Raw genomic sequence first — 121896 nt, 5'->3', positions numbered from 1 at the left:
CCCCTGAACTGAGACACAGCTACACACAGACGACCTCTCACGCTCACACTCACACCTACGGGCAGTTTAGAGTCACCGATGAACCTAACGAGCATGTCTTTGGACTGTGGGAGGAAGCCGGAGTACCCGGAGGGAACCCACGCATGCACGGGGAGAACATGCAGACTCCACACAGAAAGGCCCACTACGTCTGAACTGGGACTTGAACCAGGAACCTTCTCGCTCTGAGACAACAGTGCTAACCACTGCACGCCACAGTTTTCATCCAAGCAGCAGGTCGATAACTGAGAGCAGCAAAGAAATCATAACTTAAAAAACAGAGCTCCTCCTCCTCCTCCTCCTCCTCCTCCTCCTCCTCCTCATCCTTTAACTGATGAGCTTTAGTGAGACACATTTTTATTGTGGAACTGATTTATTCAGTGCTTTTACAGGTTTAAATATCTTCACTTGAAAAAAGGACAAATACAGCAATAAAAAATGTGTGATAAACAACTGAAGTGCATGTTAATAAGTCTGGTTTCTTCAGGCCTTGGTCTTTAGGAGACGCTTTAAACTGGCAGCTTTATCTGATTATACATCACCATGAGTATCAATAATAAACGTCCAGCCCTGCATGAACCTATGAGTGTGAAGGAGACGAGGCTGCCACAGGATAAGAGTAAATAATGCACGGAAGCGTTTCATCTTTAAGGGAAAAACTTCATGTAAATACACAGATAAATGTTAAAGATGATGCATCTGAGACATGAAGACAGATCTGATCCTTCAGAGTCCGGCTCAGGAGCCTCCTTCAGTCCCTCTGCTGTGGATGTGTCTCAGGTTCCCCTCTGCACAGGATCCTCCAGTATGTCCACAGCTGTGTGTCCTGTGTTGTCCAGCAGGGGGCGCCACTTTGGAGCTTCGATGGCCTCCAGCAGCGCAGCCAGCTCAGCTTCCAACTTCTCCACCGTGACCTCCACCCTCTGCAGGAGACATGTTTGTGTGGTTGACACATGAATAAAACATTAATAAGGTGTAGGATGAATAATAGAGTCATGAGTCATGAATAAAACAGATGAAGCGTCACACAAACAGCTGCTGAAGGAAGGTCACAGCGAGGGGGAGAACTTTAACTGTAACTCATCATTAAAAAAAACTTTGTCGACACTTTAAAAGAAAAGCTGAGAAAGCTGATATTTTTAGTAATGATATATTTAATAATGAACAACAGGAGGTAAACACATCTTAAAACTCAGGTCTGACTGTGAGGTTAGTTTGAAACAGCACCTTCTCCACGACATCCAGGCGACCATGAAGGTTCGTGTGCTCCTGACAGGCACTTGAACGCACCGCTCGAGGCCGCGGGTCAGGCTCCGGTGCTGGAAAGGAGAAAATAAGTAAATGTGAGAGGATTTACAGTGTGTGATGTGAAGTGTGTGTGCCTAAAAAAATGCTCACAAACATTTTAAAAGCATAAAGCTATCAATCACATTTACATCTGCTGATTTCAAAAGGCGAGTTTCACGTCACCTCACATTAAAATGGTTTTAGAAACAAGAACAAAGAGAAAATAATCGTTTGACAGAAAAACAGATCTCACACACCAAACGTACCTGCTGCACACTGAAGGGGCAAAATGACATTATGTTGGTTATTTACATTCTTGCTTGGAGTCAGAAGAAAAGATTGAGACCACTCTTAGGTTAGCTTAGCATAGCTTAACTGGATAAAAGGAGAAAAACCATAGGCTGTACATAAAAAGTGAATGCAGCCACCATGATAACCCCATTGGTTTAATGTCCAGCAGGGGGCGACTCCACTGGTTGTAAAATAAGTCTGATTGTATAGAAGTCTACGAGAAAATGGTCCTCCTCCTCTCCTGATTTATTCCCTCAGTAAACATGTTTCTAATGAGTTTATGGTCTCAGTCTCTAGTTTCAAATCTTCTTCACACAGCATGATGTTCATTCAGTCACTGATGCTCCCATTGAGAGTCACCCAGACCAGATCGTGAGATTGACAGGTGGATCGGTGCAGCATCAGCAGTAATGCGGGTGTTATACCGGACCGTTGTGGTGAAGAGGGAGCTTGATCTACGTTCCATCTACGTTCCAACCCTCACTTGTGGTTATGAGCTTTGGGTAGTGACCATAGAATGAGGTCGCGGATACAGGTGGCCGAAATGAGTTTCCTTCGGAGGGCTCAGCCTTAGAGAGAGGGTAAGGAGTTCGGAGATCCGGGGGGAGCTCGAAGTAGAGCCGCTACTCATTCGCATCGAAAGGAGCCAGTTGAGGTGGTTCAGGCATCTGATCAGGATGCCTCATGGGCTCCTCCCTGTGGAGGTTTTCCAGACACATCTGGAGACCCCAGGGCCGACCCAGAGCACGCTGGAGGGATTATATATCCCGTCTGGCCTGGGAACACCTCGGAATCCCCCAGGAGGTACTGGAAAATGTTGCTGGGGAGAGGGACGCCTGGGTCACCTTGCTGAGCCTGCTGCCACGGCAAGCATAATGGATGGGTTTAGGGCGGGGCTATCTGTGATTGACATGTCACTACCATGCTGACCTCTCAAACGGGATAGAAACAAAGTGTATCCACTCTCTTGTCCAAATATGGCCTAAAATATGGTGACACCCACAAAGCCAACTCACGGCTTTGATAGGGGGTTCACAACCGAACAGGGGAAGTCACAGGGGCTCAGTCCACTTGATTAAGTCTCTATCGGCCCACCCTGTATGTTCAGCGTCAATTTTGAAAAAGGTAAATTAAATCCACCTCCTCTCATTCTTAACCTCATGACTGTCACTATTAGTCCTTCATTGTGTTTCATTCATTAACTCTGGATCTGAATGAATCTTTTTGGGTGATTTTTCTTCTAACACAGTAACTGAATAATTTGGATTTCTTGCATTCAGTAACATTTCCTTATAGTAGCAGGAGAGTGATCCGCCGCACTGTAATTCTACACTATAAAACTGCAGCAGTCAGCACGCCGCAGCAGGGTGGAGGTGGTGGTGGTGGTGGTTGGGGGGGTTAAAAGCATTGTTCCCCCCGTCTCCCCTCTCAGTTATGTTTCCAATTATCGGTTTCTCTTTGAAGCCGACAGATTTGAGGGGAGCTGCTTCCTCTCTCCGGTCTCTGATCCTTTCCTCACACCTTCTGACTGCTGCAGGCCGAGCTCATGATCGAGTGAACTTTTCATTCATTCACTGGCAGAGCTGCAGACGCTCTTATTCACATGAAGCCTCCTCAGTGACACTTTGAAAGGATGTGTTGTTACTGAACATTAATGATGGTGTTAGTTTGGCCTCTGCAGGGCACGTTTGGTCTGTTTCATTCCTCTGTGGCCGCCTGCCAACAACCAACAAGGACGTGCCTCCACCTTTTCTCTCTTTAGGTCCCGTAATGACGTTTCTGTTACAGACAAAACTTCCGACTTTCCAACAGACACACTCACACACTTTTTCTTTGAGGGTGAAATCTAGAAATGTAACAGCTCATCATGTTTGTCTCTGCTTGTTTCTGCAGAATGAGAAAGACTTGCAAACATTTTCCACCTTTATGTTTCTCTTTTTGTCCTCTCTGCAGGGTTTGGGAAACACATGTTCACACGTGCACACTTCTGGAAACATTCATTTAAAACAACAAACATTCAGTCTGCTGCTGATAAACTCAGACTGTGCTTTTATTCAGGTTTACGTCTTCTAGCTCCTCAGCAGCTGTTAAATTCACTGAGTTCACACCTGGCAGGTATGGAAGAGGATTACGGCCCCACAGGGCTCAAGGCATAGGCGATGTAGGCGGTTACCTAGGAGGCCATGTTCTGGGGGGCACTGGTTTGAGTCTCAAACATTTTAATGTAACCCCAACGTTTAATTCAAGCCTACTGTGAGATCGACACCTTCACTCCCAACCTTTCTCTCTGCTCCGCTCGCATTTACCGTCACTCTGCCGCTCTCTTTCTCTCTTACTTTCTCGACCACTCACTCAGCGTGCCCTTCCTGACAGAAGTTACAAGAGAGGAGAGGAGAGATGCGTTCAGGTCCAGTCTGAACAACTTAAATGCAATCTTTTAAAAGAGGGGAGGGTAAGAGGAGTTATTTTGTCGTACATATAATGTACGTTCTGTTGTTTAATTAGCTCGCCCTGCTCGACTAATCCCACATGTGATACAGACGGACAGACCGACAAGCAGGCAGACAGATGGACAGACAGACAGACGGGCAGACAGCATATAATAGAAAGTGAGGGGAAGAGAGAGAGATGTGTGTGATGGAAAGAGAGAGCGAGGAAAGAGGCAGAGAAACTGTCTTAAAGAGTTGATTGTTCGTGTCGATGAATGAAGAAAGACCTTTTTAATATCACAGTAAACTAACAATAACTTGTGAATCTCAAATCTTTCCAAGTCCAGTCAAAAAATATTATATATATATATATATATATACATTATTAATATAACAGTTCAGGTACGCATTTTTTCATTTTCAATGATTACTGTGACTGTAAATAAAGAGTGCACTGGAGTCTAAGGCCCCACAATATCCCAACACACTGTAGTAACATCGATCTTTATCGCAATATCAACTCTAATGATTAGGTCTCTGCTGGATAACTGTGTCACACACTGGCATGCAAAATATAAAATGATATTGTGTGACAGTTTAATTAGAATATTTTCAATTTCTCCTGCAAATAAACGTAAAGTTCAGTCTTTATCTGTTAGAGGAAAAAATGAAAGTCAGAATTATTTACTTTATTTTCAAAAAAATTAAAAAACTCTTTATTAAAATTTTAAATGAGATTTCTTACGTAGTTTGCCAAAGACAAAAAAGAAAATTAAAAAAAAGAAATTTGTTGAAACACATTAAAACAACTGTAAGTAGAAGTAAGACAGAAGTCTAAATTATTTGCAGAAGAAATTCAATTGTTAAATAAAAAATAAATGATGATTCTTAGAGTAGGGTCAAGTTTAAAATAATTTACTAGCAAAAACAATCCCTACATAAAGTATAAATAAATCAGAAATCTGAGATTAAACGCAAAACCCTTTTTTTTTCACATCTGGCCCGAGTCATCTTCCGTAGACATGAAGAAGAAAAAGATTTAATGTCAAATGTGTCTGAAAACTTTTATGTATTGTTTTCCTGACACAGGAGCAGATTCAGGTATAGTTTTTAGTGCTGCAAACATCCTAACAAGTCATCAAACACAACAGACCTCTGAAGTCCCTCCTCTGTCTGCAGAGTCAGACTGATTCTCGTCTCCACGTACAGCCGTGCCTCAGCATCAGGCTGAGCTGATTCTACAGATAGCACATGGAAACATTTCACAGCGAGCGAGGGACGCCAAGTTGTCAACATGCAGGAAAAAGAGGCAGAGAGAGAGAGGGAGAGAGCGAGAGAGAGAGAGAGGGAGAGAGCGAGAGAGAGAGGGAGAGAGAGAGAGAGAGCGAGAGAGAGAGAGAGACAGAGACAGAGAGACAGAGGGAGAGAGGGAGAGAGAGAGACAGAGAGAGAGAGGGAGCGAGGGAGAGAGAGAGAGAGAGAGAGAGAGAGAGAGAGCGATGGAGGGAGCCACAGGAAGTTCATGAGGTTTTGTCTCAAAGCAGAAACGTTGTCCTTCATCCTGCAGGTTTGGTTGAAACATGTAATAATCAGAAGTCTGTTAAAGACGAGAACGTTTCCTTCAGGAGGAAGAAGTGAAGACTTCTTTTTGTTGTTGCATTTTCAGACTTCTCTCAGCTGTGACAGAGCGAGCTGGTTCCTGAACACAGCTGTGTTTACATCAGAGCGTTACAGTGTGTTTGTGTGATCAGTGAACAAAAACTCACTTTTAGATGTAGTAAAATCAACTGTCATAATGTCTACATACTGTACTATACATTTACTAAAACTACTTGTTTACTGCATGTTTTAATTTCACAACAGAAAAACCTAAAAGTACATTTTACTCAAAGTAAAGCCTGTTTAAATCTGCACATGCTCAGTTGGACAAGACATGATCCGCATGGTTTAAACTGGTTTAGACCGGTTCTGGAGGGTCATTGGTCATGGAGTAGTGGTGTGGCTGGACTATCTAAGTTCTTGTCTTTCTTTGAAATGTGAGATAGTTTGATTCTTGTCTGCTTGTTGAAATGTACGTTAGTGTCAATAATCTGAGGTTATCTTAATCATATAAAGTAAAGTTAATATACACACATCAGCTGTGTTCAGGGGCTGCATCCTTCGAAGGACGCGGTCTCTGGAGGATGAGTCATCTGTTGCCTGTGTCGACGCTCAGGCTGACCTGAACTGAGACGGTCTGGTCAACAGAGCATTTCCTGTTTGTGTTACCACCTGCTCCCGCCTTTACCCTTGCATCAGCAAATGCCGCTCCTGTCGCCAGGAGGCTAGCAACAGGCTAACTAGCAGGCTAACTGGCTAACATAACTAACGTCACGTACCTTAACCTGTTATTTTAAAGATTATTTATTTCAAGGCCTCTTTTATTATTCTAACATTTCTATCACTAGCTATGTGATCGAGTTGAACCAAAAACGTTTACATTTAAAGTGTGTTCCTCAGCTGCTTGAGAGTCTGCCATCTTGTTTGAATCAGTGCGCAATGAGTCTTGGGATACGTTGGGCCACGAAGGACGCACCTGATGGATCCTTTGCGGCCTGGGAAAGGAGGATGCATTTGTCGGGCGCTTCGAAATGGGAAAGCCTTCGACGCGCTGCTGTGACACAATCCGCCTTCAAATACGGACAGTGTGAATGTTAACTAGCTTACGTTACTAGCTTAGAAATAAAAATCACATCCAAACCCTAAGTTATGTTGGAAAGCACTGCTGTTTACTTCACTTTTATAAAAGTCAAAGCTGACAAAGATGAGGAGGTTAGACAAAAGCAAAAGAGAGAAATGTAGTGAACGTTAACAACTGGCAGATTAAATTCATCCTGTCATCCTGCCAACACTTCGTCATGAAAGCTGTATGAACACAAAGTACTGTGGTTGTAAGAACTAAACTTTAGATGCATTAATGTGCAAATGCAGCACAGCTTAAAGTTTGTGGGAAAATATGCTTAAATATGATTTCCAACCAAAAATGCATATAACAGTGACAAGGGACAGGAAGCTTTAAAGATGTGAAAGTGAAAGCAGATATTGTCTTGATTTCAGATATGAAATCTTACTTCACTTTGTGCTCTTTAGCAGAAACATTTGTTCCTGTTCGTCTTGGCTCAACTTTTTGTTTCCCTGAAATGTTCCAGGAGGTTGAGAAAGAACAGAAACCCCCAAAACACGACACAGGAACACAGAGATGATGATCTAACTCAGTGACTCCACCCAAGGTCGGAGGAGAAGGACCGTGTGTGTGTGTGTGTGTGTGTGTGTGTGTGTGTGTCTCACTGAAGTGCAAAGGAAAAAGTTAGAGCAGGTCAGAGTGTTCGTTTATACACAGAGCAAGAAATGAAGCCAAATAAAAGCTGCAGTTCCTCTGGTGTCCACTTGAGGCTGTCTCTAGCAGTGAGTCAGTCCCCATAGAGCCCCATGTTATACTTAAGAGCAGAAATAAACATGTTTACAGCCTGGTACAATAAACTGTTTGGGTCTCTATAGCTCATTTCTCTCTTCATGACAACTGTACGGGGAGAGTCTTTATACAACTCACCTGTTTACGTTATATTAAGGCTTAAGGTGATGCATCATTAGGGGCGTGGCCTCTTTGAGTGACAGGTGGGCGCTGCTAGCTGTCTGCTAGGTGTCCCCTCAGCTAATTCAGTCACTGAACGTAACCTCTGGGCCGTGTCCAACAAGTCTGACACACTGTTTTTACACTCATTATTTTATTTACTCTGTATGTTAGCAATAGTTAGCAGCTATCTTTGGGTGTCTGGAGTTGATCTGTAAAAAAGGCATTACTGTGATGTGTTGCAGGAGGCTGCTTGTGGTTGGGTGAGAGTCTGAAAGCTGCTTCTTTAAAATAGGACCTACGGAAGAAGGATTAACTCCGCCTCTTTTCCAGGAACCAGGTGTTCAGGAAGTTTAATCTGGATCAGATTTATCTGGATTTGTAAATCCCATCTTTTGTGATCCCAGATCAGCTAATCCGTCGTATTCTTGTGCCAATTTTCAAAGATGATCCGGATTCAGACACCAACTAAGATTACCTAATCTGGATTACCAGTGATCTAAACGTGACACATATCACAGTGCAGCTACCAGCTCTGTAGAGGACCACAGCTAGAGCAGACAGAACCTCAGGTGTTTTCATGTGATGGGACAGAAAACAGCACAGAACAAAACTAAAACCTTTAAACTGTCAGACATTACTGACCCACAACACATACATTTAACACAAAATAATAATATAATAAAGATCCTTGTCCTTTCTTTCCTTGTCTCTTGTTAATGTAAGTTGGTTAAAGTGAAAGATGGTTTTGTTTGTGTTGGCCGTGTGCTCCCAAAATAATCATGTCTTGTTTCAGCCTTAGGAGTGTGTGAATCATTTTATGTTGTGCTCCAGTTTTCCGGTGACTTTTAAAGACAAAAGTCTGACCCTCTCTCACACCTAGAGATTTTAAGATGTGACAAAGACTGGGTTTCTCTCTCAGACTACAACAAGCTTCCTGTTGAGATTATTTCCCATCATGCTCCTGGTGGAAATGTACAAGAAGAGAAACAAACAATGGAGCAGAAGCAGCTTTTGTCCACATCTGTCTGTCTGTGTGCTGTGCTTTGTGTTATTTTAAGTGAGTAAGGTTATAATGTTAGCGTTAAGAGCTAGCAGGTCGCTAGAGATTCATTTCCTTCCTCCCTTCTCAAACCTTACTGCTCCACCAGAGCTCACAGCCACCATCCTAACACCATGTGCGAACAGCAAGCTAGCGTCTAACTCATCATACCCCTTACCAACTAAAATTAACGCGTTGACTCGGGTTTTTCAGACCCGGGAAGACCCGCTTATAGATGCTGATTGTCTCTTTTCCCATTGCCAGTGAAGTGTCCTCCTGTCGGCCTCTTTTCTGCTGCGTCACCGTCTGACGTCACAGACGTGCCGGAGACAGGGTTAGTAACCAGTGAAGATGTTACGGTGGTTAGGACTTTATTGTATCTATGACTCATTCAGCCTGTTTATCAAACTTGCCGCGACAAATCTGGAACGATGTTTGAGAGCTGCTCGGACGGAGACGGGTGGAGTTTGTAGCTGAGATGACGAGGAGTCGCAGAAGTTACCGACGGAGCATAGCATCGTGCCGGAAAGTGGTCGGAGATTAGCGTGTCGACACAGGTTTTGTGTTCCCATCAATGCCGATCGGAGCCGAGGCGATAATTATCCGGGTCTACTGCAGAGTCATGTGACCCGGGTCTGAATGCAGATTGTAACATTTCACACCAAGCAAAGAAGCCGGGTGTTAGTGAATGTTAGCGGGTGTTAGGGCCATCAGTGAGGACACGGTTACAGCAGCCCTCCGCAGAGTTCCCTCCATGTTTACGCTTTGATTTCCCTTCAAATTTGAAGCTCTTATTTTTTTTCTTCCAGTAAATTGTTTGAACTCACTTGTTTTTGACACACACACAGAGAGCTTTCAGAATCAGAATCTTTAACCACATTCACTTCTGCCAAATCTTCTGTGTTGGTCAGTGACGGTGTGTGCCTGCTTGTGCTCATTTAGCTTCCTGCAGTCGCTCATTCCTGCAGAGTGAAGTCAGTGTAAATCACACATGCGGCCGTCACTCACAGATTTGGCTCTGGAGGATTTTCCCACATTTTTGTACATTTCTGTTGTATTTTAGAGACTGTGGTGAAGCCAGCTGAGCGCTCGGTCAGAGGGAGGCAGATGAACATGAAGGATGAAGTCAGATTATTAGATGAAGTGAAGCCCAAGCTGCAGTTAGATTAGAAACAGATGTACTGCACACACACACACACACACACACATGATGTCAGCAAAACGTGTGTTCATCTACACACACTCTTACACACACACACATCCTGGTAATCTGTAACAACATTCAACACGGACGTGATGTACAGAAAAGATCCGAATCACAAATGTATCTGAACTGCACTCATCCTACATCCCTTCTTGTCTTGACCTTTGACCCCTCTACCACCAGCTGCCTCCCTTACCTGCTGCAGCGTGGCCAATCAGAAGGAGGATGAGTCCAAAGAAGGATGAGGAGGGGCGGGTCATGGTGAAACCTGGCGTCCGGCCCGTGACGACGAGCTGACAGAAACAAAAAGAGAAGAAGGAAACAAAAAGATCCAGGAAACAGAAAGATTCCTCCTCCTGTAAGCTCGTCCTCTTCTCCTCTCCGTGCTGCGCTTGCTCTCTAACCCTGCTCTCCCTCTCAGACTTGGTTGCGCCCAGTTTCCTAATGAAAACATAAGATGCCGAACAAAAAGCTGAGTATCTGGGGGGAGGGGGCGGGAGGCATGAAGTGGGGAGGGGACTCAGACTCACTGAGACGAATCTGGTTTTACTTAGTTCATTACGTGCTCTGAGTTTTGTGTGACGTCTGTGGTCGTTGGTGTTTTCATGTTTATATTAAAAGTGAAGAAATAAGTCTGATCATTCATTTAGTTTATGACAAAAACATTCAACATACTTCAAACATTAACATAATAACAATTAAAAATCAGTTAGTTATAAAGCTTTATATTGTCTCTGTGGTTTTTGGGTCATTTTAAATGTACCTATATCAAGATATATTATTATTATTATATCAGGGAACCTCCCTTTTATTTAAATGAATATAAGTGCTGACCTGTCCTCACTGATGGAGCAGGTGGGTCAGTTTGTAAAGAAAGATATCCCACAGATATCTCCTGAAATGAACATTTTCAGGATGGACCCGACCGCCCTGACACAGATAACATCCCTGAACTATTAGTTTGTTGTACATCAAAAGAATAAAAAGACTCATTCATAAAGAAAGCTCAGCTGTGGTCACAGATCTGTTAGCAGCCTGGCAATGTGGGGGTTAAAAAAAAATTCTAGTTTATGACTGTTTTATCCACAGATCAGATTTACTTCTTGCATTTAAAAACAACTTAATTTTTGTCTTTGTAGAGTTTAAAACCAGTTTGAAGTTGTTTTAGGGAATAATGATGTAAAATGTTACAGTTAGTATTAATGCTTCACTGTGTGTGTTCTCAAACATGGTTTCTGTCATTATAGTTAGTTCTTATCATGCTGATTTATGTCCAAGTGCTCATTTTTATACTTTCCATACCTGTGAACGTTAACCTCAGACCAACACAGAGAAGCTGTTCTGCTGTTAAACACACCGGCGTGCAGGATCCTTGCTGTTCTTTCGGTAAGTTCAGTGTGTGTTTGGGTTAGCAGAAGTGGCCACGGCTGCTTCACTCGCCGATCTCTACTGCGCAGACTCTGGCTCCGTATGACGTCACCATCGCAAGATGGCAGCGCCTATCACAGGGGCTATTTCGGCATCAATTTCGTACAATGGGAGCAGATGGAGACGCATTGTCCATCTATATATACAGTCATTGGTTGCAACACAAACAGCTGATTATAACTTAAGTCCCGCCTCTGACAGGACAAATAGCCAATCATAGTTCAGGATTTTGGGATGGCACCTGGGGTGGCCAATCAGACTTCTAGGGAGGCCCAGGCCACCCTTTTGGATCCGCTCCAGGCTACATGAAGGATCAGGATCAACATAATGTGGACAAACAATCTGATGTACCGAACACGTCACCTTACCTCCAAAAGGTGCCTCTTTCGTCACGTATGCAGCGTGTAAATGTTGCTTGCAGAAGGTCACTCGAAGCAAAGGTCTGAAATATCATCATTATTTCTTGTGAGTGTATTTTGATGAAATAATGAGGACTGGAGGCGGCCGAGCCCTTTCTGGGAAAATCAGTCTGTGTTTTCGTTCTGCAGGAAGTCAGAAATCAAAATCAATTGAGCAGCAGAGAATGCCCTTTACAGTCGCATTGATTGGTTCCTGTTATTCCCACTCAATTGACTTATCTCTGTCTGTGTGTGTTTGTGTGTGTGAGTCACACACCTTCCCACTCGCACAAACACTCAGCTCAGACTGGTGGTAAGCGTGGTGATCTTCATTAAGCCAGACGGTCTTCAGCCTCGTGCTCGGCTCTCGTCTGGCCTCTTAAGAAGATCTGAGCGTTAAGAAGCAGAACAGCAAACTGGAGGAAAAGCGAGAGACGGGATCAAAGGGAGGAGAAACACAGAGAGAGACGGGGAGGACGCAGGAAGAGAAACACTTTCATGACAAATCTTGGTCACTGATTTGTTCAGCAGTTTAAATAAAACTCTTTTTAAGGGAAACAAAACGAGTAACTGAATAATGATCTCACTCTGTCACAGTGAACATCACTGAACTTTATTTAATGAGGCTTATTCAAACCAATCTAAAAACAAAAGACATCATTATTATTATTTGTTAGTTTATGTAACAGGGACAGAATGCTGTTAAGTCCCTAAACAGAGTTTACATGGTCACACATAAAAACAATAAAGAATAAAACATTTTAAAACATAAAGTTTTTCTCTTTGTTGTAAATCCCTTTGAGCTGCACCCCCTCTTTATAAATGGAGTTTTAATATTATGATTAAACCATCAGCACACATGCAAAGTAATGAAATAATAAAAGGAGAATCAAGTGTTACATAAGTTTTATTTACAGCATAACATACATTTGTCACAAAGTTAATGACAGTTTAAACTGCACAATTATCCTGAGCTGTTATTTTTATACTTTGACATTATTATTATACATTTCACTTTATCTCTACCACAGAATAATCTTGTTTTACTCTCATGTGTGCAATTAATCTGCTCATTGATCCAACCACATACATGTATGAATGAGAAGTGTACAAAGTGTAGGCCTGTAGTTATTTGTAATTATTACAACTATTAATTATATATTTTTATTTAAGACTCTTTTTCTTTCTACTCTGACTCGTGAGCCGCTGTAAGAAGTGAACTTTCCTCAGTGTGAGATCAATTAAATGTAACGATTAGAACCATAAAAACTATTTTACAGTCTGCACACTTACATATCATTATTATAAGTGTGTATTGAGAAGAACTGACTCCCTATAAAGAGTAATTCAAAGCAGCTTGTTCATGTGGGTCAAAGGTCATGCTGTGACCTTTGTTCGGTTGGTGAATGTTTTTGTTGAAGCTCTGCCGGCGGCCACACGGGGCAGCAGAGAGCGTCTTCACACTGAGTTGAGCTGGAGGTGGAGGTGTCACCTTCTCACGTCTATTTCTGTCCGCTGTTATTTTGTTCTGGCTGTTTTTAATGAGCCGAACGTCCTCAGAAGGATGGAAAGAAGACACTAAAAAACACACAGCGGAAATACACCTAGCTCACACTTTAAAAGAAGCTTCATCCTGATTGGCCGTGGTCTGTGGTTGTGTGTGAAGTTTGTGACTCCATTGAAACAAACACAACCTTTAATTTAAAGCAAAAACAACAGTTGGCTTGGTGTCCTGATCCCAACAGGAAGTCAGCCATTTTGACTTTATTTTGAAATGTTCCAAACTTCAACAAACTTGTCCTGATAGCTTCATCTGAGCTACCGCTAATTTAATGCAGTGAAAAAACAAACGTTGTTCAAAGTTTTCCGCAGATGGCGAGGCCCTGGCAGCACCCTAAGTTTCAAACTTTTAGTCGTCTTTGGAGATTTGTCACGTGATCAGCTTCTAGAACAAAGGTGTCTAAAAGTCATCATTCGTGCTATTCATACTTCAGCAGGCAAACTTAAGAGTTTAGATTTGCAGACAGACTGGAAGATTTATTTGTATTTCTGAGGCACAGACTAACAGTAAGAACCAGCCAGTAACAAAACAAAGTAGTTTCTTTGAACGTCTCTCAGAAAGGAACGGCTCGATTTCCAACACTGAAAGACATGTTGTCCAAAAAATCCTAACTGCTTTTGTTTTTTCTTGGAATGGCCTCGCTTGAAGATAAAGTTTAAAGCATTTTTAGCAGAAGAATCTCAACTGTTGCACCGGGTTGTTCACCTGAGAAGTCGCCTCAGCATCGTTGTTTTTGTAAAGTTACAGAAATGTTGAGACACAAACTCAAGTCTGACTTCATGAGAAGCTGTAGGACGAGCGTCTAAAGTCATTCAACTAAACAGCTTTGAAGAGGTTTAGTGTGTACAGGTCAGCATGTTAATGATAATAGTTTGTTAATGCTAAAACAATCACTAACAGATTTAAGACATCTCCATTAAACCTCTGAGCTTCCTGTTCTGAACGTCACTTCACTCTATCCGCTCTCTGCTGAGACGTGCTCCACCTTATCCTCCGTTTACTACGCTCAGATTTACCTGCAAATACAGTGTGAGCCATGTCTGCAGGAGGGATAATCTCTGATTACACACTTTCCTGTTGTGAGTTTGTTTCAAACTCATTATCTGGGATCCAGTGAGAGATCTGAGGGACGTGTTGGACGTCCTGCCGAGCGCTGGCAGCAGCATGTTTCCCTCTCCTCCTCTTCCCCTGAAGTCTCTGTTATCTGTCTGTGTGACAGCCTGTCTCTCTCTCTCTCTCTGCAGTTATTCTACATGTTCTGTGGGTGTGTTTATTCTGCAGCAACATCCTGATTCAGTTTCTCACAGATTCAGACACTGTCACAAAGCAAACCTCCATGAAAACAACCCTTGACTTATTTGGCCCTTCACAGCTAGTAGGACTAACACTGGAGCTAATCTGGTTTATAGCAATCTCAGAACTCAATAACTATCATCTAAAGAGCGTTTAGCCTGTGTGGGTGATGTTTCAGGGGGTCAGTTGTAGCCAGATGATATCTGGATCACTGATACCAGTTATAATCAGATGTCCTCTTCTGTCCTCAGGACTTTGTTTACAGTCTGACTACCAACCTGAGACAGGAGAGTGGAGTTGTGTTGAGACACTCGATCTAAGACTGGACTGTTACCTGCAGTGAAGTGCGTCATTTGCTTATTGAGATTAATAAACAGGAGCTTAACCTTTGATATTAGCCGATGGGTTCTGAGACGTCTGCGTCATGAACGTAACTGTTCACATACTTGCCTCTGCACTAAGTGTTACTGGAGGATACCTCTAGAGGGCTCACCAGAGAGCTCAGGCCGTATGCAGCTACTGTATATGGAGGTGTCATGGACACTCGAGGAGGTTACTGTGATGTTCATTCCGACCGCCCCCGCTCCGTCTCTCCAACACGTTCCTCCGTGCACGGACGTAACGCTCCCGGACTTGTTCCCATTTAGTTTTGCAGGTTTTCACATCGACTTCTAAAACAGAACTTATCTGTCTGCAGCTGTTTGACAGGCATGTTTGGCAACAACACATCGTACAGATGTGGATCATTGTGGACTTTGTCCGTCAGCTTGTCTTCAGAACTTTCTGCCATTGTAGTCCCTGCTGCTGTGTTGACCCTGTCACATCCCCTCTGCCTCTACACTGCCCCTACTGTTCATGTGCAGACTGCATCTCGTGTAGCGTTAATGTTTGAGGACGTGCACAGCCGAGGCTTTAAACAGACGCAGGGAACGTGTAGTTAAAAGCAAGTATATCATCGGCCTAAGGTGAAGTTCGATGCATTATAGACGTAGAAAATGATTCAATTTCACTAATTTTGCAGGTTTAGCAATCTGGGAATCCGACTCGTGTGATATAGCCTCTGAGAGCGAAACCAAAAGCCTGCTGATACGTGATTGGTTAATGCTACTGGGACTAACAGAAACCAGAACATTGGTACCCAAATCTGCGTCTCTTTATGCAGAATCTGTAAATAGAGATTATAATAGAGACCCGAAATATTCTTTACTTTCTCAGTACTCCTTCCCTCTTGAGTCTGGACTTTAATTTCCTGCCATATGTTATTTGAATCCTGTGTGATTGTGTTCCTCGCCCTTATTGTTCTCACCTGTGCCTGATCAGCCTCACCTCCCCCAAGTATTAAGTCTTTGTTTTCACCTGTTTCTTAAACCCCACTGACTCCCTCAGTTTCCATAAGCCTTTGGTTTTGCATTTTATACAATAAAAACTTCTGCCAGTCTGCTTTTGGTCCCCATCACTCCCCTTTAAATCATATCTGATCGTCCACCCTCAGTCGTCTCCTCTGTGCTGTTGAGCCTCCAGATCACTGCTCCCTAGATAAACCCTAAGTCTGTATCTATCTCCTTAGACGTCTGATTAGCACTACGTCATAGAAAGGGGAAGTAATCCCGGTCTGAACCCAGGAATAGAGCCCGGGGAGGGGCCAGGCCACCGGAGAGACGCTGCAGAGCACCGGTGCATGTGCCTCTGGGTAATCTCTACTTAAATAGCCTTTGGCCATGGAAAGAGGGAGGGAGGACGGCAGGGGAGGTTACACCGTGGGAGCAGATCCAGTCAGTGTCCTCTTATCCCCGGGACACATCACAGCCAGAGGAGGAGAGGGATCCAGAATCAGACGTGCTGGACTGTAGGAGGACGCTGCTTCCACCACCATGAACTTTGCTGCACAGTTATTCTACTCCAGCTACCTGAGCGAGCGACTCGAGCGCCTGTACGCACCCCGGCCTGCACTCAAAGGCAGCGAGGAGAATGACCCCTTCTGGCAGAGGTGGGAAACTACGGCATGCACCCCCCTGGATCCCTCAGACCTCTCCCGAAACCCGCTCAGCCCCGTAGTGACAGATTTACCCCCTGCTGAGAGGTCACAGATCGATCCTTCCATCCAAGCCTCGATGCTTTCTCCAAGAACCTCAATTCCTCCTCCTCCTCCTCCTCCTCCTACTCATCCTCCTACTCATCCTATTACTCTACAGCCTCCCCGAAGAAACACACCCTCAAGTCACCCACCTCCTCCTCCTCCTCCTCCTCACTTTAATCACATAAAGAAATTAACAAAACCAACGACTTCTCATCCAAATCTAAGTTTGGCTTTTAAAATCCCTGAATCAGCGAACATTCACAAACTCCCTTCCAACAACTCTCTCCAGGCGGTTCTCCCCAAACGTTCCTCCTCGTCCGTCTCCGTGTCTCCTTCCTCCTCTTCTTCACCTCCTGCCCCTCGTAGAGGAGAGCTGCTCCCAACTTGTGAAGCCCTGGTAGACTTGCTCCTTCGCTTTGTCCTCTACCTTGTTCTCCTCTTCGTCCCCAGGTAATTCTCACAGAGAAACAGCTCCACATTGGTTTAGATGCAAATTGTTTTGTGCAAACTATAGATGACCTGGGGTCAAAGGTGGCAGGCACTTCCTCTTTCTTTGACTTGAACGCCAAGATTGTCAGGATTTTGGATTTTGGACAAACAAAATAATGTTTAAATGCTGTGGTTTAAATGTTGTGGAGCTGCTTTTGCTTCGTAAATAGGCGGAAACAAAGCAGACAAAGACTGAAAGAACATCTTTCTGTGAGAAAAATGTGCCCGAGCACGCCGGCCGAATTAGGTTTTCTTTCTTTTCTTTATTTGTACAATGAAAGTACCTGGTACAGAACGATCAGAATGTTTACTGACGGCGTTGATGACTTGTTTTCCACCTAAAAAGAGTTAATTTTGCAAAACACAATCAACTCATAGTGACGAATGCTTTAACACAAAGACAGACGATGTTTTAGGAACAGCTGAACGGAAACTACGATCTCTCCAAAACCTTAATGAAAATGATTTTGTTGTCTAAACTGAACCATAAAGTCGGTACATGAAGAACGTCTACAGAACATTATTAGAGATGCTGTCTAGTGATGTAAGAGGTAATATTCTGGGATCTGTGAACTCTGGCCTGAATGATGTAAAGATGCAGATTGCACTTAAAACAATGCAGCATCAACAGTCAGGAAACATTTTCTTTCCACTGAGAAACATTTTTGCAGTCGGGAAACGAAGCGGTGCCGCAGCAGTCGGGGGTCGGTCTTTAAAAGCACATTAAGGAGCTGAGAGAGTTGGATGAAGGAGCCTGCTGGCTGTGTCGTCTCTCATGCTCTCTGCTGTCCTCGCTGTGGACTCTTTGTTTGCCTCGTTCCTCTCTCGCTCTCTTTCGTGTTGTTTTTAAACTCGACTGTTAAAGTAAAGCAAATGAATGTCAGGTGCAGCCGTGGACCTGTTCCATCGCAGCGGTGTAAAGAGCAAACTGTGAGCCTGTGAGGGCGGTGATGGACCCCCGGCATGAGGTGAAAGGTCACCGTATTGTTTATGTCTGATCAATGTGGTATAAATAGAGTTGGATGTTCTCTGCAGGCTGCTGGCACAGTCGGACGGTTATTTGATAGAACTGCTCCCCCTGGTGGCCACTGGGTATTTAGATCTCACTTTAACACTTTCATCACTGGACTCTGTTACTGTATCCGACAGTTACTGTATCTGTGATGATGCACAGGTCAGGTTCGGACTGTAGGTCTGAACTCGACCGTCACATCTCCTCTGCTTGTTCAAAGTGTGAAACTTTTCTATTAACCATTTGTGATCTGCTTTAACAGCTAAGTGACAGAGTTAATCTGCAAAGAGTTTAATCCTATTACAACATTTACACAGTGAAAAGGACCTCCTGATGAACCACGCTGCAGAAACCCCCACACTCAGGACTGATGTTTAACCCCAAACAGACCCCAGTTATAAAAAATGTTCTGCTCTGAATGAACTCATCAAACTTTCACTGTTATTCCTCTTTTAATGTTATTTTTATGTTTAAGTTAACACTGTTTGAGGTCAAAAATTTTGACCTGTTTGGGTAATTTAACATTTCACATTTACTTTAAAGCAAGTTTCAACACATGAAGAACTTTAACAATATGATTAATGATTAAAATGTGCCTCATGCCTCCTGCGCGCCTCACGGTCGACTATACCTGCAGAAAAAGGGGGTGTGGCTCTGCTCGCTCTGTTTGAGATGATGGGGACTTTGTGATTAGCTCACAGACATCCAGTCAAATAAGTCTGTACATTTGTTTGGGTTCAAACGACAGAAATTTTCCTGGAAAAGTTCTGTGCATTAAAATGGTCGAGGGATCTAAAGAAGAGTCAGCTTTGTGCCGTGTTATAGATGAATCATTGAATTAAGGAGGAACTTTTTAAAACAACCGTACAGTTTGATTTTATTCAGCGCTCATGTACTGAGCTGTAATTAATCACACCGTCCCGCCTTTGGCCCTAAATTGCGGCTTTAATCGTTTCTGTGTCTCCAAAGAGAGAAGTAGATTGACCCAATAATTCATAAATTGGCACAGAGATGTAATCTGTCTCAGTGAGTGGAAGCTGCTACGACATGAAAGGTGAATCCATTAATCTCAGACTGAGGGGGTCGCTTCACGTTAGGCCTGAGCTCTGATTTCACTTTAATCAGTTCAGGAAAAACCTTGACTATAAACAGGGCCGGACCGAGCGTTCACAGGGCCCGGAGCAGAATGTGGCCCCCTCATCCTTTGTGCAAGCAATTGATTATTGTTAATGCTTGATCAAGTAATACCACCCCCCTTAGTTACTGTTTCTTTGGACAGCACATAAATCAGTTCACAATGATAACTTGGCAGATGAACCATCTGAAATTGTTACAAGTAACTGAAACTGAAAGGTCACTGATTTCTGTTTGTGGCAGATATTTGTAGCCGTGATGTTAGCTAGCTCGCTAATATTTGTATTGTTGTGTTGCTCACAAACGAACTTTTTGAAACAGTAAAATCACACATTAACACAAACAAACGAACCGATCAATAAACTCCTGTGTTCTGTGAGGTAAAGTACTGTTTTTTGTCTGGTTTAAAAAAAGGTTTAAAAAAGAATCAGACATTACATCACTCTTTTCAAAGCCACCAGACTTGTGTTTACAGAGCTGCTGCTCTACTGCAGCCTTGATCGGTTAGTTTGTGTCATTGTGTGACTTTGATGTTTTAGTTCAGATCCAACACAATATTCTGTAACACACAAAAACACTAACAGACAAACGGATCAAGGCCGAGGTAGAGCAGCAGCACAAAAATTATTGTTTTTATGAATGGAGTCTGGTGTGTTTGCAGAGAGTGATGTAACGTCTGTCTCTGGTTAATAAAATCATCTTCCTCTGTAACTAAAAGGTCTATCTCTGTAGGGATCCTTTCTGTAATGTTGTCACACACTTAAAAGCATTTGCCTCAGATTATTTTGCAGCCATTACAGCCTGATCTGCAGCAGCTGACTGATGCAATTTACTGGAGCAAATCTAAAACTCTTCATCATTTAGACCTAAAATGTGGAAATATGGCCCATGACCTGAAGGCCCACTTTGAATCCTTAATTAATTCCTACCAAATATAATCTCTGTGGTTAATCTTCTTCACATTCTGTGGCAGCTGTTATTAAATGCACATTACTAAACATAACTTCTGTCTGTTGTGTTGTTCCTCAGAGAGGAGTTGTGTCTGGGCGCTGGGGAGCACAGGGGCTCTTTCAAATGCGGCCCCGTCAGTAACGGCACCGCAGGCCGCAGACCCACCCTCATCGAACCCGAGCGGCTGAAGGACTTTGGTGAGGAGGACCTCCTAAACGGGGACGTGAAGGTCCATGACACCAAAGTGTCGGGGAGTCCGGAGATCGTGCTCATGGACCCCCCCAAAACCAGACGAGTTAGCGAGTTCAGGATCATCCCAAGACAGACTCCTCAGTACCTCCGCTTTGAGGACATCAGCGCCGCGGCCTTCAGGATCCAGACAGGGATACAGAAGACGCCCTGCACGGTATGCTAGCTTAGCATTAGCTTACATAGCAGGGAATGATGTGGTCAGGAAGAACGTGCCTGTTGTGACATCATTAACAAGTAATGAGTTACGCTTGATTTCTGAATGTCTAAAGAAAAAATCTGTTTTCATTTTGCAGCTGATTCTTTTCAAACTTGTCAAAATAACCTCTAGTGTTGTTTTATCACATGGATGGCCCAGCAGTCAGTTAGCAACACTATGCATCGTCCAATTAGATGTTCAAAATATAGCAGTCAAATGCAATATTAAACGAACAATGTGCAGTAAGACTTTCAAAATAAAGAAAAAAAAGCAACTCCTTTTTTTAAAATACAGCTTTAATTCAGTTAATTAAGTTAAAATTGTTTGGAATAAAGATGAAGGAAATTATGTTACATTTTCACAATATGAGCCAGGTATAAAAAAATAAAGTAGAGAATTTTTTTTTTAGAGTTTAGAGATTAAATTTAATGTCTGATAATAATATAATAATGTCAAGAACAAGATGAAATGCTTAATTTAGTTGAACTTTCAGTATTAATACCAGAGTGGATAGAAAGAGTCCAATCTTTCTGGCTCTTTAATATTTAGAATAACATCGAAGAGCCGATATTAAAGTTGATTTGTTGAATATGAAGTCGTATCGTTGAGAACTTTTGTTAAAAGTGTGAAAATAATTAAATGGGAGGAAATTTTGAAAATTCACATTTATTCATATATTTCTTGTTTTTTCTTTTTGGCCCTAATAGTCTTCTGTACATAGTCTCCGTACATTAAAACGCTGCTCATGCTCTGTTATTGTCTTCCTCGCAGTACTCCAGACTGTCCAAACAGTACGGGATGGAGATCTACCTGAAGAAGGAGCACCTGCACTACACGGGCTCAGTGAAGGAGAGAGGAGTCCTGTACCTGCTCACCTCCCTCACACAGGTAAGACAGAGAAGGGGCGGGGGGGTGATCATTTCCTGGCAGGTCACAGCTGATGCCTGTATGTTCGTGCAGACGCTCGTATTAACTGAACTGTGCTGACTTGTAGGGACTAAAATAGTCTCAGTTCAGCTGCTTGGAAATGTTTGTCTTAGTGAGCTCAACTTCTGATTTCCTTCAGACGTCGACAATAAACAAAGACCTACTTTGTGACAGAGAACATCAGACATTAAATATAACTGGGCTCTAACATTTGGAAAGAAAGACGCTCACATTGATGAGTTTTTGTGTACATATGAAAATGTTGTGCATCTTACAAGCGTGCCATTTGCTGCCTGGAAGAACTTCTATTGTAATGTCATTTCTATTGTCTATTACTCTTTAGCATTTGGGAATGTGCTTAAATATCAGCCTCTAGGCGGAGAGTTAGACGTGAAGATCAATGTCCATGTTTCATCTGTGAAATATAAGTTAAACTTAGATTAGCATAAAGACTCCAAATGTACCAAAATCCATGTAGCATTAGTCTGAAGATCACTTTAATCTGTACGAGTGAAAATATCATTTGGGCCTTCACTCATACATTTCAATAGACAGTATAAAATAATTTTCATTGACTTGCTCTGAAATATCTTGTTCTTTGCTATGTTTGTATTTTTTATGATGTACGGGAGGAAGTTGTATGATGGCGTATGAAGGCCATTGATGACAGAGCCGCAGGGGAAGAGAAATGTTCACAGAAAAAATTGGCACATTTGTGAGAAAATAATTATTGAAATTATGAGATTATAAAGTCATAAATTTGCAAGAAACAAAAACTAGCAAAACGAGATGCGAGATCTAACAAACCTGCATTACAGACAAAAACATGAAAAACTACTTTAAACACTGTAGACACTGGTCGCTAGTTTTTGTTTCTCGCAAAGTTATGACTTTATAATCTCATACATTTCCAAGTTTTTTTTCTGAACATTACTCTTCCTCTATCATAAAGTTGCATTATATGTACTTATAGCTTAATTTATTTTTGTCACATAAATCCATGCTAATCTGTGCTATGACATGCACTACCAAAACCCCAAGCTTGTACTTCTTTATCAAATTACTGTTAAAGCAAGCCTGCATTACTTAGTCTCAAACCGTGTTTGTCCTGACGCTGCTGAAAGTTTTCATTACATGCAAGCTTTATTGACAGTTTAACGAGCGCTTGCCAGCTAGCTTAATGTTAATGTTAAGATTGGAGGCCAACTGCTGCCAATGATCTGGCTGTAAAGGCACAGCATCATTTTGTCCTGGTCCAGTGTCACTCCTGATGACTCATGAATAAACTGAATGTATCTGTGTTTGTGTCCCTCCAGGAGCAGCAGAGGAAGGGTGTGATCGTAGCCACTGACTGTAACTTCTCCATGGCCGTGGCTCATCACGCCGTGGAGCTGAAGATCCCGGTGTTTGTCATCATGCCGTCGAGCTGCTCCTCGCCTCGCCTCAGGATCTACAGGGACTACGGCGCCATGGTCATCTCCTACGGCAGCACCGGCCGCGACTCGCAGAACCACGCCCGCCACCTGGCCGCAGAGAACGGATACCTGTACCTGGAAGAGTCAGTCCATCTCTACTCACCTTTATATTTAAAACAGGGGTCACAATATGTCTGTGTACTGCTGACAGTAAGCTGCAGACCTACCTGAAACACTCATACTGTGTAGGAATTCAGCTGTGCTTATGAGTCTCATGATGTGTTCAGTGCATGGGGAAACCTTTTTTTGGGGCGTAGCACAATTGCATACAAAGTAAATCAAATGTAAATGCAGGTGGTGTGAATTTGTGCCTCTGAGTATTCTCCCAATGATGCATCAGAAGTCTTCAAACCAAACTTTTTACAAACCTGCATCCTGATGTAGTTATTTCAGCATCCTTTCAGCCTGTTTATTGTCATTAAATCTCAGTAACACCTGTTTATGTTGGATTCATAGCGCTGTCGTAAGAATTGTGAGCAGCCGTTCCTCAGCTAAAACGGAAAGCAGGTAGTTGCTGTCATGAAATCGTGGTAGCGACTCTGACCTCTGAACCCAAACACATGTTGTTTGGATTTCCCGACATTTCTGAAGGGCAAACAAAAGTGGCTTGTGTTTTAACCAAACCAAATAAACACAAATAATCCCACAGTGCACACATGTATCTTCAGAGGGGTGTAATCTAAGAAACCCATCAGCTATTGTCAGGAAATAAAACAGCCCCGGTGCGCAACAGCCAATTTTTCAGGGCTTCTTGTGCACCCACTCTTCGTTCAAACAAAAAAGGAAATGCAGTCCAAGACTTTCTTTTGCACTCACTGTTAACAATCCGAAGAGTAACTAGCGTTGCAAGAGTGGTGTTGGAGTGGAGATGCGACTTCTGCCACCCGATTGTTAGCTGCACTTAAAGCTAAAGCTAAAGTTCATAAGGGGTTATGTCACACTTTGGTTACTTTTGGACACTGTAATCTGAGTTAAAATCACATTTCTACCACAGTTGTCCACTATCATAACAAATATGAACATATTACTTGTCTATCTTCCAGGTTAACTGGACGGACAAAGATGAGAATGAAATGAAACCATGAGAAACCTCTGCAGCTCTTGACCTGATGTATTCTTTCTTCTGTCCAGAGATGAGAGCGCAGCGTACCTGGCAGGACTGGGCACAGTGGGCATGGAGATCTATGAACAAGTTCCCAAACTGGATGCAGTGATTGTTCCTGCAGCCGGACAGTACGGTCTGCTGGCTGGCACCGCTGCAGCCATCAAACACCTCAACTCACAAGTTCTCGTCATAGTAAGTAGATGCTCTGAAGAAAGACGCTCTGTGCTGGTTCAAGCATTATCTAAGTAGGCCCAATGTCATTTTCTGTTTTTTACTTCCTTCACGTTATCCAACAGTGTGATATTTAGCTTCATCACTTTGCAGCTGGCACGTCCTGTAAACCCTTCTGAGTTAGCGTATACCTAGCAGCACCAAAGGGTCGGATGGCTCACTCATTTTCTTCAGCTTAACTCTTCCAAAACAGAAATCCTGATTATAGGCTTTGAGTGGACTTATGAGCAAATTCTGCCTGCTCCTGGCGCCCTAGCTCAACATGTTGCACCTACTTCTAAGACCAGCAGGTACAACATGGAGCTATATTAGTTTAGATCCTCACTCTGGACTGGCCTTATAAAAACAAGCTTAGCTGTCTTTTTTCCACTTACGTAAATACAATTCAAACTGAATGGACTTTTTCCAACAGGGAATCGAACCTGAAGGTTTCCCTCTGCTGCTACAGTCTCTGAAAACTGACAGTCCAGTCAAAGACATGCACAGCACCCCCAACAGGAAACTCTATGGAGGTAAAGTCATTAGTCAGTTCTGTTTCCAGACATGCTGAATAAACATCATCATTATCTTCAGCTCTTCTGTGAAGAGCCCTCTGACTTCATTAATGTCTCTGCAGCAGTGATGAACATGTTTCTCTTCTGTCTGTTGTCAGATCTCGTGGAGCGTTCGCTGGGTGAAAACACCTTCTATCTGGCAAAGAAACTAGTGGATAGAGTCATCTCTGTCAGGTACGGCATCTTTAATCTTTAATTTAATGGTTTTACTTTGAAATGAGTGATTGTTATGTAAGAAATATGGCCTGTGTGTTAAATTATGGTGACTATAAACTACTAAATTACCAATCTCAGAACCCATTGGCTATCGTCTGTAGGTGCAGGACAAGATTTATGTAAGGAAAGTGTTTCGGTTTCTGTTTGTAGTCCAAGTTGGCCAATCACGTATCAGCAGGCTTCGGTATATGCAGGAAAAACTGTGGAGAACGAAAGTGGACGGAACGTAATCCACCGCAATGACATCCCGGCTCCGATCAGCGTCACCTGACAACAATTCAGCTTCTTATTAATCTCTATAAACAGACATCAGCAGCACGTTCAGCAACAATCTGTTCTGGATCAAAAGTTTCAAATTGAGGGAGGAATCTGCTTGACGCTGTGTCGTGAAAGCGTTCAGATTTCCCGACTTCCCTGAATGCATCATAAACAATGGCTCCGTCTCATGTAAAGTAGTTTTCTTCTCCTCTTGAGGACAGACCTGACAAAGCTTCATGTTGTTCCTAATCTGCATCATGATGTTGTTATTTCAGCAAGCTTAAGAGCCGTTAATTAAAGTCAATCACAAGAAAGTCTGTTTCTGTTTGGGCTTCATCCCGCTGAAGTAAGCCAGAGACAGCCTCTGTGTAACTTACTGTTTACAGTGAAACTGAGACTCAGCACAGACAGACGAACGGGCGCTCCTCCGGGGGATGGAACGAACCAAGAGAGGACAGCGTTTATTTAGCAGACACATCTGGAGGGAGAATCTCACTTCACTTTGATCTGAACACATGGTCGCTTCTTGAGCTGCTCACTGGACAGTAAACCGCTGGCTAAACTGAAATGTTCGTTGTCACTCACAGAGGATAAATCGTCATCAGATGATAGCCGATGGGTTCCGAGATGACTAAAGTACTATCTGATAAACTTTACGTATTTAAAAGCAGAAAATGATCAATTTGGACCGAATCTATTCATACAAGATTTTATTTTAAAAAGTAATAAACTTTATCAACCCTCTGTGTCTCATCTAATTTGCTGAATTTAAAACCCTAAATCTTTCTTCCTTCACAGTGAGGAGGACTCTCTGGTAGCCATGCTGCGGTTTCAGGAGTTTGAACGCTCCACAGTGGACACAGAGGGATCCATGGGACTGGCAGCCATCTTGGCCGGACAACTTCCAGAACTGAAAGGAAAAAAGTAAGAATATATATATATTTTTTTACTTTTATTGATATAAGGTTAAGAGTCACTCCTAATTAAAAAACAATCTCAAGTAAGTGAACTTACGAGCAATTGATGAAAGCATGAAATAAACGTACTGTGGCATCACGAGGGGACATGTAGTGGAGGGCTGCTAGTACTGGATTGGCAGCAACATCACAATGCTACATTACTTTTACTGTACACTAACTTTTACTTTAACAGTAACTCAAGCTCACCGATTCATGTTTGAGAAGGAGACAAAAAATGTTCTTGTGTGCATGAAGCCGAGTTATTTTTGTGACATGCCAAAGTAGCAGATGAAAATTAGCATTAAGCTAACTCAATGCATCAAATGGCAACATTTATGTTTGAATTGTACATGGTCCCTTTAAAATAAATAAATAAATAAATCCTCAGACTTCTCTCTAGAATTGTAAATAAAGTCCTGACTGAGAGAGTGAAGCTGACATTCTGGCTAAACAGCGAAGTCAGCAGAGCTAATCCATTTGGCCTCGGGTGTGTGTGTGTGTGTGCTGCAGGGTGGCTGTAGTAGTCAGCAGTGCTAACATGGACCTGGAGCTGGTGCGGCAGTGTGTGGACCGGGCTCTGGTGCTGGACGATCGAGTCAGTAAGTTCTCAGTGCAGCTGGGAGAATGGCCAGGGGACATGGCTAAGCTGCTGGACTTCCTGTCCAGGGAAGACGTCAGGTACGGTCAGCTGCCGGCCATTTAAAGATCTTTACTCTGTATAGGTTCAATCCCTTCTATGTTTAATGTCCCTTTAATTCTTTGCTCGCTCCGTCCCTGTCATCCCAGGTTGTTGGATGTCTGCCATCGGAGACAAGGTGACAAGACAGACTTGTTTAAGGCAAAGGTAGGCTACTAATCTGTCCTCTTCACCTATTCACCCCTGTGCCGCCTCCTCGTCATCAGCTCTCTGACTTTTCCTTCACTTCAGAGCAGTTGAAATGATACAGTAGCTTTGAGTTGGAAGGACAAAGTTGTGTGACTTCAGCTGTGTTTGACCGCAGGATCATTTGTTTATGCATATTGGTTTATGACAACATGTGAATATTCGCCCTTCCAGATACATAAAATTCTAATGCTGCTTGATGAATGTCAATGCTAACTTTAGCTATTGTCTTACTGTAGCTAACTGTCATCAAATATGTTACTTTACCTGAAAGTAGACTTACCCGGGCTGGGCTTACACTTAATAAACGTAGGTAACCTGACAACCTGTGTCATTTCACCCGTCTTGACTGATCAGAAACTGAAAATCCAGAGCCATATTTTAAACTTACATCTAAGTTGATAATGATCAACGTCAGCATTCAACCAATGCCTAGCTATCATTACTGTTTGCTAGGAATGTGCGTCTTTCCTATCATGTTGTGTAACACTATCAAAGTGTGTTAGCAAATGCTAACGGTAGCTAATGTCTCATAAAATATGTTACTTTATATCAAAATATGGCCCTATAACCCACCAGATCAGTGAGTGAAATGATAACGACTAGTTCTCTCCGTACACATCTTGCAATGAGGAACATAGCAGGGTGATAAATATTTTTACAGCTTTTAAGCTTTTCATTGAGTTGTTTTTCTTCCAAATTTACCATACCACACAGCAGCCATTTTCCTCTGAAGTCACACTTTAGGGTAGGAAGCTCAAATTCTGTTATGTTTTTTCTGTATTCCATGATTACAAATCATTTCTGCTCTATTATCAACTGAAAAAGACAATGTGAAGATAACATTTGGAGGGACACTGGGACTTACTAAGAACTGATAGTACCAGCAGTAAAGTCATAATAGCTGATGTTAGCACTCAACCAACTTTTAGCTAACTTTCCTCTTAGCCAACAAGCATTTCGATGGCTAGCCAATGTTACTGTTAGCTAGGAAATTAGCCTTCCTGGTAGCATACCATAACTGTGTTTGAATTCTAATGTTAGCTGTTGTGGAACCAAGCTAATAAGTTATCAAATATGTTGTTTTAATGTGAAAGCTGACTCCCTGAACCTACAGATTTTAACTCTTCAAAACATCTCTATTTATTTAGCGATTAAAATTATTGCTATTGTCAGATTCTCTACTTTTAAGTAGTACAAGTGCTGTTATGTTTCATGCTGAATTGCATATTTACAAATCATATAAGCTAATACTAACAATTTTAATCATTTCTGTTCTTCTCAATCTATCTGCCAGCAAGAAGTCACAACAGCTAACATTAGCACTCCACCAACTTTTAGCTAACTTTACTGTTAGCTTACCAGCATTACCGTTGGCCAGCCAATGATACTGTTAGCTAGGAAATTAGCCTTTCCTATCAAATCCCGTCACACATTTGTACAGTTATGCTAGCAATGAAGTGTTTAAATGCTAATGTTTGCTGTTCTGGTTAAGAGATAAAGTATAGTGTGAAGGTTGATGTCGCGGAATGGAACCTGACAGGATGATCAGGACCTTGTCTCACCCTGAAATTGTTCCTCCGTTATACTCACAGTTAGAGCTGTGTCCATAGCAACTGTTACCTCTGAAGCATTCTTAAGCTAACCAAGCTAATATTACTCACATTAAATGGAAACATTTCCTCTGATGGTGAAGTAAGACACGGTGAACAAACTGTAGGAATCAGTGCAGCACCTGATTGAGGTTTTCTGTCTCGTCACTGTCAGAGTCTGTTGACATTTTCTTTTCCATTCACCGTCTTTAAACGCCGCCGTATCCCACACTGTGTTCTGTTAATGTTTACTTCATGTGCCGTCTTCAGCTCTGTAGATCTCTCTGTCGTAGCCTTCAGTTTTTGCATCGTTTAACCTTTATTGCTTTCGCTCTGTTTTTTCTCTTTTCTTTTTTTCCTAATATAAACAAACCAGACTTCTTTCGGCGGATTGATATGATTACAGTTAGTCCTCTGGATTGTGTGATTAGGGCCACATCCCTAGCAATGATCTGTTCTTCTTAACAACGGTCTGTTATCAAGAAGACCTTGGAATGCTGTAATTTAAATGAAGTATTGACACCGCCGTGTATTAAGTTGCTTAAACATTAAATCTGACTCCATGTCTCTGCAGATTTTTACTGTCCATCGTCTTCAGAACATTTCTATTTATTTAGCGATGAAATTATTACTGTCAATGTCAGATTCCCTACATTAAGTAGTACAAGTGCTGTTATGTTTTATGTCGTATCGCATATTTACAAATCATATGATAAGGAAATAAAACCAATTTTAATCATTTCTGCCCTTCTCAATTGATCTGCAACGAGAAGTCACAACAGCTAACGTTTAGCACTCAACCAACTTCTAGCTAACTGTACCGTTAGCTAACTAGCAATACCGTTGGCTAGCCAACATTACTGTTGGGTAGGAAAATATGCCTTTCCTATCAAATCCTGTCACACAACTGAACAGTTATGTTCATGGGGAAGTGTTTGAATGCTAACGTAGGATGGGTTATCATATATGGCCCTGTGACCCTCCAGACTTTTGCTATTGAGAAAAATGTCACTCTAAAACATTTTTCTCGATTTAGCCGTGAAATATTCACAGTTTTTTAGATTCCCAATGTTTATCAATTTAGCATTTGAGCTTCTCACCCTGAGTGGGACACCAGAGGAAAATGGCCACTGTGTGAATATGATGAATGACTCATTAAATCCTGTTCAAGAACCTGAAGCTGTTTTTGAGACGGGCAGCTTTGTCTCCTTCTCTCTGCAGTCTAGGCTACATTGACAAATGGGCACTGCACTGTTCATTCGCCAGCGCTGTCAAAAGGTCAAAGGTGTTGCATAATTAACTGTTAACCTGCTCACTAGTGTGTGTGTGTGTGTGTGTGTGTTGACAGGTGGAGTGTGTGGTGGAGACCAGGGATAGGACACAGAGCGCTCAGCTGCGCAAGACGCTGGGTGAGCGCTACCCGTCTGTTTGCTGGCTGGACCGGTGATCACAACAACATGAACACAAACTGACAAAAACCAGAGAAGAAGAGGAAACACAAGATACACAACTTGAATATAGAACTCTGTTTCATGGATCTCATTATCTCATTAATACAGCTGCTGTTAGCAAGACAAAGTGTGTACAGGAAAGCCTTGAGATTATAGACTAGTCATTTTACTTTTAATGCTAATGCTGCTATTTAATCATTATCACACCAGAGGGAGTGCTGTTCTACAGTTATATCAGCACGCCTACTATACAGTCATAGAAGGTAATCACAGCCGTGCTGATATTCAGTACAACAGCACAACCTCGAGTGTGATATTACTTTTATACAACAGTTCTATAAGCTGCTTATAGTAGATAACAATAATAAGCAACAACAGATTATATTTTGTGTTCATTTAATCTTTCATTTGGCTCCGCGAACGTAAACTGATTCAAAAAGTACATATTGTTTAAATGGCCCATCTGTGCTGTTATACTCTATATCAGCAGTCATGGAATGCCTCCTGTCCAATCAAATCACTTAGTCAGAACTAACTGTTGTATATCGTTCTGTAATCATGGCTAATTACAGTTAAGATGAATATAGTTCTTATAGAGTCAGTATGAATCACAGACTGTAGATACAGGCCTCTTTCCAAGTCAAGTTCACACCATACACCTCCCTAAACCTCCACAATTAAAGATATATATTTTTCACTCTGTATTATTTTTGAACTCTTGTATATATTTCTGTATTTATACTGTCTGAAAAGGTACAGTCAATCCAAGTGAGTGTTCTGCAAATAAAAAGGTATAATTCACAACAGTTTTGTGATTTTTGGAGAGAAAGTAGAGAAAAGTGTTTGAATGTTTTAGCTCCTGATGGTTGGTGTAATTTATCAGGAGTGAAACAGGATGTGAAAGTGAGCTGTGTCCTTCCCAGCGCTCCCTGATTAATGACTGGAGACAGCTCTGGTGGAGACTGGGAGGTTTAAGACGCCTAAGGCTCTTAAGTTCATAAGCAGAGGACGTCATGACCTGGTGCTACTGGTTCAGCCTCATTCAGACAACCTAACACCAACACCGGCTTCTGCAGGAGGACTGGGATTTATCACACCAAGTGGGGGGCAAATAATGTCATTTACGGTTTCCTGGGGTAGTTTAAAAGCTGCTTTAATCAGTAGTTTAATCATATCAATGCACTAAATGACTAAAAATGTAAAAGGTGTTGAAAGTAGCTTGTAGACATAATCAGCACCCAACTCTGCAGTTTCCCTCAGCTGTGAACAATTTTAATGCATTGTAAATTCAGCATTTGTATAGAACTCACCTGTTGACATTATATTAAAGGGGCTATATGTAAGATTTTACATGTATTCATCAATCAAATATAATTTTTTATTGCCAATGTGTGAAGGGATAGTAGAGGAACTGATAAATTGAGACCTTCCCCAACTTCCTCCATCGGCCTTAACAACATGTGGGCTGATTTGTATGTAAAGCACTCGACACTGTTTTCAGAGAAAACAAGAGGATGTGATGTATCTGTCATGATGCGTCACAAATGACCGGCACCCACAACAACACCAACATAAAGCACACACGAGAATAAAAAGCAAAAGAAGTTTTATCTAGTGAAGCCTGTCTGACCAAACAGGAAGTGATCGACGTCAGGGGGAAAACTAGAGTCAACATCGGCAGGGCATGCAAATCATGGAGATCTTCGATTGCTTTTGGGGATCAAAACAGACCCACAACTTATTGTTGTCATAGAAACAAAACCTGCGTGCAGTGTTTCTTCTCTCACAGCACAAGTGCTTCATCCCAGCTCTCTCCAGCCGCCCTGCCTGGCTAATGTTCGCTAATGCTTGTGATTATTTGCTGGTTCACCGGCGTAATTTACCGTTTGGTTACGAAGCACAATGCCGGAGTCTTGCGGTGTGTTTATGTTAGAGCTAGTTGGCTAACCTTAGCATGCTCGCTAACGTTCTGACAACCAAAATACTATCTGAGTGTGTATGTCAGTGTTGTCAGTCTAGCTTGACAAATAATTTCGCGAGCTAACATGATACTAACTTAGGTATTATGACAAAGCGGTGTTGATTTTGAACAACACGATGCCGCTCAACATGATGCCGGTCAATAAACACATCTCGTCAGTGAAAAGTAAACAGAGCCAGCGACTTCCATGATTGAGCATGCTCAATTTCGTGTGTCTTCAGCAAAAACTCTGGGTGCTCGTTCATGCGTGCGATTGTCTGCGTGAGCGCGTACAAAAAGGTTGACTGCAGTTCACTCAACAGCTGACCATGTCACTAGGAATGAGGATTTTCTGAAAGTTACATATTGCACCTTTAAGGCTTAAAGTGATGCATCATTAGGGGCGTGGCCTCTTTGAGTGACAGGTGGGAGCTGCTGTCTGCTAGGTGTCCCCTCAGGTAATTCAGTCACTGAACGTAACCTCTGGGCCGTGTTTGTGCTGTTGGAGCCTTTTGGAGATTTGTTCATGTAAATATCAGACAGATAATCTGTGTGTGCGCTTTATTGGACTGACAGACCGTCCAACAAGGCTGACACACAGATTTTACACTTTTTATTTTATTTATATGTTAGCACTAATTAGCAGCTATCCGCCAGCTGTGCTTAGCATCAGGAATAAAGTGAGTGACTGTGAAACTTCAATAACTTAGTGTTTAACCATTTAGTGCTAACCCTTTGGTCCTCTCTGTCTTCTCGTCCAAATTTGGGAAAAACCTCTTGTACAGTATCTTCTAAGGACCATTGACACACAAAGTAGCTGATGAATGTAGCAACACATTTATCAGCTAAATCAGATATCCCTTGGGTTGAATTTGTCTCACTTTGGTTCATTTAGAACCATCATCAGTATAAAGTTTCAGTGTGACCAACACTTTGGTTTCAGACCATAATATGACTGATGTGCATAAATATGCATAAAGAATATGCCCAGCCCAAAAAAGGCTTACAAGACGCCATTAGTAAGAACAAGACTAGATCAAAACCTCGTATGTTGCTGACCGCATCAGGTCAATGTGCGCTTTTGTGGGCAATGTGTTACAAGGACTGTCCTTATGAGGACGATGACAACGTGTTTGAAAGCAGGTGCGCGCTGCGGATGTAGGTGAGGACAGCAGATGAGCAGCGGAGGAGCAGCGCCGCCTACTCCCCGAACAAAGTATCCAGAGCCGTATAGACAGAGAGTCACTTCAGTGGAGGTCCAATGTACTCCATGATCCACTATTGTTATGTCGCAACTCTTTCTCTCTACGGCTGTGAAAGTACCGTCACTCACTCAGTCACAAACAGACCCGTGTGTAGGGCTGACCCCGGCGGTCAGCCAAAAAGAGACCAGAAACCAAAAATAGAAACATAACAAAAATAATTAAGAAATAAACCTCCGTAATAAAGCTGTAGATCTGCAAATCCACTTATTTGCTTAGCTTAACTTAAATGCTCATTAGCTAAAGTTAGCAGGCTAGCATGCTGAACTTGCATGCTGAACATAATACCTTCTAAACCTCAGCATGTTAGCATTGAAATAATTTGCACACTGGTGTTAGCATTACAATCAGAGTGCTGCAGCACAGCTTCACTGCTAGTGTGGCTGCAGACTCTGAATCCTGTTTATATCTGAGAGAATTGTTCAGTAAAATTCAAAGATAAAGGATGATGTCTGAGCATTTAAAGCTTTTTCAGGAGATTAAAAACATGCAACGAAACAGATTTAATGCAGTTTAAGTCACTCTTTATTTTTTAGCATTTTCCTTAAGGACTTCCAGTCAGTAGTTTAACAAGTTAAACTCAAAGCACTTCGGTAAAAGAAAGGCAAATGAGAATTTCTAATGCACACAGCAGCTCTCGTTATTTTTATCCTGAAGAACTTGTCAGGCTGATGGCGGCGTACCATCTGCAGAAAGCCTCCTCAGCGCTGTGTTTATCACTGCAGCTGAGAAAATATCTGCACTGCCATCGGCCAGGCTGATTGTAAACATCGTAAGTACAAAACTATTTTATAAAAGATTCCTTTTTGTATTGCACCAAAGATTCAGCTCAGCACAGATTCATCTTCACATCTCTGATGCTGAAATAAATTCTGTTAATATTATAATCTATCAAAACTCAAATATTATTCATAAAAAGGTACAGCTGTCCTTCCTCTGGTTAGAAAATCTATGGAATGATATGTAGAAGCACACACATCAGAATTCAGGAAGTAGTATGAACTTTATAACATGTAGTGTTCACTTCAAACTGTTATTTTAAAGGCTCAGCTGTCTGCGAAGGGCTTCTGGATTCAGCTTGCGCAGTGTTGTTCTGTCGGCTCCTCCTGACGACGTCAGTGCTGTTTGGGACGCTCTGGGTCGAACTTGAGGAGCAGGCCGAGGGAGGCGAAGCCGAACAGAAAGGTCTGGACGAACCAGAGGCAGCGGGTGGACGTGTTAGTGATACCTTTGTTACTGCAGAGGCACAGAGACGAGACAAGAACCAGGTCACAGCTGCTCCAGTTATCTGCTCATCTGTTCATTTAATATCCTTCACACTAAAAGCTCAATTCATCTTGACACGTGTCCAAAAAGTGGATGAAAAAATACAGAAACTGAGAGGGTTGATTCTATTTTATTGTATTATAACCTGGGCCCTAATTTAAGATAGTTAGGGATTTAAATGACTAACAGTTACAAAATGTTTGGAATTGCTACAGTAGATGTTCTCTTCAAAGACACCAGACTCCATTAACAAAAACAGTCATTTTACTTCACAGAACTCAGGGGCTGCTGGTCTACAGCGATCTCGATCACTTAGTTTTTTTTTTTGTTATTGTGTGACTTTGATGCTTTAAACAGTAAGTTTGGAACCAACAGAATATTTGTTTAACGGTCAGTAACAATATAAGGCAGCAGTAGAGCAGCAGCTTCTGGTTTCTGTGAGGTAAAATCACTGTTTTTCTAAATGGAGTCTGGTGTGTTTGCAGAGAGCGATGTAACGTCTGTTTGTGGTTAAAACAATCATCTTCCTTCTCTGCAGGGATCCTTTCTGTAATGTTGTCACACACTTAGAATAACAATCTGAGCCTGTCAGTGGAAACAACAAGAACTTTTAGTGGACGACCTTTGATCCATCAAGGATTATGTTGCAGCCATTGCAGCCTGTTTCACTGCTGCAGGTTGAACACATCTACTGGAGACATTCAGAAACTTTTTGCATCTATTTTTACTATTTAGACCCCAAAATATGTAAAATTAGGGCCCAGGTTTAAAAATATTGGACTTGAATCCTTCCTGATGTGTTTCAAACTTACACCAGGCTTCCAAAGACTCCTCTGATAGGTTTTAGTTTACATTTGCTCTACATGTGATAAAAACCCATCAAAATAGGATATATGCCGTTGGAGAATAACTTATTTATTGTTGTCACAGACTTATAATGTCCCAGATGAGAAGTTTTAGAAGGTTTGTTTGTCCTGACATACTTTTAAGGCTTTTGGGAATATAAAACTTTTCTGGAGGCCCACTTTCACCACAGAAGTTAAGGCGAACAAGTTTGTGAAAATTAGATTCCAGCTCCATCTAGTGGACGACCAGGTGTGTTATTCTTACCTGCACACCCTCAGTGCTACATAGGCCTCAAACGCATGGATAGCAAAGGCTGCCCACCACCTGAAACAGACAGAGAAATGTGTTAAACTCCATCAACTGTTTACTCGTGTCAACAAACATTAACTTGATCTTTGAGGGAGTTCTAAATACAGACAGACAGAGAACATGTTGAGACTTCACACCACGGTTTGTTTTCTATGTCACATGACAACCCGAGGGAGGATCAACCGCCTCACAAAAATCCAAAACCAACTAACATTGAATGGTTCCCTCTCATGCCGTCTTATGTGTCACATGACTTAAACAACAACAAACCATCATCTCCTGATTGCTGTCTCAACACATTTTGATGGAGCTACAGCAGTCATGTGACTTAAACGACTCATTAGCAAAGTGGTCTGACAGTGGCGGTGATGTAACGACCTGGGAATGGATTAAAAACATTAATGCTGGAGGTGATTAATGAGTGTATTCAGGTGTGTGAAGGTGCTTTGCACTTCATCTGATCTTCACTGGTGGGGAGGTGATTCCCCCTGGTGGAGCTCTGGCATGTTTGATTTCTTTAATATGTTCAGGAGCCTCATTCAGCAGCAGCTATCAGAAATCGGAAATCTCTTCTTAAAACACAGTCAGACAGTTTCCACAAACATTCAGACATCAAGATAATACTTGTATAATTTTTTATAATTTCAAGTTATCATTTTCACTGTTTTACAAGGCATTGTGATCTTCTTGAAATATAAACACCAACACTTCAGCTGTCTTAGTGTTGATTGGGAACAGTGGCATCCCATAATCAGTGCCTGTTTATAGGTACAAAGGTGACAAAGATCCCTATCCAAGGTCCACTCACACTGTGGCCTTTATGCTGCTGCAGACCGTCGGCTGAGGGCAGAACACATCCTCCAGGACCCCTTCAGTTATTTCCATGGAATAACATGTGCCTCTTGGACGAGCACGGATAAAAGCCTCACATGCATCTTTTTTAGTGTGTTATTTTAAATCCACTCCAGAGGCCATTAGATACAACAGCTTCTGTGCTCTTCACTTCCTGCAGCTTTACCTCCACACGTCAGAACTACTAAAGTTTGTATTTAAAGAGTCTAGACTTCTCTCTGCATCTCTTGTGATTTGCGTGCTTGATTTCTTTGTGCACATTCCTGAAGGGTCAACAATTCCTTGGTTAGAGAACACGTCATTAATCTGACTTTTGTTAGCACCTTTTTCAAGGATGAATTTCAGTAAAGAAGTATAATAGTGAGTAAGCAGGCTCTCCTGATACTGTCCTTTTTCTTCTCAGGATGGAGTCAACATAAAGAGCTCTCCTGTGAGAAAAAGGTGCTTTCAGTTATATTCACTCACCCTTTGTACATGACACCAGCATAGTTATCCACCAGGTATTTGCAGAAGGTGCCGTACAGGCCGAGGTACTCAAAGGGGATTATTTCTGGCATAAACACGATGCACTGTGGAACACAGACGGAGAAGTTCAACACTGACTTATTCAAAATTGTTTAATATGTTTCAAAAATGAACAAAACACAGAATTTCAGAGATTTAAAAACACACTAAGGAAGTGAAAGAACAGTGTGTGTTGAAAACGACCGTCCGATCATTTCACAAAAATTGGAGCGTGCAAAAGAGCTGGGTTTTTCTGCTCTATTTTGATTTGTGGAAATTTTATATCAGAAAAAACCCAGTCATGATGAATGTAAGAAGTCCGATTTTCTGGTAGTTGGCTGGCACTAGTGTCTGCAGAAGTCTGGATGTATTGCTCACAAAGAGCGGCCTTGTTGTGAAACTTACTGAACACTGAAATTGAATTTGATGCAGCTCTGGAGGAGAATCAGTTCTGCATCACGTCAGGTTTTTTAGAGGGTTGGCATTTTAGTTTTAATTATGTGAAACCAAATGATTATATGTGGTTTTTAGGCTCCAAATCTCTCCTCAGATTCAGGCTCTCCTCTAAATGGAAACTCATTTTCCCATCAGTTAATCTGAAACAGAGAGTATCTACAGTTACAGTTTAACTTTTCCAACAAGGGTTGAGGAGCAGTCACACTCACTGCATCCCATACGAATGCATTCAAAATAATAGTAATGAGAATTAACCCCAGTTCATATACAGTATATAAACTGTAAAATACCTTAAAGAAAACAAAAACATTACGAATGTAAATTAGTACATGCATTTCGAAACCACATTTATTAGCTTTACTACGCCACATAAAGTACAAAGAAACACATGATGTAAATTCACAACAGACTAGAGATCATAATAAAATCTAAGTAACATAATGTAGCATTGTTCCATGCTGCTATTGTCCTCTTCTGTTCACCTGTGACAGGTATGTGTCCATGTGTACTGTGACAAAGGGTTTATTGTTGGATGGGCCCCTCTGCTCAGAGGCTGCAGGTTATGTATGGTTTATACACTATAGGTCAAAAGTTTTAGAACACCCCATTTTTTCCAGTTTTTTATTGCAATTCAAGTCGTTCAAGTCCAATGAATAGCTTGAAAGGGTACAAAGCTAAGTGGTGAACTGCCAGAGGTAAAAAAAAAAAAAAGAGGTAAGGTTACCCAAAACTGAAAAATAATGTCCATTTCAGAATTATACAAAAAGGCCTTTTTCAGGGAACACGAAACGGGTTGTTCTGCAGCAATGGAGGTTGATCAAGCCTTGAACGCTGGTGCTACTAATTCTTACAGGTGTTCCAACTTTTCTTGATTACTTACAACCCCCTCTGTCTGTATAAAAGCAGTGTTGGAACACACTGTGGTACCATACCCTCGTGAGCTAGTTGAACAGTATTGTACTGCAGAAAGTAGTGTGTTGCTACAAAAATGGCAAGAAAAAGGCAATTAACAATGGAAGAGAGACAGACCATCACAAGTGTGTTCAGCTGTTATATCTGCCAAAAGTGGCTACTTTGATGAGTCAAACGTTTAGAACACATTTTGGTCTATAAATTGATTCCATGATTTATTTTTTTAAACTCCAATTGCTTATTTGTACTATGCTTTCATTTCAGAGTGCAGTGAGACATTAAACTGAATAATGTTCAATAAAAAACTGGAAAAATTGGGGTAAAAACCTTGACTGGTAGTGTATGTCACTCACCTAAAACCTGAATGTTACAATATAACATATAAACAGTCAAACCTGTTTGTTTATATTTGTTTGTTTTCTTACTACAGTAAGGCCCCTGTATACATTTCTGTGTACGTGGCAACAGGTAGTAAACGTATAATCTGCGACCATCTGAAGGGAGAATTACACGGAATACCATTGAAAAGTTACATGTTGGTACACGATGCCTTACTGCCTAGCGCAGCCACACATTTTAGAACAAACTCTGAACAAATGTATCATTGCTTTGATGAATGGTCAATTCGGCTTATACTTCACTGACCTAGCACCAGCACATTAGCGACAATATTACACGTTAACGCCGGCTTTACTGTCCCTTTTGTGTTAAAAGTTGACCGTTGGTCAGAGAACCGCAGAGCTACTAACTATCTACTACTACTAACTATCATTTTTTTAATGGAGTTTGTTGTTTGTTTTTAAAATAAAAAACAGAGGGTTTCGGGACAAACATTAGCTTAATTTAGCTGCAACACTGGACAGCTAAATGGACTTTGCAGTGTGTGAGTTTGACCTGTGCTCTTACAAAATGACTGAATGAATCCCGATAAGATTAGCTATCAGCTAAACAGTGACCTGACAATGGCATGAGACCATTTTCACGACATATTAAGTTTAAAATTACATTCTAAAAATGGAATACGAAACAGAATATACACTGAGTCAAGTGGCGAATTTATGAATAATAAATGACCCGGAATACATTTTACGCGACACACCACGGTGGCATTTACAAGGAGAAAAATATGAAAGACTTGTCTTTATTGTAATAAAAAAATAACGAAATCTACTTTAATGCACTTACAGTGAAATATCCCACCCCCATTGTCACGGCGACGATCCAGAACAGGCTGGTTCTTTTAAAGTAATCGCATCCATCACTTTTAGCCATTGCTGCTGCTGGTCTGCGCTGGTCCCGCTGTCAAATGTGACCGTGTGCGAACAGCAGCGGGAGGAAAGGTTACTACAGGGCAGGGTGGACGTGTTTGTTTATGGGGGGTATATTACATAACTGAAGAATTAGAAGTTGAAAAAATACTCCATAAAGCACCCTCTCAGGATGGATTATTTTTCAGGTGTTCTCACCATGGAGATTATACAATTATATACCATTATATATATACAAAAATTAAACTGTGTAAAAACCCTGTATTATTACGACACTTCACTGCCATACTACCCCCTTGTGGCTCATTTGTTGAACTTTTACTATGTATATTTTTGTACAAAAGCCATTTAGAGGCACGATTAAAATACACATAGGCACAAATTTAAAACGTGAAAAGAGTTAGTAATTATTAATTACTTATTACAATTTTAGTGACCATGTTATTGAAAATATTTTGTATTTTTTTGCTTCTTTTTTTTTTTTTTTTTGCAAAAGTTTAAATGAATTAAGAAATACATTATAGGCAAGAGAACAAGTCCAATGCCAGTTGACTGACAAGTCATAATAAAAAAAATAGTGAACAATAAAGGGGACAAAAAAATGAATCACAAAAGTAATTTTACAAAAATGAATAATAATAAAAAAAAAAACATTATATAGAGGAAAGTCTAATTTACATATAAAGTTAATTTAATATGGAAAACGAATATATACAGAAATAAATAAACAAATGTATGTAAACATAAATTAAAATGCTTAAAATGATTTTATATTTCATTATTTGTCTTTATATTTGCATATTTACTTATTCTTGTATTTATTTATCTTCATATTTCCTTAATAATACACAGACACCTCCATTTTTACGGCTCTCCTATGACTCCCATGCTGTGTGATAAAAAGCAGATGCATTAAGTGACAGTTGTTGTCTTTTCAGACTTTATCCGGTGGTTCATATAAACACTGTTTACTTACAGATAGTCTGTGATTTGGAGCAGTATTCGGCTGGTTTGGTGTCCTTCATTTAAAGAGACAGCAGACTTTAAACCCCAGCAGTGTTTTGGACTCTGACTTTTCCCACATGAATAAAGAGAATAATCTCATTTTGGACAAGGAGGTATGCAGCTGCGCAAACAGAGGAAAGATACTGGCTTTGGAGAGGATGCGCTTGATCAATATATATTACTTCTTGCTACAAAGAACCCAACTATTCTTAAATATGTGATGCATGATGGCAGAATAAAATGACATGCCTTCCAGTGCTTGTCACTGCAGGATTTTGCCACGAATAATCAGTAATATAGTAACAAATCATTGTTGTGTTTTTAAAACATATATTAATTTATCTTATTCTACAAGGCTTAAACCGAAGCATATACTGTTGCATTGTTCTGGCCAGACCTGATCTTATATTCTGATATATTTTGTATATTAATGTCATATTTCATTTAAAGCTCTTAATGTTCTAAATGCTCTGGTTTAACTGTGAAAAGCCCTTTGAATTGCTCTAGGTATGAATGGTGCCCTATAAAAAAACTTACCTATTTAAAGCCAAACGTGAAAATGAAACCACTTCAAGGATCAGAAATAGAATCGGATTTATTACTGTGCATGTCATTTTTACTTTAGATGGACTTCGCTTCAGTCTGATGCTGCATGAAATACATTTTTTTAAAAAGCAAGAAAACATGTTCCTAAAAAAAACAAACTAGAATAAAAACAGAATAAAATAAGACAGAACGTCTACCTGCAGGCTGATCAAACGAGAGCTCTGTTGATGTGCGTTGATGTGTGATTGACAGCCTGTCAGCCAGCAGCTCTCCTGTTTGGAGGATTAAACTTCACATGAAGAGATAAACTGATCAGGTGACTCTTTACCTTTTGTAATACGCAGATCTCTGCAGCTGCAGGAACAAACCTAACAAAGCTCTTTGTAGTGATTTTGCATTCGCTGAATGGCCTCTGAGCTGAACCAGCGTCGAGTTATCTTTAATCACTCTGTCATTGTATGTTAACTTAAAGCAAAGGTTTAATGATTAGACTCTTCCCATGTTGTTATTTTATCAGATTCATTTCAGATCATGAAGCTTTCGTTATATGAATATCCAGCATTAGTGTGAATCATTATTAGCTTGTGTAGCAGCTGGCACAGTGTTGTGTAAAGCGTCTGATAGGATTTGGATAAAGCACAGAGAGAGTTGGAGCCGTCTCCACACATGGAGACATTGATTGTGCGAGTTATTCCAGATAAAGATAAAAGAAATGTTCTTTTGTTGCATCAGATAAGTGTGATAGACTTCAAGCTGCATTGTTTTCTAATACGCCCACAAATACTGTACGTTTCTGACCTTTGCCCTTTGCACTGTTTCCCTTCAGAGTCAGTGTGTTAGCGTTTCACACTTCATGCTCAGAAAGCATTACACGTGGAGGTCACAGAGGGATACAGGCATCATTAGGAGAGTGTAAATATGTGACACTTTATGTTTAGCTTACTCGTATGTTTTCCTGCAGCATGTCGGAGGTCAAAGGTCACAGCATTTGCATACAGCTCGGTCAAGGCCCGGACATGTCGAACCATCTGACAAGCTTTCCTCTGTTTCTGTCCGTTAATCAGTGAATAATTAGCCGGCTTGTTTTTCCTCCTGTGACAGAGAGAAGCTGCTCCACGTGAGGAAAGAAGACGGGAGCTGCTGATCGGCTTCAGCTGCTTTTACATTCTGTAACACTGATGTTGGTTAATCAGCGTTTATAAAGTGTTTGTGATTCACAAGGACAGAAGTTATGTTTCGATGTACTTATTTAAACGTCTCACTTAATGGTGGATTCTTTTCTTTGACTTACCAGAATGAATGTATTGTGTTCCTTCTGCAGGAAAATAAATGCTTCTCACACAATTCTGTACTTTTTTTAAACTCATGTGGTTATTTTGCACAGATTAGTTTAATAAAATACTTAATAACAGTTAGCAGTAACAGGAGTTAGGAGTAAGTTAGTTTAATGTTCAAACTGAGATTTGTTTATTTGGTCCCCAAATATTTATTATTATTATTATTTTGTCCCCTAAAAAACTCTCACTGTAACTCATTTCTTCATTTACATCTCGCGTTATAAATGTATACATTTTGAATATATGCACTTATATATTTAAATGTATTGAATTTATTGGTAATAATAAAGTTGGTTGCAAAAATGAGACATTTCCCATTTGTTTGGAATATTATTGTTTATATTTATTTGTGATTTGTGAGTTTTTTATGCATTTTAATTGATCTTAAATCACTCTGTGTTATTGTGACTTCTTGTAGAGTTAATATAATATATCATTTTTAGGGCATTAATGCATTCACCCTCTGGTTCTGTCTGAGGTAACAGGTCATGTGTTGGTCAGCCCTGATGAAGAGTCCACATGTGTTGCTCTGCTCTTTGAATGATACAAGAATTATGTATTTTTAATTTCACCTGCAGACAGAAGGCCTTTTTTCTGCATCAGTATACATCAGTGTTTTCATTAAAGTGAACAAAACAAAGCTGTAATCCTTTAAACTTAGAACTTTAAGTTATGTTTGTGCTGACATTTCACATACAGAAATGTAAATGTATATGCATTTATATAAACACAGTAAACACGATCGGCTCTTAAGACTAGAAAGACGTTTCTCTGTGGTTTTGTGCAAAAGCAGAAAAACAGCAGAACTCCAATAATAATTTAAAATAAAAAAACTATTCTGAAATAATATCATTTAAAATATCAACAATAGTTTAAAAACTGGAGACAAAGCATTGATAAAAACATAAAATAACTTTGGGCCTGACTGTAGATTCGATGCGTCACAGAGTGAGCAGCACAAAAACACAAACAGTCACATGTTTGTCGTCTTCACTGAAGTGGTATCGACGAGGCTCTGACACTTTCTTTGTCCTAAAATCATCCTGCAACGGTTCATATTCGCTGTTGACCTTGCCTCCACTTGATGGGGATTAGGTGATAATGAGGAGACGAGTTGGGGGGGGTGTCAGAGTACTTCTACTGTTAACCCCCCATCCTTCAAAGTAAAACAACCCCCCCTCTGCTGTGTCTTTACCATGGCCTTCTGGGGTCTCAGGTGATCAATATAAAGGTACCTGACAGGAGCAGGAGGCACAGTCAGAGAGTCTCACACAGGAGGAACACACTGACACACTGAACACCAGAGGACTATTAGAAATCCATCCGAGCTTCATTCATTCAGCGGCAGACATGTGGAAGGACTCCAGCAACGGTAAGAGACGTTTAAAGGCTGTAAAAGTTCAGGAAAAAAGAAATGTCTTTGTGTTTTACTTCATTTATTCATTATCTGCAAAACACAGTGAAAGACAACCTCTCAACCTGACACATAGGTCGACTAGAATTAGCAAATTTTAGAGCCAGATTGGTGTGGCAGGAGATAATCAGACATGATAACTTAAAAGAAAGCTTCTGCACCAATCAGCACTTTATACTCTCTGATAATCAGCTGGATATCACCACTGTCAAGAGTTTTCTCCTCTTTCACAAACTTGATTTTTACACGCAAACTATAAGGAAAGGCACTTTATTGCACGTATCAGTGTCCATATTCAACATTCTGTATCTGTGCATTGAATTAGTTGCATCTTCTGCTGAGTTAGAGCTGCAGAAGGATATTTATCGAGGACTTACAACAATACATTTGTGCAGAACTTGTGGAGAAATAAGAAAAATGTTTTGTATCCTGTCTGATGTGGAACCTTCTCTCTTGTCCTCCCCTCAGATGATGCCCGACCCTCCAGCAGCGGCTCCTCTCGCAGCGCCAGCCGCAGGAAGAGAACCAGCTTCTCCAAAGAACACGTGGAGCTGCTGCGAGCCACCTTCGAGACCGACCCGTACCCGGGCATCAGCCTCAGAGAGAACCTGTCCCAGACCACCGGCCTGCCGGAGTCACGCATACAGGTACACAGTCACTGCCACATACAGAACGGTCATGTATCTGAGAAGCAGATTTCAGGATGATGTAAAAAAGTTGTTTGGATGCCTTGCACACATGCACACAGTACAAACACTCAGCTGTGTGTTTGTGCTGCGAGGCTTTTTTTCTCTGCAGCCTCTTATCATAAGAAGCTCTGTGTTCAAATGCATCCTGCATACAGTGCAGATAAACTATCACTCTATCACTTCATGTCTTTATCTTGAGAGATGACACAAGCTGTTCGTATCAGCTGACAGATAGACTGTGCACAGCCTGTGACAGCTGAACCCCCGCTGCCGTTTGTTTAGATAATAATTAACAGACGAACGTGTTGCTGTTTTATTTCCTGATTTTAAAGCTCTTTCTTCTATTTCCCTCCAGGTGTGGTTTCAGAACAGAAGAGCTCGCACCCTCAAGTGTAAAGGAGCAAAGAAAGCTCTGTGGCAGTCCGACAGCCCCGTTCACGATGCTCTGCCACAACCTCATGCCAGCAGTGGCCCGACTCAGGGGCCCCCGCCCGCCTATCCAACCCAGGTGAAGGAGGAGATGGAGGAACCTTGCTTCTACGGACAGTGTCCTCCGGCCTACTCCACCATCGAGGAGCACGGACACTACGGCTCCATGTACGGGCTCCAGCAGGGCAGACAGCTCGGGAGCAGCTCCAGCCCTCCTCTGAGGGGCCACTGGTCCCAGCCGGGCACCCTCACCCCCCCTGCCCCCTCTCTGTGGTGCCACTCGCCCCTCGACATGAGAGGCTACGGCTCAAACTTCATGTACCCCGGCTCAGCGGAGCAGCAGATGTACATGCCCGGCTCCACCTCCCACTCCTCCACCCCTGACACGCCTGACTCTGGGTACTGGGAGGCTGGTCTGGAGAACAGCCCCCCACTGGATGGTCAGTACGCCCAGCTGGAGGACTCGTGGAGCGGGGCCGCTCTGGAAGGCCGCAGGGAGTCTGGGTACTCAGCGCTGGTGCAGCACGCCCCTCTGCCCGAGCTGTCCCTGCAGGAGATCCTGGGGGAGCTGAACGAGGACTGGCTGGGAGGGGAGGGCCTGGACAAAATGTCTTTCTGCTGAGGCCTCTGTGAGGAAGATTCACCATGGACAATAATCACATGTATTATTATGATTTCCGTTTTTTGCTCCTGACATGTGTACATGAAAAAAAACTGCTGAAGTATCGAAGAGAAGGTTCCACACACTCCTTTTTTATTTTATTTATTCCACTACAGTTTATCTGAATTAATGTATCACTCATTATTTATAACCTGTATTTATGATTATCTGCACTTTTATATAAATAAACCAGTAGTAATAAAACGTGAAAGTGTTCCTTGTTGTCTTATCCAAGAGTTGATTTTAGGTTAATTTACAACCAATAAGAAGGTCCCAGTTCAGGAGAGCCATGAATTCCTCTGGTATCCAGATGTGACAGATAAAGAAAAGAGAGAAAAGAGAAAAGTAGGTCAAACATTGGGACCAGCAGGGGGCGCCTGGGAGTCAGAGAAGACTTAGAGGGACTTATTCTCCTATTTTCAATGGCTGCCATACACACTGACATCACATACAATCCCTTCACAAATATTACAAATATAACTTTGAAGTCTTTTCATATCATTAACATTTAAAATAAGTTTTTTTTCTAAGAGTAAAAACATTTTAAGGCATAAATATGTCATGGAGCCCAAACTCTGACAACAGTAAAAAATCAATCAGTCAAAGTCGAAAATAAATCCCAAAAAAAACATTTTGGTTCTTAATAAACTTCTAAGTTGTGTAAGCTAGCTAACCTTGTTAGCGTAGCATGCTGGCTGAATTCTACAGCAGCATCACAACACATGGATAATTATCATTACCTGCACTGTCAGGCTTAGCTGCAGCTAAGCAGCTAACTGGAAAAAGATGTTGCTCAGTGTTCGGGCAGTTCAACAACGTTTTCACTTATGTTACCTAGCTAGCCCTTTCAAAGTTAGCCTGCTGGCTAAAATATTTAAAACTACAAGCATGGATGGTGATGTTATGATAAAAGTTAGCTTCAGCTACGTAGCTCACTGGAAAAAGTGTTCCATGGTTTGTTAAGTAAACAGTATTTTCAACTTAGTAAGCTAACTTTGTCAGTGGTGAGTCGAAGGCTAAAATGCCGTAGCTGGTAAATAGGCCTGATGCTAATGTAGGATGTACCACAGGATTATAATTTTAGGATCAGAGAGAAAAGAACAGTTGGTGCTCGAGATGTTTAGCCAACAGTGTTTCAGTAAATGTAAGCTAGCTAAAGAAACAGTTGCTCCTCTAGTGCTCTATAATTTGTTCTCTGGTCAGTTCAGTTTGATGATGAAAATTAGCTTCACATAGCTAGCTGTAAAGGAGTTGTGCTATGTGTGTTTAGTTAAGAGTATTTTCCTTTACTTTAGCTAACTTATTAGTGTGCTGCACCAACACTAGCATTTCAAGCATGGAAATGCTATTCACGATATTCACGATATGATTAGAGGTTAAAGTATAAAGCTTTTCCCTCAAACATCCAAACACATCTTTATCAAACATCCAATGGAAAGATCCAGGACAATACACAGGATGTTCATCTTCAGGCTTGAGCTGGTTCCAAAACAATGTGCTTGTGTTGTTTGTGTTGTTTGGCCTCCTTCCTTCATCCTCAGATGGGAGGAAGGGTGTTGTCCTTTTGTTTTAGTGTCTGGCTCGGGTTCCTGTTCCCAGAAAAAACACACAACATGCCGTGACGCAGGAGGAAATGTCGCAGACTGTTGGCGTCTGACGTGTGGTGGACAGGTGTTTGTACATTAAACAAGACGCTCACAGTAAGGAGTACAGGCAATAAACCAGACTGTTGAGTTAACCCTCAGCCTCTCTTTTCTACAGCTGAAGGGAGTCAGTTGGGGCCAGGTGTGTAGAAGCCTTGATTTTTCATTGTGAAGACCTAAAACTGAAATGTTGGTGCATCTCGTCTCCATATATTTTCCTCTCCTTGTAAAAAATAATATTACTTAATTTGTGTTATATTGCTTTTTTTTTTAAATCACGAAATCAAAGAAAACGGTTTTTTTTACGTTTTCAAATATAATTGGAGCATGAAAACGCTTCCTTTTTTAGGGGAAATTAAAAAATAAATGAAGTTAAAGAACTGAAATTTAGAAGAGATTCGAGGTTATCAGGTCTAACACATTAGCCAACCTTAAACAGCTAATGAAAGCATTCTATAGCTATAGTGTAACACTATAAATAAAATGTAATTAGCAAGAAACAGGCTGATGACAAATGAATACAAAGTCACACAAACCATTGACTGTATAAAGATGCCCGACGCGTCTCCACCTCCCCCCGGAGCAGGCGCTGCCATCTTTTGTATCCAGAGTGTGTGCAGTAGAGATCAGCTGGTGGGCCTTGCCGTGTTGGAGCCCTCAGGTGGGCTCAGTCTGCAGCAGAACAGCTTCTTGTGTCGGTCTGAAGCAGATATTCACTCTTATGGAAAGTTCAATGACTGTAGTGTTAGTGTTAGTTATGTCTCCTCTCGCCGTTCCTCCTCTACTCTGCTACTCGGGAACAGAACGCTGAAGGAGCCCCATTTGTCAACAGAGCTGTCAATCATGAGGTCACGCCCCCTTTTTATAGCATCAAATTAATTAAAAGTAAACTTGTGATAAAAATGAACACTTGGACATAAATCAGCATGATAAGAACTAACTATAAGGACAGAAACCATGTTTGAGAACACACACAGTCAAGCATTAATACTAACTGTAACATTTTACATCATTATTCCCTAAAACAACTTCAAACTGGTTCTAAACTCTACAAGGACAAAAATTGAGTTGTTTTTAAATGCAAGAAGTAAATCTGATCTGTGGATGTGTGGTCATTTTGGCTGCTATTTTAGATTTAGTTGAAAATGTTTATTAGTTTAGTCACATTTTAGTCATTTTTACTCTTTATAGTTTAAGTCTAATCAATAAAAAGTCATTACTTTTAGTCGAAATGTTTTCTCTCTTGAGAATATGGATGTCTGACAGCCGACCTCGAACATTTTAGTCCCGTCTCGCTAGCGTTAACGAAAACAAAACATACGTGTTGTCAGGGTTTTTATTATCAGCCATCTGTTTTTAGCTCGTCAACATTTCATCTTGTCATGGAAAAAAGATCATTGACAAACATCTTTTCTTCATTATTTTTGTGAAGTTTATGAAGTTACATCCCCTTTTTAAAACATCAAATGACTAATTAAAACTAAACTTGTAAACCTGAAATACTGGCCGAATAATGTTGCTATAAAAAAGCTCAACAACAACTCTTTTAACCCATACGACCACAGAGGTCAATCATTTCACGGCCGACAGGAGTGTTTCCTCACGCATGGCCCCGACCGATAGCAGGCAACACATCCTCATACCAACAGGTTAACACCTGACAAACATGAGGAGAACGTGCCGGACTTGTGAAGCAACAGAATTTTGGTTCTGTTCAGCGACCAAAACTACTTGGATAAGTTAGGGGGGAAAATCCGCTTTTGATTTATTTAAGTAACAAACTTCTTTTACAGTAGTCTGATATCCTAGCACAGTACCTGAGCCAGTAAAGGTTGCTGCCTAACTAACAACCTAAACAGGTTCTATTAAGCTCTTGATAAACAAACAGACTTTACTGTGGACAGTTTAGAAAAGTGAATGATCAATAAAGCCTGGGACAAAGAACATTTAAACCAAATTTCATGGTGATGCATTCAACAGTTTCTATCTTAGTAAGTAATTGAAATTAAGCCAGACACACACACACACACACACACACACATACACACACACACGCACACACACGTGTTAAAACTGAAACAGATGACTCAGAGTCAACTGAGGCAACTGTCTATTTCACAATTTCTCTTCAGTCTGTCAACAACTCTGAGTAAAATGAACCTGATGTGTGTGTGTGTGTGTGTGTCTGTGATGTGTACTCGCTGCCATCATGTTCATCTAAAACACACGTGTAAAAGTGTTGTTGATGTTTGTTTTCCATTACGAGAAAACTGATCCAAACATGACCTGACCCTGCGACAGCTCCCACGCTGAAGTGTTGTGGTGTAACTCTTTCCCATTACTCATGCTCTGAAGAAACATTCACGGTTCTTATAAGCTGTTTAAGGAAGAGAATAAAAACAACTGATGATCCATTTTCTGAATCTGATTCTGTGTTTGTCGTTTCTGCAGAGCTGAGAGGAAACAGTTACTGTGGACGGCAACGAAAACAAGTGAACAAAGAAAAAAGGAAACAAATTCAACATTTAGAGAAGCGGCTGTGGCTCAGGGTAAGAGCGGGTCTTTTTCTATTCAATAGGTTGGTGGTTTGATCCTCAGTATTCATGGGGAAAACAATGAACCCCAAGTCCTGTGAGGTTTTCAAAACAAAGCTTATTTGGAAACATCTGACATGTAATGACTTTTGGATGTGCAGCGATGGTCACTTTTCACTCCAAATTCGATATATCATCGAACCTGATGAAATATTAACAGTTCGAACTGTAAGGATGTGATCGAATTCTGAAAGCGCAGCAGTAGACGGGGGATGTTTAAGAAACGATCAAATCGGACTCGCCGCCACGTGACTATGACTTAGCTGTTGTTTCAGAACCATGGACAGTGCTGTGCTGTGCTGTGTGTGTGTGTGTGTGTGTACGGTTACATCAATTAATTTCATTTTATGAAAAAAAATTGCCCCGTCGCAATTTAGCAGCTCATCTAATTTACGATTCTCAAGTCAAGAGTATTTGAAATATTCTTTTGATCAGCGACTTCAACGGAGTGTGTGACTATAAGTCGTTAAACAGTTGTAAGATAGTACTAAGTAGTGTAGTGTTTGTCAGCCACGTCAACTACACGCTGCTGGGTCGTATCCGACATGACATCATGAATACCTCCAGAACGCTGCATGCCAGAGACCGGAGATTAGCGCTCCAGTGCGATCGTGTCCCTTTCAGAAGCTCTGTAATCCAGCCTGAACTGCCGTGTCTGTTTGGAGACTTTGTGAAACAGGCTAGAGTTACCCCTCTTTCCCTGGTTTGTGAAACGGAAACTCAGAGTTTCCCTCATTTCAGGGTTAACAGACAGTTTTCAATAAAGCTGCTTTGTGAAACGGACCCCTGGACATATTCATATTAATATATTCACATATACAGCACGAATCCACCATGAGCAGCGGCGAGAAAAAACGTCCTTTTAACATGCAGAAACCTCGAGCCGCCTGCCTCGACTGGGCAAAAACAACAACAATAAAAATACAATGATTAGAAAAGAAAGAAAGACACAAGGAAAGAAAGAAAGAAAGAAATAATGAAATAAAAAAATAATGAAATTAAAAAATAATAATAATAATAAAATAAAAAAATAATGAAATAAAAAAAAATAAATAATGAAATAATAAATAAATAAATAAATAATGAAAGAAAAAAAGAAAAAAATAATGAAAGAAAAAAGAAAAAAATAATGAAATAAATAAATAAATAATGAACAAAAAAATAAATAATGAAATAAAAAATAAATAAATAATGAAATAAATAAATAATAATAATAGTTGTTTATTTTTGTTTATTATTATTATTATTATAAGGAGGGGGTCTAATCAGATCAGGTTTGTAAGACGTATGATGTAGTTATGTCTGAATGTGGTATTACTTTAACCATAATCATTCTGTCAGACTTGGTAAGGCAGGAACAGATCAATCTGTTTTCTTCTGCTTTCTCGCATGTCTTGATTGTCTGGACTTTAGATTTGGGATGGGCTCTTGTTTCGGTTCACCATGCTGACATACTGGCTTTACATGACGACGATGTCTAGGAAAACGATGTTTTGGGCGTTTGTCGTCATTCACTGAAGGAAGCCCAACATTTCTCAAGTCTTGATACTTCTTCTCCTTGGTGTCTCTAGCAGGACGACGACTTCTCACAGACGAACCACACGGTGAAGCCGGTTTAGATATTTTGGGCGATTATCATTACCCACGGAAGGAGACCCAACAATTCCTATACATGGAGACTTCTTCTTCTTGTGGGTGTCTCCAAAATGAAGCAGAGCCACTGGAGCAGGAGGATAATGCCCAGGCAATCGAGCCACGCGCGGCCACTGGTTTGGTTTTTTTCTGCGATTTTCATTACAAATGTGAGGACGCCCTCTGTTCTTCATGTTGTTGTCCTCTTCTGGTGGGTGTCTTCAAAATGATGAGGAGCCCCTGGGGCAGGAGGGTGATGCTGTGGCAAACAAGTCCTCCATGGCCGCTTGAATTAATTTTTTGAGCCATTGTCATAATCCAAGGAAGGGGACCCGTTGGGGACCTCATATGTGGGGACTTCCTCTTCCTGTCGGTGTCTCCAGAATGAGGTAGAGCCCCCGGAGCAGGAGGATGACGCCGGAGCAAGTGAACCACCTGGGGCCGTCATAATCCGACGAAGGAGATCCAATGTTCCTCAGACATTGGGACTTCCTCTTCTTGGGGGTGTCTCCAAAAACGATGATGAGCCTCTGCAGCAGGGGGATGAGGCTGAGGCGATGGAACCGACCTGGAATGGTTGTTAACATTTCTGGGAGGAAACCCACTCTTTTTCATATAAGGGCTCTTCCTGGTGTTTCTGGAATTACGTTGAGGCCCTGCAGCTGAAGGATGAGGCAGAGGCAATACAAATACCTGTAGAATCAGCGTCTGCGTTAAAACACTAGAAAAACTACTGCTGAGGCAACAAAGATGGAGGATCAGAAATGTCCTCTTCATCCATAGAAGGACACTCAGTGTGCATCTTATCAGAGCACTTCTTGCTAATTAAAAGTAAAAATGAACACTTGGACATAAATCAGCATGATAAGAACTAACTATAATGACAGAAACCATGTTTGAGAAACATTTAGTTGACGTGTATTTTGATTTTATAGTTTGACTCATGTCCCATCTGTTAACATGGAGGAGGCGGGCTTTATGAGCTATACTGCAGCCAGACAGCAGGGGGCGGTAGAGAGGTTTTGGGGAGCTGTCATGTCGACCATCTTTGGAGCCAGTTAAAACTTTTGCTGCAGGGGCGTCAATCTGCTTTCTCTAGCCTGTGCTATCTTGGACACACACTTACATGCACACACCCTCGACCCCTCACCTCTCTGTCTTTCTCTCCCACTTATCACTCACCTTCTAGCAGGGTTGCCTACACGATACCTCCATTGTCCCGTATAGTGACTGCTACTTGCCAGATGGCACAACACAGCCAGTCGCAGATCACGCGCTGATCACTCATGTCAAGGGTGAAGTCACCTGGCTGTCATCAAGTGACAGCGTCCATGAGCCAAGCCGCTGTTAGCCTTTCCTGCTTCAGCGTCCCGACTGTAAAGCACAGGGGAGACTTTATGTTGTTCTGCTCCAGGGCCGAAGCTGTAGCTAGCTTCTGGGCTAACTCCTGTCACTTTAATACACCAGCTGCAAGCAAGACACAGGAGCACGGCTTGAGTCTTGAGGAGTCATAGGCTTTATTATGCACACACAGCATGAACTGTACATTAGTTGTGTTGTTTATAGAGCTACCAATCGCTTCCGTTCTCTCTCACTTGCTCTACCACCCCACTGTCAGCCACTTAGCTCTTTCCAAAACAGAGCTACGTTTCTAGTGTAAGCAGTCATTTTAAACACACACACTGTAACAGGCGTGATAACAGCGTCAGCGTTGAACAAACTGGGGGCGGTCAGGTGTGTGAGTGAGGGTCCTCAGTTGCCCGAGCCTTCAGAGATGAAGGTTAGACGTCACTAAAAATACGACGTGTAATTTAACCGACGCTCCTGAAGGCCTCACGCTCTAATTTAAGATCTCATCTGAGCGCTTTGTGAGAGCTCTGCCACGCTCTCTCCGGTCTGCAGCCTCACGTCCACACGAGATTTATGTTGGTCAGGGACAGGGAGGAAGTGTGTGTGTGTGTGTGTGTGTGTGTGTGTGTGCTCATATGTGTGTACTTTACGATCAGGAAGATAGTAAACTGGAAACTGGAGAGGAGGCGTGGGAGTGAGGAGCGACTGTCTTTGTTCGCTGTTCTTAAAATAGAACAGACGGCCGCTTGATGTGATGAAATACAGTTAAACAGGTTTATTTTCATTTACTGTGAATCAAACACAAACACCGCTGCCTCTCTGCACACAAAGCAAACAGTCTCTTATTTGCAGGCGAATATGCTGACATGCAAAGTGAGCAGAGCCGAATATATGTATCAAGTTATATGAAGCGTCCAGCTTTAAATGAGCTCACAGAAATAGACAGCAGATATTAAATGTCGGCCACGAGGGAAATAAGGTCAGCAGCTCACTAATGAACTCCTGGGCCGAGCTCACCTGCACTACAACATTATAAACCTGCAACACCACATGCACACAGTGTGCGCTCCACAAAATGTCCTCAAAAATAATATAGATTTTATTTAATATAATGACACATGGGACATGAGTCAAACCATAAAATCAGAATACTCAAACATGGTTTCTGTCATTATAGTTAGTTCTTATCATGCTGATTTATGTCCAAGTGTTCATTTTTCTGACTACTTTACTTTTAATTAGTTATTTGAGGCTGTAAAAAGGGGGTGTGGCCTCATGATTGACAGCTCTGTTGACAAATGGGGCGCCTGCAGCGTTCTGTTCCCGAGTAGCAGAGTAGAGGAGGAACGGCGAGAGGAGACGTAACTAACACTAACACTACAGTCATTGAACTTTCCATAAGCGTGAATATCTGCTTCAGACCGACACAAGAAGCTGTTCTGCTGCAGACTGAGCCCACCTGAGGGCTCCAACACGGCAAGGACACCTGAGGGCTCCAACACGCCAAGGACACAAGGTAAAGGTGTGTGTCGGGTAGAGGAAGGGGCGGGACTCTTATTCGTGAAGTTATAGAAGTTGTAAGTATTCACCCTGCCCGTTCAAAGACGCGGATGAACTGCTCGCTGATGAATTAGAAACATATTTTTCTCCCTGAACGCTAACTCACCTGCTCAAAGTAACTAGTGTCTTTATTGTAGTTTAATTTGGTCGTGTGTTTTCTAAATCATGCACGTTTTCCATTGAAGAACATGTTTTATTTAATCGCTAGTGTGCTGTGTATGTTTTGTATGTATGTTTTTTTAAACTGCAGTGTTCTGAGCTCTCAGGGCCACCGTACTTGTGTCTGTGAGGAGAAACAACGGGCTGCTTGTTTGCATTGAGATCAGCACTGACTGGAAGTTCTCTTATCCCCCTTTAATCTAAAGACACACCACTCCCTGTGAATGTAGTGATATCACAGTAATCAGAGTACCCCCTTCAGAGATTCTCCCAGCATGCTTCACTTCTGTCAGCTGACCCCCCCTCCTGTCAGCCCTGTGCAGAGTCTGTCTGCATGCTACACCTCCTCAGGAGTACTACATGTATGAGGTAATTGTTGTTTGGTCATGTGAGCTGCTGCAGCAGCTGTCAAATGTGATGATAGCAGGAGAATCATTGGCCCCGCCCCCTGCAGCTGATTGGACGGCACCCGGCTGTCTAGGGACCATCAGCCAATTAAAGGACACAGAGTTCAGTTTACACCAGGAAACAGAGAAAAGGCTCTAAAAGTAAATCAAGTCAAGAATGAGAATTATTTCTACAGAACATTCAGCATGTGAATGATATTTTATTATACAGGTAATTTGTGTCTAAATTAAATCCTTCATCATTTTGTTGAATAAATGTTCCTGTAACGTGTGACTCAGTGCAACAAAGGTCTCACTGCTATCTTGTTCAGGCAGCTGTATGACTAGGTCATGAACGTGCAATTGGAGAGTAAAACAATATTTTATAACAACATTCATCATGTACAAAACAAACAGGTCATGTAGCTTTGAAATCCAAACTGTCCAACATGTAAGTTGTATTGTTGATTAACTTGTTTCTCAGATCCAAAAACTTTATCTTGACGTTTTATAGGATATGAGATATGAGTAAGTTATAACCTGCTAATATAGTTTAAAACATGCACTTTCCCAGAGGTGGGAAGTAACAAAGTACAAACACTTTTTTCAGGTGTCTGTACTTTACTTGAGTATTTATTTTTCTGACAACGTTTTACTCTTGCATTTGAACACATAAATCTGTACATTCTCAGAACAGGCTCGTTACTTTAGTTTTAATGCATGTGAGGGGAATTATTGGTTATTTTTATTTTGCTCTCTGCACGCTGCCTTCCCAACATCAAGACGGATTTCTTAAAAGCTGTGAAAAATGATCCAGGTGTTCATTTGGGACCTCAGTTAGGTTCAGTCTTTAATTATTTAATAGTCTGAAATTTTGCTTGCAGCAAAACCAGACCGTGTCCAGTGATAATGAACGAAGAACACTATCCTTGTGTGCCGAGGACTTTCTTCTTTTTGCCAAGTTATCTAAAGAGGTATCGTGTATCGCTGAAGTTCAAAATCCTGGTGTTGTTACAACTCTAGAACAAAGTTAATGTTCATTATTGGCAGTATATAGTTTTAGTTAATTTTAAGATAGAATGTTTAAGTTTAATCGTCTTTGAATTATTATTATCATTATTATTATTATCGTGAGGTTTAGTTAGCTTTGAGCAGAAGTGGTCGGTAAAATGTCCTACAGAGGAATACTTTTTACTTTTGGACTGAAGTACAGTCAGAGCCTGTACTTTCTGACTTTTACTTGAGTAAAGGAGTTGAATCAGGACTTCTACTTTTAGCAAAGTCTTTTTTTACACAAGTATCTGTACTAGAATGTGTGTACTTTTGCCACCTCTGCACTATCCACAGAAGTGTGCTATTGCAACTACTGAACATCTATTTCCATTGTTCGTTTAATGAACTGAACGTAACGACTATAAAATGAAGTTCCCGATTGACAGATGCATTTTATGTCAGAATCCAAATCACGACCAGGTTACTTCAGAGAGGCTCTGAACCATAGATCAGTAACTGTATCCATGTAAAGATGATGTAAGTTAAATGTAAAGTTTACATATGTAAGGGAACTGTCTTTGTGTTTTGGTGCATAATAATAAATATAAAAGTTACTTAAGTAAACAGCCGTGTTCCTGCTGTCAAGAAAAGTAAAACAAAACAAATATGTCGGAACATTTCATTAAATACGAACAAAATATTTTATAAAAGTGCAACAAACAGCTGTCTGATGCCATGTTTCTCAGGACCCCCTGAAGTTCCTCTAAGATCGAGTGAGCGTGTGCTGCTCTGTGTGTGTGTGTGTGTGTGTCGGGTTTTATTAAAATGTTTATGGGCGCGCTAATTTAAGCAGACAGCCACACCTGGCCGACAGCTCCTCGGAGGTCACATCTCTGCGCCCCCCCTCCTCCTTTCATAAACACACACCTCCTCCTGTGGCGTCTCCATCTGTATCCTATCTCATAGAACCCATCCATCCCACACACACATACACACACGTACACACACGTACACACACGTACACACACGTACACACACAGCAGTCATGTGATCAGCAGACAGACTTCCCTAAAATTAGCAGCAGCGTGTGTGTGAGAGTCAGACTTCAGTTACAGGTCAGAGTCTAAACAAACACGGACGTGTTTTCTTACATGAGCTGCTCGGTGCCGGCTGAAGTCTCCACCAAGTTTTTAGGGACTAACTGAGATTTATTCTAGGCTGAGACTACAGTACTTATGTTTGTAATGCTTGACCCTACAGGACTGAGGTTCAAACACTTTCAGGAGCATTATGTACCAAACCAAAATGACAAAGCACGACTTTGAGTCCAGACTGTCTTCCTTTGTTCTCCATCAGTCCTCAGCTGATGAGCCTAAATCTGACTGCGTTTAGAAAATGTTGATGTTACTGGTTCTTGCTGCCGTCCCTCCACCCCTCCTGCCCCAGACACAGACATCTAATCTGATCTGGAGGTGTTGTCCCCTCAGCCATGACTTAACTAATCGGCCCGGGCACAGTGTGAATGACTCATGTTGTCCTGAGTGTTTCTGTGCACAGACTGTGAAAACAGATTTCCTGATTGATAAACAACAAAGAAACTATCTGAATCTGGTGTTGTGGACGTCACGTCCAACCGGCCGTCGCTGAAGAAATATAATATTTGAAATTATATTTAAAGTACTGCAACTGTTAAATCGTTGTCATGGTGATGTGCGTATGTAATGGCTGTCGCTTTAAATTAAATTTCATGGCGTTGTTTTGGTTTAAAGTTGAGGGCGTGGGCTACCTAGAAGGCCTTTCAGCACGGCTCTTGTGCACCACCAGGAGCACGTAACACAGCTGGGACTAACTGCTGCAGGAGAGCCTGAATAGATGATGGACTGTATCATTATTGAAGTCTCAAATTTTAACATTCCCATTTTAACTGTCCCCATGATGCTGTTCTGCAGCCAGAAGTGACCATATTTGGATGAGAGGGTGGAACTTGAGCAGATGCTGAACTATCAAAGCTAGTAGGCTAATTCATTATCTTGCTAATTAGAAAGTTACAGGCAGTAGTTCCCACAATTTAAGATTCTATGTGTGGTGGTAGCAGACTGGAGCTGTCGACAACAGAAGCTCAGAAAGCTTGAGGAACATAGCGGACTTGCATGAGTAATGTAGAAGAAGCGATCTTCTCATCACTGTTTTCTCTGCGGGGAAAAGCTAACAATAATCCTGACTCACACGCACGGTGACTAATAAATCACTGTATGACAAACAGTGAACGAGCTAACAAGCAGGTACGGTGAGCACAGACACAGCTAGCTGCTAATCAGTGCTAACATTTAAATATAATAATGAGTGTAAAAACAGTGTGTCAGACGTGTTGGACGGTCTGTCAGTCCAATAAAGCGCACTCACAGATTATCTGTCTGATATTTACATGAACAAATCTTCAAAAGGTTCCAACAGCACAAACACGGCCCAGAGGTTACGTTCAGTGACTGAATTAGCTGAGGGGACACCTAGCAGGCAGCTAGCAGCTCCCACCTGTCACTCAAACAGGCCATGCCCCTAATGAGCCTTAATATAATGTAAACAGGTGAGTTGTGTAAAGATTCTCCCCGTACAGTCAAGAGAGAAATGAGCTATAGAAACTGTTAACAAAACTGTTTTTTGTACCAGGCTGTAAACATGTTTATCTCTGCTGTAAAGTTTAACATGGGGCTCTATGGGGACTGACTCACTGCTGGAGACAGCCTCAAGTGGACACCAGAGGAACTGCAGCTTCTGAGACTTCAGCTTTGGCTTCATTTGTCAGCCCTGGCGGTCTCTTCCTGTTTACTTCAGCCTTTGGACTATAGAGTGATCAGAATCTGCTTTATTGGTCAGGTATGTACACACTCAAGGCTCCAGTTTAACTTTGCTCTCTATGATCAAGACATATTGTTTTATTTCCTGTGGGCTTTCCTACAGCATCCTGTAACATGCATATTGGTCTACAGACTAAACCTGAGCTACATGCTCATTGTCAGGGGAAAACTATTTGATTCGTCACAATATAATTAAAAATGTATTAAAATTGCTAAATCTTCCCGATGTTCATGATGTAATTCCTTCATTACACACACACACACACACACACACACACACACACACACACACACACACACACACACTTCCCCAGCAGGCGGAGTGCACTTTATCCGGAGCCCCTTGCTTTCAAACACAAGCTCCGCCCCTCCAGCGAGCGCACCCACCTTGTCCAGCAGCAGCTCAGTGCGCCAGGCTGCACGAGCTCACCGAGGAGCTCACCCGGGAGCGGACACGACGGACCGGCGGCAAGAGGAGCGGCAGCGGCGGAGGCTTTTTTTCGTGTGGAGGGGGAAACTGTACTGAGAGGGTTAATTCTGTCAGCCGAGGAAAGTAAAGTGTTCACGACTACATTCGGGAGAACACCGTAATTAGCTGTGAGGAGGAGTGGAGGAAGATGCAGCTCCAGTCCGGCTCGGTGCGCCGCGCTGTCCGCCTCCGCCGCTGGTGATGCCCGCCGCGCGGGATCACCGCCCAGCAGCAGCAACAGCAGGGGGAGCAGGAGGAGGAGGAGAGGGGGGTCAGGATAACAGGGCGTCTGGGGGCCGGTGATGATGACGGTAGGGTCGGGATCATGGCTAACGGAACCGGTACTATTATGTTAAAATGCGTCGTGGTGGGAGACGGAGCGGTGGGAAAAACGTGTCTGCTGATGAGCTACGCCAACGACGCGTTTCCGGAGGAGTACGTCCCTACAGTGTTTGACCATTATGCAGGTATGAGCAATAATGTTCAGTGTGTGTGTCTGATAATAACCTGATGATGTTCTGCTGCTCGGTGTGTTTGTTCTAATAGAATCCTCTCACATTAAACACAGAGTGAACTCCCTGCTCTCCCCCTTCTCCCTCCCCTCTCCCCTCTCCTCTCTTTGCATTGGCTGCATCTGTTGCTATAATCAAAACCACTTGTTTGCCTTCTTCATAGCAGAGAGGGGTTGGGGACCCTGACTCCCCCCTCCCTCCCTCCTGACTCCCCCCTCCTCTTCCTTCTCTCACTGCTCTTTGTCATCTCGTTGCAGTGAGCGTCAGCGTGGGGGGGAAGCAGTACTTGCTGGGACTGTACGACACAGCTGGTCAGGTACAGTTTATTTTTTCCTCAGGCCCGACTCCAAGCATGTCAAGGGCATTCTCTCTCTCTCTCTCGCACACACACACACACACACACACACACACACACACACACACACACACACACACACTCTATATGTCTGCCTCGCTTACCCCTGTGCCGCTGGGACTGATAACTGTCCTCCAGCCGCCCACGGGCTCCATATTCAGGCCAGACTCTAAGCTGCAACAGGTGACGGCTCTCACACATGCTTTACTGCACTGTGTGTGTTTGTGTGCGTGTGTGTGTGTGTTCGGTTGGGGGGTTGGGGGGGGTCAATAGTTGTATTATGTGGAGAACAGGCCTCCTATGTGCAGCAGTGATGTCACAGGTTGGTTAATAGGGCTGCTAATGCTGTGCTTTTTCTTTACAATGTGCCATTCAGCAGGCACGAGTTAAAACTGTACCCCACACACACACACACACACACGCAGAGGAGCCAGTGTACACACACAGACACACAGGCTCAGTGAGGGCATCAGCAGGAAACAAGATCAACAAAAAATGCTAATTCACTCATATTAATCAGCAAACGCTGCAGTGAAAAGCTAATAATTGGTCAAGCTCTTGTCGATTACTCTAAATCAATATTTAAACCCATTTAGAGCAAATTAATCAGACACTGGGATGCTAAATTCAGAAATATTAAAGGTGGAGTTTTTGACCGCAAGAAGTGCTTTGGAGGAATGTTTTCACCATAGACTTTATATAGGAAGAGGACGTAACCACGGTGACGCCCTTTGGTTTGTGAACGTTGGTATTTTAGCTGTTGCCGTGTTGGTTTTTGGAGGTTTGGCTGGAAGTTGGATACACATTAGCTGAGGTGACACCTAGCAGACAGCTAGCAGCTCCCACCTGTCACTCAAAGAGGCCACGCCCCTAATGAGCCTTAATATAATGTAAACGGGTGAGTTGTATAAAGATTCTCCCCGTACAGTTGTCATGAAGAGAGAAATGAGCTGTAGAGACCCAAACTGTGTTTTGTACCACGCTGTAAACATGTTTATTTCTGCTGTAAAGTTTAACATGGGGCTCTATGGGGACTGACTCACTGCTGGAGACAGCCTCAAGTGGACACCAGAGGAACTGCAGAGTTTGGCACTTCACCTTTGGCTTCATCTCTCAGCTCAGGAGGTTCTCACTCTTGTGTGTTATATGTTGAGGACTCATCTCATACTCACACAACAGAAAACACACATGACACAAACATTCACACAAACTGGTACACACACCCAACGCTAGGATTTATAAATATCTTCCCTCCTGCACATCAATCAGTGAAGTTATCAGATGACTCGTTGTTATATCAAATACAGAAACCAACATGAGGCAGAAACCTCGAGCAGAGCCAGACTCATGGAGAAGATGTTTACAGTAAACTGCACACATCCCCTTTAAGTTCAGACTCCTTCAGCTGCACTGTACAGACGTGACAGCAGTGGTGAACTCGCTCCCTGCACCAACACCTTTAACCCGTCTCTGCAGCAACCTGACACTGAGCACATGTCAGACGCTGAATAGTTAACACTTTCCTCAGGGACAGATTTAACCGCGTCAAGTCACAATCTGAAACCTGATCCCTCCATCGGAAACACGAAAGGTTAACGTGGGAATATTCAGCTGTTGCTCCGCTCTGTTCATTCATGAATGGTAAATGCTAAAGTCCATAAATAAGGAATCACAGACAGCTACCTGTGGCTGGGATACATCTCCTGCTGCAGCAGGCAGATGGTGGAAGTGTTACTACTCGCTGTAAAAGAGGAACACAGGCTTATTGTCTATTCTGCCGTGTGTGATACACTCTGTGTCTCTGTGTGTGTGTGTGTGTGTGTGTGTGTGTGTGTGTTTAGCTGATTCAGAGCGTCTCTGAAATGGAGAAGTTCTCCCAGATGTCGGCTGCGGCTGCAGAGTTTCTGCTCTTCAAAACGCAGCCCCCCTTCCCTCCATCGCCCCCACGCCCCCCCGACTCTGCTGACCTCTTTATGTGGAGCACGAGGCCAGCTGGTAATGTTTAGAGCTTCAGCGTCTGATCAAAGACCCGAAGCCCAGAGAGACAGAGAGAGACAGAGAGAGAGAGAGAGAGAGACAGAAAGAGGAACAGAGAGTGGGGGGGGAATCACTCAGATAAATTCAGTCCTCTCAGTTTCTCTTTCTCTCCTTCACTCTCTAATTTTAAACTTCCTCATCTCGTCCTCTGGAAGCCGAGTGTTGCTCTGTTATTTTATAAACTGTCTTTATAATTTAATCAATCTTTGGCACTACAGCGATTAAAACGAGTCCTTCTTCAGTCCATGAGGCGGTGATGAGCTTTAGATGTTGGTCAGAGGTCTGTTGGTTGAAACAGTCGGGGACGTCCTTATTTGGTTTAATTTACTGTGAGATGCAGAAGTTGCTGCATAACATTTTTGTACAAGTTGCATTGCTCAGAATAGTTCAGCAGATTGCATTCGGCTGAGTTTGTAGAAGTTCAGTTTATGAGGTGCAACACTGTGTCATGTTTTTCTCACAGTGTTGGTCTACTTGTTACATAAAACAGGGGTTGACTAAGTTTACCTACAGGGGCATCATCAGCAGTGAACAGAATGTAATAGATCACGGACTATTGTCAGGGGTCAGGGGTCAGGAACCCTTTCTATTAAAGAAGCCATTTTTACTCGCCCCTGTCTGTCCTTGCACTTTTAAATTCTCAGTTTTCATTTGAGACTTTTCTGTTTTTTTGACATTCGTGACGAGCCAAGCCAGTGAGACTCATAACTATCCATGATGCACTTTTAAGTTGACAAATTACAAATAATAATTGGGTGTATAGGCTGCAGATTTTTTACAGTTAGTGAATGTAAAAACACTTTGCTACAACAATGATAAATGAAAATTAAAATGTAAAAAAAAGTTTTTATTTTCTGGCAAAGCCACAGGGAGCCACTGGAGAGGGGCAAAGCCCAGAGCCTCGGGTTCCCCACCCCAGAGCAACACTTGCTGCTCCACAAGTGTATTGTCCGTCTCGTGCTGTTGCATGTGTCTGTGTAAAAGGAGGCCGACTCACTCTCTGTTAACCAAAGTTGGGGTAAAGTAATCTGTTAGTGTCAGATTACTTTGTTGTTGTAACGAGTAACGTAACATGTCAGTTCTGCAATTCAAGTAATCTGTTATTTAGTTACTTTTTCATAAACAGTAATCTATTACTAAAAATAAATCCTTGTATTTCTCGTTTCCTTTTGTCGCCTCAAAAACAGAAACTCCCTGAAGCTCTGTTTCTCTCCTCCTTCTTGGCAGGTCGTGCACGTGCTGCAGCACAGGCTTGTGCTGCTGTTAGGCCACAGTCATGTAGCCCTGCATAGGTAATGCAATTGTTGAAATATACAGTATATGTAATAGAAATTACAGTCCCACTGATTAATAATTGTTCAGGATCCGCTGTCCATTAGTTTGAGTGAAATGAAAATATCAGCAAAACAACGTAAGCAAAGCTGAGAGCGAGCAGCAAAGCGTCTGCACTGTCCGACAGCAGGAAGCTAAGGAGGAAGTTCAAAGAGCGCGTGTGAAACGCTGGGGGGTTATATTTACCTGCCTGGTGTGAGAGAAAAAACGCTGCACGCGTTGTGATGTGTTGTGATGCTGTTTGTTTGTCACGTGCAGCTCCAGGGAGACGGAAACGGACAAAAAAAGTTGCTCCTCCATGTTTGGTGGTAACCAGGGTGACTAGTGGCGCCCCATCTGATTGGTTGGCTGAAAAAAACGGCGGTGATGACAGCAGCGCCTTTCTGAAAAGTTCAGAGATTTTCAAGTCGAAGCGCTCAGAGCGGTTGCACACAAAAGGCGGAGCGTTCTGAAAGAAGACGCTGGGTGCAGCACTTTTCCTCTAGGCGGCCGCATACGCTCTGTCCTCATTGGGAACACCTGAAAAAGACTCAATGTGGACACGGGGCCGAACCTAACCAACATGCCGCCATGCCGCTATGATTCGATGCTGTCACATCGGTGTAAAATATTACACACAACCTCTTTTATAGATTTACAGGATTGTTGCATCGCGGTGATTCGTTCTGACTGTTCCAGTTGTTGAGTTTGCTTGGTTAGCCCGAACAGACTCAGACTCCCTCCTCTCTGATTGTATGTATAAAAACTTTGACCGAGTGAAATCTTGACCTTTGGCTGCATTCAAACTAAATTTGCCACCTTCTGCTCTTCTGCTGCGCTCTGTCTGCTGTTGATCTGTTTCTCCGTCTGATGTCGTCTGCACGCTGCCACGTCGCTCCCTTTGCTGCCGCCTGAATTATTCCATATGGAGCGCTGAGATTCTGTTTCTCTGATTGTTAAGAGGAAACAGAAGAAAGAGTCTTTATTTATTCATTCTCCTGCTGCTGCTTGTTCAGCATCAGAGCCTGAGGAGGAGCAGGAGGAAACAGGAAGTGGATGCTAACTATGGAAACGCTTCAGGGGAGAGGAGCTCAGGAGTTGTGACCCCCCTGTCGTTGGACTGTTCCTCCTCTGATCGGCTCTTCAGATGATGTCACACTCAGCCGCACTTCCTGTTGTCACTTGAACACTTCACACAGGACCCCCTCCCTCCTCACGCAGCCTGATGAGTCTTTTCTGACTCAGCGGCCCAAAGTGGCCCGCTGACCCTCATCTCAGCTGGGGAGGGAGGGGGCAGGTGGGGAGGGGGCAGACTGGGAGTGGTTTAACCCAGTGCGCAGTCTGTCACCAACGAACACACAGGATATCTTAGAATATAAAAGATGTGTACAAAGTTTTCCTTTTGGGACCTTTTTTGCAGACACAAATATGTTCAATCCCAAATATTCAGCCAGTCATAGAATATTTTAAATTTCAATAATATGGAATTTTTCCTAAATTGTCGTGAAGTATTGGGATGTTATCTTTTTGTGCCGACAGTATTGTGATTATATTATTATGATAAACTCTTACAGTGCATAAAGTATGGTGATATCCTGTCTGTAGTATCATGTGTACCTCACGTCGCGCTGTGACCGTACTGAAGTTTTCGCACCGCGGTGAATCACTAACGCCCACTTGCAACATCAACCCCAAAACTCTTGGACAGAAAAGATGTGAAACTATAAAAATGGTGATTTAAACCCGTAACAATGTTTGCCTTCATACAAAATAAGACTATTGAACAACATATCAATTGCAAGTCAATAATTTGATCGTTATCTGCGTGACAGCGGGGCTAACTACAGCACTGAGAGAGAGAGGAGACACCCCTGTTTAAATAAAGGAGTGCTATGCAGACATGTAGGCCTGATGCTGTCGAAGCACAGTATCTGCTTTGTTTGTTGTTTAATGCGAACAGTATACAGTAAACATGTTGCTTGAGAGACAGAAGAACACGTTGGTTATCATCGTTTTGTTTCTATAAAGCAGCACAAGCAGCAGAGTCCTCACGTCCCTCCTGTCACTCTCTGTGCTATAAATGTCTTCATGCTTCATCCTGATCCTCTGACACTCTGTGCTGCTGCACCGGCCTGCTGTGGTTCCACGTGCACGTATTAGTGCTGATTGTTTACCTTCTTTCTCCCGCCGTTACACCATCTTTCTCGGACACAGGTTCAGATTTAGTTTTTCTTTCTCTCTCTGATTTTTGTCCTGGAAACTTGAAACCCGACAGCATCCAGGTCCGACTGTTTTCTCCGGCCGTGTGAAAGTTTTTATTTCAGTGTCAGTGAATTTATTGAAGCTGGGATTTTAAGGCAAGCTATAGGGTATTTAAAAATGGCGTTGCTGGGTCCACCCCACAGTTGGCGTCACATAATCGCAGTATTACAGTTACCATCACAGCCCTAACCTCAGTTACCATGACAGCATTGTACGGTCTGGTCTTTGGTGAGTCATACATGTTAGGTCGTGTTTCTGAGTGATGGTTCATTTGAGAATAAATCAAAATAAGCTACAGTGTGTGTGTTCATAGTGATAAAGGAACATTTCACACAGTGCAACATGTGGATCACTGATGTGTCTGCTGCAGTTTGTCAGGTATGTCAGGTTTGGGTCTTACTGTAAGAAACACAGAGTAACTGTTCATGGTGTATGACTATCAGACTTTTATTTTGAAATGAGTCAGTGTTAACAGGATGTGTATAAACGAGCTCTCTGAAATGATGATGATAAAAGGTCTTCATTTTGCACCATTCAAGCTTTATGTGCCACTGCCATTAGCTGCCATTAAAGGCTTCATTAAACTGTCTGATTTTTGAATGGAGTCTGACAGGATGTTCCCTCTCTGCACGCCTGAACAGACAGAGTGCATCAGGCTCCGATTAGTGATCATTAATCACCATTAAAGCACCGGGAGAGTAAAAAGCTTCTTTATTCCTGAGGTTAAATCCAGGTCTGTGCACATTCACAGAGAGGCGGAACTCTGTGAGGACGTTTGGGCCTGTTTTCCCGCCTGGCGGCCATGTTGGAGCGGGCATCTGTGACTCTGTTGACACAGCCAGTTTATGGAGCCCCGAGGAGTCGAGAAGGAGACGGATAGAAAAGAGCGCGCGACGGAGGGAGGGGGGATGACTCACTGATATCATTGCACTCATATGTCACAGAGTTGACACTGCACAGTCTCACAGCGGAGCTCGTCCAGGAGGCCCAATGAAGACTCAGAGTCTCGCCCTGATGGGAACGTATGGACATGTAAGGAGAGAAGTGAAGCTGCTGTGCTCTGATCATAATATTTACTGAACACTCCTCACTACCTCTGACAGGCTGTTATGCAATGTCTCAGGGTTTAACTGTTGAATCCCTGTATGTGTATAAAGATGGCCGACGCGTCTCCACCTCCTCTTGGTGAAGCCTAAACCCCCCCGGAGCGGGCGCTGCCATCTTGCTCATCTGTATCCAGAGTGTGTTCAGAAGAGATTGGCTGGTGAAGCTGCAGTATTGAAGTCCCGCCCATTCCTCTACCCGACACACACCTTTACCTTGTGTCCTTGGCGTGTTGGAGCCCTCAGGTGTCCTTGGCGTGATGGAGCTCTCAGGTGGGCTCAGCCTGCAGCAGAACAGCTTCTTGTGTCGGTCTGAAACAGATATTCACGCTTATGGAAAATTCAACTCTGCTACTCGGGAACAGAATGCTGCAGGAGCCCCATCTGTCCACAGAGCTGTCAATCATGAGGCCACACCCCCTTTTTTATAGCTTCAAATAACTAATTAAAAGTAAACTTGTGAGAAAAAGGAACACTTGGACGTAAATCAGCATGATAAGAACTAACTATAATGACAGAAACCATGTTTGAGAAAAATGAATTTGACGTGTATTTTGATTTTATAGTTTGACTCATGTCCCATCTGTTAATATGGAGGAGGCGGGCTTTATGAGCTATTCTGCAGCCAGTCAGCAGGGGGCGATAGAGAGGGTTTGGACTCACTTTAGGCAGCTGTCATGTCGGCCATCTTTATACAGTCTATGTGTTGAACTAATAAACCTGTATGACATGAGGAATCTGTAATACTGAGCTCTGTACACATTTCTGCAGCGATCACTGATCAGACTTCAGATTGAGACGTGGGAGTGCTCGCTCCGTCCGTGTGTCTCCATATATACACTCTTCAGTAATGTGTCAGGGTGTGCTGAGGAGACAGAGTGTGTCTCACAGCAGCTCGGGGCCTGTTTACAGTAAACTGCTGAGTGTCGAACACTGTGCGTCTTTATGTCTCAGCGAGGGATAGCTGGATTCACTCGTGCAAGCAAAGGTCATGAGCGCACAGAGATGCACTCACCGTGTACTTGACCCCATGTGACTGACAGAGAGGATGTGTGGGGGAGGAGAGCACATGATGTATGTGCTGTTACATCTACTTCAAGAGAGGGTAACTGTAGTATCAGCAAGGAGTGAAGCTGTTATATGAGCTGTAGACTGTTTAACAGGAAGTGGACGTCACATTGTTTGTACCTTTTTGAAGCCTTGAGTTTGGCATTTGGGCCGTCTTGGTTGTTCTGAGCCAGAAGTGGGGTGAGAAGAGGAGGGAGGAGTTAGCAGATCTTAAGCTATCATAGCTGTACAGTTATCTCTGATGGCTATAAATGAGGCTAATTCATTAGCAGGAATTTTAAGTAGTTAGCATCAGCGTCTCCCACAGAATGAGGTTCTGTTTGTGGTGTAGCTGACTGGAGGTGATTATTTCTCGGACTTAAGAACTCACCAGTTGAACGACATGTTTCCAGGTCTGCAGGAAAAGCCAACAACACAGATAGAAGCTAATTAGTGCTAACATAGTAGCATGTCTTTTCTAAAACACCCCCTCTTTGTTTGTCTCCGCTCTCATGGAGCAACAGATGGTTTACATTCATAACTGATTTATGACATCTGGAAATTCAGATAGTGTGAGGTAACCTGTCATTCACAGGTCAGGAACATTAATAACTCTCAGCGCACCCAATCATCTCGTGTCACAGTCCTCCTGCCGCTCCAAAAACAGCCACAAGGAATTGTATGGAACTCCTGCACTGGTCTCGTGTTAAAAAAAGATCAAACACTTACTGACAACTGAAGAGAGACAGGAAGCATTGGAAAGGAATGGGGGATGAGAATGGCCGAGGACGGGAGTCTCTCTGTACTGCAGCCTCTGTTTATGGGGCGCTGCTCTAAAGAGCTAAACCACCTACGCCTTTAACTCTTTGAATCTTATCCACTGCACTCTCTGCAGCGAAAGATGTTGTCACCTCGAAGGCGTTAAGATGAAGTCAAATGTAATATTCGGTCAGAGTAACTTCAATACACAGACAACAAAAGAAGATGCCAGGTTGACCTGCTGCTGGAGAATCTTCTGACGTTCAGCTCGTTCACTTTTCTGTTTCCCATAATGCATCTGTACGAGAAGGACTGTCTCTGAGTCTTTAGCAGTGTGATCGGAGCGACTGTGTCGCTTGTTTGAGACTTGCTGAAGCGTCAGAATTAAAAACTGTCACACTATTGTTGATTGTCCTTTGATTTCAACATGTTTGATTTCAGGGGTGTGGACAACAAATGTCCCTGGAGAAGTGAGTGAGGCTGCGTCACATCCAATCACTGGATCGCCTGTGTCTTTGAGCGAGCAGCAGAAAAGCATCCTGTGAGGAGAAGTGAGATGGATGATGAATATTCATACGTGTTAGTGAGTCTGACACTCTGTCAGAAGGGTTTATCTCAGCTGAGGACGGAGAGGGCCTGATGTGGCACACAGAGGACAGCCTCGTGTCTGTGAATCAGCCGTTTATACAGCACAGATATCTGAGATGGCAGCGTGTCGGGGTTTCAGTGTCTTGTGGCGATGCCTTGTGCAAATGTAAAATAGTCTGTAATTGATTCTGTCACTAAGGAAGGAAGCAGCTCTCATGTGAAGGTCGACTTCTTCACATTCTTTTATCTTCAGAACTCTTTCACAAGTGCACTTTTTATTGAAGTCATTACTTTTTGAAGGGGTCGTTCTGGTATTCTTGAATGTATTTTGGGGTCTTTCTGGAGGTGTTTGGGTTCTTCAGCCTGCAGCCGTGAAACAGGCTGTAATGGCCACAAACATAATCCTTGAAATCCTTAAAATGACTGTTTTATGAATGGAGTCTGGTGTGTTTGCAGAGAGCGTGTGACGTCTGTGGTTAAAAAGATCATCTTCCTCTTGCCGCCATTACAGCCCGTTTCACTGCTGCAGGCTGAAGAAATCTACTGGAGACTTTCAAACACTTACTGTACTCATGACTCATTTAGACCCCAAAATATGTCAAATTATACCCTGGATTTAAAAACACCTGAGACCCTTTTTTAGCCCCATCATTCGTATAAAACAGCTGATGATCTGCTCACTGTAAAGTCTTCTCAGTGCTGCAGTGAGGACTGAAGCTGCTCTGCATTCAGAGCTCATTTTTTACACACTTTAATAATTCATGACTAATAAGAAAAAGGAAATGAATCACGTCATGCTGACCTCTCGTCCTCTTCTGACCTGATGTTAAACTTCTCTGTCCCGTCTTCTTCAGGAGGACTATGACCGCCTCAGGCCGCTGTCCTACCCCATGACCGATGTCTTCCTCATCTGCTTCTCGGTGGTGAACCCCGCCAGTTTCCAGAATGTGCGTGAAGAGTGGGTGCCTGAGCTGCAGGAGTATGCACCCAGTGTCCCCTACCTGCTCATCGGCACCCAGGTGAGCGCCAGTACTGTACAGATGTCACACTGAGCTCCAATCAATCAGCTGCTTTCATGTGTTTTTGATTGATATACATGCCTGATATCTTTGATACACTCGTACCTCTGCTATTTCTTTTAATTTGCAACATCAGATGACCATTCAAAATGTGCATCTGGACTCTCAAAGATAATAATAGACGAGGTTTAGGTACAGAGACGTGCTCTCAAACACCGTCAATGTCCTGCAAGAGCCGGGAAAGAAGACACATCAGCTCCCACTGCTGGCTGAGGATTCAGTGAAGGCTGTCCACACGAAAAATACAACCCTGTAGACCAGGGGACTCCAGCCCTGCTCCTGCAGAGCTACCTTCCTCCGTACTCTAACACACCTGATTTAAATGATCTGCTCGTTATCGACCAACTGAAGCTTCTCAGGGGATTGATAACGAGCAAAACATTCGAATCAGGTGTGTTAGAGTACTGAGCAGGGTTGGAGACAAAAAGAAGTAACCTTTAGTGATAATGATGTTCTAACAACGTCTGCTCAGTGGGTCAGACAAACACTTTCACCCTGGAGACAGAAGCTTGACTCACATGAGACTTCCTCTAAGCTTCACGGTCACCGTCACTGACATACACGACATCTAAGCGCTCCATGAAATGTTTCAGGAACAGAAATCTGAAACCAGCCTGGTGGATTAAACACAGATTACATTTTTATCCCACACCGCAAAAAAAATGTGATCAAATATGCTCAAACTATAAAGAAACTACGACACAATGATATCTTCAAATCTGCCCAGTAACAGCAGCAGGGCTGCACAATGTTTGATAAAACTGACACTGTTTATTTTCTGAGATGAAAAAATACAGGAAGTGATACCAGATAAACACATGAACAATCACACTGTTAATGATCGGTATTTGGGGCTTTTAATCTCTTTATTGCTGACAAAATAACCCCTCTTCATTCTGACAGTGTTTCACTGACTAGTGAGATGAAAAACTAGTGAGACATCAGGAGGAGCGACACGTTTATTAATAAACTTAACACATAGACTTGAGGGTCGCAGTTACAACATCGCACCTGTGCTGCAGGTGTAGCCGCTAAAAGTAAACACTCCGTGGCACATCTGGGGTCCGTTTCACAAAGCAGGTTTATTGAAAACTCTGAGTCTGTTAACCCTGAAATGAGGGAAAAACTGAGTTTTCCGTTTCACAAAGGGAGGTAACTTAAGCTCTCGGTCAGTTACCGTAGTAACAGACTCTATGAACCTAACCTGGTCGCGAGCAGGTTTTCTTCAGGAAACTCTGAGTTTCGCTCTGTCTCCTCCCTCTAGAATATAAAACCCTCATTCGACTTCCTCATTCATTCAGCCCGTCTCACGCGTGTGTTTAAGCGGTTACCAAATTAAAAGAAGAAACGTTGCATCTCTGTGCTGCTCTGACCGCTTTGCAAAAGTCTTTTATAATTATGTAAAAAAAAAATCAAAAGACAAATCTGTGTCAAAGTCATCATTTGTAGATTTTCCACCACCACTGCCGAGAGCACTCAGATAAGACACCGTAAATTATTGGATTTTTTATTTTTTAAACTAACACAATTCAGTTTAATCAACATGAATTATAATGTATGTGAAGTCAGCATCATGTTAGGGATAAAGCTAATGCACATTAAAACAGCCACTGAATGATATTTCATTAGTTTAATATTTAGAATATGATTGAAGTGCTTCCATTTACGTTTTTCTCCCGCTGCATTGCTCCTAAATTAATATAAATTTTAGCTTCCGGTCGTGATTAAGTATTAAATAAATAGACCAGTTCAAACTTGCGCATTAACTCGAGCAGCAGTTTCTTCCCACGCCGCTTCTCTCTCTTTTGCAGCTGCAGCCGTGTTACTTTGTTACTATTTTTCTAAAAACATGCTCAAAAATGTCCGCGTGAGGATTTCAAGCTCCACTGGTTTGACGTAGGAGGACCTCTTTTTGTGTACCGTTGCCATGGTGAATTGTGGTGTCGGGGCTCCATTAATGCTGACTTTTTACAGTCAGCGTGCACGCACTTAACTCTGGGTGAACCTACTCAGAGTTGATTGAACTAACTCTGATCAGCTGTTCTTGAACCGAAAACTCAGAGTTTCCTATCTCAGAGTAGATTAACTCAGAGTTCAGGGTTAGACTCAGAGTTTGTTGAACCTTCTTTGTGAACAGCCCACATATGTAGCCACAGCGTTAACCAGCAGCAGGAGGAGGTTAACCCCTGCCTCCATCATCCTGCAGACTACCGCAGCGCCGTGCTTGTTCCCAGGCAGGTGACACAGAGTCTGCAGCTCAGCGGTCAGTTGACTGTTCTCAGGTGAGGAGCTGCACTGATGTGATATCAGACAGACTGTTTTTGAAGTTCAGTCATTAAAGAAAAGAAAAGTTTTAATTTTGCATCAACCAACAAAAAGTAGCACGGTGTTTCAGGTTGTTTGTTTGCACGTCCTGCGACGTGACTCTGTCACACGCACGCATCACAATTGCGATGGTTAAAGGATGTAGCGTGCAGCCTTAATCAGAAGTCATAACTACTTCATTTAAACCCCAAGCTGATCTTTGCTGTAAAAGTAAATCAGACATTTTAAACCTGCAGGTAAATAATTAAAAAGAAGCTAATTGCTGTAATCTCCACTAAACTCATGTCGATGTTCAGAGACGACATTAATCCTGAGACTAAGCTTATTTAAACCCACTGAAAACATCACATGTCCTCTCAGGAGAGAGCAGTGACTTGTGGGTGATTTTTGGTCAGTGTTTCCTGGCAACCAAATGCCAAGCAGCCGAGGCCCTGTGGTGATGAGGAGGAGGAAGAGGAGGAGGAGGAGGAGGAGGAGTGGGCGTCTGATTTATCTGCTGTCAGCTGATGTTCACTGAGCTTCTCCCAGCTTCCATCATACCTCTCTCTGCTGCTCGGCTGGCTGCTCACACGTACACGCCACAATCAGGAGACGGTTTAAGAAGGACGCCCCCTGTGAGGTGGTGCAGGAGGACGTACAGTATTTATAATAACTTGTTATTGCTGATATAAGGACGAGCTGTGTGTGTGTGTGTGTGTGTGTGTGTGTGTGTGTGTTGTGATGAATAAGAGGAGTAGTGAGGAACTTTGTGGTCGGCTGTGAAATCTCTTTGCACAACAGCAGGAAGTGAAACAACCTGGTGTCAGAATGAGAGAACACAGTTATCAGTCAGGGTTAAGTTTAGAGCGCGGGGAGAGAGTGTCATAATAACTGGGTTTATGTTGAAACATCAGAGAGAAAGAGAGGAACGATTAATCAAGTCATTATTAGGCTTGACCCTAAAAGTTCACGACTGGAATAGTCAGACAAAAAGTCCCTGAGTGTCTTATTTAGTCAGCTGAATCTCTGCGCGTTAGTTTGATGAGTCTAAAATTAAAAGATCATTGTTCCTCATTCACCGAAATCTAACCGCGAGCAGGAATACCCTCAGAGGGCACGTCGAACACACACACCATGAAACCCAATATTTTAATATTTTAGTCCTATAATAAGAAAATTTATTTATCTCTCTTGTTACAGCAGCTTAAAGGACAGGCTCATCAAAAATACAAAGAACATATTTATACTATAATAAATTTTAACACTTTTCACTTGTGGACAGATCAACCAGTTATTGCACAGAACACGCGCACACATAGTTTTTTGATAAGATTAAGTTAAATCACACGCTGTATGAGGCTGCATGAAGGTTCCTGGTTTGAATCCCGGTTCAGATGGAGCGTGAAAGGTTGTCTGTCTCTTTTACCCTTTTCCCACCGAACTCAGCGCACTGACGCAGGTTTTCAGACCCGTTAAGACCCGCTTATAGATGCCGATTGTCTTTTTTCCCATTGCCAGTGAAGTATCCTCCTGTCGATCTCTTTTCTGCTGCGTCACCGTCTGACGTCACAAACGTGCCGGAGACAGGGTTAGTAACCTGTGAAGATGTTACGGTGGTTAGGTCTTTATTGTATCTATTACTCATTCAGTCTGTTTATCAAACTCTGCGCGACAAATCTGGAACGATGTTCGACTCTGCTCGGACAGAGACGGGCGGAGTTTGTAGCTGAGATGACAAGGGATCGCAGAAGTTACCGGAGCATAGCATCCCGCCGGAATGGGGGCGGAGATTAACGTGTCGACACAGGTTTTGTGTTCCCATCAATGCCGAGAGCCGAGGCGGTAATTACCCAGGTCTACTGGAGAGTCATGTGATCCGGGTCTGAATGCTGATTGTAACATTTCGCACTAAGCAAAGAAGCCAGGTGTTAGCGGGTTTTTTGACCCATGGGAAAGCGGCTTATGTGTCAGCCTGTGATTGACTGGCTACCTGTCCAGATGTAACCCCGCCTCCTGCCCAATGACAGCTGGGATAGGCTCCAGCCCTCCGCGACCCTGAACAGGATAAGCGGTATAGATGATGGATGGATGGACAGACTGCATGTCTCGTGCTGATTGTCTCCTGTATCTGTCTCAACAATGACACAAAAGTTCGTCATGGAAACCGGTGATGACTCTGAATGAAACAGTTTTTCCTGTTGCTCTTCAGCCGCGCTTCCAAGGCTGCTCGCCGAGCTGACACAAACTTTAGCTCAGCTTGATTCTTTGCTAACAAACGTCTTATGACTAAAATCTTTGATGGTGTTAAATGATGTAGTTTAAACTGTTTCAACGTCCGACTGACAGCCAGTGCTGATGGAAAGCTGTGGAAAAACTCATGCTTCAAATGATTTATTAATGAAGGAGTTCCCCAAGGAGCCTCTTTAGTGCTCTTTCTTTTATATCTAACAGTGGTCCTGCTCCATCTCCTGTATGGACCTCTGTGTAACTGTGTTCCGGCGAGTCAGATCTGTCAGCAGCTCCAGAGCACTTGTTGGGTGTTTTCTATTGAATTGTCTCGTGTTGCTTCCTCATTGACTTACCTCAGCCTCACCTTGTCTTTGCCCTGTTGTTTCCTGTAACCCTGAAGATGATCCAGAAACTCACTCTGATCAGAGAAACTTCTTTAGCATTGTTGTAAACTTCTCTCTCCGTTGTGCAGTGAAGAAACGTCACCTCAAGCAGCCGCAGAACGGGACCTGGATTAACTTTTTTTCAGTAGAATCAAACTTGACTGACAAAATTCAAACTCTGGTACATCCTGCTAATTAATCTCTATATAAGAGCATTAATTGACTCAGCTCAGAGAAAGTGTCCATCTCTCTTTCAGATCGACCTTCGTGATGACCCCAAGACCATCGCCAAACTGAACGACATGAAGGAGAAGCCCATCGCCACTGAGCAGGGACAGAAACTAGCGAAGGAGGTTTGTATCTGTGCGTCTGTAGCTCAGTCTGATGCAGATTCCTGTGTGTTGATCAGATGCAGGAATGTCTCTGTGGGAATGTCCTCTGTTCAGAGAAATGCCTGGAATCAAACCTCTGCACATTCTCGGACTCTAAATGAGTCCAGAACATTCTGGGTCATCGCGGACGTCCAGCAGAGCTGTAGCCTGCAGGAGGCAGCGACCACATGTGGTCTGAGATGAATCGCTCCTGTCAGGCACAAACAGAGAATAAAGGTCAGCTGTTCAGAGAACGACAGTCTGTGCTTGTTTGGGAGGCTGATGTCTGTGCAGTTCTGACAACATACAAAAGGATCAGATTATGTCACATGGGGGTCATCCATGTGCGATAATTTCAAGACATTTTAAATCCTTTTAATTAAAACTTCTTCCTTCAGTTTGAAGTTTCTCTCAGATACACACAGAGAGAAATGTGACGACAGCCCATCACTAACTTGCAGCTAAAAATACCTTTAATATCTGACCTGCAGCTCCACTGTGTCCCTATAAATGTCATCTAATCTCAGAAAATCCACATCATCATAAAATCTGCTGCAGATATTTGAGACTTGATTTTACATCGTAATCAAACCAACGGTTTGTATTTAACAAGTGGGCTTAGCCACCGTGATGCCCCCCCAGGTTGGTTGACTTCAGTTTAGAGTTCAGATTTCAGACTTCAAGAATAAAGTCGTAACGTTATGAGAGTAAAGTCGGAAATGATTGCACAGGAGGCTTCATACAACTTTAGCTGGAGCTATATTTATCTCGGTGGGACCTCCGTCAGGCGGCGGCCTGCTCTTCTGACAGAACAACATCAAAGCTAGCCGAGGCCAAGAATTGCTTTATTCTCGTAATCTCAGATTTCAGGCCCAGATACTCCATCGTAGACAGCTATGCCATGTTGGTTTTCAGAGCCAGAGGTGACCATATTTGGATCTGATGGGTGAAGCTGCAGAGGGGTTAGCGAGCACTAGCTTGGTTAGCAAACTGTTTCCATAATTTACTGTAACTGTGATAGTATGTGGGCTGCCAATTGTGGCTAGCAAAAAAACAGGCTCCAAACAAAATGAACTTAATGAGGTGTCCCCGCCTTACATCATGTCCTGCTTTCTGGTCTTTTTGACTCTAAATGGGAGTGTTATAGTTTACAAAATGTCATATGGAAGTCTATGAGACAATGGTCCTCCTCCTCTCCTGATTTATTCCCTCAGTAAACATGTTCCTAATGAGTTTATGGTCTCAGTCTCTAGTTTCAAGTTTTCTTCAACACAGCATGATGTTCATTTAGTCACTGATGCTCCCATTGAGAGTCACACAGACCAGAAAGAGGGGAGGGTTTAGGGCGGGGCTACCTGTGAGTGACAGGTCGCTACCATGCTGACCTGGAAAATGTTTTGTTCAGCGTTGTATTACACACCCTGAGGAGTCAGCTGTTCATTTTTTATGTCAGTACATTTTGTTTAAAGCCTGTTTTGTCCGTATTGTCCATAGTGGTCATTTCTGGCTCCAAAAAACACAACATGTTGAACTTCAAATAAATACAGTGTATGGCAGGTCCTGAGTGAAGGCAGAGGAACGAACATGTGTTTTGATTGTGTTCCCTTCAGATCGGAGCTTGTTGCTACGTTGAATGTTCAGCTTTGACTCAGAAGGGTCTGAAGACGGTGTTCGACGAGGCCATCATCGCCATCCTGACTCCCAAGAAGAAGAAGGGAGCTCTGAAGAGGAGGCTGGGACCTCGCTGCATCAACTGCTGCCTGATCACGTGATCGTTTAACCCGGAGATCATTCAGCAGCCGACCACAAACCAAACCTGGACTGGAGGAAAGAAACGCGCACAAAGAGAGGACTGACAAGGACAAAACAAGAGCCACTTTAACGACTCTCTGCTGTCCAGCGTGGGTCGAGGATGCAGTTTACACCAAAGGAGCACAAAACCCAAGTCAGTCTCTTCTGCCTCCAAAGTACCTTCTTTTATAACCATTTCTAATCATGTTTCCTGTGCAGAGTTGTTGTAAGCTGTCATACAAAAAAAGTGACATTTTAAGGAGCTCTTATTGTTGACGTGGATTTCTTCATAGTATCAGAGCAGATGTTCAGATCACGAGCTGCAGCTGATGAATAATGAGACTTCAGAGACACTGTGACAGAACACATTCTGGACGCCCACTTTTTTATTTAAGCCCAAAAAGTCTCTGATTATCTGTCAGCTGAGGATCTGCAGACCAGACCACACAGGTGCTCTGCATCGTGTGTGTGTGTGGGAACAAACATGCTGTTCAGTCAACACATTCTGGACCTAAAACTGTATCATTATAAAGAGTCTTGTTTCTGCCTTATAAACCTGTTATGTTACAGCCCGACATACTGTAAGCAAAGACCGGGCTGAGGTCTCCATCAGGAGCTAAAGACGTCTATTATCCATCTTTAAATCTATATAATCCAGAGTTTATGATTCTATATCTCTAAATAGAGTTTGCAAATATTATTTTGTCAACATATAGCTTTCTTTCTTTTGATTTTATTATCCTGCAATAATGAGTTTTATCACCTTTTAAGAAGGTTTAGAAGAAGAAGGGTCAGAAACTCTGATTCATGTCCAACATCCAAAGAATGCAATGCACATTTTTCATCATAATCTGGTGTTGAAAGCCGTGTTCAGACCAAAGCAGAGCAGATTTTCACCCTGTTAATCATGGGAGTTTGAACGCAGAGTTCATTCACAATGATTAAATATCACATGGAACAGCACACACTGAGATCTGTCTCACTACAGCGCTATGAACCCAGAATAAACAGATGTTACTGAGATTTAATGACAGTAAACAGGCTGAAAGGATGCTGAAATAACTACATCATGATGCTGGTTAGTAAACAGTCTGAATTCGTGCTTTGTCAGGTCTGTCTGCAAGACGACAAGAAAACTACTTTAAAATGACTGTTTTCTGACTGGAGTTTGGTTTGAACATTTCTGATGCAGCCTCAAGACATCAGGAGAATCTCTGCTTGGCTTTAGTGACACATCATGTAAATTTCTCACTACAAATGAATGTATTTGTGCGATTCGGGACTTGATGGCCCAGACATACTTGTGTCTTTGCATTGACTTTAAATGAAAAATAAGCTTCCTCTTTGGTCTGAACACCCTAAAGTGACCCAGTAATGTAAATCTAATGCACAACATGAAGCACAGTGAGCGACACTTTTATTTCCCGGCCCAACAAAGCACATTCCTCTGATTTAAAGTCAAACAGGAACCTAAGGCTGAGTGACAGAAAATGTTCCTTTAGGCACAAACAGGAGCAGAGCACACGATCGCCACGCACAATCCAACCTGGTCTCACAGGAAGTAGTCACAACATTTAATCAATGGATTCAAGCACATGCACAAATGTTTTATTTTTTTCATGTAACTTGTGTCCATGAATACAAACTACAGACTGTATAAAAAGATGGCCGACATGACAGCTCCCTAAAGTGAAGCCAAACCCTCTCTATCGCCCCCTGCTGACTGGCTGCAGTATAGGTCATAAAGCTGCCTCCTCCATGTTAACAGATGGCACATGAGTCAAACTCAAAACACACGTCAAATACATTTTTCTCAGACATGGTTTCTGTCATTATAGTTAGTTCTTATCATGCTGATTTATGTCCATGTGTTCATTTTTCTGACTAGTTTACTTTAAATTAGTTATTTGATGCTATAAAAAGGGGGTGTGGCCTCATGATTGACAGCTCTGTAAACAAATGGGGCTCCTGCAGTGTTCTGTTCTTTGGCTTCACTTTTTGTACGAGCGTCGTCCATCTTTAGTCAATGATTCAAATAATGCACATTAGATCTTGTGACTCTTTCACTAACTCATGAGACCGGGTTGCACAATCAGAGATCATCATGGTCTACAGACAAACATAAGCTTTTAGGAAACAGGAAAGACACTGATTCAAACTCTGTAGCTGTTCATAAAGTCGACCTTCATTTAATCACCACCCTCATAAAGTGTCTGTCCTGTCTGTTAGCGACACTGAAGGAACACGTTATCCAATCAGAATGAGTTGATCTGTGTGATAAAGTCTCATTCTGCAGCATTAAACAGAAATACAGATCATATGTGAAGTTTTACAGGAGAAGAGTTTAAATATGAACGAGCCCCTGAAATGATTGTATGCAACAATAATGTCTTTAAACTGTAGATGACCTTCTCCTGGAACATCAGCTCTTCTTCTTGTTGTTCTTTTATTCTAAGTTTGTTTTCATGACTCGAAGGTGCCAACTCTCTCTGAAGACCGTGTGGACTTTCTGTTGGAGATGATTAAAGCTTTAACGTTCTCGGTGCTCCTCCTCTCTGAACACTCTGCTTGCTTACGTTGTGTGAAGGTCCTCCTCAGGATCCAGGACCTCTAAGTGCCGACGCCTCCGATGCATTCTACCCATGATGCTCCTCTCTTCTCAATAAATGTGTTTACTGTGTTAATAAAGCGGCTGCGAGGGTTTCACTGAGGGAGGCATGTGTGGGAATCATGATCATCGTGGGTTCATTTGATCAGCAGGTCAACAGAATCAAACATACACCTTTTTGTTTGTTTTTTATTTAACCTTTATTTAACCAGGAAGTTCCACAAGTTCAAAATCTCTTTTACATCAGTCTCTGACTTACTTTTAATGTCACTTTAAAGTCTTATCTATCTTCAGTCGTAAGAGGACAAGTTGTGCTGATCTCTGGAACATGAGCGCCACCTACTGACCGTTTTATGTATAAACTGTCCCTCAACTGTTCTGTTTTTACTAACATATAAGAGGGACGAGCACACGTCTGTGTCACTCTAATGCAGGTGTGTTTGAAGTTTCCAATCCTCAGTATACTTCAATCAGCAAATCAATCATTTTTATTGATAAAGCATCGAATCACAACAACTCACTGGTGATGTTTTACAGGTAAATTATGCATCTACTCTGAATCAAACAGGTGAGATGACTCCTGGAGGAGAATATCATCTAATCTTCCTGGCATTAGGGAGGGTCATGACTCTTCAGGTCTATGCATCGGTTACAGTAAATGTTTTCCTTTTCTGACTGTGTAACCTCAGCCTCGCCAGGGGGCGTCCTTCCCCTTTTCATCATGTACACTGATGATGCAGCAGAGCAGTCACTGTAAGACGTTCCCTCTCCGAGGTTCAGAATGAGACAACGGGAAAGTTTCCTTTGGCTGACCGCCGAGGTCACGGGTCTGTTTGTGACTGACTGACTGACTGACTTTCACAGCCGTAGAGAGAGAGAGAGTTGCGACATTGCAATGTTGGATCATGGAGCATATTGTACTTTGTTCGGGGCGCATGAAGTTCAAAGTTGTTGCATAATAAATGGATTTGTCCCTCTGTAGATCTTCCTACCTCATCTCCCCGGCGTCAGAGGCAGGAACTCCTCCCGGGTCTCTGGATCCTCCTCAAACGTTCCCAGCATGACACTCGTTACTGTCTTAGCGTTCATCTTCACCTCTCATCACCATGCACATGCGGCTGAAATTTAAAGACAGAGCAACTTTAAAGACCCACAGCACGAGATTTACACACAAGAGATTTATGTTACAACATTGGTGCACAAATGTAGGTGTTCTCTCAGTGGCTATAAAACAACAAAGGGCCCAGAGGTCCTCAACACCACAGCCTCCACTTAAAGTTACTGTGACTCAGTAAAAGGTTGATAAAAATAACAGAACTGACAGAAAAGGAATTTCATTTCCAGAGAAGGTGAACACAGCCTCAGTGTGAACGTCACATTTAAGGTTCTTCAGTCCTGGAGCCGACACTACAAAGTGAGTTCAACAGACCCAGGGTCTCTTTTCCTGATCCGGCTTCACTTAACCTGACAAAGATCCCGCTGAGCGGTCACATGACGCTGGTTATCAACTTGATAAGTCAACCCAGGGTTTCTCTGAGCGCGCTCACATAAAGGGGCGTTGTTTGGAGCTAATGACAGATCTAAACACGGGCGAGTCTGCCGTCAGCTGATCTGCATATTTTACAAACTCAGAGCAAACTCTGATTTCAGAAAGAGATGAAGAAGTTAATCCAGACTGACATCACTCAGCTGCAGCTGCTGGATGCAGGAAGGACAGCAACAAAACACAGACTGTGTAAATGTGCAAATATAATAATATGACTGCTCCATCATCAGAGCATGACATATTTATTATAACACTCGTGTGTTACATCAGACTAATACGCTGCACAGATGATTTTTGACTTATTCTCTCAGCTGTACCAAACTATGGAGCAAATAAACATAAATATAAAACCACAAATCAAAGTAGAATGTTTACTTTCATATCTTATTTAAAGCACTTCGGGCTTAATCGTTTGTATCAGTCTCTGTTGTAGATGTACATCAGTAAAGCTCGATAAATATCTTTCATGAATATATTTCATAAAATCAGAAGGTAAACAGGAAGTGTTTCACCGCTCTCTCTCTCTCTCCTCCCTCTCAACATCTGCTCACAGAGCTCCTGAATCAAGAGACCAGGGGTCCCTTTCAGAAAGCGGGTTTGCCGTTTGCCGTTTCCGAAAGAGAGGTAACTTTAACTCTGAGTTGGTTACTATGGTAACTGAGTCTGTGAACCTAACCTGGTCGCGAGCAGGTTTTCTTCAGGAAACTCAGAGTTTCGCTCTGTCTCCTCCCTCTAGGCTGTAAAACCCTCATTCGACTTCCTCATTCATTCAGCCCGTCTCACGCGCGTGTTTGAGCTGTTGCCGAAAAAAAACAAAAAAAACCTTTGTCTGTGTGACAAACACGATAATTATTTGCGACCATGGCATGTCCATTTATCGACGACATAGTTGACGAGGGGGCTGCACTTCTCCGCAGGGAGTTCAACCCTCGTCGGGACAGGATGATAAGACCCCGATTAGATGTTTTTTCATTTCCGAACCACTTATTATTTGAGCGTTACCGTTTTTCTTTACGGTCACTGCGTTATATGCACACTCTTCTGCAGCCGCACATCACAAATATCACCCACCGTGGACAAGCACTCACATCTGAGCAAATTCTTTGTGTTGCCTTACGTTTTTTTGCGAATGGAAGTTTTCTTTATAATATTGGGGCTACAGAGCACCTCAGCAAAGCCACTGTCTGCAGGGCAGTGAGGAAAGTGTGTCTGGCTCTCAAACGTTGTTTGCACGTTTTTGTTAAATTCCCTGGCCACAAACCTCTGAGAGCCATTAAAGAGGAATTCCACAGGATTGCAGGTAAACGATGTAGAAATCTGTTTTAAAGAATGATAATGTATTGTGTACTGTTAATGACATATTGCTGTGACCTCAGACTAGGATTACTAATTTCAGTTTATTCTAGGATTTCCAAATGTGATTGGGTGTGTCGATGGAACCCATATTCCCATCAGGGCTCCCTCTGAAAATGAGGGAGACTATGTGAATAGAAAGTCCACCCACAGCATTAATGTGCAGGTAGATATGACCACTGTGTCAAAATGTAAAAGACTGCATCACAATCCTGCAACTAACATCTGTCATTCTCTGCACTGTCAAGATCATATGTGATGCTTCACACCTCATAACAAATGTGGAGGCCAAGTGGCCCGGGTCTGTGCATGACTCACGGGTATACCGTAGGTCTACTGTAAGCCACAGAATGGAACGTGGTAAGTAGCCTAGAGCTTTGTTCAATATAATTCAGGTGTCTCTCTCATTTGACACACTCAAAGTATGCATTACAGGACACTTTGACGGCTATCTGCTGGGTGACAGGGAGTACCCATGCCGGCCAACGTTGTTGACCCCTTACCCTGACCCTGAGCCAGGCCCCCAGCAGCGCTTCAATGTGGCCCACTGCAGGACGAGAGCTTGGGTGGAGATGACCATAGGCCTGTTGAAAGCCCGTTTCCAGTGCCTCCGTCACCTCAGGGTAACCCCTGAGAGGGCCTGCGACATTATTGTGGCATGTGTTGTTCTCCATAATATTGCCACAATTAGAGGAGAGCAACACCCTTCCCTACAAATAGAGGCTGAAGAAGACCCCATCCCTGCAGCTGACATGCAGGATGGAAGGGCAGTCAGAGATGTCGTCTGCCACAATCATTTCGCTGTCTAAGACACGTTTTTTATTTTTATTTTAGTTCTTTAACATGTCTTACCTTATTTAGATCATACATAATTTAAAGTCTTAGTTATACTTCTTAACTTCCAACCGATTAGCCATTGTTCATATGTTTGACCTTTGACCCATTTACACAGTGCTTCTCAGATGAGGCCTGGGTAGTTTTCTACTTTCTGAAGCCCAGGGACACTGAGTACTCCTATCTCTATAAAATGCCTGTGTATTCACTCATTTCTTTATCATTCTGATTAGGCTCTCTTTGGTTGCCTCTCTGTTATGCTCTGACTCTTTGCAAAAGTCTTTTATAGTTATAATAAAATAATCAAAAGATAAATCTGTGTCAAAGTCATGTTTGTAGAGCAGTCAAATAAGACAAATGATTCACATTTTATTTGGTCCTCTTTATTTCCTACAAATACAAAAGCAGACGTTAATTACTGGAACAATATTTTAAAAAATAAAATAACACAATTCACCTATGACTGTGCACCCACCTCTAACTTGTGTTGCAATATTTCGATCTCCAGCGCTGACTTTTTAATCTGGATGTCCAGGTACACCAATTCTTTGTTGGTTTTTTCTATTTTTTTTAAAAGATGCCTCCTGTACAGTTCCTTTACAGGTAACTGGGAATACATAAGGATGACATTAAATCATACAGTTCATGCAGAATTAACCTCTGGCATTTAGTGACTCACTGTGTACACCTGCGCTGTTGACTCTGATGGACCCTCCTCCTGCTGCTCAGCCATGCTCTGTTAAAAAGGATAAAAATGTCTGTTCATACTTCAATGTAGGCTACATGCCACAATATTCCACATAAGAACTTAAAGAGCAGTGAATGGGAAGATAATGCCAGATATCAGTAACATATCATTTTAACATGTTACCTCTGTAGGCCTCTCTGTGTCAGCAGAGAGGGTCTCTTCATCTTCTTCCTGGGGTTCTTCCTGTTTAGATGAGCATTAGGTTTTGGAACACTTTACACTACTATTTGGTCATCTCTGGAGTATTGAGTAGCCTACTTACAGCTGCAAGGTGTTCTGTCGTTTGATGGGGCTCGACAAGGCAGAGAACCCCATCAGAATCTGTCAGGACAAATGGCCATGGCTATTACATCAATCAATTAATTTTTATTTGTATAGTGACAAATCACAACGAAAATAATGTCATAACACTTTACATACACTGCAGGTTTAGACCGTACTCTTTATTTCTTACTTCTTATGAAGGCACTTGTGTCCCGTGTTCTGGCTCAGGGCCAGCTCCTCTGCCTCAGTCAGAGGTGGTGGTACTGGTCCTCCACCTGTTCTACGAGCCTCTGCCTTCTTTCTGTTGGCTGAGCAGAATTTAAATGAATAAGGCCTAATAAATGAAATGTACGTGAAATCAGCATTATGTTAGGGATAAAGCGGCACAAAAACTGCCACTGAATGATATTTACTTTAATATTTTAAGTATGATTGAAGTGAGGTTCAGACATGAGCCCATTTTACTTGTTTGAATGATGTTCTTGTACTTCATTTTTAGCTGCTTCCATGTGCGTTTTGGTCCCGCTGGATTGCACCTACAATAATATAAATTTTAGCTTCTATTCTGTGATTAAATATTTAATTAAAACACCAATTCAAACTTACGCGTTCACTCGAGCAGCAATTTCTTCCCACACCGCTTCTATCTCTTTTGCAGCTGCAGCCGTGTTACTTCTCTTGCGAAATACATGTTTGTGTTCGCTATACATCCGCATGAGTATTTCGAGCTCCATTGGTGTGAAGTAGGAGGACCTCTTATTGTGTACCGTTGCCATGGTGAATCATGGTATCGGGGCTCCATTAATGCTGGCTTTTTATAGTCAGCGTGCACGCACTTAACTCTGGCTGAACCTACTCAGAGTTGATTGAACTAACTCTGATCAGCTGTTCTGGAACCGAAAACTCTGAGTTTCCTATCTCAGAGTAGATCAACTCAGAGTTCAGGGTTAGACTCAGAGTTTGTTGAACCTGCTTTGTGAAACGGACCCCAGTTCAATATGACTGTTTTGGCCATGTAGAAATACTCTGAACTGTTTTGTGTTTTGTAATTTAGTAAAATAACAAAGATAGAATTAGATACACTCACATTTAGGAAAGGTGTTGTGGTAGTTGTAATATTAGCTGCAGAAAAAACATTTTTAAATGTTTGCTTTTGTTTTAAATCATTCCAAACAAAGAGTTATAAAGACATGTGCTGTGTTGACTGTCACACTGCTGCTGTGACCAGTGAGGCTGTAACTCAAGTGAATTCTTCATGCAGCTCTTTAAAGGTGCTTCTACTGGACGGGATTATTTTGGTGACATTTATTTAAAGATGAACCAAAAATAGAACAGCCATAAAAATACAGAAATGATCTGATAATGCATTGATGCTGTTATTGTGATGTGTTATTATGTGCTCTGCGTCCTCAGACTCTGTGAAGATAAAAACTGACGAGGCAAAAGATCTCAGATTAAACTGTCGTCACGAGCAGCGAGTACTCTACTCAAACACACGAGGGTCTGAGAGCTGATCTCACGCGTTCCTCTTTTCATAATTTAACCATTAAATCTAAAATCATAAACAGTTACAACATGTTATCTCTCTCTTTATCTGCATGGAACGGATTGTAAGGGTTTAAAGAGGGTCACTGCAGCAGCTCCGCTAAAATGAAGTTTATCTAATTATATGCATTTACATTTTTTCACATTTTTATCTGTTCATTTTTTAAATGATTTATAGAAATATGTTAAATATATGTTAAAATATATATACTGTGTATATATATATATTTAAAAAATATATATATTTTATCGAATTATTCTAGAATAATGTAAGACCCGCCCAGAAAAAACCTAAACAAACAAAGAAGGAGAAGAAAAGAAGGAAGAGGAGAAGTCACAGAATAATAATAAGACAGAGTAGCAGAAGAAGAAGGAGGAGGAAAAGAAAGGGGAGAAGAAGAAGAAGAAGAAGAAGGAGAGGACAGAGGAGAAGTAAAACAAGTATTAGAGGGAAAAGGAGGAAGAGAAGAAGGTCTATAATAACAAGGAGTAGCAGAAGAAGAAGAAGAAGAAACTACAAAAAAAAGCTTCAACTTTAACTTTATTGTCCTGAGGGTAAATTTGTTTTGCAGCCTAAACCTTTACCCGAAGTAAGACAAACACATTTAGAAAACACAGACTCGGTTACATTAAAACACACCAGCAGCAGACACTGAGCGGGGATCAGTATTTTAATGTGCTTTGTATGTTGATGCATTTTTTCATCCTCCTGCCACAAGATGGCGACCTGACCTTCATCTCTATAAACACATACAGACCTAAAGGTTTGTGCAGTACATTCACATCTTACCTGTGTTGGTCTTTATATTCTGAACAATGTCTCTAATTTACTCTGGATACAAGATATGTCTGCAGCTTCTGATTGATGTCACCAGTGTTACTGCATGAAGCTGCGTCTGTTTAGTCATGAATGTCTTAAATTCATCTCTTTAGAGGCTCCAATATTATTTCAATCTCGAAACAAATAAATAAAATGACTTAAAATTAATACAACAGCTGCTGTCACATTACAAAGACTTGATATACACAGACGGAAACTTAACATGAACAACATTCTACACTTTGGATGAGGTCAGATGAAAAAGTCACAGATAATAAGAACTAAAATTTGAAGTATAAAACATCACATTAAGAGATGGTTAATTAAGCATTAACTGCTAAGTTACCTTTAACCAACCTCAGACCATCTGAACACAACACAAGCACAACAGGGTTAAAATGAGAATGAAAGGGGATCGTGATCAAATGTACTTGATATGTAACAGCAGAGATAAACTCGGCAACAGCTGTTCAGTCTGCAGTATTTACACTCATCCTTCATTTTTAACGACTACTTTATTACTGTGCAAGTTAAATCAATGTCAGTTTTTTACTGAATCATTAAACCAGAAGGCTTTGAATTGAGGGACGTCTGGAGATAAAGACAGAAACAAACAGATTCCAACATGAAATTGTTAAATTGTGTGTGTCTGTGTTTTTGCTGGTTTTAATCCCTGGATTTGTTTGTTTTTTAGACGAGGAGACTTTTCTGCATAGTTTGGCTCCTGTTTGGAATCTCGTAAACAATGAAAACTAGAGATGCACCGATACAACTTTTCTTCAGACCAAGTACAAGTACTTACATTTGGGTACTTGCCGATACCGAGTACTGATATGAGTACTTATTAAAATCATTACAGTTCTCATAATGACTTTAAAAGCATGTTTCATTTTCATCAGATGTTCCTCACTTTCTGACTGTAACAAAGTGAATCGACAGAATGATGCAACCGTTACTGACATTTTAACACTCAACTCTGTTTTAACAAACAAGCATGGCACTGCCACACGTTTTGCTTTCCTGTAACCTACACATTCAGTGGACTTCAGGATAACACAACATACCATGTATAGTGTAAAAAAGGTCACGTGATGAGCACTCCCATTTCTGAGCGCACCTGAACACAGCACTACACAGATTAGATTAGAAACACGGTAGTGAGGGAGATATGCCCGGACTTGTTTACTGCACCTACTACGGAGACATCAGTGATCGCCGACAGACTCTTTTTATCATGTGTGCACCATAGACTGTATAAATAATGGACGTAGTCTCAGTGACGTCACCCATTGGTTTCTGAAGAAGCGTTTTGAAGCCCGAAATTGCGCCGCCGCTGGGGGGCGCCATATTGGAAATGCCAGAGCCGGCTAATCCAGCGGCACGCCAAGAGGTGGAGCGTGAGCAACTGAAGCCTGTGGCTGAGGACTATGGGCGGGCCGCATGAATCAGCCAGCTACGGCTCTGAAGCTAGGCTATATGCTCCTCAGCGTAGCTAGCGGTTATTAGCTATAGACTGTATAAATCATGAATGAGCTGGTTTGACTTTCCCAGGAGGAGATTCTGTCGGTGACTGACTGCAGGTGTTTAGTTATCAGACTAAAGAAGTAGCGGACTCGCTGCTCGCTCGACCGGTGAGACAGCGGTGAGCCAACACGTAACGGGAACCTTAAAATAACCGCTCTGTAGGGGCGCTGTTTAGCTCAGTCGGTAGAGCAGGCGCCCCATGTACAGAGGCTACAGTCCTCGTCGCACTGATCGCAGGCTCGACTCCCGGTCTGCCGATCATTTGTGCATGTCATCCCCCACTCTCTACTCCCAACATTTCCTGTCTATCTTCAGCTGTCCTATAAAAATAAAGCCAAAAGGCCAAAAAAATAATCTTTAAAAAAAAAAAAATAACCGCTCTGCTCAACGCTGCAGTTCGCTGTAATCTCTCCGGGGAAAAGCCAACAACTCCTGACTCCTGTTTACTGACCGATGATTAAATAAATGTTTGATAAACACTGCACAGGCTAACAAGCAGCAGGCTAAAGCGAGCACAGTATACCTGCTACTTAGTGCTAAAAATATTTCAATACAATAACACTAACATTTAACTCACCGAGAAGCTGGAGCTCAGACTTCTTGCACGGACAGTAAGTTCCATAAATCCCACAGAGAGATTATTTGTCTCTAAAGTCTCCAACAACACAAACAGGTGAAGTTAAGCTCAGTGTCTGTCTGTGTTGACGTCTAGCAGACAGCCAGCAGGATCCACCTGTCAATCAAGTGATCCGGCCCCTATGATTTAAGGCTTAATATAATTAAAATGGGTGTGTTATAAAAAAAATTATTAATTAATTTAATTATTATTATAACAAAACCGTTTTTTGTACCAGGCTGTAAACATGTTTATTTCTGCTGTGAAAATTGGCATTTTCCCACCTGCTGTAATGTTATTTCTTGTTTTCTGGAGCCAGCCTCAAGTGGCCACTCGAGGAACTCCAGTTGTTTGCACTTCCGGATTGGCTTCATTTTTCAACACCGGAGGTTGCCGCTTGGTGTTAGTTTGCCTTAATGTTTATGTTACTCTCTGTTAACTTCAGTTTGGCCGTGAGTGGACATGTTGGTGTGGTCTGTGAGGACTAAGCCTTTATCTGAAAAGTGCTCCTTCTCCGCCTAGCTGCTCAACTAACAGGAGGCTTACGTCAAGCTGTAAAGTGGTATTCAGGTGCGGTACTCATCTCATCTTCTACAATGAAAACTGCATTACAAACATCACAACATTTTAATAAAGTATTTTAAAATAAACCTACATATTACAAGTTTAAACCTATGTTCTTTTCAGGCCTCTTAACACATTTCTTGGTACCATTCAGGGCTTCTTTATAACACCTTAGTTTGAGGTATGTGCACTATAAGCAGCATGAATATGAAATATGTTCTGCACACTACAGAAATACTCATGTTCTTTTCTCAGACAATAAAAAAACAATATTAACCAGGTATCTGCATTTAATAAAAAGATCACCACTGGTCTGTCCGCCGGTATATTTCTGAACACCCAAACACTTCCTGTCAGCTCCCATGAATTGTTTCATTTTATTTCATTATCAGTCTAATAGCTGGCTGCAATAAATACAAGTTTACTATATTTTAACCATATTGTTCTCTTTGATTCACACCAAATGCATTTTTTTTTCATTTGCATGTAAGGAAAAGGAATACATATAAAGACATAAAGATACAGGGCTGTGATTTTATAAAAACTCCTTCTGTCAACTAACTCATTTGATACTCACTGTGAAACTTTGATAGTCACCAAGACGTCACCCATTGGTTTATAAACTGAATCTTGGGTTGTTCAAGCAACCAGAAGTGCAACTATTTGTACACAGTACAAAGTATACACATTGCTTTGTAGCCACACCCTAAACCCTCTCCTGCTTTCTGGTCTGTGTGACTCTAAATGGGAGCATCAGTGACTAAATGAACATCATGCGTTGTTGAAGAAGACTTGAAACTAGAGATTGAGACCATAAACTCATTAGGAACATGTTTACTGAGGGAATAAATCAAGAGCTTGGTATCTCAGGATCTGCCTCTGGTTCATGTCCTTCTTCTCAGGGAGATCTTTGAGAGTATCTTGGAAAGAAGAAGTGTCCAAACCCCACAGCTTATCCACAGGGGTGCCTCAAGGGTCAGTGCTCGGACCCCTTCTCTTTTTAATATATACCACCTCAGTTGGTGCAATGATCCGCTCCCATGGTTTCTCATACCATTGCTATGTGAATAATACCCGCTCTTCCTGTCATTCCCACCAGACAACACTAAAGGTCTCAGCACGTATCTTGTCATGCCTTGCTGATACCTCTAAATGGATGAAAGAACGGCACCTTCAGCTCAACCTATCCAAGACTGAGCTCCTTGTCATCCCAGCCAGTCCCTCTATGCAGCCACAGATCAACATCCACCTTGGACAAACTGAACTCATACCAACTAAATCTGCCTGGAACCAGGGCGTCATAACTGACGACAGTTTGCCACACGTTTAAGGCTCATGTGGCCTCGATTGCTCGATCATGTCAATTTACCCTGTACAACATCAAGAAGATCAGACCCTACCTGTCAGAGCATGCAACACACCTGCTGGTACAGGCTGTCGTGATATCATGCATTGACTACTGCAACTCCCTACTGGCAGGCCTTCCTGCATGCACATTCAAACCTCTGCAGATGATCCAGAACGCAGCAGCGTGACTGGTCTTCAATCAACCCAAAACGGCATGTCCCTCCACTGCTCATATCCCTCCACTGTTCATATCCCTCCACTGGCTCTCAGTTGCCGCTCGCATCAAATTCAAACCCTGTTGCTCGCTTACAAAACAGCAACAAAAATGTCTCCTGCCTACCTGAACGCCCTCATCCAGGTTTACACTCCGTCCCGCCCACGACGCTCTGCCATTGAAAGGCGCCTGGTACTCCCATCACAACAGGGCCCTAAGTCTCTAACTAGACTCTTCTCCTCAGTCGTCCCCCGGTGGTGGAATAAGTTGCCAAACTCCATTCGGTCCGCAGAGTCCCTTTCACCTTTAAGAAGAAGCTAAAGACCCAGCTCTTTATGAACACCTCTGACTTTGATGCTATTGATGCTGATGACATTGAGGATGTGGTTGATGTTGATTAGGATATTCATGATGATGATGATGATGATGATGATGATATTGACCTTGTTGATGTTGTCTGATCTCACTTGAAGCTGTTTGTTGGCTCTTTGTTCCCTCCTGTCTCAATCGTTGCTTGTGTTGTATTAACTCTCAGATGTACGTCGCTTTGGACAAAAGCATCTGCTAAATGAAATTGTAACATTGTAACATTGTAAGAAGTGACCATATCTGGACTAGGGGGTGTATACACATTGCTTTGTAGCCCCGCCCTAAACCCTCCCCTGCTTTCTGGTCTGTGTGACTCTAAATGGGAGCATCATTGACTAAATGAACATCATGCTGTGTTGAAGAAGACTTGAAATTAAAGATTGGGACCATAAACTCATTAGGAACATGTTTACTGAGGGAATAAATCAGGAGAGAAGGAGGACCATTTTCTCATAGACTCTCACACACTTCTTTTTACAACCAGTGGAGTCACTGTTTGTGTTTGGTGTTTGGTCCAACATGTACGCTTTCTAAAACTAAAAATTACGAATAACGTTATAAAAATATGAATAAATAGACTTCGAGATGATGGTCTGGTTTGCTTCTGTAGCTCACATAGAGGCATCAGGATTAAATCAAGTCTCTTTGGTTGGGAGAGTCCATGTTGACTAACAGTGTGAATCATACCGACAGAAGAATCAGCACTAATGTGATTCTCCTTCATTTCCTTCAGAAGCACAAATTAGATCAGCGTGTCGGACTTGTAAAAGCCCATGTGCTCCGGCTAACTAACATATTACTCACACCACTTCCACCTCCTGTTACGAGTGTGTCATGTGCTGCTGAATGATTCAAATGCAGGACGTGACCTCATGTGTGGGCGTGTGAGTGACTGTGAATGCTCCTTTTTCATTGTTCTTAAGATTTACTCCTGAAAGCTCTGACACTCATTCACAGGTCTGGGGAATCTAATGTTACATCTAATTGTGCAGCACAGCACTTATTTATCAACATATTAATGCATGTATTAGTACTTTTCTTTGTGCATGTATATTTGACTTTTTCTGTAGTGATATGTCAGTTTTCATGTAATTGATATATGAACACACAAACAATCACAGATCAAATATTGCTAAATTTGACTGAATTATAAAATCCAGAGGTGATACTTAGGCCAAGTCTACACGTACGCAGGTATTATTGAAAAGAGTTTTTGCCTCCTTTGTTTCCAAAAAAAACCCGTCCACACGAGCATGGTTGTAAAAAATCCCCGTCCAAACGAAAACTCAAAAACACAATAGAAACGCTGTCATGAGATCGCCACACCAACAGGCGGCGATATAACCCGGTAATGCAAAGAAGTAGAAGAAGAATCACGGCCAATCAAATGTCTGAAAAAATCTATCCCGACGCCTTTGTTCCTCAATATAGTAGACGAGTAACTGTACATATATGTGGAAACATGTAAAAAGTTCTGTTAGCATCACTGTTTATGTCACGTCTGTCATTTTGCAAGGAATGTCGCCTCATTAGCGACGCCTCACAAAGGAGATAATGGCGCACAGCCTGACGTCACGAGCCTAAACGTCGGTTACCCCGTCTACACGTCTCCATGGAAACAGAGTTTCTAAAAGTCGTCACCCTGGCTGGAGTTTCACAAAAGATCCGTTTTCAGTGACCTAAAACAGAAGGCAAAAAAACGCAGAGAGAAAACTACGTTTTGAAAAATACCTGTGTACGTGTGGACATGAGCTGTGTCCCAATCCACAGGCTACAGCCTTCGAAGGCGGCGGTCCACGGAGGATGCTCCAGTCATAGCCTGCGTAGACCATTAAAGCCGAACTGAAATTAGACGGTCTGGTCTACCCTTGCCTCACCAAACGCCGCTCCTGTCGCCTAGCAACAGGTAGCTAGCGGGCTAACAAGCTAGCATAATTAACGTCACGCAAGTTAACCAATTATTTTAAAGATAATTTGTTTCAAGGGCCCTTTCGTTTTGTTAAACGTGTAACACTTGCTATTCGAAGGCAATCGGCCTTAAAATACGGCCTTCGAAGGCTGCAGCCCCTGGATTGGGACACAGCTATGGCCTCAATGAAGAGCCGTTAGGGACCAGAAAGAGCAGAGCCAAATGAACTGATCACTAAAAGGAGCCGAAACTCTCGTCCCTACTGTTCTTTGACATCAACAGGAAAGATGTCAAGCCAACATTAGCTTCTGTTAGCTACTGTTGCAATGTGTGTACATCACCTGGGCCCAGGTTTTCTGTGTAGTAATTGTATTAATTACAACAATAAAAGTTTTGAAACTGTATTTTTTTCCCATGGACTTCTATCATGCAGGTTAAAAACGAGACCTGGTATTTCCAAACCTTGTCAAAGAGCCCAGAGAAACAGATGTTGATGTGAAAATCAAAGGTCTAATAAGTCTCTAGATATAATAAAAAGAGAAAGAAGGCCAGAGGAAAGGCCCGTACACTTACAGAAACACAACAACGGCAGCACAGAGAGAGAGGGTCCAGAGGCTGAGAAATTAGGCCGATACTGAAGAGTCAAAGACTGCAGTTCCTCAGGTGTCCACTTAATGCTGGCTCCTAAAGCGTCCAGTACTGTTTTTTTTCCCATTTAAAATACTGTGACTTTCACTTTTACTTAACCAGCTTTTAAAATGACTCATGAATCACACAGCTGAGGTTTTTTAATCTTGATTTAGTGCTTAAAAGGCTTCTTGCCTCTAAGTCAGTAATTTACAGAAATCTTTCTTGTGTCTGGTTTAAAATAAATTTGAAAAAAAACGAAAAAAGTTGCTTATCAAGAAAAAGCAAATGAAATTTAGTTTAAGACCCCCTCCGATGAAATCCCGAGTTTAACCTTGTAAACATCTCCATGTGGTGTTTTTCATGTGCTACAAGACACATCAGGGACAACATCAGCAGTCATCTCCACATCACATTAGCAATACAATACAAGCTGGCTGATAATGTAGTCACGCCATTACATTTATAACGTTAACGTTGTAACAAGTTAGAGAACGATACATTAAATACATTACCCTTCTGATACGTCCACTTGTATGCGACCCTGTCCAATTCGCTTTCCGCTTCAAACATGTATAGCTGAATTACCCCTATACTACCACTTGCCATTGTGTAGCATACAGAAGCTAACGTTGCAAAATAGAAAAACCACAGCTCTCTGAGTTTGATGGGCAGAGTTGAAGGTGAGCTACAAGCATGCAACAGAGGGGTAAGTTGTAAATTTGCATAGTGGGCGGGGCCTATGCAGATTCTGCAATTTTTAAATGGGAGAAGGAGTAGATGCCTTGGGAGGATTTTTACAAGGTAATTAAACATATTTTGTAGAAAAAAACAAATCAGACACAATTTATTATTTCAAGCAGAGAATTTTATATGTCTTAAAACATGACTGGAGCTGCTCTTTAAATTAGGTCAAAGGCCCTTCTTTAGAAAACGCTAGGTGATCCATTTATGCTTAAAACAAGACCATCTAGAATTTTTAGTCATTTTTTGATCCCAAAATATGTAAAAATGGAGCCCTAGATTATAAATATGTAAAGTGTTCATTATTCTTCCACTGTGCTATAGTGGTACATATTCTCAGTCAAATTTTTAAATAAATGAGTCGACACGTTTTTAAAAATCGTAAACCTGGAGCCCTCAGGGGCCCTAGAGATTGGGAAACTCTGAGCAGTTGTCTGTCATGCCACATCGGTCATCATGCCTGAAGTAGGATGGTAATATTGGGTGGAGGGTGTTTTGGGTGCATTAAGTGACAATTATTTCGGTATTGTGGTTTTACTCATACATTTATTACTTTTGAATCTCTAGAGAATAAATTAATTTTGTTTAATGATATCCTGATGCCTCGTGCAGGTCTTCTTACCTGGATGACATCAGTGGTACGGGTCTGGCCCTGACACATCCAGCATCACTTCACCTCTCCACGTTTCCAAGTAGCTGCCAGCGAAGCCTCATCCGCCTCCGTCCGCTCATTGGTTCCACGAGCCGCCCGTCACGCGGAGCCAGCTGCGGGGCATTCCCTATCCGCGTGCGCCGTCGGAAATGGCCGTCAGTTCCCGGTTCTCCATTGGACTGAGCCGCTGTCAGTCGGCCTCCCTCCCGCTGAACACCGTCCGCCTCTCCGGCTCTCCGTCTCCGTCATATTGGCTGCGAGAAGCAGCAGCGAGCACGGCAGAGAAGAAGACCCCCACCATGATGAAGAACGGGTTTTCGCTGCACTTAAAGAATAATTTAGCCTTTTAAATGTTTTGTTAATATTTAACTAATTAATTTGAAAATAATCGGGATGATACCGTCAAGTATCCGCGTACCTTTAGTGCTTTCATCCGACACCGTGGTCCGCCAGGGGGATGTATGCCTGACTTCTCTTAATAGCCATTTTTTGCAGACAAAGAGAGCCTGTGAATAGAGCTTTCAGAGGCACACGGGTAAGATATGAACTCGAGAAACAAACCATCATTTGTTAACATGTCACATTTGTCTACACAGCATCTTAAAACAACGCAGCAACACTGGGTTTATTTGTGGTGAATTTTTCTGTCGATTTTCCCCAAGCTAACACGCTAACCCCGCTAGCTGGTGGTTAGCCGAAACTAACTAAACGCTAGAAACTCCCACTCTAGGGAACGCTAGCCGTTAGCATTTTTGACAGCTCGTAAGCTTGAACCGCTAGCTAGCGTACCAGGCTGTATTTAACGTAGCTAGCTGTATTTGGTGCCAACACACAGAAAGTAAAATTATTCCAAATAAATATTTTACGTCTGACTGAAGCCACAAAGCGAACTTACCAAGTACAGGCCGAGTTAACGTTGTCTTCTCGGCTGTAGCTACATTAGCTGTGTATGGTTAACATGTTAGCTAGTCGGCTAACTTGGATGGGACCAGGGAAAAGTGGGGCCTCCAAAAACCTCAAGGCCTTCCAACCATTTCTGTATAGCAGCTTTAATAACTCTTTAATGTGTCTTTAATTGACATCAGTGGTAAAAACTTGCCTGCAATCTGTCAAGGTATTAACCGTTAGTATAACGGGACCTCACCTTCCACGTTAATCTGCATGCAAGAGCATATTATAACGAACACCTATGTGGTACTGTAGGGATAGCTTAAGTAGTTAATACAACTGTTAAACTAATAATACTAGCTAGCTAACGAAGAGTAGAATATGTATCCTAAAGGCAAATATATAATAATGCGTTACTAGTTTGCAAGATTGTTTGTGCATTGGCTGACTTGATTATAAAAATGTATATCCTGCATCTTTTTATTGTGGAGGAAAAAACTTAAATAGTTCGCCATGAAAAGTTTTATTTTGTGTTGGGAGGTTTAAATAAGAAGAATCAGTGTGATTTATCAGCCATTTACAGACCTGAAGGCCTGCCAGCCATTTCTGAATACTAGCTTCAATAACTCTAAAGACGTGTGTCTTCATTCAACATTAATGGTTTTACATACCTGCAATCTTTCAAATGATCTCTACCATTATTATAATAGGACTTTACTCTTCATAATAATCTGTATCACAAGATCATAATTAAACCAAAGACAGTTTTGGTTGTGTAAGGATGACCTTTAGAATATCTTCTAAAGAGAGTTTGTCTTAAAATTCCAGCTGATATAGGTTTTTCCTGACAATTTACATGACTAATGTTAGCGACTTTTTTTTTTTTGTCCGACTTGAATACTTTTCGTTAGATCACAAACTACTAATAAAGCTACACAACGTTAGAATAATTCTTATAAACACTATATTTATGCTAAACACCAGTAAAATATAATGTTGCAGGGTTATGTTTAATTGTGCAGAGTCTGAATCTATGTGAAAGGTTTATTCTTCAACAAAAATACATTCTCAACATGAATATTCTTAAAAACTTGCAAAGTTTGGCGTTAAAAGTTGTATTATGTGTTGAGACTGAAATAAGAAGAATCAGTGTGATTTATCAGTCATATACAGACCCAGTGTGGCTCTGTGCCATCCCACATATCTTTCAGAATGCAAGACGGTGCAGATATCTCATTAACTCTGGTCTGGTCGGAGCAGAGAGGGCGTCCTCCCCTAATCTTGTCTCCTCTCCAGCCCTCTCTTAGATCAGTGTGATCCCAGGAGGATGGGTGTGTTGGGCTGCCGGAGAGCAGAAGTAGCCTAGTTCTGTTTCAGGGCGGCTTTAAATGGTTGTGGACTGGATTGCACTTTTGGTGCGTCCATTGTCATCAATGGCGACAGTCGGAGAGAATCATATCAGACGACTGCAGCTTAGTTAATCACTCTTGAATGAGCTGAGCAGTTAGCTGAAGGTTTTTATGTTGTATAGTCGTACAGTCCGAGTGTACCTAGAGTATAACTTGGATTTGCTTTGCTGCAACATTGCTGATTAGTGCTGTACTTGTTTCGGATAGCTCCAAGAGCTTCTATCATGTCTGATTCACCATATTCAGGCCATTTTCCTCTGACATCACACTCAGGGTGGGGAGCTACAACGCTGTAAAAGGATATGTCGTGCTACTATGTTCAAGGTTTACAAATTATATAAACGTAAGAGGTAAGACAAACGATTTGACAGAGTCCTGATTGATCCAAATCAGAAAGACAATGGATAGTAAAAACACAGAGGGATGTGGGGTAGCATTTCAAAGAAAACTTTGTATATTGTTACATATAAGATATTGTTGGACAAAAGCTAATTATCCCAGCATTTGAGCTTCCCACCCTGAACACGACGAGACGAAAATGGCCGCCCTGTCAATATGGTGAATAAGAAGTAAAGGTATGTTAGGGAGGACACTGAGCAGATTAGCTTATTTACAATGTAGCACACATTAGCCAAGCTTTCTGTTCCAATGGCCATCCCTCACATTTGTGAATGCATCTAAATGTGTCAAAGTGGATAAAATGAACCGATTTATCGGTGTAGTTCTGTGATGACGTTTAGTTGTATATGACATTAGCTAGCATGCTTTCGCTGTAAAGCTATCTTCATTTTTGCCTCTCTGCAAAAGGTTTGTTGTTCAATTTTGCCACCAGTCTAACTGCAGACATTTTTGAATAATACTTTGCACAATAAACAAAGTTTTGCGATTCGGTCCTCGTTTTAGCCGAGTGTTTTGGTCACTGGAACTTATTGTTGTTTTTCATTTTGACGCGATTAGCTGAGTGTAAAAAACACCAACCCGGATGGAAAGTTCAGCCTCTCAAGATGAAGCTGATATAACGTGGGGCTTACAGAGGGAAGTCGGCAGGGTGTGAACATGCAGCTTCAGTGTGTAGATCAGTGTTTTCATGCCGGTTGTTAACTTCATGACAAACACTGTCAAAGTTGGGTTGAGACGGATGAGACTTTGTGTTCCAACACTAATGAGGGATGGGTGTTTGCATGTTTTGCTTTCTGAAATTAAAGTGGTTGTACAAATAGTTCGAGCACATTATGTACTAATTTTATGAAACGTTGGATTGCCGTCTAAAGTTTCCTGAAAGCAATTAGGGGAACAATACTTGTAAGGATCATTTAAATTATATTTAAATCACTCAAACTGCCCTTTGTGTGTTGTATGAACCCTTGGACCTAACCCTTCAAGTAACTTTAAGCCAAAAGGAGTTCACATGCACCAGTAATTATTCCTCAGTGGTTACTGTTAACAATATGGCTTCAACTAATTTATTTAATCATCAATTAATCTGCCCATTATGTCTAAATTAACTTTTAGAAAAACAGAACACAGTGAAAATGTTCACAGCAACATCTTACAGCAGAGAAGTCCAAAATAATGAAAATATTTACTTTATTATAGGGATGTATTATAAATATGTGAGATATTGATAGAATTACAGGTTAATTAAATACAGGGCTGCCCCTTAACCTATATTATTTGAATTATCAGCAGAGAAAACCCAGAATTAACTCAGTTTGTCGGTCAAATAACTGCACTTTTGTTTTTAAGCTGTGTCATTATACACACAATGATGTAGAAGTAGAGTTCACTGTATACAATGTTTGTACCGGAAGCTGAATTATTTCAAGGTCACTTAAAAAAACAATAGACCATTAAAACCAGTCAAAACGCTGTATAAACCAGTTTCATGTTAAAGTTGTGCCTCTCAAACTATTTCAGAGGGACTTCGTTTGAACTTCGAGCCGAGCTGCAGCTAACTTGATGTCTTTTCTTGATTTGTGTGACGTGTGGCTTATCGATGCAGTTCAAACACTAATAAAGCCGTCAGCTGGATATTTTCAATCGTCTATCAGAGACCCCGCTTGATATTTATGAGAGGTGTGTGGCGCTAAACTGAGATAAAAGGAACCAATAGTCGAAGCTTCATGTTAAACAGATAAATGTCATTCCACTGACAGTATTTGTAGTGTGGTCCAGCCCTGATTAAATAATTGTTGCACCTTTTTAGTTTAGGTTTAACTTAATGATATTGTATATTAGGGATGCACTATCGGCATGTTATCGGTATCTGCAGATGATGCGGATGTCATTTTTCTGCAGATAAAACAGCGCTTTAATTCTGCCTAAATGCTCGAAGGTTCCCTAAAAAAGCTTGACATAATGCTACAACATTAACGTGTGTGTGTGCATGCACAGCGTGCACCATGCCTTTTCTGTCAAGTGTGAGGAATGGTGCAAAATGTCTGTGGTATGGCAGTTTTTCAAAGTTTAGGAAACGGATAGAACAGTTGTGCTCAGCATCGGTCATGTGAGGAGCCAAATCTCATTCATTCAACTCCACAAATTTAATTGCCCATCTCAAGAATCTGCAATTGGGCCACTACAATAAGAGCAAGCATGATATTAATTACACTACAGGGGAGACTTGATGTTCTCTGCAATTATATGGAAAAAAAACCATGTGCCTATTATCGGTATCGAAATCGATAGTGTTCGAAAATGTCGAAGTGTTGGAAAATATCGGCAAAAAATCCTATACCGCGCATCCCTAATGTACGTAGTTGGCAGGATGTTTTCCTTGTGTCCTTGTGACTGCTGACGTTGCACACTGTGTGTGTGTCTGTGCCATAACGTGATGATGGCTGTGCTGTGGGCTCAGGGCCGGAGGTTTCCATACAGCAGGAATGACACAATGAAAGGTGTTGCTTACCTGGATGACGTCGTGCAGGTTTGAGTTCAGCCAAAGCGGTGTCAGCTTCTCTGACCTGCAGCGCTTTCTCTAACCCCCCCTCTGTGATGGCTGTGTTTACTAACGCACAGTATAACTATATGTCCTGTGACAAAGTGCTCCCAGTGTGCAGTGATTTACACTTGACAATGCAAACAGACCCGCACTCTAAAATTTTACTTTTAAAGAGCCCCTTTTTAAAGTATTATAAATGTCATTTAATCAGACTTTAATTGCATTTCATCTTTAAAATGCCCCCCGCCTACCGGCCACACACAAAGCAATAAATTAATAATTATCTTTGTGATCGATAAGGCACTAAATAATAGCAGCGTTCAATATCGTTAAAAACAGTTGAATTTAAACAAACTGAGGAAATCAGTTTACAGTGAGGAAACACCAGAGACAGGATTATAAATACATTAAATTCAAATTCACAGGAAATATACACTTCCATTTACATAAAATAAAATACACTCTATACAGTTTAAAATATAGAGCAGAAAAAAGGAAGAAAAAAAATTGATATTATGATTTAAGTGGTACAACTAAAACTTGGTATACCTGCATATTACAAGAAGTTAAACATGCCAAAATGCATAAATATATGGGCAGATAAATAAAACTTAACTAAAGGACAAACTAAAGAACTATGAAGAACTACAGTTTGTCTTTACTTAAAAGGTAAAATGATTAAATAAAAGATAAAAAAAATAAACTAATAAAAAGCCACACTAAAAGTTTTCCTTTTGAAACATAAGAGTATCAGTGTATTGTAAGAGGATGTATTTTAATAAAATTCAGATGCATCAAAATGATTTAGTAATTGAACTTGTTGCTAAATAACTCGTCGCAGAAGAAAGAACTTAAAAACATACTAAAGAATTAAAGTTTAGATTTGGATATTATTTTGTACCCAACTTGTTTCTTTATCTAAATAACTTAAAATTGCAGGATTCAAATGTTTCTAGGATGATTTCATAATGTGAATTAATGTAAATGATGTTTTCTGAATGGGCATGTGGTGTTACAAACCATGTTGGTGCTTTGAGAAAAGGAAGACCGAACAGATGATGCACAAAACATTTGCTGCTGTGTCTTTGCTGTAAAAATATTTCTTCTCATTCATCACGGGCTGTTTCGTGGTCGTATCGCAAACATCTAATGTTTGTTAAGTGGAGGGACGTTGTCATCTGAGAGTACAGAGGAAGTCAATAAGGGGGAGACACTGACGTCATGATTAAGTTAGCGGTGGCCTTGGAACGGCCCCCAGCTAATCAACTTAATCAGTCATGTGCTGAAGACCAGTCTAGTTTCCTGTGCATCACAGAACCATCACAGCTGACAGGGCTAATCAATAATGTCTTTATCAATATAAAGAGGCAAACTTCGCTCCACACTCAGGTCGACAGGATGTCCCACAGTCTGATAGAGGCAGATGGAAATAGGAAGAACACAGAGGAAGAGTAGCTGCAGAATGGCTAACAAACTTTATGTGCCTGTAGCTAGTAAATATTTAATGAAATTAAAGGGACTGTTCACCTGTTTTCAGCCTTCTCTCTGTCTTTCAGAGATGGGTTTATTGTGTGAAAAACATGCAATTGTTGCAAAAGCTTTGTGTCTGCAAAGCTGCAAAATCTGTTGTTGATGGCCCGGAAAAACTACAGATTACTTCCGCTTGTAGTCTACACATTTGCTAACTAGCTACAAACCTACAAAGGGGGAAAATGAGTGCAGAGGAAGTTATGGACAAGGAGACATTTTACAGTGTTTTGGCTTTTTATTCGAGACGGGGTCTTCAGCTTAAGAAATGCAGCTGCCTGCATGCAATGCATCATGGGACATGAGGGCACGGCCAGCGCAGAACTCCGTTTTCTCTGTCAATAGCACACAGTAGGGTTTGAATTTTATCAATACCAACTCTGCTATTGGATTCCCTGTTGTGATTCTAAAATGTTAGAATTAAGAAGTCAAAGTAAATCTGTATTCTTTAAGCGTTAACTGAACACTCAGCAGACATCAGGATGAAGGTGCCACACTTTCACCAAGTTCTCCCATAATTCATAGTGTAGTTGCAGCTTGTACTTCTCTATAAAGTCAATGCTGGATTCTGTTAGAAGTTAGAGATGATATCGTCCTCCCCCCTGATACCAGTGCATTAAAAAATATATATACTTTCATATAATTGAACTACTAACCCTGTGTCCTTCGATGAGTATCAAAGATTTTTCCAATATTTTTTTTATTTATTTTTACTATTTTAACTCATTTTATATTTACCCCTAAAATGTTTGATGGGAAAAACATTGTTACACATTTTAGTAGCAGTACTCCGACTGTTTGCTGTCATCACGTGATCATTTAGGTTATTGTTTATGAGGAGAAAGAAGTCGATTTTGGGGGGGCAACACATTGTTATATTTACTGGCATACTTGCTAATACCAGCTCACACAGTTTAGGCTGTATCGGAGGCATTTCTGATACTGGTATTGGAACAACTAGAGTCCAACGCAGTGTTGTTGTTCACCTTTGGGAGCATGGAGCTAAAACATTAGTGTTTGGACTTGTAAAAGTGTTGGATTTACTGGAAACACTAAACTATTGTATGTACCCCATGAAAACTCGGGGGGTGAATCGTGCACAATGGAATCCTTGCAGGTTTTGTGTTTGCAGGCCACCTACCTGTACTGGCGGTTAAGTTAGCATAAGTCAAACGCAATTTAATGCTACAACTTCCAAATGCCTGTCAGATTCTAGCAGAGTAATAAATCAGCAGCCTTTGTGGGTGTACATGTGGCCCGTCTGCTGCTGTTACAGGGAAAGTTTTCGGTCAGGTCTAGACTGGCTCTGTAATACAGTACATACCAGCAGATCAGCTGTGAGCAGATCCTGGGTTCATTTATAGCCGTGGCCTTGTGTCCCTGCACGTCTGCCTGGCAACTCCTCGCTCTGCTGCTCCGACTGCTCAGGCTCACCCACCTCTCAGACACTTTGGCCCCGTTAGATTCTCACCATGTCTAATTACTAGATAGGCAGCAGTCTGGGGAATTTAAATGTAGGACATTCTTTATGTAGCTTAAATGTAGGCGTCGTAACTGCTGTGAGTTTCCTCCACCTGTGACTGAATCAGTTTGTCTCCTGTCCCCTGCAGCTCCCCGGGGCTCCTGTTGATGAAGAAAGTGGGCAACATGTGGAGCAACCTGAAGAGCAAATGCCAGACTCTGTTTCACAGCAGCAGCTCAGGACCCGGTGAGGGCAGGGTGGAGGCCGACGCCGTCCACTGCGTGCTCGATCTCGGCCAAGCAGGCAGCCCAGATGAGGCTCAGGCATCAGAAGCCCCCAGCCCATCGCGGAGCCTCCTGCCAGTTCCCATGGTCAAAACAGGACGCCGCCATCACAACTGTGTGTCGGACATCCCTCAGATAGTAGAGATAACTATCGACAAGGACACTGACGATGTGCGTGGGGGCTCGGGAGGGGTTCCCCTTGCCCGCAGAGACTCTTATTCCCGTCATGCCCCATGGGGTGGCAAGAAAAAACATTCATGTTCCACCAAAACTCAAAGCTCTCTGGAGGGTGACAGGCGGTCAGGGCGACTACGGGGGAGCGGGAACCGCAGGGACCGACGTTATGGCGTCGGCTCCATCCAGGAAATGTGCGACTCTGTTTCTGAGAGACGCAGTCTCAACGCTCGCTCTCTGCGCCAGCGGCTGAGCGACACAGTCGGGCTGTGCTTACCCCTCCCACCTCGCAGACGCTCCCGCTCAGCTAAGAACCCCGTCACCTCCAAGCGAAAGATCCACCTGACAGAGCTGATGCTGGAGACCTGTCCCTTCCCCCCGGGATCAGACCTTGCACACAAGTGGCACCTGATCAAGCAGCACACGGCGCCGGTCAGCCCGCATTCCTCCACTGCCCTGCTCGATGCTTTTGACCCCGCCCACCCCTCTCCTGAGGACGAAGAGGAGCGTCTGCGCGAGCGCCGGAGACTAAGCATCGAGGAAGGTGTGGACCCCCCACCTAACGCACAGATCCACACCCTGGAGGCCTCAGTGCCGGGCTCCTCTCTCCACAAACTGGGACCAAAGATGGCTCCTGGCATGGGGGAGGCCTCTGGGGAGGCCCGGGCCTCAGGGTCCGGCAGCTCTTTGGGTGCTGGATCATCGGGGGCCTGTGGGCCGGTGTTGGGGGCTGCAGCAGCACCACCCCAGGACTGTGACTCTGAGGAGGATTCGACCACCCTCTGTCTGCAGGCCAGGAGGCCCAAACAGAGGCACGCCTCAGGGGAAGGACACCTGAGCCGACAGCAGCCAGGGCCCTGGAAGGTCCACACCCAGATAGACTACATCCACTGCCTGGTGCCGGACCTGTGGCAGATCACAGCTCTGCCCTGCTACTGGGGCGTGATGGACCGCTACGAGGCCGAGGCGCTGCTGGACGGACGGCCGGAGGGCACCTTCCTGCTGCGGGACTCGGCCCAGGAGGTCTACCTCTTCTCTGTTAGCTTCCGCCGTTACAACCGCTCGCTGCACGCACGCATCGAGCAGTGGAACCACAACTTCAGCTTCGACGCTCACGACCCGTGTGTTTTCCACTCTTCCACCGTCACAGGACTGCTGGAGCACTACAAGGACCCCAGCGCCTGCATGTTTTTTGAACCGCTGCTTACAGCGCCGCTCAATCGGACCTTTCCCTTCGGCCTGCAGCACCTGGCACGGGCCGCCATCTGCCGCTGGACCACTTACGATGGTATAGGCTCTCTGCCGCTGCCCCCCGCCCTGCAGGACTTCCTCAAGGAGTATCACTATAAACAGAAAGTACGAGTCCGCTGGTTGGAGAGGGAACCGCCACTCAAGGTCAAATAGGGTGGGCTTCTCCGTGCCTGCACACACGCTGCAGGAGGATTACACATCCTGAGAGGTTCCTCATTAGAGGCTGTAGAGACAAACTCTCTTTCTGGTGGGGGATGAAATCTAAATGTAACAAGCTATACAAGATTCATTCTAATCTTTGTTTTAGTTATTACTTACATCACAGAAAATACATATGATTATATTCAGTATAACGCTGTCTGGCAAGCACATGTTTTTGTGTTGAACAGGTTGTTTTTACAGGGAGGGGAGGCACAAATATCACAGCTTTGTGTCTTTTCTCTCCTGCTTTGTGCTAAATGTCTGCCTGATCCCACCACATCATCACCTGCCTGTACACCTGCCTGCATGCCTCCCTCTTCACCCAAACTGCTAGTTAGGCCCACACAGCGTCATTGTACAGTTCACTTTGTGCTTTCCCTTTTCTTTCTCCCTTAGCTTGTCAAAGCATCTAGTGGAGCACCTTGTAGGAGGTGTGCGTGTGGGTTGAGGGGGCATCTGGAGGTGCTATCGGTGTATTGCAGTCACAGCTTGTCCCATGGATAGAGCTGCATACTTTGCCATTTCTTTGCACGCGCGAGCTTCTTCTGAGACGGGACAGACTCAGAGTTCAGGACATCAGGGAAACGACGTGCTTTGTAAGGGCTATAGATTAGTCCTTAAACACGAGTTCCTCCTCAAGCAGTAACGGTGACAGATGAGCGATAATCGGTCTGCTGTGTTTTTATTTAGAGAGCGAGCTGAATGTGTCAACTTTATTCCCACTGAGTGACATTACCTTTAAAACAGAAGGGACATATTGTCTGTGGTGCATATATTCACACAGTATGACGTTTAGGAAACATTTGAGCAGTCTGGTGTAATTCATGAAAATGTATTTGGCTTGATATTTAAGTTTTACACCTGCTTCCTCAGTCAGCATCTTTCACGGCATCTGGCATAAATAAAGATCCTAAACTACGTTTACATGTCAAACGTGTAAATGTCGCTCATCACAATCTCCATAATTGCTTCTCTTCTCAGTCCAAAAACCCGAAGAAAAGCAGCAAATCCTCACATTAAGAAGCTGCAACCAGCAAATGTTTGAGATTTCTGCTTGTAAAACTAATGAAATCATAAATCAATAACCAAAATACTTGCAGATCAATGTTAGTTGTTGCAGCTCTATGGTACTCTATGAGTACTCGCAGCTTTTTATTTCCTCACCTTTCTCTGAGGTCGCCGAACATTTCTATGAGCCGCTCAGTATTTTAAACCCTCTGTTAGTGTAACCTGAAGAGACTAGTCCCGGACTTTTCCTAGTTTAAAAACTATTATTAAATAATCATATTTATTCATTTCAATCAGCCATGGTGTAAGGGGACCTGATATGTTGTTTCCCTGCATTTGGCAGGTAAAAGGTGCTAATTTATTTCCCTGAGTCACAGACAGGAAACAGGTGAAGTTGGTCTCCTTCACTTTACATCTAACTTTGTATTTTCTCATGCCCAACAAACCCCATAATGCCCAGTTGCATTTATAGTTAAAGCATTGCCTGCAGCTGACACTCACTCAAGTTATGTAATCTGAGTGGTTCTAGTTGTGTGGCGTGTCGACCTGCATCGTGAAGGCCCTGATCAGCCAGAGTCCTCTCACATTTCGTCAGTTGAATCTCTGCACTTTTGTTCAATGCAGCAGCATCGCAGGCTGTCGACTTGACCAGCCAAGTCTCAAAGCGTTCACAAAGTTTTTAGTGGCACAGAGGCGTTCCTCTTCACGGTGAGCATCAGAGTTTAAACACACCTGTGACCTGGCTTGAAAGCTGGATGACATGGCAAAAATATGATCAATATATTTTTGTATTGATTGATAAATATTTATTAATCACTTTCTATCATTTGATATGCTGCCAGAGTATCCTGATAATAACAGATGTATGTAAAAAAACAGGAATAAAGCAACACAGAGTACACAAAATTAAGCAGTGTTTCTTTTATTGCTCAGCCTGATACACAACCATTCTTGTATGACTAGCTTGTTAGCGTTAGCTTTCAGGAGACTCCACTAGTGTGCAAAGAGTGCACAGGCAGAGTGTGAGCAGGTCAACATGATTGGACTGATTTAATAAATGCCAGAGACACTGGACTGGAAAAACAGATAGCTTACCTTAGTTTTAAAAAATAAAACTAGTTTAAACTCTTAACAAATCATTTGTGTCTGAGTGTGTGGAGACGAGCGGAGCAGTTCGTTAAAGCCATTTAAAGAACCATAATCATGTGGAAAGCATGCAGATGTGACCCCGCAGGTCTACAGGTGTAAAACTAAGATTTCAGCATGAAGCTAAAATAAGGCAGACTGCTCCTCCTGGCCCTGATGAAAGCACACAAACACGCTGAAGTTTAACCTTTGTTTAACGTATTCATGAGGCAGTTTTTAAAGATAACAGTGTAGGTTTATGAGTTAAAGTAGCCCCTTTTACTTGCCAGTATAAGACTCGTCTTTTATGTAAAACACACATCGGGGCTGAATAGTGGGACAACGTCTTTCCGCCTCTGAGCCGGCATCAGAGGTGGTCACAGAGGAGAAACGGTGTACACAGTGGAGCCGGCAGCCGTGTATGTGAAGCTCGGACAGTGTTTACATGTCGCGCCTCTTTTGTTACCGGAACAAAAACACACACTGGGGCGGCTTTACACCGGTGTTGCTTGGTTCAGTGTAAAACGGCCAAGGCGGCGTAGCGGTGATGCTGCGTTATGGTGCTGTTGCGGAATCGCAAAGTAAAAGACGCTAGTGTCTCATATCTCCTGTCCTGTGTCGAAATAGGGTTTGCTGAACATTTCTCTCACAAAGAAGTCCAAAACATTTCCCACGGTCTGCACTTTCCTCTCAGAAAGCTTGAACATCCCACTGTTAGCGCTGTGTTAGCTCAGTGTTAGCTCTGCGGCAGGAAGGACTGTCACACAGTCGGGGAATAAAGTTGACTTGCTTTATGCGCGCTTTGATGTGTCAGGATTTTTAGTCAAATCTATGTGGAAACCCACAGACATCATACCACCCTGCTCACTGTCACCTGTCAGTGCCCCGCCCCCTCACAGGCTCATTTTACCTGGATATACATTTCCTGGGTAATAAAAGGGGCTTTCTCTTCTGTCTAACGGCTGCCACGTCCCTGCTGTCACTGAGCTGATGTGGAGCTGAACTGAGGCCTATCGGTCAGACTGTCAGGGTGATGTCACATCGAGGAGGAGGCTCACTGAGAACTTCCTGTTGCAGCTGCGGCGTGCTCACAGAGAGGACGAGGGATTCGTTGAAGTAAAAAGCACTTTAATTGTGTACTTGTGTTTTTCAGTGCAGTGTGAGAGTATCAGCAGAGTTTCTGTTGTCAGCTTTTGAATGCAGCATGTCAGGTTTGAAATGACTGATGAGATGAGAAGTGAGAACTTTGAGGTTTAATTTGAGGGTGAACCATAGACTGTATAAAAAGATATATATATCTATATATACAGTCATTGGGGTGAACATGTTCGGCCATTTTTACTTATTTAACAAAGTTACATCATATTTGTTAATTGGACAAACATCAATTGTTTCTGAGTTCTTTTACACATATTTGAGCAGGGTCTCTGTCTGTGCTGATGATTCTGCAGGCCACCATCTTTAAGCTTCATCCTTATTCCCAGGTTTAGTTTAAGAACTTAACTTGGGTTTTTTTCCCTCATCGTTTCAGAGCTCCTAAATCTCTGACTTCTAGCCCCATTCTGACACGTTTTGGTAATCTTCTGCCTTTCGTTTGGTGCCAAGAGAATAAAACCTCTTCAGCTGGATTAACTTCAGGTGACTCGGCCCTCGTTGGTTACCTTGTCTGCATGTTTTCTAGATGTAAAGTCCTTACATCCAACATGAACCCTCAAACAAACTGAAAGCTCAGTTTGCACTTTAACCCTACAGTCGTTGTTTATGATGGACATGCTGCATTAAATAGCCACAACACCTGACCTGTGTGAATGCTTCTGACAGCACTGTTTGTGTTTTAGCTCATGGAGGCGAGCGTGCGTGCGTGTTTGTTTGTACAGAGCCACACAGAGGGAGGGGATGCAGAGCCCACTGTGAGGGGTGCTGACAGTGACTCCTATGAACGATGCCTCTTAGCCCCCCCGTCCCCCCTTTATTCTCAGGCAGGCCCGATGTGAGCAGAGTCCCAGGACCCTCTCAGCCCAGTTTTCCCCATGGGAAGTATCTGACGTTAAGCGTAGCACATGTTTGCCGTATAACCCGTAGAGTTAGGAGGAAAAAGAACTGTACGTATGATGAGATGATTTTATTCTTCTGTCTGGAACACACACACATTTGCACACACTTATCGCTCTATCACACCTCACCTGACACCTGCACCCCCCTCCCTAAATAAGGGGATGTTATCATGGACCACATTCAGCCAGCACCACCTCTCTGTGTTCCTCCCCCCTCAAGACAAGCAAAGACATGTTTACATGTTTCCTCTAAGTTCTTAAGAACAACAGTGAATTGACCTTTTCTTGTCATCAGTATGACATCACGTAGCTGCACTATGAGAGCCTCGTTTGTGGCAGGAAACCACGAGTCCGGTCTGGGGAGAGACCCCAGCCCTCGTCTCGATCTGACTCATGGTTTCAGCTCTCAGCCGGCTCAGACTGCAGGAGATTTAATACTTTGAGCGATTCAAATATCAGGTTCAGACGCAGATATTCTCCTTTAATCTCAAACATGCACACACTAGAAGATGTGAAAATAATGCAGCATCACTACAGGATGTTAGATCGTCACGTCTGCAGTGAGAGAAAACCAAAAAGAAGTTTGAACATGTCTGGAAAATGTTTGTGGGGACGTCTTTTCTTCTACTGCAAGAAGGAGATGAGATTTGAACTGTTTTCTGCCAACAGTAGCATGCTAGCTAACATTAGCCTCAGGGCTAAAATGTTTACGGTTGCTTTAAAACACCGTCAGCAGCTCCGCCTCTTTCTCTCCTTCTCTCTCATTGGCTGTATTTGTCGCACTCAAAAAGTACAGATGGAATCATCCAGATTTAAACTCCTAAATATCAGAAATGATTTATATTATCGGGACAGCTCCAGTGAATTTAAAACTGGACAAACCCGTGAAATCACCAGATGATCCGGGCTGAACATCCGTACTGTCCCTTGCGAGGCCCAGACCAGATTCTTCCCCGACCGCCAGGACGGCGAATCAGATACAAACAGTCTCCTGCAGCCTGAGCTTGAGAGGTCAGACAGACAGATATTTAAACATGTTATTTCATGTTCCCACATATATATTAGAAAGCTGGGTTATATGCAAACAGAAAAAGATGTATGAAAGAATCTTATTTTTCATCCTCCCTGATATGCAATGGAGTGTAACGATGGTCACTTTAATGCTGTATGTGCACATTGGCTGCTGTGTGGCTGCGGAGGCAATGGGACTTGACAATGATGGGAACTAATGGTCGTCACTCTGCAGCTCCGCCGTGTTCCCACTCCGCCTTATTCGCTCTGACCAATCACAGGAGCCCTTTTCAGACGCCACGGGCGAGCGAGCGAGCGGCCGTCAGACGAGTATCGCCGTTCCTTTTTTCTTCTGCTTTGTTTTTCTTCTTCTGCTGTCAGGTCGGATTTGGAGCGTGTAAATGGCATAATCATGTTCACATGTCACCGTCTGTTTCTGTGTATCTGCTTCACCGTTCAGAGAAAAACAGTGTTTCCAGTATAACCTGTTCATTTTAAAGAGCCGTATGATGCGACACTTGTAGCTGTCACTCTTGGTGCTTGGCTTATGCTTCATTGTCTTAATATTCCAAATAAAACTGTTAAGTGTAATCCACACTGGCCCAGGACATCATGTCGACTCTGGTTTTCTTTATCGTGCTGTAGTCCTCCTCCACGCTCATAAAAAACTACTCCAAGCTCCAAACAGTCAAAAATGTTCTTTATTGAATCACATACGTCTTGATTTTTTGTCGCCTCTGTGCCGGACTCGAGCTCAACAACAACAAAAACCCCTTTTGGAATTGTCAATATTTTTGATTTCCCAGCAAAAAGACAAACTATTGATTTTAAAACATACAGGCCATCAAAATTCACCACATTTTGGATCAGACTTTGAAATGAAATCTTGAACATGACCACAAATTTAAATACTTTAATACAGAGTAGCCTCAGTCTCCTGTGAGGTCCTGTTAAAGGCGCTGAGTGTTCACCCTCCTTTGACTTTTCCACAATTTACAGTGTAACAAGCTGGAGATCAAAAAGTCTTATCGGGTCTTTTAACTGTTTGATGAACAAATCAGATCCGTCCAAACAGATGCACGAGTTAACCTGAAGGCAGGTAGATGTACCTGTGCTGAGTCAGACGTTCCACAGCAAAGCACTCAAAGCGTTTCATACTTTTATTAGTAAATAAAAGCGAACACTACGGAAGCCCTAAGCAGCATAAATAAAATGTGTGGTCCACTTAAGGCTTCTGTACAAAACCATTGATATTTCCCTTTTACTTAAAAAGACAGATTTCTGTTGGTCCATGACATCCAATCCTGATATAATCCAGTTTAATTCCAGTAGTGCATGCAAATCACTGTAATGCTGGAAGGAAATGTGACTTACCTTAGCTAGGTTGTGGGTTAGCTAACAGTAGCTACAGTTTGCTAATTAAATGTTGAGTCTGAGAGGCTCTGACCCAGTGGATGCTGGGAGCATCTCCTCCTTCATAAGGAAACATGCATCTGCTTAAACAATCTAAACACTTAAAGCACTGAAGTCAACACACTGAACTAAAGAACAAATGTTTCTTATCACGGTGTGGTAGAAATAGTGCATGCTTGTGTTTGTAACCAGAAACCACAATCAATACATTTAACTTAATTTAACTTCCCCAGATCAAACTTCAGAAGGTCAGGTGAGCCATCATAAAAATGTTTTCACATTTAAAGGTTAGAAAGTAAAAAACACCTTTTATAAATATTCTGTCTTCAACTGAGGCAGATGTTAAACTCCGGATTAGGGCTTCACATTCAGTCTGAATATTACCACGTTTTAATAAAAGGTGAAACATTAGGAAACGCTTCATCATGAGGTTCTCTTGTGCTGCAGAGGTTTGACTGGACGTCGAAGTTTGTTTTCCAGATGTAAGAAAACACGACAAAGTGACATCATCATGATTTAATACTGAAGTCTGATCGTTACCACTTATCATAAATATGACTTTCTTATACATCATGCAGCTCTAGTGTGGATGATTCAGATGGAGAGCAGAGTCTGTGCATCAGCAGGAAACAAACATAAACACAGTTTAAATGGAGAGAAACAGAAGATGATCATAGCCGGAGAACTGAAACCCCTCTGATGTTACAGAGTTCAAATATCTTTAACCCAGACTTACTCCACTTCATTTAGTCGTCACTTTAATATCATCTATAGAATCCTCTACACAAGGGGCTCTCCAGCCTCTTTTCATCTCAGAGCTAGTTATACATCGCTGTAATCGCTGGTGGCGCCACATGTTGGTTCTTACGTCAACTGAAACGTTGGTACCACAAACGAGGAGCACACATTCGTCCTTCACATTCATGAATAAAAACGTTTCCCGTGGAAGCAGTACGCTTCCTGCTTTTTGTGTGGCCACCTTCACTGTCCATCATTCATCTGAACAGGCTCACAGCAGCGAACTCCTCACTTGAGCTTGATTGGCTCGGTTCAGACGTCGACAAACTTGCCAGGAGCATCACCGTTTTTAATTGACAGCTGATCGGCCTATTCTATTATTTTGTATTGGAGGGGGCGGGACATCTGTGTGTTTGATTGAGTTGAAGTGGGTGGAGGCTTTCAAGGTGCATTTATTGTCGTCAGAGTCTGTGAACGTCTTGGCGAGCAACTAAAATCCAGGCTCACGAGCATCCCTGCAAAATAAAAGCCTTTTCATGTCATTCAGCACAAACACACGGCACGGCCCGACGGCAGGGCCTGCAGAAGAACACTTTCTGTTTAAACTAGGAGAGTTCAGTCAATAATCTTATAAGTTTTAAGTCTGGTTCTTATTTTAGCCCAAACCCGGATCTTTCTTTAAACCAAACCAAGCCGAGGAGGTTAGGCACCTAAAAAAAACAGTTACCTGGTTAACTTCAGGACAAGACGGTGGTTTCAGAAAAAAGCCGTACCTGTCCCTTTTGAAACTTTAAGTAGTTTGGTCGAGTTTTCGTATATCTTCCTCTTCAGCCACTTTAGCATGTAGCTCGTGTTTTCCAGACAGAAAAAACAGACGACCCCCGTACCCCCCCTTCTGTACAGCCCCCCCCCCAGCAGCAGCAGTTATGCAGACAGACACGAGCGAGCTGCCTGGAACTTCACAGTTAAGTATTTGTTCATTTGAAATGAAGTATAAATAGCATGTGGGTTATCGGTTTCAAGTTAGCTACCAGAGGCTTATGAATAATTGACACTCGCCCGGGAGGAGGGGGGAGGAGCTCCGTACAGGGCAGGAAAGTTTATGGGCTTAAAGGAAGCACCAAAACTCCACGAAACAAAGCCTGAACTCTGCAGGAGCACAAACCGAGCAGAGAGTCTGATGTGGGTCACTGAGGAGGAGGATGAAGGTGATGAAGGTCTTGTGGGTTTATCGGCAGGCCAAACCCTCCATGTTTCACCTCCGTGTGTCTTATCATAGCTCACCCTGCTGTATCTCTGTCGGCACATTGAGCTGCTGTTAGCGTCTGTTGTTGGCAGCAGCTTCAAAAGGAGCATCAAGAGTGCGAGCGATCACTCTGCTGTGAAGATAAAAGGTTGTTTTAGTCTGTTTCTGTTTGCCAAGTTATTTTGTGTTTTCATGTTATTAGATAACGAGGCCGAACATTAAAATACTGACACACTTAAATGTTCTGGTTCCATATCACTCTTCTTACATGTGAAACACTCAACATGCTTCATGTCTTTCACAGTGTGGAAAAGTGTACAATGGTTCGGTGCAGTGAGATATTTCATGCATATGCTTCATCGAATGTTTATTTATAGTTACACAGCAGACATTTTCCTGTGATGTCACACTCAGGACAGGAAGCAAGAATGATCATTTCACAGGAAAGTTTAATGATGATGAAAATCTGGAGAAACAAGTGTCCAGATTTTAGAGTAAAAAAACAATGTGTTAGCTTCCATAAGTAAACAGCTAGTTACATCCTAGCTAACATAACCGTTAGCTAAACTATGAAATTTTATCGTAGCTAGAATAAATGCTAACACACAATTAAGGTGTAAATTCTGCTTTTTATAACAGCTTTTGAAATTAACCCTCCTTTGTGACTCGTTCCACATGTGTGTTATATCATCAGGACGGCGTGTAGCCTGCTGTACGTCTACCTTTGAATGTATCGACTCTACCGTAGCTGCGTCGCCTCGTTTACGGCCCATAATCTGTAACTCTGCAGCCTGATAACAGGACTGAGAGACACAGTATAACCTTTACAGCTCTTTATGATGCTAACAGTCTGACAGTGAACTGGGCAGAGGCATACAGTATTGGGCACAGCTGTTTCCATGACAACAATACAACACAGGCTCTTAGTCCCACCAGTGTTGTGGAGCTGTGTTTAGCTGCAGACGCTTCTTCACATTTGAAGTCGAGCTCTTCACAGCTGACGAGCACTTCTCCTCCAGACACAGCTTACATTTCACCGTCATGTTGTTCTCGTCCCTTTCACCCAAACATTCAGAATAATGTGAATATTTCCACAAAGTAAACGCTGTCCTCTCTGACAGCTCACTAGCTGAGTTAGCTAGCTACACATGCGCACTGACACAGCTGTGTTTACCTTCTGCTGGTACGCAGCTACCTGCCAAGAAGGAGGAGAGAAACAGAAACAGAGCTTCAGGGAGTTTCTGTTTCTGTGGCGACAAAAGGAAAAGAGAAATACGGTGATTTATTTTACAGTCACAGATTACTGTTATGTTATGTTAAGTTACTAAATAACAGATTACTTGACTTTCAGAACTAACGTGTTAGGTGTTCCTGATGTCTCTATATGAACAAAGCAACAGACCAACTATCAGTATTACACTTAATCTTACTATATATTTATGTTTAATGCGTGTGAGCGCTGTTTTACATCAAAACACAACTTACACAGGTACAGGACAGGATCAGCAAAGAGAGGAGACGTACCACTCTGTCCACAGGGGGCGCCAGAAATACAACATTCAAGTTACTTAAAGGAGCTTTAAGTTGCGACATATGTGGAAATAATATCAGTTTTAGTATTTTTACAGTGGCAGTTTTTACATTTTCTGAGATCATCATCAGCGTGAGGAGAAACTTTCCTCCTCTTACAGTTCCTCTGACTCTGTTCTCACTTGTTTCAGTTGCTTCACTTCTCCAGCTCTGAGTTTTTCTGCACACCCAGCGTGATAAGCCCACAGCTCAGCACAGATACACACCACATGGCTGCCTGCACGCAACACGGACAGAGGAGGAAGAGGAGGAGGAAGAGCACACAGAGAGGACGGACAGAGAGCAAGTTTGAGGCATCGCTGCAGCTTCTCCAGCGTTGGAGCGACGCCAAGTCTGTGGCGGCAAAGTGAGCGTTGACCTCCAGTTAACCTTTCACAGATGCACAGACAGGCGCGCGCTCGCACCAGGCTTCCATCCATATTTCATTGCAGAAATATATCCGCACGACAGGATTTTACACCCTCAGCAGAGCTCACCTCCCATTGGCTGAGAGGGCTGAGGAGGACGGGGCCTCTTCCATCGACTAAGCCAAAAGCAACAATCACAGAATCATGAGGAGCAGGAGAGGAGGAGGAGGAGGAGGAGGAGGAGGAGGAGGAGGCAGCTACTGCAGCTCAGAGCGGAGGATCATCAGTTCTGCTGCTCGTCACATTTTAAGATCCATGACTGAGCTGAGTCTGCATCTGATCAGCTGCATGTTTATCATGAAGCTTCAGAACAAGTGGAAGCTTCACCTCGTGACCTCCGACCCCCCACAGACCTCCACACCTGTGCAACATCTGCCGTCCAAACTGAGTCCAGGATCTGCTTCACAGGATGCGATGGAAGCCAAAGACCTGATTCTTACACATCCACACCTGAACACCCGCTACCAAACAGAGACATCCACGGTCCGCCCTGAACACCTGCGGCCTTCAATAATCACCAAAGGCTTTAGAAATAACAGAGAAAGCACGATCAATAAAATAATGTGACTGAGTGTTAACAGTGTGTCAGGTCTGTTAGTCCGATAAAGCGCACACACAGATTATTTGTCTGATATTTACATGTTGGCTTATATACAGGAACCAATGAGGAGGCGTCTGTAAATAATAATCAGGCTGACAGAAATATACATGATCACGCTTCACTTTACCTGGCTGTTTGCCGTATCCATGTGTAGTTTGTGGAAAACAAAAACAGAAAACAGAAAATGATCTTCTTCACATTACAAACAGGACCTTCATTAACACAAAGCGAAAACCACCGTATGAGCTGAGACGGAGAGACAGAGAGCGAGCGAGGAGGAGAGAGGGATAGATCGCACCCGAGTTACGTGATGTGATTGATTTGTTTTTACTAACATATATACTTAGGGCTGGCGAGAGACTACGTTTTTATTTCAAATAATATTAAGCAGGAACGGCAACAAGGAGCCTGTGAGTGACTTTATCAATCAAATCACTTCTTGGAAAAGTTACAAATAAAGTCAAGAGAAAACAACAACAACAACAACAACAACGGCCGGGAAACACCTCAAAATAAAGGCATTGTGTACAATGATGTACTTTACTCTCCATGCCTGTGACTTTTACTGCAGGAAGAGATGTTAATCTTGCTGTCAGAGATCAATAGGTCTCATCTTCACCGTGAATTTTGGCGGAGAACTGCGCGCGTCTCGCAGTAAAAAAAGGCGAGCCTGCTATTCTACATTTTCGGCGCGGAGCAGCACATGACATTAGAATTAGCCGTTAGCTGAGGTGACACCTAGCAGACAGCTAGTAGCTCGCACCTGTCACTCAAAGAGGCCCCGCCAGGGTTTCCGATCTGTGCTGGTCCATGCGCCCTGGAAGCTTTCAATGTTCCCGACAAATGGGTGAAATTACGGTCAAATATGATCTGCATTTATTTAGCTTAAAAAAAAATGATAGGCAGGCTGTATCCGGGGCGTAGAATTGGGAAATTACTGAATTGTCCCTACAACAATTTTTTATACGCGTAATGTTGCACTAACCTGCAGAGGAGTCCTGCATGAGACAGCGATCACTCTGTCTGTCACTGTAAACAAGGACTCCCGCCTACTGTTCACAGGAGCGAACACACTGGCTGGGCGTAAACAATCTTTATCTCTTACGTCCGACTCAGCTACAGCCCACTTCTTAATTGGAATTTACACCGAGTGCACCGAGCCGAACTGACTCCGGTCTTAGCTGCGCCCGGTCTCATGATGCGCGTCCACGTGAACACTCGAAAAGCGTTGACTGTTTCCAAGCAACACGTCTCCACTCGCTAACTTCTCTCGTCAAATGATCGCCAGGAGATATGGATAACAGAACAAGTAAAGAAAAATACATTTTACAGATCGTGAAATGAGGAAACATAAATAAGCATGCTGTGTCTGATGTACATTTATCATGTCTCCCTCTGTCTGTTCTGAAAGGCCGTACTGGCACAAAACCTGAGCTCAGTCAGCGCCTGCAGGGCGGGGACAGCACCGCGTTTCTGTCCGACACATGCTGCAGCTGAGGGGAGAGCTCTTTGATTCAAACAGGAACAAATACGAAACCCATCGATCAACTTACTGTCTGATCACGGATGATGCTCTCTCGTTTTAATGCCCTTTTATTTAAGTCTAATCTAAGTCTAACTGTGCACAGGGCGTAATTTAAAGTCTGTAGTAACCTTCAGCTCTAAGTCAGACGTAACGTTACGCCCCGGAGTACGCCCAGCTGGTGCACTCTGCTTCCATAACTTCACCACACTGAAGTTTTTAGGTGGAACAACATGTCTCATACTCATGACCACTTTCTGCGCTGCGTCCACGCTGTCTATATGCATGCTCTCTCTCTCTCTCTCTCTCTCTCTCTCTCTCTCTCTCTCTCCCTGAGGGATTGCAGTACATTACTAATATTAATGATTATATATGACTCGAGCATATATTCCACTGAAATCCCTGATGAGGACTTTGCAGGCCATGAAGAAATTCCAGCCTCCATAGCCGCGGAGCGCTGTCATCTCGTGCACTTGTGGCATCGATGAGAGGAGCTGTGGCTGGTGCTGCTGACGCGTCCTCGCCGTCTCGTCTTTGTCAAAATGACACATAATGGTTCTGATGGCTGGTTTAGCATATTCTGAAGTGCTGAGGGGACAGAGTTATAATCAATCAGTGATATTATTTTTGTTGAAAAAATATTATTTTCACCGGACATTATGACCGGGGGATTTTTAATGTGTCGGACTTCAACAGATTTTACCTGTAAAAAGAAGACAATTACCGGATAACGTAAACCCAGGGCCACGCCCCCCAATGCTGCATCACTTTAAGCCTTAATATAATGTAAACATGTGAGTTGTATAAAGATTCTCCCCGTACAGTTGTCATGAAGAGAGAAATGAGCTATAGAGACCCAAACTGTTTTTTGTACCAGGCTGTAAACATGTTTATTTCTGCTGTAAAGTTTAACATGGGGCTCTATGGGGACTGACTCACTGCTGGAGACAGCCTCAAGTGGACACCAGAGGAACTGCAGCTTCTGGCACTTCCACATCGGCCTCAGTTTTCGGCCCCGGAGGTTGCTGCTTGGTAATCACACACAACCATTAATACTCAGCCTACAGACAACACTAACTCTTATATAAATCAGTCGACAGCAGAAGAGCTGCGTTTTTAGGCACATAAGATCCGATATTTCAGAAGGCTGTTATGGTTTCGGGTTTCTAGACTCTTTCACCTCCTTCTTCGACAGCCCTTCCCTTCATCGATCTCTCCCTTCGGCTGCACAGAAACACATGTGAGCAGGCATCTGGACTGACCTCTTTTTTTTTGTTGTTCTCTGGCAGACGCTCTGGAAACTTTCAGTGGGCATGTCCTGTTAATTCCTCTGTCTCCCCCCTCTCTCACTCTCTCTCCTTCTCCCTCCCTGCTCAGTCTCTTTCTGTGCTGTGTAAATATGCATGCATTCGTACAGTATATACGTGCATGCATTCATATCAGGGGAGTGTTTTGGTTCAGATCACTGTGTCCTCTCTGCTCTCATGTCCTCCTCCTGCAGCTCTCTGTATCATTGCTGCTTGGCTGGCCTCTGAGTAAACCCCGAGCTCGTTCAGCAGCCCTGCTTTCTCTCACCCTCGGCCTTCCCGTCGCTCCGCCAGCCTCCGGAAAGTTCTCCTAGCTGGCATCGGGAACTGAGTCCATGTATGTGTTTATGGAGTTCTGACAAATTCCTTCCTCCTGGCTCGCTCTCCGCGCTGCAGCCTCGACATGCGAGCTTATATTTAATCCCTGGTTCCTCGTGCAGGCCGAGGCCGTGTGGTGGAGGAGCTGTGGGTGCTGGAGCTGCAGCCGTGGCCTCTGTGGTAACGGGGCTCCATTATGGAGGCAGCGGGACAGGCCAGCGATGGGCTCAGATAGAGCCTGTGGTGGGGCTGTGGGATCTGTGGTGGAGCTGTGTTTTCTTATGGCGGGGCTCTGCCGGGGTCACTGGCACCGTCACACTGGTCACTCTGTACTGATCGATCATAAATAAACTGCTCTAATCCACTGAGGGGTCATGGAAGAGAATTAGACCAGCAGGTAGAAAAATATCAGAGGCAAAAAGTTAACAGTAAAAGAGAACCAGTCCAAACACTGAGAATAAAAACGACTGTTAAATAATAAAGTGAAACTATCAGGAACAAAGTAGAAACAAAGAACAATCAAGAATAAAGTTTAAACCTCAAAAATATCAAAGGACGTGGAGAATAATGACTTTATAACAGAACACTTTCACACAAAAGGTGTCAAAAGTAATTTTGTGGAGCGAGCGTAGACTCTGCACGTGTTGAGCAGTCGCAAGTGCGTAGAGACGGTCGCGTGAGCGCTCGTCACAGCCCCGCGGGCTGCATTTGCGTGCACGGAGCAGAAACGCTCCAAAGCTGAGACGTTTCCCGTCGTTTACTGTCCTTTGTGTCCTTCGCAGATCAGATTTCAGATGCATGCTCGTGATTTTTGTGTGCGTGAGTTTTGAGACTAATTAAACGGCATGCATAATATACTTCAAAGAGCTTGTTGGATTAACATCTGAAACCCAATCTGAGGAAGGATTTGGGCGGAGCTGCAACAGAGATATGACCTTTCTGAAATCAGACGAGCACGCCCACTTCAGGAGCGATTAAACATTTGTATGTTTTGCATCTTTTCAGGCCTATAACAACTAATATCACCTTGGAAACAAGAAGCTAACATAAGAGCCCTGACGTCACTCGTCATCTTTTTTTTGAGCCAGAAGTGACCTTATTTGGACGAAAGGGTGGCGCTGCAGAGAAGTGAGCGGTTAGCAAACGCTAAGTTATCAAAGTTAACAGTATGGCTTAATCATGAGCTGGCTAATTAGCTTGTAAATGTTTACCACATATTGAAATTATATTTGTCCTCATAATGCAGAACTTAAAGAATTCATAAACCATAAAAAACAAAACAAAGAGCTGAAAGATGCTGAAA

The 121896-nt window shown here is 42.5% G+C and overlaps 7 protein-coding genes across 7 annotated transcripts; 5 read left to right on the top strand and 2 right to left on the bottom strand.

Annotated features, from left to right (window-relative positions):
* Window positions 1–412: 412 nt before the first annotated feature.
* LOC138588986 (placenta-specific protein 9-like) lies at window positions 413–10329 on the bottom strand. The gene is made up of 3 exons (XM_069659246.1): window positions 10099–10329; window positions 1267–1358; window positions 413–962 (listed from the first exon to the last, which is right to left on the bottom strand). The coding sequence occupies exons 1-3, from the start codon at window positions 10160–10162 to the stop codon at window positions 816–818; spliced, it is 303 nt and encodes a 100-aa protein (XP_069515347.1). The 5' UTR covers window positions 10163–10329; the 3' UTR covers window positions 413–815.
* Window positions 10330–16453: 6124 nt separating this feature from the next.
* On the top strand, window positions 16454–30340 carry LOC138589059 (L-threonine ammonia-lyase-like). Its single transcript, XM_069659341.1, has 11 exons — window positions 16454–16569; window positions 20324–20651; window positions 21465–21581; window positions 22937–23178; window positions 24227–24392; window positions 24844–24943; window positions 25084–25159; window positions 26258–26383; window positions 26929–27096; window positions 27205–27262; window positions 30242–30340. The coding sequence occupies exons 1-11, from the start codon at window positions 16454–16456 to the stop codon at window positions 30338–30340; spliced, it is 1596 nt and encodes a 531-aa protein (XP_069515442.1).
* Window positions 30341–34080: 3740 nt separating this feature from the next.
* On the bottom strand, window positions 34081–40005 carry tmem254 (transmembrane protein 254). Its single transcript, XM_069659110.1, has 4 exons — window positions 39897–40005; window positions 37305–37408; window positions 35943–36002; window positions 34081–34802 (listed from the first exon to the last, which is right to left on the bottom strand). The coding sequence occupies exons 1-4, from the start codon at window positions 39981–39983 to the stop codon at window positions 34682–34684; spliced, it is 372 nt and encodes a 123-aa protein (XP_069515211.1). The 5' UTR covers window positions 39984–40005; the 3' UTR covers window positions 34081–34681.
* A 4212-nt stretch (window positions 40006–44217) lies between these two features.
* mxtx1 (mix-type homeobox gene 1) lies at window positions 44218–46021 on the top strand. Its single transcript, XM_069659113.1, has 3 exons — window positions 44218–44239; window positions 44750–44928; window positions 45326–46021. The coding sequence occupies exons 1-3, from the start codon at window positions 44218–44220 to the stop codon at window positions 46019–46021; spliced, it is 897 nt and encodes a 298-aa protein (XP_069515214.1).
* Window positions 46022–59659: 13638 nt separating this feature from the next.
* On the top strand, window positions 59660–80926 carry LOC138588148 (rho-related GTP-binding protein RhoQ). Its single transcript, XM_069658051.1, has 5 exons — window positions 59660–60168; window positions 60471–60529; window positions 70530–70694; window positions 75928–76023; window positions 77652–80926. The coding sequence occupies exons 1-5, from the start codon at window positions 60027–60029 to the stop codon at window positions 77811–77813; spliced, it is 624 nt and encodes a 207-aa protein (XP_069514152.1). The 5' UTR covers window positions 59660–60026; the 3' UTR covers window positions 77814–80926.
* A 1825-nt stretch (window positions 80927–82751) lies between these two features.
* LOC138589027 (putative nuclease HARBI1) lies at window positions 82752–84374 on the top strand. Its single transcript, XM_069659302.1, has 4 exons — window positions 82752–83286; window positions 83393–83505; window positions 83588–83699; window positions 83775–84374. Exons 1-4 carry the CDS (start codon window positions 82848–82850, stop codon window positions 84146–84148), a joined length of 1038 nt encoding a protein of 345 aa, XP_069515403.1. The 5' UTR covers window positions 82752–82847; the 3' UTR covers window positions 84149–84374.
* Window positions 84375–96428: 12054 nt separating this feature from the next.
* On the top strand, window positions 96429–112048 carry socs5b (suppressor of cytokine signaling 5b). The gene is made up of 2 exons (XM_069658540.1): window positions 96429–96651; window positions 104492–112048. Exon 2 carries the CDS (start codon window positions 104511–104513, stop codon window positions 106203–106205), a length of 1695 nt encoding a protein of 564 aa, XP_069514641.1. The 5' UTR covers window positions 96429–96651; window positions 104492–104510; the 3' UTR covers window positions 106206–112048.
* Window positions 112049–121896: the final 9848 nt, after the last annotated feature.

This window comes from Semicossyphus pulcher, unplaced genomic scaffold (genome assembly GCF_022749685.1).
Source record: "Semicossyphus pulcher isolate SPU_LCO1_2020_fin unplaced genomic scaffold, fSemPul1.0.p SCAF_12, whole genome shotgun sequence".
Lineage (NCBI taxonomy): Eukaryota > Metazoa > Chordata > Actinopteri > Labriformes > Labridae > Semicossyphus > Semicossyphus pulcher.
The sequence above is the reverse complement of the archived record's forward strand: the minus strand, read 5'-3'. Positions and strand labels throughout refer to the sequence as shown.

Excerpts from the sequence above, each read along its gene's own strand:
- socs5b (XM_069658540.1), top strand. The coding sequence starts at position 104,511 with ATGAAGAAAGTGGGCAACATGTGGAGCAACCTGAAGAGCAAATGCCAG.
- tmem254 (XM_069659110.1), bottom strand. The coding sequence starts at position 39,983 with ATGGCTAAAAGTGATGGATGCGATTACTTTAAAAGAACCAGCCTGTTC. Across the intron at positions 37,409-39,896 it reads TGGGGGTGGGATATTTCACT|TGCATCGTGTTTATGCCAGA; the intron begins GTAAGTGCATTA and ends TGTGTTCCACAG. Across the intron at positions 34,803-35,942 it reads GTAGCACTGAGGGTGTGCAG|TAACAAAGGTATCACTAACA; the intron begins GTAAGAATAACA and ends GTGCCTCTGCAG.
- LOC138588148 (XM_069658051.1), top strand. The coding sequence starts at position 60,027 with ATGGCTAACGGAACCGGTACTATTATGTTAAAATGCGTCGTGGTGGGA. Across the intron at positions 60,530-70,529 it reads TGTACGACACAGCTGGTCAG|GAGGACTATGACCGCCTCAG; the intron begins GTACAGTTTATT and ends CGTCTTCTTCAG. Across the intron at positions 76,024-77,651 it reads GACAGAAACTAGCGAAGGAG|ATCGGAGCTTGTTGCTACGT; the intron begins GTTTGTATCTGT and ends TGTTCCCTTCAG.
- LOC138588986 (XM_069659246.1), bottom strand. The coding sequence starts at position 10,162 with ATGACCCGCCCCTCCTCATCCTTCTTTGGACTCATCCTCCTTCTGATT. Across the intron at positions 1,359-10,098 it reads GATTGGCCACGCTGCAGCAG|CACCGGAGCCTGACCCGCGG; the intron begins GTAAGGGAGGCA and ends TCTCCTTTCCAG. Across the intron at positions 963-1,266 it reads GCCTGGATGTCGTGGAGAAG|AGGGTGGAGGTCACGGTGGA; the intron begins GTGCTGTTTCAA and ends TGTCTCCTGCAG.
- mxtx1 (XM_069659113.1), top strand. The coding sequence starts at position 44,218 with ATGTGGAAGGACTCCAGCAACG. Across the intron at positions 44,240-44,749 it reads GTGGAAGGACTCCAGCAACG|ATGATGCCCGACCCTCCAGC; the intron begins GTAAGAGACGTT and ends TCCTCCCCTCAG. Across the intron at positions 44,929-45,325 it reads TGCCGGAGTCACGCATACAG|GTGTGGTTTCAGAACAGAAG; the intron begins GTACACAGTCAC and ends ATTTCCCTCCAG.
- LOC138589059 (XM_069659341.1), top strand. The coding sequence starts at position 16,454 with ATGAACTTTGCTGCACAGTTATTCTACTCCAGCTACCTGAGCGAGCGA. Across the intron at positions 24,393-24,843 it reads ACTCACAAGTTCTCGTCATA|GGAATCGAACCTGAAGGTTT; the intron begins GTAAGTAGATGC and ends TTTTTCCAACAG. Across the intron at positions 26,384-26,928 it reads CCAGAACTGAAAGGAAAAAA|GGTGGCTGTAGTAGTCAGCA; the intron begins GTAAGAATATAT and ends TGTGTGCTGCAG.
- LOC138589027 (XM_069659302.1), top strand. The coding sequence starts at position 82,848 with ATGGCATGTCCATTTATCGACGACATAGTTGACGAGGGGGCTGCACTT. Across the intron at positions 83,287-83,392 it reads GGAATTCCACAGGATTGCAG|GATTTCCAAATGTGATTGGG; the intron begins GTAAACGATGTA and ends AGTTTATTCTAG. Across the intron at positions 83,700-83,774 it reads AAGCCACAGAATGGAACGTG|GACACTTTGACGGCTATCTG; the intron begins GTAAGTAGCCTA and ends TATGCATTACAG.